General features: G+C 39.3%; 3 protein-coding genes and 2 long non-coding RNA genes across 7 annotated transcripts; 2 read left to right on the top strand and 3 right to left on the bottom strand.

The window, feature by feature from the left end:
• Positions 1 to 21,026: 21,026 nt before the first annotated feature.
• LOC146494663 (uncharacterized) lies at positions 21,027 to 26,207 on the bottom strand. Of its 3 annotated transcripts, none has more exons than XR_014871687.1 (5): positions 24,693 to 26,207; positions 22,073 to 22,182; positions 21,843 to 21,902; positions 21,654 to 21,744; positions 21,027 to 21,487 (listed from the first exon to the last, which is right to left on the bottom strand). It is a non-coding gene; the product is annotated as an uncharacterized LOC146494663 (long non-coding RNA). The 3 variants fall into 3 exon arrangements; XR_014871688.1 differs by having other exon boundaries at positions 21,831 to 21,902; positions 25,048 to 26,207; XR_014871686.1 differs by having other exon boundaries at positions 25,048 to 25,803.
• Positions 26,208 to 49,163: 22,956 nt separating this feature from the next.
• On the bottom strand, positions 49,164 to 69,995 carry slc9a8 (solute carrier family 9 member 8). The gene is made up of 16 exons (XM_085147185.1): positions 69,624 to 69,995; positions 69,002 to 69,186; positions 67,830 to 67,910; positions 64,833 to 64,891; positions 60,259 to 60,342; positions 59,696 to 59,797; positions 59,370 to 59,404; positions 58,264 to 58,407; positions 55,282 to 55,423; positions 55,074 to 55,179; positions 54,858 to 54,974; positions 54,689 to 54,771; positions 54,493 to 54,604; positions 52,996 to 53,216; positions 52,125 to 52,271; positions 49,164 to 51,286 (listed from the first exon to the last, which is right to left on the bottom strand). Exons 1-16 carry the CDS (start codon positions 69,860 to 69,862, stop codon positions 51,173 to 51,175), a joined length of 1,971 nt encoding a protein of 656 aa, XP_085003311.1. The 5' UTR covers positions 69,863 to 69,995; the 3' UTR covers positions 49,164 to 51,172.
• Positions 69,996 to 70,532: 537 nt separating this feature from the next.
• b4galt5 (UDP-Gal:betaGlcNAc beta 1,4- galactosyltransferase, polypeptide 5) lies at positions 70,533 to 101,900 on the top strand. Its single transcript, XM_085147189.1, has 9 exons — positions 70,533 to 71,290; positions 91,712 to 91,831; positions 92,410 to 92,523; positions 92,965 to 93,092; positions 94,919 to 95,035; positions 95,186 to 95,373; positions 95,466 to 95,588; positions 96,041 to 96,142; positions 97,392 to 101,900. Exons 1-9 carry the CDS (start codon positions 71,185 to 71,187, stop codon positions 97,537 to 97,539), a joined length of 1,146 nt encoding a protein of 381 aa, XP_085003315.1. The 5' UTR covers positions 70,533 to 71,184; the 3' UTR covers positions 97,540 to 101,900.
• Positions 71,297 to 88,286, top strand: LOC146494661 (uncharacterized). Its single transcript, XR_014871689.1, has 2 exons — positions 71,297 to 83,534; positions 83,863 to 88,286. It is a non-coding gene; the product is annotated as an uncharacterized LOC146494661 (long non-coding RNA).
• Positions 101,901 to 106,014: 4,114 nt separating the features above from the next.
• emilin3b (elastin microfibril interfacer 3b) lies at positions 106,015 to 126,599 on the bottom strand. Its single transcript, XM_085147184.1, has 6 exons — positions 125,400 to 126,599; positions 112,550 to 112,672; positions 111,340 to 111,620; positions 110,802 to 111,148; positions 110,311 to 110,661; positions 106,015 to 109,627 (listed from the first exon to the last, which is right to left on the bottom strand). The coding sequence occupies exons 1-6, from the start codon at positions 125,582 to 125,584 to the stop codon at positions 108,482 to 108,484; spliced, it is 2,433 nt and encodes an 810-aa protein (XP_085003310.1). The 5' UTR covers positions 125,585 to 126,599; the 3' UTR covers positions 106,015 to 108,481.
• Between the last annotated feature and the right edge of the window lie 3,200 nt (positions 126,600 to 129,799).

Below are 129,799 nucleotides of genomic sequence, written 5' to 3'. Positions count from 1 at the left end.
TCTGAGCTTTGCATTTAGCTCCTAACAAAGTTTTAGATAAAACAACATAGTATGAGTTTTAAAACTGAAAACGCAGGAGGAGACTTGCTATAATTGTTAAACCAACTGGCTGGTCCTATAATGAGTTGTTGAAATATAATTTAAATCAGCTTAATTTATCAAAAGGCTACTGTTTTTACTGTTTTGTTGTTTTTTTTTTTTTGCTTTGTTTTACACAGTGTATTAAGTAATCTGCATTGTTGCAAAGCTATTTGATTTTTGTGGTAAAGTGCTGAAAATTAATACTTTCAGTATCTTTTAGTTGCCTTTTCTTAAATATTACTAACAAGCTCTGGTTACAAAAACATTTAGCTCAGCTGGCGTTACATGTCTTGTAACACCAGGCGACCTGTTTTTTTCAGCCTCTACTGAACGTTTAGCGTTGACGTCCGTTGGACCTGTACTGGCTATTTATAGTCCAAATGATGTCTTTTCAACATCAAACTATACATGGTTTTTATACTGCTTCTATATGCTCTGTGGTCCCATGTTTCCAGAGGGTGGAGGACATTTTTTCTATAGGCTACCAATTAATTTTTCTGTAGCCTTGTTTACTCTTTTGTATGTGTTTCCAGTTATCATCTGCGGCTGAGAGAATGAAATGGCGTTCAATGTTTTTAATATTTCTACACATTTTAATAAATGGCAGTTTTAACCTGGTCATTTAATTGGTTGATTAAATTAAATTAAAACATGAAAATGTAAAATAGCAAAAAAACAACAACAAAAAAAACCCCACATGTACCAAATAAATCAATAGACTAACACATAATAAACTGTGTTTGTTTATGGGTAATCTGTATTCATATGTATGATGTTGATAACAACAATGTTGATGTTTGTAAAAAAAAAAAAAATTGCATTTACTAATGATTTAAACTTCCTGTACCTGTCATAGACATTCACAGGATGTTCCAAAAAATTACTCAGTTCAAATGTTGAATGTCCCAATGCCGTTGGTGGTTGGATGTCCAAATTGTGGATGAGATGTCCAGAATTTGGACGTCCAACGGACTGGATATAGACATGACCCGCACATCTGTCTCATGTCCAGTGTTTAGTGGGATTAATGTGGTCAAATCACATTTTTCCAGGAGCCGACAAATCCAGTAGTACCTTTCAGACAGCAGCTATACACCCAGCCTGACAAGGTTTGATACCAAGACATTTTTTGTGGGTACTGGATGAAAAGTAATAATTTCAGATTCTTGAATTGGTACTCCCATGTGATTACACAGTGTGACAGCTTGCTATTTACTCTGGATCCCATAACAGTGTCCCCATGTCCCCATAACAGTGATGGGGACATGGGAGCTGAGGGTTAAAGTCATCAGTTATGGTTTGTTGCCTTTCTTTTTTCTAGCTTGCTTTTTGCCCTCTAAACCTTTTTTATATTATCTTTTTTTAAAGTCCCTGCGGGTGTGAAATATGAACTTTCCCCCAAGCTCTCTTCCCATCTGTCTTTGTCTGCACCTCTACATTTCTCACTCTGATCCCTTAATATTTAATGTTAAAGGAGAATAAAAAAGGACAGAGATAAATATTTTTTTGCCCTGCAGCAAATGGGGGATGGATAACACAGGTGAAGTTCAAGAATGAGTGAAGCCAGGAAGAAGAAGAAAAGAGCCATATAAGCCTTATCCTCTATAAGCATCACTTAAGGTTTTCTTTCATTGCTTGCTTTAATATCTTGGTATCCCTGCACAGAGCGTCTCAAAGTAAAACTCTTGGATCAAAGATCAAACTAGAAAAATGCAAAGCATGCTGCTGAATTTAATTATTTTGTTAATGTAATCTCAGTCAATTCTACACCAGCTTATTTTTTAATTCAGTTCAATTCAGTATTATTTTATCTATACAGCACCAAATCACAACAAAAGTCACCTCAGGGCACTTTATATTGTGAGGTAAACCCTACAATAATACAACAGAGAAAACCCCAACAATGATATTACCGTGGTGGCCCACCAGAGGGCTCCACTCACACCCAGGTCGGGAGGAGGGGATTTGCTGGGTTTTGGCGCAATGTATTCAGTTGATTAGTGATGGGATTTCCGGCTCTTTTAAAAGAACTGGCTTACTAAAAAGAGCCGGCTCTTTCGGCTCTTCAGGTTGTTTTTTTGCTTTAATTAATTTATTATTAACAATAATATAAAATTATGCACAAAAGGAATTACTAATGTAAAAAAAAGTGGTTTTATTTATATATGTTTATATATAAATATTAGGGGTGCAACGATACACAAAATTCACGGTTCGGTTCGGTTCGATACTTTGGTGTCACGGTTCGATATTTTTTCGATACAAAAAAAATGTTCATGCCTTTTTATTAATTTGTCATTTATTAAATTTTCACGGCACATTCTGCACCACATCTCTGTGCGTTCATCATTTGTTTGAAGCCAGCTCACCTCCTGCAACCACTTTTCCGAGAATACGTGCTTCTTTTGTGGTTCGGACTCCTTCTGACATTTCTTTGGAGGTGGAGGAACATCACAGTAATTGCTTAAAGGAGCTTCTTCGACATCTTTAAGAGTTCTAAACAAATGTCTGTCCTCCTCCTGAAAATCTTATGTACGCAAACACGCGTTGCAACTTCTTATCTTGTGCGGGTTTTTATTTTGACAGCGAATGCGCACCTGCGGACCACTTATGTGCAGCCCTGGTTATTTAGCTCGTCATATTGCAGCCACAGAAATTCTTTTGTCCATGAAACCATAAAGCTGCACTTTCTTTTTGCCTTATAGTCTGATTTGTCATAACTTTTCCGTTTTGTCACTTCTTCACCCTGACCTGTCTTATTTGGCTCAGCAGAACTAAAATATATATCCTGCTGCTTTTACACACGCACTAACATAACGCTCAGCGATTCTCTGCGCGATCAACCTCTCACATGTTTAAGCTGCAGGAGATTTCACTTGTCATGTTTGCATAGTAAGCTAACGATTGATAAGACGATGTCAGAGGAATTGGTGCGCAAATCATCATCACTCACCAATCAGTACTGTCGCTTTCTATACACAGTTCACGCGATTGCAAAGTGAAAGCAAAAAACAAGCGCAAATTCAAACGCGATTTCAGTATGTCACATATTGACAGTGGCCGATGCCAATGACATAATTACCCAGCTACATTTCCGAAAGAATGCAAAAGCATTGACATATATTTTTCCTTCCTACGATAGGCCGACGGGCAGGGCAGAGATAGATTTTGGTAGCCCGACTGGAAAAAAGCCCCAGGACGTCGGGCTAGCGATTTTGCGAGCCCTGTATCTGATTGAGGAATCACTCATCTTTGGAAAAGAGAGTTTATTATGGAGAAATGTCTCTTTCCAAAATAAAAGCTATACTATACGCTTCTTCTGGGCTATATTCTCAGCAGCATATTAAACATATCAGGTCCCCATAAGGAAAATCATGTGCTAACGGCTGTCTAAATGACTCGGGTAAAGTTTGTAGCATGCGTGCTTGTTTTTGTCTGCTTCCACTTGTCTTTGCACTAGGATGAAGTTGGAGTAAATGTGCAGTCATATTGGTTGTGTTCTCACTAGTGCTGTCAGCGTTAATCTGAAATGACGTTAACGTCACAACACGGCAAATCTCTGTTAACGAGCTACCGCGGATCGCCTCATGAGTGGGGCTGGAAGACGTCAACACATTAACGAGCTAACTGCGCTAACACACTAGTTCCCACCAATTGAGCATTGCTGGCACATCCAACATACTGTTTTACTTTTGTCCATGACACGCTTACCTTCAGGGTCATACGTCACATGAAAACCAAAATAGTTCCAAACGCCAGATCTGAATGAGGGTGGGGGAGGTTCAATTTGCCATGTTGCAACTAGCCTAGCTTCTGTCTCGCTAGCTTGCCCTGCGCTCAGTGAATCTGTGTTCGACTACTCCGCCTAGGCTGCACTGTCGAGCGCAGATCCACTCAGCGCTCAACACAGACAGCATCGTCAGAAGGAAAGTTGATAAAATAAATTAAAAATGTTGTATTGTTTGATACATATGCGTACCGAACTGAAAGCACTGTATCGAACGGTTCGATATCGATATGTGTATCGTTGCACCCCTAATAAATATATGTGGTGGCCCCTAGAGACAAAACACGTACAAACTCCAAAACACATTTCTAGGATGAACTGAACTTCCAAAACAGAGCTACCTAGATCACCTAAATTACACAATTGAAAGCATGAAAGCACATGTGTATTGTTTGTGTATTTATACACAAGCATTCATATATAGTCAAATAATTTTTTTTAGAAAAGTTAATTTACCACACACCAAGTCCGGTCATTGGTACTTCCTGACTTGTGTAGCCACTAGGTAACAAAAGCTCAACACTGCGCCCTAGCATCCTGGAGCACTTCTGTTGTCTTTTGTATGTGCTTCTGAGTTTTTACGTGTTTTTACGTGTTTTGGAGTTTTTACGTGTGGAGTTTGTACGTGTTTTGGAGTTTGTATGTGCTTTGTCTGTAGGGGCCAGCTAGCGTAAAGCACAAGGCTCGCATGCTGAGTGAAGCGGAAAAAAAAGTGCGAGAAAGAGGGCGAGAGAAAGGAAAAAAAAAACATTGCTCGTGATAAGGAGCCGGCTCGCGTCGTTCATGTCAAAGATCCGGCTCTAAGAGCCATTTCGTTCACGACCGACCCATCACTACAGTTGATGTTTGGTGATGAATAAAGTCTGAGGAAAAAGCTAGAGCTCATGTGTCGTCTGTACGTTCACCCCCACATTACCCCCTATAAGTAAGTGTTTTGGCGACAGTGGGAAGGCAAAACTCCCTTTTAAAATTCTCATGTTTTTCTAGCGATCTTCCTGTGGTAATCTTCTTGTATCTTTGTGAATTGATTTCCCTGGACCTGTCCTCGTGTTACCTGTGCGACCGAGTGTGTGAGAATTGGATCGAGCTTTGTGTTTCTTGTGGATCGGAGGAGAGTGAAGAGGAGCATGTGGCGTGGAGCGTGGACGGAGTGTGGACCTAGGAGCGTGTGTTTAGTGCAAGCTTCTTTCCCTGTTCGTGTGGGTTCCCGGAACCCATCTTTTCCCCCACTTTGTAAATAGCTCTCCAGGTGTTTCTGTAAATCAAGACTCTTTATTGTTCCCGACCCAGAGCCTGCGCATGATTCCGTTCAGTAACACTATGAGGTCATTAAGATAAGATGGGACCTGATTATTTAAGACCTTGTATGTGAGGAGCAGGATTTTGAATTCAATTCTGGGTTTAACAGGGAGCCAATGAAGGGATGCCAATAAAGGAGGAATATGCTCTGTCTTTCTAGTCCCTGTCAGTACTCTTGCTGCAGTATTTTCAGGGAGTTTTTAGGACACCCTGAAAATAACAAATTAGAGTTGTGCAGCCTCAAAGTAGTAGATGCATGAACTAGTTTTTCAGTGTGACTCTGAGACAGGATATGTCTAATTTTAGAGATGTTGCACAAATGGAAGAAAGCAGTCTTACATATGTGTTTAATATGTGCATTGGAAGACATATCCTGGTCAGAAATGACTCTAAAGTTCCTCACAGTGTTACTGCAGGCCAAGGTAATGCCATTCAGAGTAAGAATCTGGTTAGATTCCATATTTCTAAGATTTTTAGGGTTGAGCATAATAAAATCAATTCTATCTGAATTTAGATGCAGGAAAATAGATATCTTTGATTTATATCTTTAAGACATTCCTGCAGTTTAACTAGTTGGTGTGTATTATCTGGCTTCATGGATAAATAAAGTTGTGTGTCATCTGCATAGCAGTGAAAATGTATGCTATGTCTTCTAATGAAACTGCCTAAAGGAAGCATGTATAATGTAAACAAAACTGGTCCTAGCACTGAACCCTGTGGAACTCCATAACTAACCTTAGTGTGTGAAGTGGACTCTCCATTTACATGAACAAATTGGAGTCTGTTAGATAGATATGATACAAACCATTGCAGCGCAGTACCTGTAATACCTGCAGCATGCTCTAATTGTTATAATAAAATAATATGGTCAATAGTATCAAACACTGCGCTGAGGTCTAGCAGGACAAGCACAGAGATGAGTCCACTGTCAGAGGACATAAGATGATAACATTTGGCTTTCAAGAATAAAAGGAATCAGGTATTAAACTAGTTAGGCAAGTAAGCACTTTATTAATCTTTTCATGGGTGTGCACGCATTCGTAGAAAGAACAATAATACTCAGAAAGGTGTCATATTTGAACAATCATCGCCTGATATTAAAATGGTTGAGCCTAAGGCAAACATTCTCCACCTGCCAAAACATTGACACAAGACACGTTGGGTGTATTATTTACCTGATACGCCCAACGTGAGAAGAGATCCATGTTCCTGGAAATTTTTACCAGTCATGATAGCACTGGTTTTATTTTGTTAGCTATTCTTTATTCATGGCGACATATTTAACAGGAACCCCTGCAAAGGTGATTTTGAGTGCACTGTCAAAAGGTTTTCACTTCATTAATGGAATGCAAAAGCTTATGTGTTCATTTAATGCCTCAGTGCTCCTCCTATTTTTTGGTACCCACATGGAGTCCACTTCTGACCATTTGAATTTGTGCATTTGTAATGTGAGCTGAATCAGCGAATGTCTAATTTGGCCCCAGTATAATCCACATTCTTTTTGAATTTTTAATGTCTTTCTTACACTTCATGTTTGCTATCTTTGCTAGTACATAAATAAAAAGATTCCCAGCTCCACCAGCTCATATGGGCTAACCCATAAATATATAATGACTATAATGAGAGATAATGAATCTGTTCCAGTTAAGTGACAGTAATTGGTGGAAGTGAAGTCGCCAGATGGAGCTGAATGGATAGGCTGTGAGTCAAAGCAGCCATGCACCCAACTTTAACTCTCAATAAACCTATTATAACATGCATATTTATAGTCTATGAATTGACAGCAAAATAAAGCCAGAATTGTTTTTAATCTAAAAATTGTGGCTTGTGGTATCTTGTTGTAAAATATTGTAAATAAAAGAATCTGTGAAAATGTTTCACGTTTTGCAGATATTAAACTGAAACTTGAAACATAATGTGCACCTGACCAGGTAAGTTGTACAACAAAAGTTACCACTAGGATTTGGCCAGTTAAAAAGAGAGACACTTTCATAACTGACCAAGTGTCGCCTTTACCAACTACAAAAGTTCTCTAATTCTGACGGTTTGCCAGAATCTCTTCGGGGCAGTCCGAAAGTCTTTCTCCATGGCCTCTCCGAACTCCTCCCACACCCGAGTTTTTGCTTCAGCCACTGCCCGAGCCGCATTCCGCTTGGCCTGTCGATACCTGTCGGCTGCCTCTGGAGTCCCACAGGCTAACCAAGCCCGATAGGACCCCTTCTTCAGCCTGGTGGCTCCCTTCACCTCTGGTGTCCACCATTTGGTTCGGGGATTACCACCACAGCAGGCACCAACCACCTTGCGGCCGCAGCTCAATGCAGCAGCTTCGGCAATGGAGGCGCTGAACATAGTCCATTCGGACTCTATGTCCTTAGTCTCCCTCGGAATGCTGTTTCTCGCGGACTGGGGCCTCTGCTAGACGTTCCCAGCACACCCTCACTACGCGTTTAGTTGCACAGGGTCTGTCCAGCGTCCTCCCCCGCCACCTGATCCAACTCACCACCAGGTGGTGATCAGTTGACAGCTCAGCCCCTCTCTTTACCCGAGTGTCCAGAACATATGGTCGCAGGTCTGGTGATACGATTACAAAATCGATCATCGACCTGCAGCCTAGAGCGTCCTGGTGCCACGTGCACTTATGGACACTCTTATGTTCAAACAAGGTGTTTATTATGGCCAAACTGTGATTTGCACAAAAGTCCAATAACAAAACACCGCTCGGGTTCAGATCAGGGAGGCCGTTCCTCCCAATCACGCCCCTCCAGGTCTCGCTGTCGTTACCCACGTGAGCATTGAAGTCTCCCAGCAGGACAACAGAGTCTCCAGGTGGAGCACCTTCCAGCACCCCACCCAGGGACTCTAAGAAGGCTGGGTACTCTGAACTGCCACTCGGCACATAAGTGCAGATGACAGTCAGGACCTGTTCCCCGACCCTAAGGCGCAGGGAACAATGTATTATAATCCAATAACAGTTAATTAACCTTCCTCAACTAAATATATAACAACAAAATAATAAAACAGCCTTTAAGGCAAACATTTATTAAAACCAGAGAGTACCATTGAAAACACAGAATATCAAGCAAAAAAATGTAAAATAAAATTAAGGCTTGAAAAGCAGTAGTGGTAACCCTGCAGTGGTTTAAAATACGTCTTTAACGCCATCCCCAGGTGCATTTTCAATTTAATATCAACTTTAAAAAAAAACCCGATTCATGTGGACGTTGTGTTTTCAGAGCACAATCAACTGTTTGGGGGACATTAAATCATGAAGACATTTAAAGGGTTTACCTTGACTGCTCATAAAACAAACGACCCCACCGGTTGGGCTCAGAATTCCAACTAGAACCAACTGTGTTGTAACATGTCATTTGTGTAGCTCAACCAAAGACGATTATTAGTGTTAATGAATGTAGGGCACCTAACTAAACATTTTACATACTTTAACTTTAAAAGTGACCATAAAGTTGCAGTAGAAACAAGGAGAGCAGGAAGGATGAGGTACTTGGGTGGGTGGGATGGGTATTTATGTCTGTCCAATATGTTCAATTACAATTACAGGTTAGTATAACTGCCTTCAGTTACATTAATTATACTGTATATACTCTATAACTATGCATTAACTGTCTATACTTTGCTTTCTGCTGTGGTGAATGCTGCTCGTGAATTTCATTGTATATCCTGTTTTCAATTTTGAAACTCATAATGTGCCTCACTCACACTGACATATAGAGGTATAGAGAGGAGCGTGGGAATTATGACAGTAGGGCATTGGTAACACACTCTACCTCTTAAGCTACTATTATAATACATCTGTATAATCTTTGCACTGGACACACTATTTCCCAAACAAATTTCCCACGTGTGGGACTAATAAAGGTTATCTTATCTTATCTATGTTGTTTGATATTACAGTTAGTTTACTTGTTTTTTTGTAATTGAAGTCTTTATTTGTTTTTAACATTTAACCAAATGAAAAACATAAACAAAACAACAACAGAAAAGAAAAGACAGCTTCCAATCCCATGGTTAATTCACCTTTGTATTTTGGGTCTATTTTCAATACTTACTATCGGTACACCCGCAAAAAAAAAAAGGACAATAAAATCAAATTCTTAAGTTATTCCATTACTGAGTGCCTACACAAACATACAACGCAGCAAGCATAAAATTTAACTAAAGATAATTGCCCTGACCAAATAAATTCCAACCATCTCAGCCAAAAACATGTCCCCATGATTTGTCAAAATCCTCCCTATCATCATTAATCCTAGCCAAGAATTTTTCATACGACACCATTTTCAGCATGTTTTGTTTCCACCTATTATATTCTGGAGGAGATGGTTCCTTCCATACACTGAGAATAACTCGAGCCGCTGCAATCACCCCCACCTTTATAACCACAAAGTCGTATTTTGAAACCCCAGGTAACACCGACCGATCCCCTAATAAGCACAGTCTTGGTGACAAGGGTATTATCAAACCAATCCACCTTCCTATTTTGTCCAATACTTTTTGCCAAAAGGGATAAACTTTCCCACATTCCCAAATAGCATGCATAAATGTCCCTGGATCTGAACTACATTTCCAGCATATATTACTGGGACTGATTCCCATTCTATAAAGTTTGGACGGAGTGAAGTACCATCTGTGTATTAATTTATACTGAGTAAATTTACCCCTGGCCTCTCTTATATATTTATCAGAGAATGACAAAATTCTACCTCAATCTTCTTTAGAAATTGCACAACTCAAATCTCTCTGCCATATAATCCTCAAGTTTTCACATATCTCTTTTTTGGATTGTTAAACAGTTTGTAGAAAACAGCTGCTCTATGTGCTGTACTGGACAATTCTAAAAATTCCACCACCATATTAGAGCTTTGAGTAAATTTTCCTTTGGTAATACAATCCCTTATTTGTAAATATTTCCAAAAATTATTTTCTCTTATCAAACCATATTTTTGGGTTATTTCAGCAAATGACATAAACACTCCCCCTGAGTAAAGATCACTTATCCTGTGTATGCCTTTGACAAGCCATTCCTTCCAGAACACTGTTTTTCGCCCAATCTGTACAGCGGTGTTGTTCCATAGCGAGGTATAAGGTTGTCTTAAATGAGATGCTCCACACATCTTGTGGACCTCTACCCAGACAGCTTTAGAATACTCGAGCACTGGGTTATTATGAAAGTCTTGTCCATTAATTGCTGTGCCCTGTGAGAGAACATCCAAGGGTGTAAAAGGGCTCACTAGTTCCTGTTCGATCTCCATCCAGCTCAGCTCAGAGTCCGAACCTGTCCAGTGCTTGGCCAGTCTTGACATTTCAAAAGCTAAATTATCCAACTTCACATTTGGGAGGGCCATTCCCCCAATGTCTTTAGAGGCCCACATTTTCTTTATATTCACTCTTGGCTTCTTGTTATTCCACAAAAAATCTTTAATTAACTTCTCAAATTGACTAAATATGTGTAAAGGAATTCTTACAGGTAACATCATGGAAACATAATTGAACTGTGGGGCCACCATAATTTTAATCACATTAATTTTACCCCATAGTGTAAGATTCAATTTACCCCATTTATCCAGATTTGTTCTTATCTTTAGGAGGAGAGGTTCCATATTTGAAAGCATAATATCCTCTAGTTTGGGTTTTAATAATATTCCTAAATACTTCATACCTGAAGGTAAATACTTAAAATTGAATGGAGTAATGCATCTAGAATGACATGATGCTGATAGTGGCATGCCTTCCGATTTGTACCAGTTTATCTTATAACCTGACAACCTTGAAAATGACTCAACACATGTGAGTAGCGCTGGTAGAGACTGCATGGGATCCGTTAATACTGCTAAGATGTCGTCAGCATATAGAAATAACTTGTGCTCCATACCCCCTGCATGAACACCTCTGACATCCCTGTTAGCTCGAATAGCCAAGGCCAGTGGTTCCAGAAATATTGTGAAAAGTAGCGGGGACAAAGAACACCCCTGCCGGGTCCCGCGAGTGAGATGGAAAAACTCTGACACCAATCCATTTGTCAAAACTGCTGCCCTTGGACTTGCATATACAGTTTTGACCCAATTACAAAATCCAGGCCCAAACCCGAACCTTGCAAGGGTTGTCATAAGGAAGGTATACAAATCTTGATAAAATGATTTAAAAATTGAATTTATTTCTTTTGATGAGGTTACCACTTGGCTGTCTTTCTTAATCATAGATATATTATTTAAATTATCTTGCTGCTTCAGTTGCCTTGCCAATAGTCTACCACTCTTTTCGCCACCTTCATAAAATTTTGTTTTAAGCCTAAATAAGGCATATTCTGCCTTTTTGTTATAAATGTCATTCAGCTGGTATTTTAATTTACATATAGTCTGGTATTTATAATTTGAGTATTGTCTCGCTAAATCCTTCTCCAATTCTCGTATTTCTTTATCTAAGGTTTTTTCCCGTTCTAGATCACTTTTCTTAACTTTTGTTGCATATGCAATTATCTTTCCTCTTATATATGCTTTAGACGTTTCCCAAACTGTGGCTACTTATCTGTGGAACCCATATTGATTTCGAAGAAAATTTTAAGATCCTTTGTTAACTCCTCACTAAAACTTTTGTTCTGCAACAACATCGTGTTAAGCCTCCAGCGACCCCTCTTTGTTCTATCTGTGTTTAAATCAATTTGCAACTCTACCGTGGCATGATCACTAATGGCAATGGCACCAATCTCACAGTCGACAACTGAATCGACCAAAGACTTTGATATTTAGGCGAAATCTATCCTCGAATATGTTTTATGACAATTGGAGTAAAATGTATATTCCCTTGAACTAGGATTAACTAACCTCCAAATGTCTACTAGGCAAAGATCCTCTGTCAGTAAATGAACAGCCTCTCTGTCCCTGGGTGTAGACCTACCCCTGGGTTTGCTTTTATCAATTATCCCATCCATCACCTGGTTGAAATCTCCGGCCAATATTACCTTCCCCTCATGATCCCCTATTATCTTGTTAATTCTGTGAAAGAAATCTGGCTCTTCTTTATTAGGTGCATAAATATTACACAAAACTGTTTGAACCCCATTAATTAAGGCTTCCAAGCATATAATGCGCCCTTCTTTATCATTATATTTTTTCAGCAACACAAAGCTGATTTTTTTATTAATAAGGATCAAAACACCATTTTGTTTACTTGAACTATGAAAAACGGAGCCCACCCAGTCTCGTTTAAATTTTTTGCCTCTTCTTCCCCAGCAATGTGGGATTCCTGAATAAACGCTATATCTGTGTTTTTAGTTTTCAAGTATGTTAAAACCTTCCTCCTTTTAATTGGGTCCCCACATCCTTTTATGTTCCACGATATTATTTTAGTATACCTGTTCATCGCTTTCTAATAGAAATGGGGTAAGGCACACCTTGCGCGCTTTACAACACAACACAAATATATACATAGGCACTCAATATTACAAAACCCATCTGGTCCTATCAAACTAGCCGTCTTTAAAAAAAAAAAACAAACCTGAACAAAACGAACACCCTTCTTTGCATAACAACCCAGAACAACATTGCTAAGCGCCCCCTCCCTCCCCTCCTACCCAATCCCAACTAACTTTAGCTTGAGACACTAAACTGTCCTTGGTCCGTGAGACACGCTAATCGTCCGACAGCAGCACTGCCGCCGCAGCCCCGTTGTGCCCATTGTTTATTTGTTACCTTATTTTAAAATTCACATACACTTCTCCGATCTGTTACATCATGTCCCGCACTCCTCTAAGTCGACTCCTGCAGAAATTTCTCGGCCTCCTTTCCGTCTTTGAATGCTTTCTTTTGTCCGTTCCACGTAAAAATGAGCGTTGCAGGATACATCAGCCTATGCTTCACTTGTAGCTCTCGGAGACGCTTCTTCACCGGGTTGAATGCCTTCCTCTTCTCCGCCAGCTCCCTTGTAACATCTTCAAAGAAGGAAAGCTTGGCGCCTTGCCAATCGACTCCACGCTTCTCTCTGGCCACCCGTAGTACTTTCTCCCTAGCAGATGAACGTAGAAAGCGGACATGTATCACCCTGGGAGGCTCATTAGATTCCGGCATTGGTACAGGGGCACGATGCGCACATTCAATTTCAAATTCACTTCCAGAAAGCTCAAGTGCTTTGGCCAGAATCTCCGTCACATATTTGTCCACGTTCCCGGGTGTCTCCACACCTTCTTTAAGTCCAATAATCCGTACGTTGTTTCTCCTACTACGGTTTTCAAGGTCCTCCACTCGTGACCACAACGCCTCCATCCTTTTCTGGAATTTGTCCACTTTTGCCTCGGTAAGCACGCTGGCATCTTCCATGTCTGAGATATGTTGTTCCGCCTCTCCTAACCTCACTTTTATATCTTCCACCGAATCTTTTAATTCTTTAGTGGCTTCTTTAATAGTGGTGACATCTTTTGCTACGACCTGAAGAGTAGCATTCATTTTCTTAATTTCCTCAAAAATGTCCTTTTTGCTCTCGCTCCCCATACATTCCTCCACTACTGCTGGAGAGGCGGCATCAGATGCAGGTGTATTTTCGGGCGGCTCCGGAGCGAGGCTAATGCTAGCTTGCTTCTTCCTCGTGGTAGCTCCCTTAAAAAAGTTTGCTTTGTTATTACCTGCCATTTTCCAAAGACGGTAATTCTTGAAAAACTTCAAAGTCGACAAGGGGTGTCCAATTTATGACTACAGCTGGAGTGTATGTTTCCAGATTCAGAACATTAATCAACAGGCTTTAGGAGCGCCTCTAGTGTGCGACTATCTTCCTCGGCGGTCCCACGTGACTGTTAGTTTACTTTTATTTTTAACAAGCTTATAGGAGATATCCAATGTATGATTACAACAGACTGGAAACAAATCAATAAAATTACCTGTATAAAATTTCTCCTGCCTCATATTCAACGTAATCTTTTCAGGCATGTCCAGACAGTTTCCACCACAGCTGTTACTTTCATATTGTTTGCTGGAAAACCTGTTTCAGCTGCTTACATTTAGCACATTTCCCTTTCACCAGAAATTGAAAATGAACTACAGTTTTTACAGACAACTACGGTTTTTGTTTTAAAACAATAAAACATTGAAGTATAAGGACAACTTAACAGCAAATAAATAACAAAATTACAGTATGTATTAAACAGTTCAATACATCACAGACTTAAAAGTCAATACATCATATAATTAAAATCAAACAGAAGAGGCCAGAGAAGATGTGTTTTAAGGCTGGGAGACAGGGAGACCGCAATATTGCAAATGCAGTGTAAAAGAGAGTTCCAAAGAAGAGGGACCAGTTAGCTTGCAGCTCTGAAGCCCATGGTGGTCAAGTGAGCAGATGGTACAATGAGACTAACAGAGGAGGAGGATCTTGGATTATAGGAAGGAGTGGCAATGTGCAGAAGATGACAGAGATATAGAGGAGCGAGATTATGGAGAGACTTAAAAGTAAGAAGCAGAATATTAAAATTAACCTGATATTGTATAGGCAGTGAAGAACTTGACAGTAGTTCTGTGGAGCTGGTTATGGTGTTGACATGATGCTCTTAAAATGCAATTTTTGCCTTTTTTTTTTTTTTCTTTGCGCTCCACCTCTATCACTTGCTGGATTTCATTATCAATTTCATTCACCTTTTCAGGAATGAAGATCAAGTTGAAGACTCACTGTTTTGACATACTTGAGATCAAGTGCACATTGCAGAGGCACAAGGGGAAATAACAGGACTTCCAACGAAACTTCTAAAAATAGCAGCTGTGGTGACTGATCCAGAGGTGCAATCAGATAATGACCTTGAATGTGAGATCAGCCACATTTAAATCAGCCAAGGCTTTTGATATTCATGGACCTGTCCTCACAATTCTTTGATCAAAACCTGTTGAAAGACAAGACCCCATTTCTTTGTGACACTGCCGCTAATTGAATGGGGACTCGTCTGAATTGTTTGCGTAATGTTTTTTTGTGACATTACTCTTTTCATGTATAGATATCATCAAACTGCCTCAGTGCTCCCACTTTTTGCAGGTTTTACCTCTATTTGAAGACAGTCTTCTAGGACATCCGTTTTACTGTTTCTTACAAGAAACTCACATAATTTATGTGAAATTCTAATTTTATTATGAATAATCGTCGGACACGTAAGTTTCTTTTTAGATCTTTGCCTGGTGTTACCCAAGTTGCCTAATTGTCTGTAAAACAAAGTGAAGGTAATCTCAACCCGTCTGTTACAGGAATTAGCGACCCAATATAAGGACCACATGCACAGCTGAGCAATTTTCAGGGAAAGTTAAATAGACACATATTAAATTTGAACTTCACATGACAGTTATGCATAAGCAAAGTTAGTGTTTCATTCAAATTGCAGTAGATTCTCTGAGTGTGATGGATAGTAATAGCCCCTCTGTTCAGCCACCTGTGAAAGAACACAAATGCTGGTAGTTATGACTAACAGTGATGAAAAGCTAATGTGTGATCTGCATCAAAAATGCATCCATAAATCTCAAAAGCAAAAAAGCTTCTCAGAACCAGTTCTTAAAATTTTACCACTCTGGAGAGTTATGCTTGCAGACTTTTAACCCTTTTTCACTACAGATGCAATATGAGCTTCCATTTATGATTGGCCTGTGCAGTGCACTTTCTGCTGTTTTGCAGCAGAAATGATGGTTAAGTCTGTTTTTTGTAAATCTGAAGACTTAGTGTGCAAACACAGTGATGTCACTGATATTAAAAAGAAGCTAGATGGAGATTTTAAATCTGTGAATCAATATAGCTAAGTAGAAATATTTTTGGCAACATATCGCTTTTGGTTTTTGATATTTACAGTTTCTCTTCTCTTTGATGGGATCACTGATGGATTGTTTCATGGGGACTAATCCGTATGTCCTTGGTTGTGATACAGTATACTATTTCATGGGTTCTCAGCTAGTGCAATTTTGTGTGTGAGAAACAGAAATGTATGAATTTGATGGCATGAACAATGCATTGAGCCTGCTGCTATCAAGGGGAGATGATGAAACTTTCTTTATGAATTAAATTAAATTAAATTAATTAAAAGTTCAAAGGATTAGTCTGACCTCAGAAGAATCACTGCCTGTGCTCTAGACTATGCTGCTTTCTTAAACTTGTTTAAAGAATTGTTCATAATTGTTTATTTTCATTTTCATTATCAGAGAAATTTTGTTGTGGGTTTTCAAGTCTATTAAAATGCTCTCCATCCTTTTTCTGCTACTCATCTGGTCTGGGTCACCGGGACAGAAGTCTTAGAAGACGTCTTTCCCTCTTCCTGACCACCTGCTCTAAAACACCAAGGTATTTCCAAGCAAGTCAAGAGATGTGGGTTTGACTCGAAGTTTCAATAGCATCCAACTGCCAAGGCTTCTGCCTTTCATCTTTTGTCTCCATGCATTTTCCTTTGACATTGTGTTTTGACCGCCACCCGATCCACATTGCATGGGACACTTACTTCCCTTCTTGAAGGTGTTGGATCCACAGGAGGGCTGGCCCATGTGGCTCATTTGAGTTGAGGCCCAACAACTTTGTGCTTTGTGACAGCTCTCTCCTGAAGTGGGACTATGTTACCTCTGGGTGCAGTAACATAGTCCACTGTTTTTTATACCATAAATGCCTTGTGAATCACATTTAGTTTGACCCCTTCACCCAGGTGTTGAAAAACACTAATCTTAACCTTTGTGATCGCAACAGAACATGGGGCAGGTGCTGAGTGGATCATCTACCAATCTGAAGTGATTTCTGAGTCATGCAGCTTGCTGCAGCTTGTGGAAAAGGATCCTTAGTCAAGATACTGAACTCCGAGTTAACAACAGTGCATTCATCAGAGTTTGTCCTTAGGTATAGATAAAAGCATTGTATGTGTATTGAATGTGTGTGTTTGGGTGAATGAGACTTGAAAGCGCATTGAGTGGTCAAAATTAAACACCAGTCCATTCATCATTTATAAACCCGTCAACCACGGTAAGATGGCAATTCATAAAATTCGGTTAATTTTGTTCTATGTACAGACAGAGCTCTTCTATCTTTCAAGGCAATAACTTTAATTAAATAGTGTTTTCAGCACAATGCAAAAACTTCAAGGACCACATACTTCTCTCACTTTGAGCATGCAATTTTTAAAGGTCTTTTTATGGTTCTTGAAGGATAGCAGACAAAAGAAATCACTTGACTTTTGCTTCTTCCATAAATGAATCGCATGACTACCACTTTCACTAACTGCACTGACTGAACCGGTGACGAAGGGCAGTTGACATCACACCTTCATCACCAAGCAACAATTACACTTTCTTTCACTTCTTTGACAGCTGGTGTAATTCTAAGGTTACCGCCACACATCACTAACCGCAGTATTATTAAAGCAAGGCCAAGAAAAACACTACTGTGGTTGCTAACGTGAATCATCCAACATCCGCTCAGACGTTTAGAAAAGTAAGCCGGTACAGGGCATGAGCATATCCATCCAGCTCACAAAGACACTGGAATCACCAACGCAATCGCATTGCATTCGGCCAGAGATAGGCTGTCTACTAAACACAGTGAGTGACCAAGGCTTCAGGAAAATTGTGAACATGCTGGATGAAAGATCTCGTTCTTTTTCCAAAGTGGAAAAACCTACACTACACATCATAGGGGGATATACAGAGGGCTCTTACAGCTGTTGAGTACATTGCCTCAAATTTCAGTCACATCTGTCATGCAGGTATACTGAATGAAGTTAAACATTTGATTTTTTTGTAGACAAATACAGTGTTTATTCACATGAATTTCAGTGCATTTCCTGGAAGCAAAGATGTTTTCATTAACAGAAATGTGACGCAATGTAAAAAGTGAAACAGAACTGTGGATTTAATTTTCTGATAAGTGTATTTTTCTTCTGAAAGATGCACTAAAGGTGAATATGGAGGAACAAATTTGTCATTGTGTAATGATGTGAAAGCAGTGTTTGTCTTACATGAAAGCGTTATATGAAGGCTGTGTGCAGGCAGGAGTGGTACACTGTAAAAAAAAAAAAAACTGTCAAATTTACGGTAAAATACCGGCAGCTGTGGTTGCCAGGAATATACCGTGAAAAAAATGTGGAATCTGTAAAAGACAATACGGTATACTGGTTTTGTAACCCTAAATTTTAAGGTAGACAACGTATTATTTTACCAAAATCATGATAGAAAAAAACAAATATATTTGTCAATTATACAGCAATTTAATGTAAAAAATGCAACTTTCCATAGCTTTTTACGGATATTTGCAGTAAAAAAAAGTTATAATATAATAATATTTACAGTAATTTGTTGTTAATTTAACAGTAATAGGATAGACCCTATTATTGTAAATAACTGTAAAAATAACAGAAATATGTTAAACCTTATTAAAACCTTTGACAGTAAAAAACACAGTGAAATTGTATAACAAATTACAGCATTTTATTTTGACCAGATACATTTTACGGTAAATTCCTGGCAACCACAGCTGCCGGTATTTTACCGCTAAAAATACAGTACAATATGAGGAACATAAATGGTTTACCGTACATTGTACATTTGCAACCGCTAAATATAGAAAAATCTAAAGATGCTCATATATAACCAAGGTAGTGACTATTACTGATAAACAATGAGAAAATTTGACATACCATTTGAAAACAGACTAAACATATCATTTTCTCTATTCCTACAAAACAGCATAGATCTTGAGAATACAGCATGTGTCCATATATATGGCTGGTAATCCATGGAGGAATGAATAAACATGAAACAAAATATTACCTGCCCCTGACCTATCAACAGTAATGAGTCACTGGGTCCTGCCTTGGTGAAGGAAAGGACTCAGTGGAGTTTCTAATGCGCATGGTGTCGAAGATACAAGCTCTGCAGGAGTACTTCAATGTCCATCAGGAGTTCACTTTGGACTGGCAGGATCCCCTCTGCAGCAAAAAATGGACAAAGTTTGATCAGTGCTTGAGCAAAATGCACAGAAATGAACAAAACGTGCTGCCAAAAATAGATCTAATGATAAATGATTTCTTAAGTGTAAAATATACAGTTCTTAAAGGATAGCTATTGTCAAAATGCAACCTGGGCTGTTTTTTTTTTGTTTTTTTTTACTGTAAACGAGACAAACATATATCTAAAAGCATAATTACGACAAACGAGCCGTTTTTTTTTTTTTGTTTTTTTTTTTTTGCCTGTCCCGTTTGGTTCTTTTGCCATCAGAATTATTGTCTAAAGGCGAAGAAAGATGCCCAACGGATTTTCTTTACCAAATTGACCATCCCAGCTTTGCCGTAATGGTCCATTTGATTCACCTTTTATTCTTTATTTTATTTTCACTTGCTGAATACGGGACAGACTTGACTGGGGGAAAGAAAAGGGAGAAAGAAAGAGGGGAAGAAAAACAGTTGAGAAGAGGGACGGGGGAGAAGGGCAAAAAACAAAAACCAACAGAATAAGCAGAAGAAAAAAAAAAAAAAAAAAAAAAAAAAAAAAATACATATATCGATCACCTGGATCACCTGTTGAGAAAGAAAAAAGAAAACAAGCAGAAGAAAACGAGAGTAATACAATAAACCACATCACAATGATATATGGGAATATGACAGTAAATACTAAATATTAAACATTATTGTGCAGCACGCAAGATCGACAGCACAGTGTGCATCGAGGTAGGAGCCAAAAAGGGTGTAGTTTGTGTGTGTGATCACCCGTGTGTACACCTGTGAGCATGGACGCGCTTGTTTTCTTAAAAGGTTCCCTCATGTAATGATCTGCTAGAGGGTGTGGGGGGCCACTGCCCCGTCCTCCAGGGCATGAAGCAGGTATGGAGGAGATCAAAACCCCAGACATCCAGAGGCCCCCAGAACACAAGAGACCAAGGAAGACCAACAGAGGGGCAGCCGCGCCACTGTCCCAGAAAGAGCTGAGGAGAGTCCCAGATGAGGGGTCACCCAGCAGCCACGGAGCAGAAGCCAGGGGGGGCTGCAGTGACGTGCCCGTGAGCTCCGCCGGCAGCCAGCTGTGCCTGAGTGACCGAGCCCCAGGCCGAGAGGCCGGGGGCACCCCACCTCCGAAGTGGCCCAAGCGAGCCCCAGGCTCCAGGCCCCGATAAGCAGCCGCCAAGGAGTGAGCCGGTGTGTACCCGGACGCCCACCCCCGGACACAAAGAACCACCAACGCACCGACGTCTGAGGGAGTCCGCCCCCGGCAGGGGAAGTGGTGGGGGGAGATAGGCCTCCAAACCTTGGAGGGCCTGAGCTGTCCTCAGAGAGGTGGCATCTGATACCCAACCTGACATACAGACACAGACATACAGGCACACACAGATACAAACATCCATTCCCACCCTCATGCTCTCATATGCACTTACTCCACACTCAACCAACGTGGAGACAGACATAAAGAGACGCTGTACACACAATCACACTCCCCAAGCGTACTCTACGAACCGGGTCTAGGTACCCTTGCCCCTGGAGGGGGGAACTGCACCCAGACCCAGGTTGTGTTACCCTTTTCCCTGCAGTGGGGAGAAGCAGACCGCCCCGACTCCGCAGCAGCAGGGAGGCCCCACACTCCGGACCCCAGTCGGACGGCCAACTCCTCCTCCTAGCCCCCCTGCTCCAGCAGAAAGCAGAGAACGAGGGTGAGAGAAGACTCCTAACCTCCCTCCACCCGCTCATTGTAGTGTTGATGTATGTGTGTTCTAAGGTGCGTTTAAAACCCAAAAACGAGCCGTTTTTGAGATTGACCGTGATTTTGTTTTGTGGTCAATAGCCAGTGAATGGGAATACTAGGGGGCCGGGGCATAAATTTGAGCACATCAAAATCGATACAGTAAAAAAAATAAATTAAAAAAAAAACAGCCCAGGTTGCGTTTTGGCAATAGTTATCCTTTAAATCTACTTATGTAAAAGTGATACATAGACAACGCAGCCCTAATCACAATCAGAATTTGTTGGAAAACATATTTAAGTTTCCTATTGATTTATCAGAGAACTTGAAGTTAATGGCTGAATGCATGGTGATGAGACCTATCATTCAATCTACATTTTATAGCGTATGAAACTGCTCACCTAGACATGAACCTGAGCTCGGCTGATTAAGATTAGTGTCTCCTGTCCATCTTTCTTTAGCAAAACTTGAATAATACCACTGCTTACCTCTTATTGAATCTTTGGGTGCAGACTTAATTGAAGAGCCTCGTATAAACAGGCAGGGTGTGATGTTTAGGGAAACCAAAGAATACAGGCGCCATCATTTCTGCCAGAAGACTCATGGGGTGCAACGAAGCTTTCATTGTGGACTGGCTAGATACCTTCTGCATTCAGAAAGAAAACAAGAAGGGCATACACCATAAACAATAATAACTGACAAAAATAATGAGACAAGAAATGAAAGTAACAAAATAAGTGCAAATCAAGTTTCCCTGTGTTGCAGTGTAGCTGAATGTTTTTCAACAATTTGATTTACGGTAAAACACATACCAAATATTTCCAGCCAAGGTTTGTTTCAATCTTCAGCATGTTTTTCCTGCCATTGTCTTGAAACCGTTTCATCTGTCCCTCTCATTCAATGCTGTTTACAAAAACAAAACAGCAATATTGTAAAGGGAAAAAGGAAAATGAATTTAATGGGGAAAAAAAAGAACAAAAGATTATGACCTGAAATCTCACCATTTCCTGAGAGTCACAGGTCCTTTGAGTATCCTTATGGTTTCTGCTCAAATTCAGTGTCTGAAAAGGGCAGGAACAAAACAAACCTTTTTAATCATAATAAAGACAAAATAAGATTTAGAGACAGTGCCACATCATAAGCCAAAACTCCCTCAAAGATATCATGACCTAGACATGGTGGCAAGCCTGGCATACAAACGTTGAAGTATTTCAGTGAATTGAACACTGACCTGAACTTCACTCTTTCGACGTCTGGTGTATTGTCAATCTGGAGGCGATCAACAGCAGAGTTGTAGTTCTCTTTGGTATGTTCTGGTCCACACAGATTTGGGTCAGCACCCTGAAATTCAGATTTAGTTATCAGGCAGTACCTGCAGAAGTGCTTTGAAGAACTAAAGTTTTCAGTGAAGCCACCAATACAGTGAGAACCCAGATTATCACCAGCAATGCAAAACAAAGTTCCTTTGACTCTAGTTTCATCTGATGCAACAATCCCACTGTCCTCCAATTCTTTCAAGTCTGCCAGTAATTCAGAGAACACATTAGCATGACCAAACTCTTTAAAATCTTTCTCCCTGCACAGTAAAACAAGAGACATGTGATCTGTGTCTGAGCGTACATGAAGTGGCAAGTTTGCCACTGATGCATATACAGCTAATACCTTGTGTTTTGTCCTTGCAGAGCCTAAAGGGTTAACGACTTCAAAGGCATCCTGGTAGAGTACTAGCTTGAGACATGATGGGTTTTGACCAAAAAAAATCATTTGATTTAAACAGCTTACTATCACTTATGTCACACAGAACATCAGCAGGAGGCTCAGTAGAGGGCTCTTCTGATTTCTGCCACAGATCAGACTCTAGCAGACATCTCAAAGTCTCTCTTAAAGGCACATAATAGGCAAACCTATCTTTTCTGTTTTCATCTCTCCCTAAAAATATTTTCTTTGGTTCCACATAGTTGAAGGCTTTTTTAAAGGTCTGAGCTCTGGAGTGCACTGTCCTCAATGGCCCGGTATGACATGCAGAAAAAAGATCATAGCTTTTGACAGACTCGCAAACTTTGTTGATGTCCTCCTCTGATAATGATGTGTCATCTTTTAACAGTGATGCAAGTTTACCCAAACTGTATGTCTGTCCCAACTCATGTATGTTCTGCATTTCCTCCACAATGTTCTGTATGGTTGAAGCAGGCAGTCAGAAACTGACCCTGCAATTTTAAGTAGAATAGTGAAACGTTTCTCAGGAAAAGATCACAGAATTCAGGGGGCATTTCCATGTTATCTTCATCTGTAATAGACTGTGCAGCAGGCTCGGAAATCAAGGGTACAAAGTCATCTGATGTGGTTGGAACAGATGATGATTGACATGCAGACTCTCTATATAAATCACCAATGCTGCTGTCTGAAAACTCTCTGTGTTTATGTGACATGTGAGCAGTAAAAGATGATTTAACTCTAAAGGTATTTATGCATCCTCTTACTGGACAAGTGACCACGTGTCCTTCCACAATATGGCTCTTCAGATGAGCTATTAACTCTTTAGAGTTCTGACACTGACATTCACACATCGCCATTGCACATGTAAACGAAGAAACCACCGCCACACCAGTGACATGGGTGGGGGCAGAGTGTCTTCGGTAAAAATGAGCCTTAAACTAGTGATGGGATTTCCGGTTCTTTTTAGAGATCCGGCTCTTTCGGCTCGGTTCACTAAAAAGAGCCGGTTCTTTCGGCTCCGAACCGGCTCTTCAGGTTGTTTTGTTGCTTTAATTATTCAATCATTAACAATAATATAAAATTATGCAGAAAAGGAATTACTAATGTAAAAAAAGTGGTTTTATTTATATATGTTTATATATGGCCCCTGGAGACAAAGCACGTACAAACTCTAAAGCATATACAAACTCCAAAAAGCACGTACAAACTCCAAAACACATTTCTAGCGTTTACTGAACTTCCAAAACAGAGCTACCCAGATCACTTAAATTACACAATTGAAAGCATGTGTGTATTGTTTGTGTATTTATAGACAAGCACTCATATTTATACAAATAATTTTAAAAAAAAGTTCATTTACCTGTTACTACCACACCCCAAATCCGGTTGTTGATACTTCCTGGCTTGTGTAGCCACGAGGTAACAAAAGCTCAACACTGCGCCCTAGCATCCTGGAGCACTTCTGTTGTCTTTTGTACGTGATTCTGAGTTTGTACGTGCTTCTGAGTTTTTACGTGTTTTGGAGTTTTTACGCGTTTTAGAGTTTGTACATGTTTTGGAGTTTGGAGTTAAATATACTTTATTTATTCACTCCACATAAAATGTAATAAATAAATCATATAATACAAAAAACAACTATTTACATTTTAAACTTTTAACTATTTCAATTTTCAGCTTTTTCCTTTTAAACAAATTTAACGTGAAACAACAGAAAACACTGCAAACCACAACACAATTAAATATAAATGAAAATATTAAAACAAAAAGAAGATGCACATTCTCTGTCATATGGGCCTGCATGATTTCTGAATCCTTTATCATCTGCAACTGAAAATAGTGGATGATTACTATACCTTTCTAATGTGACGTTGTTGTCCCTCGCTCTCTTTCGCTCTGGCTCTGTTCCTGTGCTGCTGCAAGTGTAACTAACGCCCCTCCCCCCTCTGCCCAGCGCAAAGTACAGGCCGCGCGTGCGGAGTTTAGCGAAAAAAAGGGCGACAGAGAGGGTGAGACAAAGAAAGAAAAAACCTCACGGCTCCCAATAAGGAGCCGGTTCGCGTCGTTCACTTCAAAGACCCGGCTCTAAGAGCCATTTCGTTCGCGAACGACCCATCACTACCTTAAACGCGCCATACCTGGTGTATGTCTGCTTGCAGCCTGCTTCAATACACCGAAAGAAACAACATGGCTCATTCCGATGCAGTTTACAATGAAGCACGTAGCCCCTTGATGACTGAACTACCTTACCACAGAAATTACAGGTTAACATAACTCCATGTACTTTGGTAATTCCTCCATAGTGAATTAAGCACGCCAAACACAGAAACTAATCCAGAGCAATGCTTCCCTCGCAACAGTAATGCTAACTCAGCTCACAAATGCTAACTAAATTCACAACCTCACTCATAAAAAACAAATGCTAAAATTATCTATAAACGCTGGGCTGGTGGATTTTTATAACAGAGATAACTTGAAGTTGCATGTACTCACCTCACCTCGAACTAATTGTAAGCTGCCAGGATGTCTACAAATTCCGAAGATGCTGTGGTCCAAGCAGCAATAAATGGCGCTAAAATATGAGTTCAAAACTGTGTCCGTTAGCGAAGCCAACTTGAGTCTCCTGCATGAAAAAAAGAGCGGTTGGCACGCAGCTCAGCAGCGCGCCGCGCTATTGGTCATTTTCAGGTGACGTCATCCCGCAATGTAATGCCGCTCTTTGTTTCTTTAGGAGGAGGTTCGAATTTGATCAGAAGTCACGTCTGCAGACCGCTGCAGCCACGTCTTGCCTTGCTTCCCCTTTTTTTGGTGAAATGGTACGCTCATACTGCACAATGTTACTACCAGAATTTTTTTTTCTCTGCAATTCGAACGTAAAACGTCTGTACACAGTTTACCAGCAGTTTAGCTACCAATCAACAGCGATCACACAAACTCAAAATTTAAGGCGGACCCACTTAAGGTGGTCTGATAATATGGCGTGAAACACAACAACATAAAGTTGTTTTAAAATAATAATTAAAAAAGATTATTGAAATCAATTTTATTCACAACCATGAACTTTATTTTTAACATCTTCTTTTGCTGTTGATTTTTTTTTTATCAGAAGGTTAACAATGATATACTGCAGGCCTAACTTTTAATCTGTATATCAGTATCTGAATTTTAAAATAAAAAAAAAAATACTATCAATTTTACTGTCTTTCACTGCTGATATTTGCTTTTTTTTTTTTTTAAATGGTATTTACTGGTTGTATTATTACAGTGGACCCTATTTTTTAACATCTTGCTTCTGTAAAAATGAATGTTTTTGTTTGATTAAAAATCTACAGCTTTATACTGTGAATTCCAATGTGCACAACCCCAAAAGATGTAGTTTTACTCAAATAATACCGTAAAATCTAAGTTTTTCAGACATTTTCAACATTACAATATTTAATTGTAAAATGTATGCATATTTATTTGTTTTCACAGAAAATATATATAATTTCAACATTTTATTACAGTAAAAAACAAAGTTTTATCCAGTCTCACAATTAACGGTTATTCAATCTATTTAATACAGTAAAAGGAAGTTTTTGGTTTTACGCTCCATTACCGTTGGAATTTGACGGTGTTTTGCTGTATATTTTACTGACTTTTGTTACAGTGTAGTAGGAGGACCCAATGTGCACACACTCAGAGGCGGAACGTGAACTCAGAAGGGCAACAAAACTAGGAATACAAAATACACTTACGCAGACAGAATACACAGCTAGATAAGGGTAGATCGCAACACGGACAAACTGAATCACAGGGCTTAAATACATAGAGGGAGCAATCAGGGAATGAGTAACAGGAGGGAAACACAGCTGGGGCAAATCAGGCCTAACAAGACAAAGGAAGCGCAACCAGACGCATTTACATGAGACACGGACTTTCAAAGTAAAACAGGAAACATAACACAGACTGAACTTACAGACTTAGAGACGTGGGACCAGGGCAGACACAGACACGGAGATATAGCCGACAGGGGAGACAGCAACTAAGGATTACACAGAGACATAAACCATAAGACAGAACTCTAACAAAGAAACCAAAGACTAGAAATGATAAATAATATAATAAACTCAAAAACCCTGGGTCAACGACCCAGGCATCCTAACAGAAAGTGCAATTAAAATATTTTCTCTCAAAAATTCATGATTAATAATAGTCTCAATACTGATAAAAAATAATTGTGATAATTAATATGCAGTCCTATATAAATTGTTCCAGAGATTTAAAATATAGGATTGCACTTTTTAAATTAAATCTGCAGGAAAGACTAACATACCTTCAGTGCAGGATTGATTCCAGTCTGAAAAATAGTAACTTACACATTATAAGCCTTTAAAGCTGGCAACCACACTGATAAGATCCTGACGATGACCCACAGTAAGTCTGACTGTGCACTGGTCTTACAGTGAAAGTATTCATTACACGTGTGCTTGGAGTTCTTACCTTTAAGCGACTGTGAATTCCTCACTAATGTGCTATTTCTTGTTGCTATTCCTTACACACAGCAGCACAGCTTGAGCATGAGATGATGTTTAAACCATTAGAAAGAAAATCCATCAGTCACACACTCCACTAAATAATTTTGATGGTGCAGGGTTGTTATAATTCTGAGTGCAAATGAAAACCTCAAATTGCAGCTGCCAGCTATTTTCACAGTCAAACCAGGACATGGTAGCTTTGTAAATAGTAAAGTAAATAACACACAACTTCAGTCATGCATCTAGCAAGCTTCTTCCAACTATGGTTTCTGACTCAAATAATATACAAATGCAAGCAAAAATATTAACTGCAATTTGTCTGGAAATCCAAATATGATTAGTGCATGACAGTTATTTGTTTGACAGTTTAGCCTTCAGCAAGAGTATTTTATACATATGCAGCAAGAATCTAATAGCCGTCCCCTATAAACGCCCATCGGCTCTAGACTTCAGCTAGGATTGTCTTCTCATATGCAGTGCACTGTTTGATACACAGCCACACCACAGGGAGCATCTCTACTGGTCTATGCATGGCTGAGCACCATCCTAACCACTGTCAACGTAAAGAACTATCAGCAGGCATTTAGTCCTAATTATGTCCCATCATTGTAATTATCTTATGTGTCAGTCACAGAGACACGGCAAAAGACTGCAATACAAAAATGTCCTACAAAAACTCATGCAGTCTGTATTCCTATATTTAATGCCATCATTAATGTGATCACTGTGTTACATATGAAGTTAAATCATGTGATCTGGGTCAGCAACTTCTTGGTCGCCATGCACTCATGTAGTTGCAGTAAGTGTGGTCTTAATATACAAGAACATATAGTATTAATATAGTCAGCTGCATTAAAACTGATTCAGAGTGCTGAGATTGATAGTGTGATTATCAAACAGTCAGTGTAACAGATGTGGTGATCCATCCTCTTCATCTTATTAAAGATGTGGCAATGCAGCTTTCATTATTTAACCTCCCTGACTGGCAATAGCTGCTTGTTGAGTGACATAGGTGACAAGAAGGTTCATTTCAAAGGATTCTTCTTGTGTACATCAGTTCTTACGAGTAGATGGAAAATATTTCATACTGTACAACAAACCGCTGTCATTCTCGAAGCAACACATTATGAGTGTGAGTTGCTGGTATCTCAGATGTGCTTTAGGCATTCTTTGGCATCTGCAGTAAGATCTTTCAGATGGGTCATCCAGTCCCAACTGGTACATATGGACACTTGTAAAGGGCATTTTGGCATCAGATTTAAATACAGTGAGTAACCACCATCTTTAATGCAAAGTTTATTTACTTTACTTTACCATAACGAGAAAAAAATAGAAGCTATAAAAACAAGTCTAGTAATAACACTGTAGGGTTTAAATGTTCTTTTCCCAAGTATTTCAATTAGTGAGCTATAAAGGGTAAATGTGTTAAGTGTTGTTAAGGGATGCATTTTAACACAATCCACTTTCTAACCCTATTAAACCTCTTAAATAATTAGGTGCAGATCTTTTAACTAAGAATTAGATCTAAGTGTTAGAATTTGATCTAAGTGACCTAAACTTGTTTCCAGTTACTTTGGTCTTGTTCTTTGGATCTTTGGAACAAGCTGCCAGCTGACCTGAGGTCAGTATTTGTGTGTGTGTGTGTATGTGTGTGTGTGTGTGTGTGTGTGTGTACATGTGTTGACTTGTATTACATTTCTTTGTACATTTTACTCTGTTGTTTTTATTAATTTAAAGAAAAGTGTACCCACATAGGTTTACCAAATACATTTTTGTCTTTAATGTTTACACGTAATGAAAAAAATATAAAAATAAAATGGGCTTTGCCATCTTGTTCACCTACACCTAACAGTAATTTTTGGTGCGTGAACCTTTTAGTTTATAGCTTAAGAAAAAGTGGGAAAAAAAGAAGAAGAGAAAAATAAGCAAGTGAAAGCAAAGCACAACAGTATAAAGTGCAAACTTCCCAAAAAGGGTATGACCCATACCGTTTTGGTTAAAAAAAGATAGCTATCTCCTGGCATCTAATATTATAGCTGTATTAGCTATAGCTAGCTATATTATTTAAAAACAAAGAAAAACTGTTTTATTGTAAAAGTTCTACTGGGGCATAAATTTATGTATTTAAAATCTTCTGTATTCTGTTTTCTTTGCATTAGGTATTGTTACAGTGTCAAAAAAAAGAAAAGAAAAGAAAAGAAAGAAAGACACTATTACAACGAAATACAAAACTTAAAAATTGATAACAAATACAGGAATCTTCACGATTCACCTTTTTTTCACAGAAATTTTCATTCACAGAAATGATGCAGTGACGCATTCAAACATCATTGATAGCATAGGTGATTATAACAGCTAGCTGTTCTCTAAGTTTGTTGCTTTTAGTGGAAAGGAAGCATTAGACAAGACAGGAAAGGAAAAACTGGTGGAAGGAATTATGATAATAGAAGAAATGACAAAGAAAGAAGGACAATCAGACGTGAAAGACATAAAGCAAATAAAACAAGAGATGCTGCATCCAGGTGCCAATAACTCTAACATGCTTCTTAAAATGCAGTGATATTCACAGTTTGGGGCTATGATATGATAAACAGCAATCACCTGCAGACAATGTGCCTGAAAAGGAGCAAAAGGTAAGATGCTTTTTTTTAAGGGTTTTTACCAGAGAAACTGAATCAATCAAGCAACCATATAAATGTTGACTGGGTACATAAATCTTCTCTTTCTGCCTTCACATTACGCCTTCACATTTTAATTATGAAACATTTTCCATTAAAATCCAGTCAGCTGCATATGGAAGCCAGCAGTTCCACTGCATGTGCCGTGCAAGTGATGAGAGGAAACCAGGTATTGTGTGTGCACATGCACTGGTGTATACTATCCACATTTATTAAGCCTGCAATATTATATGGCTAATTGAACTGACAGAGTGTGAATTCAATAACCAGGCCACTCTGAGGATGTGTTGACCTTTAATGCTGATACAGCAGCCACACTCCATGGATGGATTGTGTTGGACTGTAATCGACATGTGAGAGGTTTAAACAGCTTTGGAGACTGCGGTGCAATAAGCCTCTTTTCAATACCATAATCACTTACCTGCTGCTACACCAAGTTGGTGTTGTATTGACAAATACGCAGATAGCTTAAGGCACACAGTTGAGTGTTTGTGCATAGGTGATTGCAGGCGTGTATACTTTTGTTTGCGTTGCAGCATCTATGGGTTTTCAATTTTACTTAGAAATGGATTTCAGATGCATTGTCCAGTGTTTTGATGGGGTAACTGGGATGTGTATGATATAAATACAGGACTGATGGAAGCATTGAGTGAGTGATGCCTTCAAATGACCATTGTCAGCTTTTAAATTGGTTCTGCCTATGCATTCCTCTTCTCACTGAGTGTAGAAAGGTGTGAGCGTGTAAAGATAGAGGGGTGCGGTGGGTAGAGCTATTAAACCAGACATTTAATTTAGCAGTTAATAAAAATCGCCTACACCAGTCATGACGTAAATGGTCAGGAGTATAAAATTCATGCAGCATAGGCGACATTTACAGAGAACTCAGAGAAAGTCCTATTACACTGGAGAATGAAATCTTTTTCTCACAGTCGATGCATGCGAAGGCATGATAAACTTCAAGCAACACATAGAGTGATGCCATGAGGCAATTATTATTACTTTGGCTTATTTTACTTTGCATTTGTGTAAGATAGGAGTAAAGGTGGGCTTGGAATATGAGCACAATGTACTTACAGTTTGTAATTTTCAGTTTTCTTGGGAATAAAATATGTTTTTGCACTGTTTCCTGATAGTTGGTAGTTTATCTTGTTTTTACTTGTTTAGACCAACTGAATGCATTATAAACAGGTCTTATACATGCTTGGAGACAACTGGAACACAAAATTTTGAATGCAAATACCAGTTTGAGACCATTTGTGTGGATGTATAAAGACTAGAAGTGTTATTTTGACTCTGCAAAAACAGCAGTAATGGCAGAAAAGTTGTTGAGGAAGTTTTTAACTATCAGAGTACACTTCATTTCAGTTGATAAAATATATTTCAGAATTTGAACAAGTTATTGCCTACAAAAAAGAAGATAATTTATATTTTACTAAATTAATTATTCTGAAAGTAGAACAGTGGAACTTTATCACAGCATCCATAGCTGCCTCCTTTTCACCAGACCTCTCTATCTGTCATCCAACATCCACTCTGCAGTCCTTCACCTCTTCAGCTCTGCTCCTCAAGGCCTGAAACACATCCACATGTCTCTTTTTTTTTCCATGTGATGAATAAACATGAAATATGAAAGACGAAGGGGTTCTATTCTTGCAGAGTTTATGATTTTAAAATGGCAAAGAAGTTTAGCAGTTTGAGTATTACAGAGAATTTGGATGTCAAGTTGACCTGTTATTTTAATGTGCTGTTTTCAGCAGTCTACAACGCCCGGTCTTGCCACTGCCAGGTCATTTACAGCTATTTATCGTACAGAGAGAAGTCTATTATGTGTCGTTTTATCAGTTTTTTCTCCTCTCCAGTACATTTTGTTATGCTGATATTGGTTGGAAGTTTATCCAACTGTGTCCAGAGGCAAACTGAACTCAGGGCTTCCACACTCAGTCGCATTTGTACATTTGTCTGGTCATGTCAGACTATGAAGAGCTCTCATTTGTTCAAACAAAATCAGTGTGAAATCAGGACAATCCCATGGGATCTTTCATGGACCACACAAATTTTATGAAAGGTGTAATGCTGTCCACATTTTTAAATACAGAATGAGTTGTTAGAATGTAGTCTATAATTGCATATCAGCTCTGTAGAATGCATGTTGATTCTTTTGCAAAATCCAATGCACTCAATCCAGTGCAATTAAGCATGCTGTTCTGTAAATGTGTCTGATAAACTTATCGCAGTCAGTTCTCCAGGGTTTTAAAAAAAGCAAGTGATTATAGTGTAATGAGCTAAAGCACGCTGAAGACAAAGCTCACAATGGCAATTCAATAACCTGTCCAATATATAGAAAAAAAAGGTCTTTTTATTTGGCACTCAGTAACTCTTACAAGAAATGTAAAAATAGCAAATTTCAGAATCACAAATTCACAATCTGCAAACGGTCATGTGACACAAAGATGGCATATAGATCATCCAATACTCATCCATTCTTCTTGACATACAGTACTGTGCAAAAGTTTTAGGCAGGTGAAAAAAAAATGCTGTAAACAAAGACTGCTTTCAAAAATGTAAGTGTTAATGATTTATTTTCATCAATCAACAAAATGCAGTGAATGAACAAAAGAGAAATCCAAATAAAAATCAATATTTGGTGTGATATTTGCCTTCAAAACAGCATCAATTCTTCTTGGTAGACTTGCAGAGTTTTTGAAGGAATTTGGCTGGTGGTTGTTTCATACATCTTGGAGAACTAACCACAGATCTTCAGTGCTGGGTAAGTTACTTTAAAAAAGTAATTGATTACTAATTACTAATTACTTAATCAATATTGTATTTAAAATACTTATCTAATTACTGTGTCTGAAAAGTAACTTAATTACTCAATAAGTAATTTAACTAAATACTTCTTAAAATCCCTATAAACCTTGAGTGGACAAACAATAGAAATTAAACTCTTTAAATAATAAAAAAAAAAATTTAAAGACGGAGACTCTACAGTACGCAGCGGTAGCATCTCTTCCACAATGTAGCCTGCAATCATTTTTTTAAGCTCACCTTCAGATGCTTTCTGTGCTGCTGAAGTAAAATCACGTTTTGCCTGCTTAGCAGGAGTTGCAGCGGTGTTATCCATGGATGATGAACAAGGATCACTCAGAAGTGTTTGTCTATGCTCTCGTGTCAGGCGCTTCAGTAGATTACTCGTGCTATTAACAGCAGCCGATAGTTTTTACATATTACTGTAATGTTTTTGTCTGCTTGTTTCAAAAAAGTGAAGAGACGGGAATATGTCCATTTCATAAAACAGCCACTCGCTTCAGCCGAGTCCGATATCTTCCGCTTTAGAATACGACTATGCAGCAAACTGGCGCGAAATGACGCGCACCTGCACTACAGCGATGTTAAAGCGGCAGAGTTTACTTTTACCTTTAGAAGATAAATTATTGAAATTAAATAATGATATTCAGCGAGTTTAATTATTTTGCAATCTAACGCAAGTACATTGTAAGTAACTGTAATTAAAATGCCTAAAAATGAACAGTAATCGGTTACTCTATTTTTTCAGTGGAAAAGTGATTTAAATACTAACGCGTTACACCCAACACTGCAGATCTTCTGTGGATGTAGGCTTCCTCACATCCTTCCGACTCTTCATGTAATCCCAGACACATTCAATGATGTTGAGATCAGGGCTCTGTGGGGGCCATACCGTCACTACTTCTTGTTCTTCTTTACGCTGAAATAGTTCTTAATGACTTTGGCTGTATGTTTGGGGTTGTTGTCCCGATGCAGAATACATTTGGGGCCAATAAACAATCATTTATATTTCTGAAAGCATTCATTTACAGCATTTTTTCACACCTGCCTAAAATGTTTGCAAAGTACTGTACATGCTAATCAAATCTATGTAATGTGTACTTCACAATTTTGATAGTTGCTACAATGAAAAAAACATTTTAAAATGCAGTTTAAAGTTTTATTTGAACTTTTTAATTACACCAGTCATTACAGTACACACCATATCACCACACACATAGAGGGAGGGTTCCCACCAAGACCCTGGTTCGTACCAGGGTGGCCGGCCTCTTGTGGGATTGGGTGCCCTTTGCCTCTGGTCCTCTGGGACTCTCATCCTTTGGCCATGAGTACCCCATCTGGGCCCTCCCTCCTTCTCCTGCTGGGATGGATGTGTGGATGTCACTGAGATGTGTGGCCTCGGGTCTTCGGTACTCTTGGGGGCCTGGTTCTCCTGGATCTATCTTTGTCCACACACATACAGGTGCTGTATGTTTGCTTTTCTTAAAGGAGCTGTTGATGATACGCTGTGCATTTCTATGTGTACTCTATCCTTTTATTATATTTTCCCCTATTTTCTCCCCCCTTCCCTTTTTTTCCCTCCAGCCCTACCTGCTGTAGACACTGTCATACCATATCACACATAATGTAATAACTGAAATAACACAAATACAAAAACAGCTCTGATTGGATTAATATATGTTGTGATCATTTGCTTATACAGAGTTTTAGTATCAACATTTGGGTTCTGCGAATGGTTTCATTGTTTTGCTTCATTTCTAGTTGTGTTTGGGTTTATGGTGTTGGTCAAGTTCCTTTTAATTTTGTATTGTTTTATGTGGCAGATATTTCCTGGTTGGTTTCTTTATGCTTATATTCTCACTTTTAGTTGTTGGTACTTTTTGACATATAGTAGTTACTGTTTGCCTTAGTTGTAGGTTATATTCAGCTGCTTGAGTTTCAGTTTATGCTGTTTCCCCTGTGTTCTCTTATGTATTGCTGTGAAGTGTATGTGCTCCATGTTTTCCCTGTATTAAGTGCTTTCTTTTGGTATTAATTTTTCTCTTATGACATCTATTTCGTTTTCCTTTTGTGTCATTATCTCACCTATTTTCAGCGATATCTAGTTCCCAAGAGGTCTCCACTTGTCTCCTTATCTTCAGTGTATATAAATCCTCAGTGTCTGTTCACCCCAGTCTTGTGTGTCTCTTCTTGTGTCCCGATGTGCTTTTGGTTTGTTTTTAAGCCTGCCTTGTGAGTCCTGCATTTGCATCCTTTTCTATTCCCTGCTTCACACCCCAAAATGGCAATCATTTTTGGGTCTTTTTGAAGGTATTTCCCACTCTACCTGTCCTTCTGACCCAGTCTTCTTTGAACTCTTCACATGCAATAGATTTTACATTTTAAGAGCAGGAAAGAACAAAATAAAGGATAAAGATAATGAGTAAAATGGATAATGATGAAGTAATACATTTATTATGGAAGATGGGAAAAATAAAGTTTTGTTGCACGGGTCCAAAGAGCCACCATACAATGCTGTTATTCTTTGATTATGACATTAAAATCTGTGGCTCCATTAGGATTGGTAATGACTAAATCAAATGTCAGTCTGTTCTTAAGCGTACTCTGCTTTGCTACACCTGCCTAGCCCTGTTGCTATGCTTTTATACTAACAGTAGGGCTGTCAGAGCTGTCATAGTAGTTGCAAAATTGCAGTACTGAACTAAAATACATGTGCATTAAGATAATACTATGATTATTATAATTGAAGTAAAAATATATATGCCATATGGCAATTGTGCAAATAATGGTTGAAGTTCTTAAAGACGGGAAAAAATGAGTGTTGCTACTAGTTTACTTTCCTTGTTAATATTTAAGAGTCATAATGGGGAGAGGTTATCTGTCATTTTCGAGTTTAATAACTTTGAGACTGACACCCATTGGTTTGTCCTTGTTAAGTGGAAAACAGCTCGGATAATTTGGTTGTCTGCCTCCCCATCTTAAAACATTAAAAATTTGCTAGTTTTGATTAGCATTCTTTCCTTATAATTTACTCTTGATCAAAACATAAACAGTCTGTCCGTATTGAAAGGTAAAAGGAGCCGTCCTCAAAAAAGAAAAATCCCACCTGTTACTGTGGAGTTGTCACTGCTACTGGATACTCTGCTGGAACACAGTAAAGCTGTGGGTTGTGGGAATGACCCATAATGTTTATCTAGGGGTCTAGATTTATGCTTGAAGTGCACTGCCATGTAAATAATTTGCATTTACTGAATATGTACTGACTGAGTACCACTGTTCAAAAGTTGAATAAAGAAACAAACTAATTTTGCCTTTTTAAAAAAAATTAAAACCACTTTGTAGAACATCACATCAGTTGCAATGTAGAATCCATGTTATTTGTAAAGTTTACAAATGACAAAATGTTTACACAAAATCATGACTAAGACTACTTAATTTACTGTATTTTCTGAAAAATTACCGCTTTTTATACACCACAAGACTTAAGAATATTTAACAAGAGCAAGTTTCATTTTTCTCTGGTTTTACTACCACACTGTTCACCAAAATGCAGCAACTCTATAAATAGAAGGTAGTTCTGCAAAATCACTCAGTAGGATGTTTGTTCTAATTTGCTATGACCTCAATTGCGTCGAAAATAAAACTAATAGGCTATAAAGAGTGATATGAACATATTTAGAACTTAGCGGAATGAAAATGTCTGGAGCACCAACAGATATTTGGAGATGGAAGAGAACTGGATATCAGCTCGTCTCACAGCTGCTATCCAGACTAGACGCCTTCTTTTGGTAAGGTCCGCTATATGAGCTCCCTCATGTTGCTTCCAGGTTGGGAAAGAATAAAAAGATATACCATTCTCAAGCTTATTCCCTTGCCGGTCGTGCGATCGAACACTACAACCGACCGCACAGCAAATACGAACCATGGCTGATGTATGTGCTTTCGCTCCTCTTTCGCTTAAGCTTTGTTTGGCCCAGGAAGATGGCGCCTCAACCAAAAATCCTGGCCACGCCCCCTCTCATGACATCACGCTCCAAAGCCCTATATCTTCTTCTACAATCTAAACAAGTGCATTAAATGGTGGATAAATGGTAATTCTAAATTGGCCACAAGTGTGAATGAGAGTGTGAATTACTGTCTGTCTTTGTGTGTTAGCACTGTCCAGAGTGCAATACGCCTCTTGCCCTATGACATCAGAGCTGTCTCGATGAGAGTTGTACTCTGAGTGCATTTCAGGGTTGTTGGTTTTTTTTTTTCTATTTTCTTGCTTCCAGTTATCTGACGATTCACAGCTCTGCATAAGAAACAGTTTTCTGAATGCATTTTCTGAAGTCAACAGCCACGTTTTGACACTTTGTAACTTGTGTCATTAGATGCTATTAGCTGTATTTACTGGCTAAGATAACTGGATTTCTATTGGGGAAAATGTATATACAAGTACGTGTAATTTAATTGTGTTTTGGGATGGGGCTTTTGTTTCCTAATACTGCAAATCATCAAATCATTAAAGGTTTTGGCTAGTATTTGGGTACGTCTCCATTAATATGAAAACGAAAAGATATTTCATAAAGTCCCCTGAGGTGCTAGAAACACACACACACACACACACACACACACACACACACACACACACACACACACACATATTTTTCTGTGTGCTTTCCATATGTCAGTTTAAGTCATGTTTGTATCTACGTCCCAGTGAACAAAGTTACATAATCAAAACCCCAACAGGGAGAAAGAAAGAGAGAAGAAAACGATGAGGCTAATTCTCCTCTTGGCTCAGGCCCCTGACGAGATTCTGAGATGCTTAAAATAACCAGAGTCAGCAGCATCCCACTGTGGACCAAAGTCAGAGAGAGAGAGTGATAAATCAGCAGCCTGATGTGGCAAATGCAGAGTGCAGGCAAGTCACCATGCTGTACAAATGCAATATGTGTGGTTACATGTGTGTGAAGCATTAATAAGTATCATATTAAATCTTGATACTTTTTGGTGTTACTTATATGGTGTTTTTATTTTATTCTAAAAATAATCCAAGGAAATTTTTACTTTGGTATTTGGATTGCATAAAGTACTTAATTTCAAAAATGTAATGAGATCTAAGGTGTAGATGGGATGCAAATATGAAGTGGATGAAAATTATTGTACAGGTCAGTGGAACAAATGTATGTCAGTGCTGGGGCACAGGAGAGGGAAGGTGAAGCCACAGAGAGCACAGAGGAATCAGAGCACAGCAGTTCTTGTTTTGCCTGATATCCTCCTCAGTGACACCTTCTTCCTCAGGGTATTGTGACGTCCAGAGGACATGTCTAAGCAACTCTTATCAGGCTTTACAACACACACACACACACACACACACACACACACACACACACACACACACACACACACACAAACAGTATGAGCCCCACTCAGGCCCCAGCTTAAGAAAAGTGTCCACAGTGTGGGTGCATGATAACAAAACTGTTCTATTTGATGCCTTCCTCTTTCAGTACAGATCTGTTGCTGTTATTTGTCTATTTATTTGTTGCAGAGGCTCCATGCTCAGGCTAATGGCGTAAGTGTGACTTCTACAGAATCTCTTCAAACATACATATGTGGACTGCATCATTAGGATACCTCTCTGTCTTCAGATCCCCAGTAAGCTTGGGACCATTCATGGTTCATTTAAAGGCGGGCTATTTCTGTGCTGCACATCATGCGTAACGTAACATGCATGAAGGCATGGCATGCTTTTGGCCTTCATGGCACTTAGATTACATGGCACTATTGGGACTATATGTGGCTGTAGCTGAAGTGCAGAAAAATGTCACTGCAGGTTTAGGCAGCCTGCCATGTGGGTATATGACAGATGAAGGTGACATGGTAAATAGACGAGATCGGGTTGTTATTGTTGTAATGTTAGAGTCTGTTTGGTTAGAAGAACTGACCTAAAAAATGTATTCTTTTAGGTTTTTGTTTCACACTACAGTAGACATGTTTTCCATGGGCAAGTCTTTTTTTTCTTCTTTTCCAGAATTCTGAGAAATTATTCAGAATTCTGACTTTTTTCGGAATATTACCCAGTTACACTAGTTTTTCACAGAATTCTGAGAATTTTATTTATTTATTTTTTTGTGGCTCTAATCCTCTTCCGTAGTTTGAACATGTACAGAGGAGGGAGAGTGGATATATATGAAAAAGCTTGTAAAAGATGGAGATGCCATGGGCGGGGGAAAAGATGAAGACCCCAGAGAAGATTCATGGAGATAGTGAAGGAGGGCATGCAGAGGGTTGATGTAATAGAGGAGGATGTAAGGATAGGAAGAGATGGAGGCAGATGATCCACTTTGACGACACCTAAAGGGAGAAAGAAGAAGAAAAAGGCGAGCATGTCTGTGTAGATTCCCAGTCATCCACGCCATGGTAGTCTCAGGAGAAAGAAAGCAACTGTATCAAGAAAAATCTAAATTACCCAGATACACTAGTTTTAATACCTAATTAATGCATTACTAATGTGTGAGATATTAATTTATTATTGTCTTTGTAATCGAAAACATTTACTTTCAAATTTAATATACTTTAATTAAACACATAATTTTGTGTTTTCATCTCATGTATATTGTACTTAATTTAATAATCTATTTTACAAATCTTCATTATATTTTTTAATTAAAAGTCCTGGAACAATACTCAAGCTTATTCTAGTCTACTTTTGTTAGAGTAGTTTAATCATGGAGCAACTGAATAAAAGACTACATTTTTTAAACCTCTGAAAATTGTCTAATAAAGTGCAGCTATCTTAAAGGTATGCTACTTCATATAGGAGAGGGTTAAGTGTATATACATCAGGGCAGATATCCCAACAGCAGACCATGATGCCTTTCAGCCAGAGACTGTTTATCAGAAATGGATGTATTTATTATGACATCAACCACTGGTTAGTGAAATCCTGTCTTGAAGCCTTAAACTCAGTCTTTTCGTGGTGTTTTGATACAGAACGTGACAAGCAGGGTGGATGTGACTGAAAAACAAAGTGACGCTGTACACTCATGCTACAACAGTATATCCGGTGCGACAACATATCCTGCTTTAATAAAGCTTGAAACTAACAACTGAGACCATAAACTCTTGAAGTAAGGCTGTGTTTGTAAATGGAGTGAGCTGCAGGGTTATTTACACAAGCATTTATCATTTTTTAGCTAGAGGATCGGTCACCTACACTCTAAGCTTATAGCACCACATGAATGGGGTTTTAATACATTTATCTCTTAAAAATGTTTGTAACAAATACATGTAACTGAAGGTTAAATGTTTACAATAAAATCTAGAATGTATTAAATCAAACCCTGAATATGTGTAATGAATGCATAAGTTCAGGGCATGTTGTTGAATACGCTGAGCAATAGTCAGAATAGATTTAGAGTAGAGTTTTTATAGATGTGGCCAGCAGAGAACACCATCAGGAAGAAGGAGCACTAGAAAACATCAGTGTACAATGGGATGAAGCAACAACTGGAGCAGATGTAGAAGGTACAGTCCAAAGTGGTCCCAGTGGTAGTAGGAGCATTAGGAGGTATAACCTGTCTCCAGCAGATTCCAGGCACATTAGCTAAGATACACTAAAACTCCCAAGCCTCTGGTAGAGAATCTGAGCTTGAGGAACATGCACATGCACCCTCACCCATTTTATATATAAAAAAAAATGTAAATACAATTTGTATGCCTGTTTTTTTCTCTTGTATTCTTGAATCTGTAAGAAGACACAAATTGAGGCGATGCCCTTAAGCTGGCCAAAGCTCTTGCTGTGAGTCCTGTGTTCGTGCCAGAGATGTGGTCTTATGGGTAGGAGAACATAATCTAACGAGTTTGTTACACTGAAAGGCCAATCTATGGCTGCCATAAGATAATGACCATTCACCTGTGAATCATGATTAAATAGTAATTCATTTTTATTTTTCAGTGATGCAAAGCTAATCTAGTAGAGTTCAAGAATATTTTTTATAATGAGCTCACTTACGAGTACCTCAAACAGTACTTGAGTTAATGCACCACTGCTTTTGCTTCCATTTATTAATAGTAAGGTAATGTAAAGCCAATCCAGTGAGGGACCTCTATCAAACATTTTATATTCACTGCAAGATTTTCTTAGATGAGGGTGCATTTACATATAAATATCAGTTCACTCTCCATTTACATTATTTAATGACACAGACACACAAATATGCAAAAAAAAGGGAAAAAAGATGATTAACTGGCAAAAATTAGATGTGGAGAAAAAGAAAAGGAGTTGATGAGAATAAGGAGAAAGCGCAGGCATTGCGAGGCTTTTTATTGAGTGTGTGCTAGTGCGAGTGGAACAGCTGGAGGGAGCAGATGTTACATGGTGTCCCAAGGGTTGCAAAAGGCCACGCACCATCTCGCATCTCCCAGTACTTACAAAGACAGGCTGGCTTAAGGTGAGGACTAGACAGGCTGAATGCTGCAGGGGCAGCGCAGGGAAACACGCTCACTCATCACTGACTCTCATTAATGCTGAGAGATGCAGTGCTGCACACCCAATCTCCAGCTTAGCTCATTAAAAGGGCCAGCTCCTCTGCCGTGTTTTACTCATTCCTGCTTGGTGTCTTTGATTTTTCTTTTTGAAATGATCGCCCTTTTTTTTTTTCATTTTTACATATTGGTCCAAATTATTTTTTATATACCCAGTTTGTTTCTAATGATTTCAAATAGTTTTCAGTTCCAGGAATTTATTACATTTCTTTTAAACATAAGGTTACCAGATTCCAGGATATTTCCGTAATGGAAGTAATTAACAAGGAAATATTGCTGCATGAAAAAAAAGAAGCCGTTATTCAGACTTGATTGCTCTGAAATTAAGCACAGTCTTAAAAATGACTGTCTCTACAGTCGTCCTGGTGCACTTATCTGCCTAGAGTACAGAGTGGCTTGTTGGTGAGGATTTTTACACCTTACAATTAAGCACAGTCATCCACAGACCTTATGACATGTATTTGATACATGTAGAAGAACATGAATTCTCATCGCCTACTATGATCACATACATACTGTGAGAAGACTGTATTTTTAATCAACCACATGAACAAAACAAAAACAATTCTCTAAAATCCATCAGGTACAGGCCAGACCTTTGCAGGTGAACTTTAAACTATTTCAATTTAAGTAGATCCAAACACAATGTGAGAAAAGCTTTTTAACATGTTTAAATTATGTTTATGATCTTAAGCTGAAGGCAACTGACTTTGTTTAGGCTCATGAAGACAATTCACTTATTATTCGAGGGTATTTAACCTCCAGCAATGTGGCCACCTTGGAGTTTGAAGGTTGTTGACACATCCTGCCATCACTGAGTAATTATGGTCAAATGAGTCAAAGTGTGAGTGGAGATTTAATATCTCAAGACTGCATTATAGACTGCACTGATGGTTGGTGTCAGTCCCCACCTGTATTCATTGATGGTCTCTTTGTTTAAAATGTGAACATTAGTACTCTCAAAGGACTGCCTTTCCTCCTTAAAGTACAAAGGAGAAGTGTCTCTCCATGTTGTGCTATGCATCTGTGGAATCGATGTTTTGTCTCTCCCTGTTTTGCAAGTTTCATGCCTTATTAAAGTAGAGACAACTCAGGTGTGCATCACTATCCTGAGCTGGATCACTGAGAACCTGAAGATGGAAATAGTGACAAATAAATGAGGAGCAATAAATTAAGTTAGAGGATAGAGAATGTGGTTTTATAAAGTCCCGTGTCCAAATTCCTATAAAACCTTATGCAAATATATTTTTTCTGTTATGTATTGAATGACAAGAGTATTGTATGGGTGCATGTTATGTTCCCATTCCATACATTTTTATTATAGCGGGTAACTAGCACACTATCACCTTGTAACATGTGACCAACTATTCATTTCATACTAATTTACCCCAGGGGGTGTATATTTCACAAAGCATGGAAAATGCCTCCGAAGGTCTGTGATAAGAGTTCACAGTATGGAGTTATAATGCCGCCACCTGACTTTCTTAGCACCTGACTTATTGTAAGTCACATCACTCCTCATAGTATTTTAGTCAGGCAGCACCCTGCACTCACGGTCAATTACAATCCCTCTGCTGCTTTATGGGGTGTTGTTTGGTAGGAATGCAACGGGTGTTTATGTTAAAGTTAATGTTACTTTCAAACAAACAAAAAACAAAACAGAAAAAAAACCAACCTGTCCTCGAAAGAAACACAAAGGTAATCCCGTTTAACTTGTTATAAACACTCCTGTCATGTCAAACACATCAGCAGACCAAAAACATGTTAATTAATTCAATTATTATAAAAAGTAAATATTTAAAATGAAAGGCAATTCTAGAAAAGAGGTGACAAATGCATAAATTGCATGAATATTGCTGGTTTGTTTATGAAAACTGCCTAAATAACAAAACATATGACAATACTTTAAGCACTTCCTGATATGCCTGAGCGCATTCAAGCATTCTTCATAGAATATTTGCATTAACAGGGCAATTTGTATACAGTGTGGTCGTTAAGAAGAGCTGTAGGCTTGAAATGGCATATGCAGTTCTATTTCCTTATTGCCTTTTCAACAAGAACCTATTAATTTTTGCAGTAGCATGGGATCACAACACACACAGGAATTACCATCAAGTGCTTAATGTTCATATGGCCGATACAGACTTAATTTTGATGTGTTTACACAAGAGTGTGTTGAAAAAAAAGAAAAAAAGAGGAAAGAAGAATCCAATATCTAGACATTTTCAATGCTAAACCGGTGCTGAGGGGATCAGGGTAGGTGGCATTTTCTCTCTTGTCAATACACAGAACCCCACAGGCTCTCAAACAGTGTCTGCAATAAAAAAATAAAAAAATAAAAAGGGGTGGTGGGTCTATAATTCACTAAGCAAGATTGCATATTTTGAAAGACCTCATGGGGGATGTCCATGTATTAAAAAGTTTTAGCAAATATGCCCTTGGTTAGATCAGCACCCTGGACAGCAGCCAAGCAAACCTCTTGATTTAGTGAAGCAACATCGACATGCAACATCTGCACAGAGATGCAGTTAGTGTGTCTCGCTGGCATCTGGGTAGTTTTGCTGTCCCGACCAGGTCAGTAGTGCTTCTTTTTCTGCTATCAAATGCCTGCTCAAAAACTGTCAAACACTCTAATGTATGTTAATGTGTCCTCCTTTCCATCATCTCTGCTTTGTTCTGCTGCATATAGAAACACAAGTGGCAGCTTTGGCCTATTTAAACTGCTGTAGCGATAAGAGGTGCAGCTGTGGAGCTGTGTCTGTTATTAAACATCTATTACAAAATGCTAATGTTTAACCAGTAGAGACAACTTGATCCCCTTAATTCTGAATAATAAAGGTATTAAACTGGAAAATCGAAAGAATTTTAAGTTGGGGATTTGTGCTGTTGATTTGAGCAAACTGGCTGGTTTCATAAATTCCTTCTCGACACCTTCTTACAAAACAGCCGCAGGTGTTATCCCTTTAAAGGTGTGCAGTTGTTTTTACATATGTTTCTACTCTTCTTTTTCCCAACAGGGAAGTGTTACATGTGTCCTTAACAGGCAACATACTGTTTAACATTTAGATGAATTGCATGGACCCATGACCTCGATTCAGTATCAAGTTCCTTTTATTTAGGAGCAGAACAGTAAGGCTACAATTTAATACTGACAATAAAAGTACAAACTTAATGCAAAGTTACACCCTTGATTTATTGTTCTGAAAAAGAACAGCTTCATCTAAAGGATGTCAGCTGTGAGCATGACCATGAGCTTATGTGACACTTTGGCCTTCAGAGGGAAAAACACATTTCTCTCACATTCTCTGCTTCGCTCTCATTATTATTGTGCTTTTCCTTTATTCCTCATTCTGTCACTCTTCATTTCACTCTTTGCCACCTCTGCTTCCTACTGACTCACACACAGTAGCCCTGTCGTGATGCGCACTATAGCACTTTGCCATCGTGTTAGATAAAGGGGCAATTTGTTGATGATGCACATTCCAAGGTTGTTTTACCACTCGGGGTGCTTGTCAGAGAACATTTAAAATATACAGCCAGGGCTTTGTGTTGAAAAAAATGGATGCCAATTTATTATCCAGTGTACATATTTACACATAAATCCTGCTTTATGCTTTGGAGGTGAATCCCCAGAAAATTGAAACCCTATCTAAAGGGTAATGAAAGTTTCACATAGATAACAAATGCGTAAATACAGGTTTTTGCTCAGTTGTCAGTTGCAGACATTGAGCTGCTTTATTTATGTGCACCTGGCTTAGATGGAGGTCACTGACCTTATGAATGCCCTTGCCTGCCAGTATTTGATAAAACTAATCTATCCATGATGAGACTTACTCATGCTCATCAGCGGGCTGTACCTTTCCAGCTGACAATTCCAGTTAGAACTCCTCAAAAAAAGAAAAAAACAGACACAACGTTACCCATTTCACATTGGTCCAAAGTCTAAAGTCTGATCTTTTTTGTAAGCCAGAAATTCTAAGTTTATGGGTTAGGGTGTTCTATGAAGAATTTATAATGTAGCAGAACGAATGTCAAATACAGATCCATATCTATGATATTCAGTCACGACCACCTTGGTTTGCAGTGTCTATCCTTCGTATGTCACAAAAACAGCTCCAACATTCCGAAGAATGTGCTCCAAAAGGGTGGAGCTGAAGGATGTCCATCTTTCAACAACTTGATGCTGGCTCATGTTGTGTCCCTTCTTTGGACAATTGTTGATTGATACTCATCACTATCTAGCCTTAATATTTCAGAGATGCACAAATTAAGTTAACCAACCATAAAAACGTGACCTTTTTCCAAAACTGGTCAGTCTTCACTCCTGCCAAACATCAAATCGATCGTGGGTCAAGAGTTGGGAGTTCGTCATGTAATCGGAAGGTTGCCGGTTCGAGCCCCGGCTTGGACAGTCTTGGTCATTGTGTCCTTGGGCAAGACACTTCACCTGTTACCTACTGGTGGTGGTCAGAGGGCCCGGTGGCGCCAGTGTCTGGCAGCCTCGCCTCTGTCAGTGTGCCCCAGGGTGGCTGTGGCTACAATGTAGCTTGCCATCACCAGTGTGTGAATGTGTGTGTGTGAATGGGTGCATGACTGGTTATGTAAAGCGCTTTGGGGTCCTTAGGGACTAGTAAAGTGCTATACAAATACAGGCCATTTACCATTTACCAAATCGGCTATCCCAAACAAAAGTTTTGGTACTTTAACATATCAAAATTGAAGCAGTAGAACTTATCATTGGTTTTATGATAATAATGGTTAATGTAGCCTCAAATCTACAAATGTAGTTTCTAGGTCTTGGTGACTACTTCTCATACTTCTTTGTAAATTCATTGGATACTGACATTGCAAACCTACTGCAATGTCAGCATCCAAACATAGTGGCTGTGTAACTGTGTATGGCTGTGTGAGCAGTGGGCACATCTGTAAGCTAAATAGCTTAATGTTATAAGCTACTTGACCTATACCTATTTGTCTTCAGAAAAATGCAACCAATTATATATTAAGAGCTGCTGAACACACTTCCCTTAAATCTTGGCCACTGGCAGGCTTTCAGGAGCTGATCTGACTAAGGCTTAAAGTTGTGGGAATTTCTTCTTCCTGCGTTGAATAAGTAATGTGTAGGATGTTAATTAAGTGTAAAAAGTCAGAGGTAATATATTTAAATTCCTGCAAAAATATGCACAGAGACGATCATTAATTCCACAATATTCAGGTTTTACTTCCACTCCACTATGCTTTTTGCAAGACTACATTATAAAAAGGTGAAAACCTGGAGTAAATGCTGGGGTCAGCCCCACAAAGGAGCTGTTGAGGGCTGTCAGTCTTCGGTGATGCATCACACCCTCTGTGGTGAACATGAGTTGTGACCTTCATACCTTCCAGGGTTGGTCTGATAAATCTGATTGGTATGTTTTTGTTACTTGCATTATGAGTTACTGAAACAACATAAATTTGCTTTCACATTATATGTTCAGCTCCGAGCTGTTGCTTTTGACAAATCAGAAAGAAGGACTGTTCTTTTTCTTCTCCTTCAGCTATAGCTATAGCTAAATTAACCATACATATCTGTACCATACATGAGCAAAGCAAAAAAGTGCTGCAGGCTAGTAAAAGAACAATACCAAAAAAGCACTAAAGTGACACAGAGCTGAGTGAATGAAAAAAAAAAAGAAACATACAGTTGAATTAAATGAAAATCCGACAAACTCCTAACTCCAGCACTGGAATAAATAGTGTTTATGACAAAATAATGGCTTATCCTCAAAAAGTGATGTTCAGGTGAGTAACAGGTAGGTGTTTCAGTGCTGTGCAGAACACATTGGGCGTAACTATTGATGTTACAGGATGTCTAATGAAATGTCAATAAGGTTAGCCACAATAAGCCTCTAAATCTTGTGATCTAATTACCATGAAGTCCGTATGTGTATTGTTGATTACTCTCATTGCCGCCATTGACTTTACGTCTCTTTGTGCTGAGTGGTCAATTCAGCCAGTGAATAAACACTTCAAGCTTTCTCTCTTCTGTTATCAAGCGAGCACACATTTGAGAAACAGATCATTACTTTGCACAGACTAACAGTGCAGTTGTTAATTCCTTAAAAACAAAGTTCATATATGAAATAGAAGTACTCACCGGCACAGTTATTAGGCACACCTGTTCAACTCCTCTTTAATCAGCCAATCACATGGCAGGAACTCAATGCATGTAAGCATGTAGACAAGGTCGAAACAACCTGCTGAAGTTTAAACCAAGCATCAGAATAGAGAAGAAACATAATTATTAGTTGCCATTAATGCTGATGCCAGAGTGAACTGGTATTTCTGAAACTGCTGGTCTACTGGGATCCCCCCCCCCCCCCCTATACATCCATCTCCATGGCTTATAGAAAATGGTCAGAAAAAACAAAAATATCCAGTGAATGGCATTTCTCTGGGTGAACATGTTTATTGGAGGTCAAAGGAGAATGGCCACAATGCTTTGCTTTAAGCTGATAGGAAGGCAACAGTAACTTCAGTGGAGTGTGGTGACTTTTACAGAAAGGTAAGCAGAGATGATCACAGCCCCACTATTAGTATCATCACTAATCATGATATTGACCTGTTGCCAATGAACCTATTAGCTGTGAATTGTTCCACCAGCTGTTTCCTTTTAGTACCATTAATTTAGTAGTACAGCCTTTTGTTTCTCTGCTTAGCTTTTCTGAGGCATGGACCTTCTGTGATACACAGAGTTTTTCTTCTACCATGTTTACCCCTGCTGATGACAATTTTTTGTCTTCTCTTTCCTATAATCTGTGTTTTGTCATTGTCTCCCCCGCCCTGAGCCTGGTTCTGTTAGATGTTTCTTCCTTTTAAAAAGGCATTTGTCCATCCCACCATCGCCTGGTGTTTGTCCAGAGGAATTTGTCTGATTGTTCAGTCTTCTTTCTAATATTGTAAGATCTTTTTTATGCACTATAAAATTCCTGGAGGTGACTGTTCTTGATTTGTTGTTGATTTAGTGCCGTATAAATAAACTTGAACTGAGCTGTCTACCCTAAGGCTTATTTTTGTGTGCTAAAATCCAAATTCCTATCATTTGGGGATTTTAGATTCCATGATTAAATGTGGCTGGCTATTGTCATCTTACTAAATACAAAGAAGCCAGTAACAAGAAACCATCATATGAAATGTGATTTCATGTTATTTTGTTATATTCAGTTACATAATCAAGGTCAAAGAATGAACACTTCAAGTCTTGCATTACTGAGTGAACAGGTTGAGCAGAAGTAACGCTGATGTTCTTTTTATACATGACTTTTTCTCTTTACTGTACAGCATATTGGTTTAATATTTAAATGTATAGATATTTCCTTTAAAAGACTGCTCACAACATTTGCAACCCCAGCGACGGGATTTCATGCAACAGAATCTAAGTGCAATACATTCTGGTACAGGGCCCATTTTCATTTTGCTTCTCCATGATATGCTTTCTGTATTCCAACACCTCCATGTCCAGTGAAAACTACGACAAACTAAGATCAAACCACACTCAAAACACCTGGTGTGACATGTACTTTTCTTTGATGAAAAATCTGAACTCAAACATCCAGCCATCCATTGCCTGTTGTGGCTGTGTTTTCTTTGTCATTATTCCGGGAAAGAAAACACACTGTCCACTTGCATGTAAAAAACAAACACAAAAAAATTGTATACAGTTCAAAAACTCTTTTCTACGGAAGCGTAGAGCTGCCACCCAGGCAAAAGAAAAATACAAGTGTATCACGTTATAACGTGAAAAGTTTATTGTTCTAACAAGATACTTTTCCTGTTTGTACAATATACTATCATGTTTGTACAATATACTTTTCACGTTTGAACAACATAATATCACGTTATTACAATATACATAATTATCACGTTCGTACAATATAATATTTATATTGTACGAACGTGATAGTATATTGTACAAACATGATAGTATATTGTACAAACAGGAAAAGTATCTTGTTAGAACAATAAACTTTTCACGTTATAACGTGATACACTTGTATTTTTCTTTTGCCTGGGTGGCAGCTCTACGCTTCCGTACTTTTCCCCTAGATTTTTAGTCTTAATTTTCTTAAGTTACTGAGTACTGAAAAATAGTATTAAAACCACTGTTATGTGGCATCATCAATTTTTCATGGACCAATATAGAGGATCAAGACCCCCCCTACTGGATGCGAATAATTATTGCAAAAAGGGATTTCCACAGAATTAAAGGTCCTCTGTATATACACGTTAACACTGTGCTTTCAGGAAATGATATCCACTTATTGCAGGTGGTTATTTCTGGCTATGTGAAATTTTGTCCTCAAATAGAGAACACTGTTTACATATAACAAATGCACAAAATCAAAACCATGCGCAGAGATATGCTGTATGTGGACCAACTGGCCGCATTCTTTTATGTTCTACCTCCAGTTAAACACTGTCACTTCTTCATCAATATGCCTAATGAGTTCCCACAAGATGGTTCAAGGGTATAATAGTCTGGTGTTATCAGGACTGGACATGAGAGCTTTGACTGTATGGGTATAGGATAATTTCCCAGCAGGATAATGCATTGACCTTTTTATGTATTCTAATTACTCTGTGGACCAGTCTGGCTCCCTGTCTATGTCAGACACATTTAACCTTCCACTTCCACTTCCTACAGTCTATGAACTAATTAGTTCCTGCAGCTTAAGAATGGAAAGTGAACCCTGCAAAAATAATGCTCAACGAGTGATTATCACTGAAATTCACATTAAAACCTGTTAATGTCTTAAACACTGTGTTATCTAAGATATATTTAGGAGACATGAGTGCACAAGTTGAATTTTATTCATATATTATTTTATCCAGAATAATAGTGTACTATAAAAAGACGTGACTAATATTTCAAGTGAAAATGTGTGAAACCACTTACTTTATGCACCTAGGTCGCCTAACTCCAGTACTAATGCATTCAATTATTAGCAGAATTAATTTTTTATATTATACGTTATATTATATGTATGTGTGTACATATGTGTACATATATATGTGTATATATATGAGAGAGATATTTATTTCTTTATTTTTATCATCTTGTGGTACTCACAGAGCTTGTATAGAAGCCATTATCCATAAACGGCACATAAATATTCTTCAAATAAATACAAAAAAAAAAAAGACATTGCCATCTGACATTCATTGGTGCCCATGATCAAAAGAAATACTTTGTGAACAAGGTCCACTTTTAGACAGTGTAGTGACAGAAATCTTACCCACAAATCAGCATAAACACATGGAAGTTAATTGTTTTTAGAGCTAAAGTATACATAGAAATGAAAGCAATTTCCCATTTTTCAGAGCAATAATCTGGAATTTAGCATTTAACTATTAGTTTTATCCCACCTGCTAAACTAGTTTTAACTCTCTCCTGCATTTGTTTTGGTGCCCGGTACTTGGTCCTTTTTAAAAATCTTTATTACATATGTATCAATATATATGCTTAAAATTTACTCAGAATAATTAATTAACAAAAATGTGGAGACTTGGAGAGAATTAAATCCAGTTGAATAGCTATTCAAACCTCTGGCAGTATATAAACATTGGCGCCATTGTATTGTATCTTTCCCCTCACAATCTTTAAAAGTTCCATTGTACTTATAACTAAGCAAGGGACAAATAGAAATGACCCATACAAATGGGAAGAGATAAGGTGCTTTAGAACTGAACATTTTCATCACAGTATCACTTGAGTTTTCCCTTGGATTGAAAGATTCATACAAAAAAAGAAAGAAAAACACAGGAAAAGTTTCTGAGAATCAGCAAAACTCTCTTCCTGCTGTTCAACATGTCAATGGTGCATAAAATCAGATATCCTGCCAATTTCTTTACAAAGTAATAACATGTTTTTCTCATTCAGTTTTACAGTGTTAAATGTGAGTTTTACTCAGACTGTGACTTGACACATTCCTGTGGGGGAAATGAAAAGTATGCTCATTTTCACAGAGGGACACACAAACCACAGCCCACACAATGTCCATAAATTGCCTTACAAAAAAAACCAAAAAACAGTGAAAGCGATCAGAGAAGTTCGGCTTCTTCTTCGTCGTCCTCAGAGCCCGACGGTCCTTGTCGAACTTCTTCGTACCACTTGTTGGTCAGAGTCTTCATTTGGATCCGGCCATGTAACAGGTCCTGTTAAAACACATCGGACACACAAAAATTTGGCAATATGTTAGAACGAACATGCACATACAGAAATAATCGCACAAAGATGCAGAGAACTGGACAAAACAAAAGATCTGGAAACGCAATGGCCCTGCAGTGAGATCCAACTTGGTAAACAATCTAATGTTCAGTGTTTTTCTGTCACTTTGGTGCATTTCTTAGATGAAAAGACCTGCTTGTTCACATGCTTGTGCACATCATAAAAGGAATTTCTCATTCTTCTAACCAATATTGGCAACTTTTTCGCAGATGGTTGTGCCATTTTCTTACATTAAGCAGTGCAGTTTGTGTTCTGTTGGTTCCTCTTGCAATAGTCTAAAAGCAAAAACATTTAGACACTTGTTCACCACATAGTGAACTGCATGCAAAATGGTCGAAGTAGTTGTCAGAATCGCTCAGACATATTTCTCAAATATTTCTATTAGATTATTGTTTGTGTCTAAACATGACAGTTTCATTTTGATACAAGAAACACAGCCCTACATAACATGACCGCCCCCCCCCCCCCTCCCAAGAAAACTATAAATATAAATATAGGAATAAACCCTTGGGCAGAAATGTTCATGCAGCCATCTTTACACATTTCCTGACGACACAGATTTCATCCAAATCAAAACGCCCATCCTCCCCTCGCAATGAATAAATACATCATGATAATGTGAGATATATATTAATTGTGGATAAATCACAATGACTGGGGACAAAGCATGACAACTGGAAAATAATAAAGTATTAACAAAGGATTGTGATTGGGTTTTTTTAAGCTTTATGTGCCACACAAAAGATTTCTCCCCGATTCGCTTACCTCCTGTGTAAGCCTGCGAGTGAAGAAGGGGTTAAGGTACTTAGCATCCAGCCACATGAAGCCCTTTAGGTCTTGCCTCTGGTAGATTTGAGCCTCATACTCCTCCTCTGTCAGTTCTGATAGATGCTCTGACTCAATGGTATTACCCTGTAGAGAAAGATGAGCACAGAGGCTGAAGTCATATAAACATATAAAGCAATTAAATGAGAGGGGGCAACAACGCAAGGAGGAGAAAAAGATGAACGCAGGAAAAAGTTCAAATGGCAGAAAAGCGGTGAGACTGGTGAGTCAAGATCACACACAGAAGGAACAAAGACGAGAGGGAAAGAGCAAAGGGACCAAAGAGTGAATTACATCAAAGAGGGCTGGAGACCCGTAAGGAAAAATAGGGATTTGATAGATCTAGCAGCTAGTACCTCAGGGGGTAACACTTAGCTTTGGAAGATATCAAACATGCAAATACTATACATGCAAGTCATGGAAATACACCACCATTAGCTTCAAATGACCTCAATAATAGGATCTGCTTCAAAAGAATGACCCATTATATTGAGCTAGAGCTAATACAGTTAACTGAAATATTAAACACAAGAGCTTGATCTGGGAAATTTTTTTTATTAGTGCCACTGGCTAAGGTCTATTTGTGCCTGTCAGAGGTTTGGTGTTTTCAAGTGTGAATCTCTATGATAGCAGTCCATTCCCCCTCACTGATTCAGTGTCCTTCACAATCAACCCTTTGATGTTTTTTCCCTCTGAAGTGCGCAGAAAGAGCCTGATGGCAGATGAGAGGATGGCGCAGCTAGTACCAATACAGACAACAAACTCTCTGTGTGCCCCCGTGTACTAGAACCTTGGGTGCTTCAATCATTACCATCTTTTGTGTCTTGCTGAGATTGACGTCCTTCTTGTTTTTACGCCGTGACTGGCTATCCTCAATGTCCATGATGCGGATGAGTGGCATGGTACCACCCCCGAGGAAAAGAATGGTAAAGAGCACAATGATGATGGTGGTGGTGCCAATTAGCTGACGCTTCTCAATGGGTTCCAAACCCAAATGAAGGCTCAAGGCATAGGGAATAGCACCTCGCAAACCTAGCAAAGAAGGGGGAAAAAAGCAGAATGAATGGAAAAATAAAATATTTAGCATAATGGCTTTCACAAGAAATGGTTATTATATAAAGCTCGATGTGTTTTGACTTTTTCCACATTTTAGTTTTAATGCACAAGATATACAACAGGAGCACATCTCTGTTTAGTTAAATGATGTTTATTGTGTTCAAAAACAGTAGGACAATGGTTGTCTGCTATATCAAAAACTAGAAGTTTAGACTTACTAAACAGGCACCACAGTGTGAAGTCTTTGCTAAAAAAGTAGGTCCACTTTTTTCTCTTTGAGCTTTACTGCTTCAGTGCTTCATACACCCACCTTTATTTTCAATGACAGACTCAGACCCCCTCAGCATGATAGATAGCATCATAGCACAAATTTCTGGAGAGATTTTCTGACTATCTTTAGAGACGTTTTTTCCGATGCTCTTTGCTGTAGTGGTGTGTTCCTCTAACTCTCTCTTTGAACTACCCCGACTGCATTCCACAACACTCAGCCTGCTTGTTCTGGTCAGTTTTCAATTCTTCAGAAAGTCTTTGCAAAATTATCACGATAAAATATTTTGCTGCTAAAGAGTCTTGAGACTGGAAGTCATCTTGTTAAGCAGTACTTTGTTACTCCTACAGGCACTTTTGATGCAGTTGACAAATTTTATTGTCCGACCTCACAGAAATCACAGGTTTATTCACTTCTGTTGCGGTGTCTACTAAACAAACAAAGAACGAGTTAATAAATAAAGTCGAACCAAAATATTCATTTTATCTCTAAATAACTACACAGAATTCAGTGACTATCTTAATTTTGGAATACAGAAAATGCTGCTTCAGTGATGCTTTTCTTTTTTCACTAGTTGTCGCATTCACTCGCATCAATTTGAAACTCATGCATTGTCTCGTTATCGCATTCCCAAAACACAATGCATCTCACATGCAGTATGTAGCAGCGTTCTGGGACACTAAGTTTTACCAAGCCAAAAAACATAGATTATGAATTCATTTTTATGTTATAAAGCAGAGAAAAAGAAATCAGAATTCTTTTGATAAGGATAAGCTAAAATCAGTGAATTTTAGATGTCCATGTTTTATCAAAAATGTGATAAACGCAACCGATTTTTCCAAAACAGCTGCAGAATAACACAAACTCTGCTTTCATTTGCAGCCGGAGATGTGCGCATTGTGTTAGTGTAATGAGTGTGGTTTAGACACCAATAAAAAGATGACGCCCTGTAATTAACGAAACACATTAGTCATGTCATCTTACCACTAAACCACATGATGAACATCATCTTGGGTGTGATCTTGTGGTCCCTGCAGAAGTTCAGCAAAAATGACAGAGGGAAGATGTTCACAGCACGGCCAAGAAGAACCAGGACCTACAGAGAGAGAACAGCTGTCATTCCTGATTACCGTGGGAATAAGCAGACAGATTAAAATGACATCAATAAAAGACAACTTACTATGCACCAGATTACAAATGACATTTCAAATTTATGAGGAAAGCTGAAGATGGAGAGGCCGAGGAACGCAAACACACACGTCTCTGGAGAAAGAATTTAAGAAAGCAGTGAAAACTTCTGATAATGACAGCCAGCGGTGAACTGGGATGCTAAGCGAGAATCTACTGACCACACATAAAGGCCACAGTGCGCAGTGTCTGCTGCATAAGGATCTGGGTGACAGGAGATAGGTTGTGATGGGTGTAGTGAGACATCACAATTCCCGCAAACAGGATAGACATTATTCCTGTAGGTGGAAACAGATGGGAGATGGAGGTCAGAGAAAAAGTCAAACATACAAAACTATTCATGTATTCATTATGTGCATGTGATTGTATTGACCCACCAGACAATTTGATTCCCTCTGCCAGTCCATAGGGAAGATAGGCAAAGATGATCATCATCCCAAACTCCAGCGATGGCGTGTTCCTCAGGTCAAAGTGTTTCAGAAACTGATTCAGTAAGTTAGGGAATTGAAATAAGGCCAGACCAGAAAATAAAATTCTCACACATATAAAGTACAAACACATGCAAGGAGAATGGCGGCTGGATACAAGAGCTGAGATGAGTCCAGTGAGGGTTCCCAGTGCAGCAGAACCGAAAAACATGTTAAGGAAATAACCCAGAGCTTGTAGAAAAGTCTCCCAGCCTGTTACCGTGGAGTTGTCTGAGCGGGAAAAGAAACCCTCCGCTGTGCTGAAATACAAAAAAGGGAGGAAAGTAACAAATTAAATCTCAGTGGCACTGTGATGCATTTAGTCTTGTAATATCTTCAGCTGACACTAGAGGGCAGAAACACTCCACCAAATTAGGAGCTGGAGAGAGCAGGCATACTGCAACTATCACATTCCTGTTGGTTGAACTGAGACATTTCAACTTGTTTCTTTATTTTCATCACAATAAGAAACAAACTGTAAGACAAAAGCTCCCAAACATTTACTGTGATCTGGGATTACCAGAAACACCAAAATCTCTTATAGCGTGACAAATGATTATCTTGTTGCTGGCACCAAAAATGTTGCATGTTGTGTATTTTATAAATATTAGTTTAGCTGGGTTCACAGTTTACATCCTATTTATAATCACAATGTTTATTAACAACCTTCCAAGGTAAAGCATTAGCTTCTGCGTGGCGTTTGGAAATGGCTGGGCCAAACTACATGATTGCTTTCTAAGAAAACCACTTTGTTGGGTGCTAACAATAAGCACACTGCCAGGGCTGCTCAGTCAGCCTATTTATTATTTATGCACTCATTTAGACCTCAGAGACACCCGGATACTTAAGATCACTTTGCACATTTATCCTGTAGTGAGTAGGAGAGATAAGGAAGCAATAAAGGGAGTGCAGATACTGAAGCTAGTGTGTGAACAGGAATCCCGAACACTGTTTCTGTCAAACTTGTCTGTCAAGTTTCTGTCGCCTGTCTGAGGTAGTCAGTAAGCAGATAACAGTAGAAACTAGATAAACATGTCTGAGTAGCAGATATTCTGAATAAAATCTTTTTCCCGATTTTGATGGCAGCCTGCTCACATCCAGTAATTTAATGTCTATAAAAACAAAATATATTGCTATTTCTATCCTCTGCAGTCTTACCCATGAAAGTAAAATGAGTCATCTGCAAAAACTAGGTCAAGTTCAAAGGTTGGAAAATGCCTGACATCAAAATTTTAAGCCACCGGTGTGTCACTGTTGGTGTGTTTAAGAGGTCTACTGCACTCAACCAAATAATTAAGCCTTGAGGACAATATAAGTCAGCACAAGACTATATGTTTTAATATGAAAAATATCCCTCTCTCTCTCTCCTTTCTTTCTCCTCATGTAACCTGGTCGAGGCAGGTGGCTGTCCTATCTGAGCTTGGTTCAAGAATGTTCTTGTTAGAATAGTTTTTTTTCTCCTCACTATTGCAAACATCAGTATTTAGTATAACGTGAGACAGCAGGCTATACAAATACATATGCCCTGAGATCCTGAGTTGAGTGCTGTTATGAATGAAGCGCTATATAAAGAAAACTGAACTGAAATTTAATTTTAAAAAAATACTGAAAATGTAGGCATTTTATACATCAGTAGATCTTTATTGCGTTACTTAATGACGTATTTTTCACAGAGTTGTATAGATTGAATATAGATTTTAACTCTTGTGGTTGGCAGATCATGCTATTGTTTCCGGTTTTGTTCAAAGTGCAATACGCCACCCAATTTAGAAAAATGACAACTTGCTCTTACATCCTCTTACAGGATGTAAGACCAAGTTGGTTATCACAAAGATGCCTCTTAGACTTTGTTCACCAAAGGATAATTAAAGGTCCCTTCTGTCAGTATTATATTATCTGTTGGTGTCACTAATTTAAAGCCAGTTTGAAACATGCTTGTGAAAATTTTCGCAGTAATAACTGCATTATTTCCTAATCCACCACCCATTCTCTCTCAAGTGTTGTGCGGAGGAGCTAAAGCCTATCACAGTGGCCATAGGATGAGAGGCAGGGTACACCTTGGCCAGGTTGCCAGTGTGTCCGAACATAAACAATGGCTAATGTTTATGTTTATTCTGTTAACTTCATGGTCTTCTTGTAAATGAAATGCCACTGTTTACTTTAAAATGATTGCATTTCCTTCTCTTCTTTTGTGAACTCAATGGCCTTTGTTTCAAAATGGGAAAAAATGTTAAGCTTATTTTATGCACCAACAATGTGATTGAATAAAATTAAACTGATCAGGAGAGCTGCAGTTCAGTAAGTGCTGTAATGGGCTAATATGATTTCAGCTAAAAGCAGGTACTGCTATTCTGATCCCACTTTATAGCTAGTATTTGTTTGCATTTTGTCTAACTGGTACCTGTAAAAGCAATCTGAATGAACTAATGGCAGTCCGTGCTTGTAACAAAGGTTGAATTACTTTGAAAACTGAAGAAATCTTAGAAGTGTAGTACTTGTGATGTTTTGAAACATGTAATTTTTTGCTGATTTCTATAAGCATTTGGGCAACTTTATTTGTTGTTATATGACTGCCACAGTAAATGTCTATTACAGACCACAAAATGCCACAATGGACCTTAATGAGGTGATCACAGTCAAGCAAGTTGGGCATACTAATATGTTTTCATATGAAACAATTTTTACTATAATTAAACATAGCATCCAGTCAAGTGTTTTAAGAATTGAAATATTGACACTTTTGGAAATCCTGCTGACCCTTATTAGCTAGAAATTGTTTTAGTCTGAACAAACAGCAGCAGCTATTGCTTTATCGTGCTAGTAGTGCCTACATGCCAAGGTTATTAAATGAACCTCATCTGTACAGTGATCAATGTAAAAAGCTGTTTTAATATGAAAACAGAAGTTTGGATTTGGCCTCAGTTGCTGTTAGATTTTAAGACGCTATGTTGTGTTGTACATCTAACCCTTGTATAACATCTGCAGAGTGCAGACTCTATGCATGCTGTCCTTAGGCCTACTTTTTGATAAAGACTGGGAAAATGTAAATGTGCCAGTGTGTGCAATGGAGAACATTCAAGTCACGAAGGAGTGTCCTTACTTGGTGAGGACAATGGAGACAGCATCGTTGAGAATGCTTTCACCAAACACCAGCATATTAAGGACTGGGTCCACGTTGAGTGCATTGAATATGGCAATGGTAGCTACGGGGTCCACGGCTGAGATCAGTGAGCCAAAGGCAAAGCTACAGCAAAGTAGAAGGGAATGAGAAAGATTTACTTCATTCATAAAAGAAATTAAGACACAAACACATATGGGCAGTAAAAGAGGAAAAACATTTCCAAAATAAATAAGAGGAAGCAGGAGACAAGAAATATGATTTTTACTTTCTCTTACTTTAAAGGAGTCAGAATGCATACAAAGTAGCACACTTTAGTACTAGGAAAATAAAACATTAAAAGATTATCAAAAGTTTCCTGGAGAAAAAAACTGACAAAAACCAACCAAACAAAAAACCGCAGAAACAGGTGTAAAAATGGAGCAATTACTCAAGAAGTCAAGAGGCTGTATTGGGACTTTCCATCAGAAAATCTATTAAGCTATGTACCCTACATTCTAAAAAATCCCCCAAATGTAAACTCATTTAAGTTATTTCTGAGTTATATATTTTGCTTTATTCAAAAACAAATAAAATACGTAGGCTTAAGTACTGCCGGAATGTGCTAATTGCTAGAAAAAACACATGGGTGTGGAGTAACATGCTGTGTTTGTACTGGATATGTCTCTGGTAGGTGGATTATCCTGTTACTTTGAACTCCTAAAAGACAAACCCTTCAGATGCAGAGGGCACAGTTCAAACTAAGTAGGCAGAGGGTGTTATTAAGAATAGAGGGGGGAAAAACAGAATAAGATAAGATAACCTTTATTAGTCCCACACGTGGGAAATTTGTTAATTTCCCCACGTGAGTAAGTTACACTAGTGAGTAAGTTTCGACCTTTTGTGGCTCACGTAAAAAAATGGTAAATTCAAAGAATTCACACTAGCAGAAAATGATCTCAGCTCAGTATGTGATTTCATCAGTGAAATACATGTTTAGTCCAAGACTAGGCTTTACACCTGTCAGCAAAAAGTTTTATCTGACACAGAAAAATTCCATCAAAATGAAGTAAGAAAGCTCACAGTAAATGCTTAGAAAAAAATCTCACCTATCAGTCATGGTCATCTTATAGATAACATCAGCCTGTGAGGAGGATTATCAAAAAAAACAAAAAAACAAAACCCCAGATTGTTAAGCTGCAAGAAGAACATCTGATTACGTTGATATCAGTGTTACAGATTTGTACAATAAGAAAGTGATAATGGTGATGCAGCAATAATTTATTTTTGAGCATATCCCATTAAACATTTCCTGTACTAACAAAACCCTGACAGAACATTGAAAATATTATATCATGAGGTCACATACTCTTTAACTGAATGAGGGCTGTGTGTCACGGGCCTGTGTTGATTACTAGATTAATAGAAACATCACCTGGCCAAGGAAATAGATGCCTCCTCCAACTATGAAGGCAGAGATAGCTGTGCCGATCACAGCAAAGAGGGTAATGGAACCAATGTTCTGGAAGAAGTTACCCTGAAGACACAAGAACATGCAGGTTAAGTATTAGATACTGCCAGCATAAAAAAATTATAGCATAATTTCACAGAGAGTTGTAAAAAACTAAAAAGACTGTGACCTTTTAGTTGTTTGGAAAAAATGAAGCCAGTTAATAATATAAAAAATAAATAAAATATTGATAAAATAAAAACAAAGGGAGCAAAAACTCAATTATCAAAACAGAAAACACAGACAGGTGACCTGCTTAAGCCTCTTGCTGCTTTTGAATGATTTGTAGTTACTGCATTTGTAAATGTAACACACATACTAAAAGGCTCCAGCTTATTGCTGGGTTGCTCAGACTTTTGGTCTCATGAGTCTTATTCCGTCACGCCTAAAGGTCAGTTTGGTCCTTTATAAATATACGTGGTGGCTTGTACTGCTCTAAGAACACGAAGGTGCTGGTTGTGTAAATCCAGCCTCATACACACACGTACCTTATGTAAAGAGTATCCAGATTCAAAGATGATTGGTGGCAAAAGCAAAAGGAAGAACATGTTGGGTCTGAACATTTCCTCCTCCTTTTAGGAAAATAAAAAACAAAACATTTTATTGCTAAATAAACTGCAGCAGAGAGGCGACAAAATGCTGCCTTTAACCTTAAATTAGAGCTGCAAACTGGTCAATAGTAACAAACTGATGAGGTACAAGTACAATTGTAAGTGTCATTACTGTAAAATGAGACATGTGCAAGCATTGAGTCATAGTTTCAAATTTAAAGAAAACATTTGAAAACGTTAAAGGGAAATGTAACTGGTGCTATTCAAAGAAAAACAGCACTTAAATAATTTGGACTGTTACACATTTGACATTGTTAATCTAAACAGGAATTCTTAGCAATACTGTCAACGCAATAAGTATGTACATGCCAGTAAATGATAAAACACTAACTTGTGGTTACGCATTCAACAAACACTCCAGATTATTCATCGGACACATGAAAGCCGGTACAGTGACCATCAGCTGACCTAATGAGTCATGGGGGAGGAGAAACGGTGAGGGCAAGGGGGGCTGCCTGAGCTGTTATAGTTACAGCTCTTCATCTGACAAAACAAATTTGGATGTCGACTCCTCAACAATGAGCACACACACACACACCCAACAGGTATTTGTCTAAGGACCGCCTGTCCTGCCTTCCTATTAGGCAACTCACCATTCTATAGAAGCTTTTAAATATGCTCACTTCAACATACTGTAAACAGGCTGTGAGCTCATCGTTCATATAAACAAGAACACACACACAGGGACCTTGGCTCTCTGATTATTTCAGCAAAATAATGCAATCTTTGTTGCTTCTCAGCTAAATGGGCCAGCCTCCAAGATCAGGCACAGGCATCATGTGCCCATGCCTTACGCTCTAGCTGCCAATGTGTCTGTGCATCATGCACCGTGTGTTCTTGCGTTAGCCAAAGTGTGTTTGGACGGGTGTGTCAACACAGTATGCATTAATAAATGTTCATGCACAAGTTATATTTCTGAGCAGTTGATACAGCGGTTGCGTCTGTTAGAAAGTTTGAAAAAGGCAGAGCCATATTTACACCACTCAGTCAACAACCTCCCTCTTTGTATTATGAAAGCCTGTCATCACAGCTGGTTGAACCTGAATTTCAATCCCAACAACCCCATTAGCAGATGGACGTTTAAACAGTTATTGCCACAGCTGATGTGGCTTTCCTGAAAAGTATTGCAACAGGCTGGCAACGCCTGAGTGTGTAATTAGATCGAGAACTTTTTTCTCACATACACAATCCCATTCCACAATCCTCCAATTTACTATTTTTGAGACACTATTTTTATAGAATTTGATATCAAACACGATAAGTAGTTTATTAACTACTTGTTTTTATTAAGTAGTTAATAAAAAGGTTTAAGAACTTTTAGGGGTAGTAGATTTTAATTGAAAATATGCTGGCATAACTTCTTGGATAATCTTCTGCTTTTAGGTATTTGTTTTTTCCCTTTCTAAGTAATCATTTAGAATTAAAAGAGTATAACTGGAGTGATATAAGATGAGACAGAACCACAAAAAAAGAAACCAAACATGTGGGTGCAGGAGCAGTCATTTTAGTTCAGATGGTAAATTTCTCAACATCAACAAAACCATGGCTACAAGCACACAGGGTCAAGCATTGAGGACAGCCTGCGGAGGATGTACTGTATGCTTATGCTAAAAGGCTATGCCCTTGCTTACTTTGTTTTTCCAAAACATTCAAATTTCAGGAAAAGTAGACCAACTCTTGCTTCCAGGTTACCAGTTTCTCTCGACATTTAGGTCAAGCAGAAGTCTTCAGGCCAGGTGCTCAGGAATGAATATTAACACCAGAGACACATGAAAGTATGCCATGCGTGCACTGCGACCTGACGTCTACCACTGTACTCCTGAGGCACCAATGCACGTGTTCCTTTAATGCAAATAATTCCTTTAATGGGAGGACTGCACAAGTGCACATTGGTTTTTCTCTACACATACCTCAAAGGATTCTCATTAATTTGCAGGTAAGAGACTGGTTAAAAGTGGAGTGCAATAAATAATATTTATCAACGAATAAAACAATTAAATAAATTGTTAAATTAAACAGTCTAAAGAAGAAAGAGTTGTTCTTTAGAATTTTGGGTCAAACAAATGTTGTTGGGCATTACATTTATACTGACTGACAAAGCACTAGACTTTAGGCAAGATAGCGCTGCAATCTCCTCCTGAAACTATGGAGAAAGTTATGGACTGATGAGGAGTAATGAGATTTCAGAAGCTGAAAGGAAAGATGAAATGGATAAAACCAGAAAGCTGACGATGGGTATACTCTGGAGAAGAGCTGATACAGAGCTTGAACTAAATGAGAAAAGATGAATGCCAAAGATGAAGAGAACACAGTTAAAAGAGAGTTGAGAGATAACAAAAAATATGAGTGCAGATGTTGAAGAGACCTTCATTTATAGTAGAGGGTCCCTGGAGGCTTGATTTTGACAACCGGTGAAATCACCACATTAAAAAAAAAGCACAAAAAAGCCCCTAAAACCACAATTAAAACTTCTCTCATTCTGTCGCTCTCTCTCTCCGTGGCGTGGGAGACATCTAATAAAATATGTGCAGCCCTTTGGGGCTAAAACACACCACTGCTGCCACTGAAGCAAAGTGACAAGCCCAGATAGGACAATACCGAAAAGCTTAAACAGAGAGAGAGGTCTTGTTTGGAGTACAAATATTCTTGTTTATCTCTCTCTGTTTTGGCGATAAGACAAATTTCTACTATTGTAATATTTAATACCAGCATGCTACTTCCACAGTCTGTGTCAGAAAACATGGGAGAGACGGGGGGGATGAAGGTAAGTATAAGGAAAAAACAGAGAGGCTTTCCCTGCATGTGCTAGAAAAGAAAGCATACAGGAAAAGGCTCTCTTTGTATGGTGGGTTGTAGTGAGTGCACTGAAGATAGAAAGCTCAGTTGTCAAAAGCAAAGACAGCAGATTGGTGGTAAAAAGGAAAGAGCAAATCCAGCAATAACAGGATGCTGCTGCCTGAGGGAGTTGTACACCCTTCAGGCAGGGTATAAGGCAGTCCTCCAGGCTGGTGAGATTAACCAAGTGGGCCAGCTGTAGAAATGCTCTAGTTGGATGAGGTGGCGCCAGCCTTACAGGCAGCTACCAAAAGACATTGATCAGGGAGAATAGATCCCTTTAATTAACTATAAAAATAAAGCACAAACCTACAACCAAACGTACAATTTCAAAACAGCTGCAATTGAAAGTAAACAATAAAAAAATCCTGCTTACAGAAGCCCAGTTCTGCCACTGGCAATCTTACTTCAAACTGGTTTCATCGTGCTTCATGGAAGCTTTTTAAAAAACAAATAGGTCAGACATAATTCATTTGCATTGTGTCCTAGGTCTTTTCAGGTCTCAAATGGGCTATAAACCACTTAGCATATCCATGCTCCTGCAAAGAAGCAGCTGCAAGCCATAGTGTAATTCATATGACTTTACTACTATTGAAGTCACTGCTGCCTAGACATAGACAGGAGAGCAGGCTTGTTTGCTACAACTTAAACACAAATACAGACATAGCAGTCTAGAGATTCACGGGACTGGGGCAATGTGTGGAAAGGGGCTCCAGGGGCTCTGGTTACTAATGTAGATGACTCAGCAATACCCTGGGGGCTCCAAGCTTAAAAGACAATGGGACCCTGTGTGCAAGAAACATTGGCATAACCTGTCCTCTTTTCCTGCCTCCCTTTCACTCTGTATATCCTTCCCTGTACCTCTCCTGTTCACTTGTTTTCTAACTCACTGGCAGAGAACAGGGAATGTTAATTAAATGGTCCGAGAACTGCGGGGGGGAAAAAGGCTTGTGTGTGTGTGTGTGTGTGTGGGGGGGGGGGGGGGGGGGGGCATACCAAGCACAAAAATGGTGCATGTCACAGATCAATAACAAAGTTTGCATGATATGAATGATGACATTTGTGACAACAGGAACCAGAAAATTAATGAATGAGTGAAGAAAGAAATACGATACAAAGATGAAAAATGAAAGCAGATGTTTAGGGCAGGCGTGGGAAGGGATTTTCTAGAGAATTTGTTGCATGACAAGTTACTACAAGTTCCAGGACTGTGCATTACGTAGGAGTGCAACTGCACTAAATATGATCAATCACTGTATCTATCCAAAGTATAAAATGGGCAAAGGTTTTAGAGAATACTTTTGTATATTTTTTGTGCATTTGTGGGAATGTAATTATTTTACTCTATACTAAGAAAATCAAGCAACACTAAGAATCACACATTTTGAATCTGAGAGCAGTGAGTGCAGTGTGGAGATAAGAAAGGTTGCTATGGGTTAAGCTGTGGACATGCACTGCATATGTGTATTTGTTTGTGTGCTTGCAGTGTAGACGAATGTGATTATTTTACCTAATGCTAAAGTAATCAAAACCAAAAAAGTTATATTTTAAATTTGGACCAAGTGCAGTGCTGACAGAAGAAAAGAAAGACATGCTGAAACCCAGTAAAACTATACCTTCCAGTTGGCCAGTTCCTGGAACTCAATGATCTTAATGAAGCCTCCCATTAGAATCCCTGGAAAGAGTAAGGAAATACCAGTGTTTGAAAAAAACAAGTTTACTACTTAATTTCATGAAAATCACGCAACACATGCTATTTTAGTGGTTTACAGTAAATACCTCATAAATGTCATCATAGTTCAAATATACTTGTTTAAAAGAGCTATGGTTATACTTTTGTCTTTGAGAACATCCTGCTGGGGCTTCCGCTCTCTTTCTACACAACCCAGCAGAACATTAATTAAAAGGGTGATGAAACACAAAGCTTTGTAAAGAGTCGAGAAAAGGAGATAGATAAGATGAAGACAGAAATTAAACACGAGCCTCAAAGCTGTGTGTAAGTTCTAGATATATTGGCAGATGGGGAGTGATAGTGCAGAGGAAGAGATACAAAGAATAGATGGGGGAAAAGGAAGTGATGAGGAAGGAAAAGCAGCCTTTTCTGATTTGTAAGCAGTGCGTTATCTCTCTTCAGCAGAGTCCCCTGTGACGAGGCCCGTCTTATATGCAGCAAGCAGGTCGTGCAAAAGCAAAAGGCCTTCAGGAGGAAGACAGATGGGTGTCACTGAATTATAGTGAGTGTAACTGCACAGACATGTAAAGAGGAAGCTGGTGGAGAGAATTAGAAGCAGAATTAACCTAAATTGACCGCACAGAGGAAGCAAAGCTGCACCTCAGGAGAAAAAATTAAATACATCTTGTTTTTTTTTTTTAAATTAAGTACTTCTTAAATATTGAATAAGGCTGCAAATGGCGCCAATGAGTTAGTGTTTGCTCATCTTAAATCACACAGACAACCTAAAGAAAAACGATTTCCCTTAGGTCGTCTACCCTGTTTCATTTTGTTGCATAACACAGATGAAAACTGAGTCTCTGTGTGTGTATAGAACATATGAGTAATATATGAAGTCTTGTGAAAAACTAATTACCCCCCCACCCCTTAATGCTGCCATAAGAATGAACATAAAAATTAATAGAATATAATAGACTTTTACTGTAACATGTACAACAAAAGAGGTAATATGTCTGATTAACTGTTTATCAGCAAGTGTGTGTTACCTCTATAAAAGCTGAAGCCTGGGGTGTTAACCCAAGTGCTACATCTCAGACACTACAGCCCTGAGTGAAGCGTGTTAGAAAAAGACTGAACAAATACAGCTTGCTTTTAACAGCTGCCAGGAGAAGCCACTTCTCTTTAAAAATGATTTGATCTTGTTTTGCAGCCACAGGATCTGGGTACCATGCTGTTGTGGAGTCAACCGTGAACTCCTCTGTATACCAAAGTATTTTTGCTTTAAATGTGTGGCTATCTGCATGAAAGTTAAAGGTTGGCCAAAATTGGCTCATGGAAAAGGACTGAATGGCTGAAAGAAAAAAAAAGAATCAAGGTGCTGCAATGGCCCAATCAAAGTTCAGATGTCAACCTGATTGCAATCCTTAACAGAGCTGTGTGTGAAGAAATTCCAGCAAAATTCAATGAACTGAAGCAACGTTGTAAAGAAATTCCTCCACAATGCTGCGAGAGATTGTTCATTTATACAAAAAAAATTACTTCCAAGTTTTTGCTGGAAAGGTTCTTCTACAAGCTACTGACTCGTATTTTTAACAAGAATGCAAAGACATCTCAACGTTTAAAACAATCCATATGCTTTAGTGCAATTCATCTACTGTCTGAAATAAGCCATTTCTGCTCTTCTGCCTATAAGGCCACACCAATTTGAAGGAAAATTACTTCTGTTTGGCTGCTCCTCACAAACAGAAGGTTCAAACATTAGATGGTTGAGGCTGCTCTGCCGTGAGCTCTTAATATCCGATTGAGGATTACCCTCTTTGACATAATAAAGTTCTTTACAGAACGTTCAGTGTAAAATGCTAAAAACTGGTGATTCAGATAAATCTGAAGGCTAAGCGTTTTATCTAAATTAGGCAAGGCAAGTTTATTTATATAGCAAAATTCAACAGCAAGGTGATTCAAAGTGTCTTACAGAGACATAACAAAACAAAAACAAATAAAAAGGATGATTTAAGATGAAAAAAAGGAGCAGTAGATAAAATCAGTAGTTAAAATATAAGTTTTGAAATTTAAGCTTGAAAGTAAAACAATGCGGATTTGGTGCTTTATTCAAATGCAGCTGAGTCAGGTGAGTCTTCAACCTGGATTTAAATAAACTGAATGTTTCAGCTGATCTGAGGCTTTCTGGGAGTTTGTTTCAGATATAAGGAGAATAAAAGCTGAATGCAGCTTCTCCGTGTTTGTTTCTGACTCTGGGAACTGATAAAAGACCAGATCCAGATGACCTGAGGGATCAGGAAGGTTCATACTGGGTCAGGAGGTCACTGATGTATTTTGGTCCTAAACCATTCAGAGCTTTATAGACCAGCATCAAAACTTTAAAGTCTATCCTCTGACGGACAGGCAGCCAGTGTAAAGACCTTAGAGCTGGACTGATGTGGTCCACTTTTTTGGTCTGAGTGAGGACTCGAGCAGCAGAGTTCTGAATGAGCTGTAGTTGTCTGACTGATTTTTTAGGTAGACCTGTAAAGATGCTGTTACAGTAATCAAGCCTACTAAAGATGAATGCATGGACTAGTTTTTCCAGGTCCTGTTGAGACATCAGATCTTTAGTAAGATAGTAAGCTGACTTTGCTATTGTCTTAATGTGTTTTTCTAAGTTTAGGTCTGAGTCCATCACTACACCCAAATTTCTGGCCTGGTTGGTGGTTTTTAAATTAAATGGAAATATGTTGACATAATATATATATATTTTTGTGAACCTCCTTATTTAAACATAAATATGAATATTTATATAAATATTACCTTATGTAAACATAAATATGACAGATAACAAGAAATAAAATTCTGCTTTAATTACTTTGACAAATACACTTATGATGTTAAAATTTTAGCATGATGCCAAATGCAATTACAAATATAATACATAAGCAGTACTTACCTAAGGACACAACAGCCACACTCTCTGGAAGAAAATGTAGCTTGAACTTGATGAGCAGGTGCACCAATATGATGCAAATACCTGGGGGTGAGTGTTAGGAGAAACATACATCCATGTTAATAAAATCACACCGTCTCCCAAATATTACAGTATTTTCATCTTTTCTCAAGCTGCCTTCCTTCCAGTACCCAGGTGCACAGGGATGTCAATGAGAGACGAAGAGTACCATTGAGCTCCAATTAAATTTCTTAATTAAATTTAATTTCTTGGACACTGAATCCAAGAGAGATTTACTGATTAAATCTGAATTATTAGTCATATGGGAAATGCTGAATTAAATGGCCTGTATTTGTTACACGTTCAGTCATCGACGGCAAGCTACATTGTAGCCACAGCCGCCCTGTCAGTCCGCCCTGGGGCGCACTGACAGAGGCGAGGCTGCCGGACACTGGCGCCACCGGGCCCTCTGACCACCACCAGTCGGCAACGGGTGAAGTGTCTTGCCCAAGGACACAACCACCGAGACTGTCCGAGCCAGGGCTCAAACCGGCAACCTTCCGATTACAAGATATACTCCCAACTCTTGAGCCACGATCACCCCGAGGCCAAATTCATTCATGCAAGGTAATGAGAGGCAACTTTACAACATATACAACTATGTGGCTTCTAAAATGCTCTCTGAGATAATTTTTCCATTTTCCTAGTTTAGTAAACATTTTTTTTCATATGTTTCTTTAAACCGATGAGATGTTTTCTTAGTTTACAACTAAAACTGCATGCTTTCGCAGTGTAAATCCGTCTAAATAGTAAGTACATGTGTCACTCATGATAGTATCTTGGTTTATAATCTGACAGCAAGATAGTGGACTAATGTGCATAATGGCTACTTTAGGTGGTATTTCATGGCCATTCAGTGTGTAACCACATCCTCTATATGCACTGGTATCATCCTAGATCCCCATCTACAAACCTGATTTAATAAAACACTAAATTGGTTCTCCATTATTATGGGTATGGGATGAATTATGCATGCTTTGTTAACCACAAGATGCATATTTCCTGCTGTAAAACAATTTACTTCTTTTGGTCTATCATGTTTGCTCAGACAAACAGTGATCTTGACAGACAATATGGAGTCAGACTTATTCGGTGATGGGTGAAAACACACTAACCAATAACAAGCAGGCTGAAGAATATGGTCATCCCGCTGGACTGTTCTTCTTCTTGGGCCTTAACCCCTGTCTGCACTGGCAGAATGGGCTTGACTGTTGGGGGTGCCAGGGTAGTTGGCTTGACAGTAGTTGTTGTTGAGTGAAGGGTGTCATTGTAGTAGTTGTCGGTGGTGTCATTGGACTTACTGCAAGGTGACAGACAAGAGATTAGATTCAGAGGTGACTATGTCAGTTATCTCAATATGGCTCAGTTACGTCTCGCATTTAAACAGCTGCCATTTTGAGCTAGTCTAAGTTTAAGTTAGGCAGAGGTGAATGAAGCACATAAAAACATTTACCCAGTTTAAACAGATGGGATACAGATTTTGTTTTGGTGGAATTATGTTTGTCTATGTATTTTTGTACTTGTAATATTAGAAAGTATAAATATTTATTTGGCATCCATACAAAAAATGATTAAACTACTGAAACTACTTCTAGCTAGGTACAATGTGCCAAGTTAAATGGTAAATGGCCTGCATTTGTATAGCGCTTTACTCAGACCCTAAGGACCCCAAAGCGCTTTACACTACATTAAGTTAATCCAAAGAGAGTACTGAAATTATTTAGTGCCGTCTCTGACCTGACCGATGACCCATCCTTCTGTAACTCGTTTGAATCGAGGTTCGAACCATGTTCTGTTTCATGGTTTTCTACTGACTGCCCTTCCTCGGCTATAATATTGTCCTGTTGTTTCACATTTCCTCCATCGTCATCTCTCTCATGCAAGGGAAGTGAGTTTTCCCGCTCTGCTCGCTCTGACGCACAAAAACTTACGAACAACAGAAAAAAGGACAAGACTTTAACGATAACGCCTCTCATCCTCAACCGACTCTTTTAAACATTAAAGCTACGTTTTGTAATTAAAAAAGATCGTCTGTTTCATGTCGACAGCTCCATGTATCTGTTGACATTTCCACTCTACTTCCGGTTAAATCTTTTGCTGGGAGTTGTAGTTTTTTTCAGCTACCGCGCAAGGCGGTATTAACTAAGGTTAAGGGAACATTCAAAAGTTGTTGATGTGTTCGTTTTAAAAAGATAGGTATAGATATTTGGTCCCGTGAATAATTCAACTTTCATGTGTACGTACGAAATGTTGGCGTTTACAATTCTTGTATTTCCACTTTCCCATGAGCCATTGTAATCTAACGTCAACCGTCTTCTTGGTGCTTCGTGGGTATTGTAGTTTTATTGTGGCTTGCGCTGTTTGCGAAGTACCAGATGTGTATTACATAACACTAAGACACCTTCCACCTTGTATTCAGTCATATAAGATGCCTGCGAAGATTCTGCTATCTATAAAAAGAAAAAAAATTAAATGGTTTGCCCAAATACGTAATAGAGGTCTGTGTTTTAAATGGACAGACTTTAGGGCTTCTAGGTTAAAAATAGTCTTGTATTTACATCCAAACAGTGGTCACAGTATACTCATGGAAGGAGGGAGTGGACACCCAGTATTTACATCCCCTATGATTTTTTTTAATCCCAATATTGCTAATAAATTAGCCAACTGTCTAGCTCAAGGACTGCTGTGAAAAGCTCTTTAACCATTACGCCATAACGGGTGCAACGTCTATCGAAGCGGGCATCTTATTCGAATTTTTTCTCGCCGGTGTTACGTCGGTAAACGTCGGGCGCGTACATGTTTGCTAGGCCCGAGCTGAGCTGTTGTGAACGCCCACTTCAGCTACTGCTGTTTTTTTTTTTTTTTTTTTTTTGCGGAGGGACAGCTCCATTCATAGGGCTGGGCAGGCGAGGCAAGGCAAAACGCAGGAGCGGCAACACCATCGGCGACTAGTGTGAAACCCAGATGATGGTCTCACACTAAGTGTATCAGGCCAGTTCAAAGCGTGCTGCCGTTATCAGACCTTTCTTCATCGGACCCGCAGCGAACCTAAACCAAAACAGTAATGGCATTTAAGTGCATTTCCTAAATATTGGTGGTCCTATACTCGCCCTGCCGCGGAAATAGACGGACTTCCTAGACGCCTGGCTCAGCGCTGCCGCAGCCCTGCCACTCCACTCGGCTCATTTAACCCACACCGCCACCGGACTACTGGCTCTGGCATCTGGATACATCGAAACGGATCTGCCATTGTTTTAGAAACGCGAACGTGCCTGTGTGTGCTTCTGTTGCCTGTATAATGCCGACACATTTGCGGTTCCGGAGAAGGTCATTCCTTGGGCTTTTATTCCTTTTTACGCTGTCCACCTCGGCACTGTATTTCATCTACTCCGCCCCCGGAATCGGTAAGTCAAGTCAAATTGATGAATTTATTCCAAAAATTGTAGGTGATGAAGATGTAGTGAGGTTGTTTGTATGGGCTGTTAGGTCATGTGTGACAGCTTGGCTGAGAAAAGACGTTGCCATGCGCCTGTACTCATCTTCCAATCTATGATGATGATGATGGCCATCTGGGTTGCTGGAGCTCAGTCTATAATATCCATGTACCTGGACACTATAATAATAGCATTACTGATGAGCGTGTCTATTATATTCATCCCGATGTTAGCAGGCCTAACGGCTATGATTATATTGCTCATCGTATCGTCAGGGACCACAGAAAAAATGTGATATTTTGGCCCTCATCTCTGATACCTTGATGTCACTGATAGACTTATCAACGCCGAGTCATCTGAATTTTACAGTTGTTTCTCTCTTTTTTTGATATACTTTATGAATCTTGGATACATGAGCCTTAATGACATCTGCGGTGTCAACCTGAGCATAGGGATCACTTACAAGCGAGTCATTCCTAGATCATATGCCGCCTGTTAGTCACATGCAATTGTGTAATATCACATGTCCTGAATACCTCCTATAATTAATTCATTAACGTTTCCCATCATCTCCACCCTTCTCTTCTTCGTTTACTCTCTGTGTGCCTTACTGAGTGTGTGTGTAGACATCCCCGTCACCTCAGCATCTGGCACATCCTTGTTTTAGGGCCTTGTAGCTTCAGCCGTGGCCCATTCATCCTATCAGCCTGGATAACTGCATGCTATTTTGGACTAACACCAGCTACCTAATTTTAGTTAATTCTTTCGCGCTCATCTTGATGTACACTTAATTAAATTTGGACTTTTACCTCCGCTTACAGTAAGTTTCCACTAATTAGCTTTAAGAACATTGACAAACCTTAATATCACCCAATAAAATATAGACCTTGCCAACAATTGTTCCTTTAGCTGGACTTTAAAACGCTGACGGATATGATAAGAAGCATTTATTGTCACTGTTTACAGGGTGCAGTGAAATTGCAGGTGCTCTGACAGTGACATTACAAAACACATGCATGCATACATCCATACATAGGCTATGCCCAATCATACACACGATCATTTTCAGCCTGTCACAAAACCATATAGCATAAGGGGATAAAAAAACAAAACAGAAAAGGCAGGCTATGATAGGGCGGTTTTTTGTGTACAATATGTAAATGAGGAGCAAAATCGTGGCCTTGAATATTATTCTATATTTAGACAAGGAGAAAAGGAAAGTAAACAGACATTTTTGAGGAAGTCAAGACTGCAGTTAAAAGTGCTTAAAAGTTAGAAATACTTTGATGCTTGGCTATTTACTGACTGGATGTCCTGTTTGGGCTAACTGTGCTGGTAGTTAAAGCCAGGCTCTCTTAAAGCATAGTGAAGTAGTAACTGCTTGGTTTAGTTCTATTCTTAGATGTCACAAATCATCAATCTGAGCCAAAATAAACCAAGAGATTGTTTGTCTGAAGAACAGCTTCTTTCCTTTCTTTTCTCCGTGTTTGAATAAAATTGCAAGACAATTAGTTTTTCTACCCTACCACCACCACCACCACCACCACCACCACACAAAAAAAGAGGATGGCATAGAATGTAGTGGACTTTTGTCTTTGCTTATTATAAGTTTCCACTAATTAGCTTTAAGAACATAGACAAACCTTAATATCACCCAATAAAATATGGACCTTGCCAACAATTGTTCCTTTAGCTGGATTTTAAAACGCTGACGGATATGTTAAGAAGCATTTATTGTCACTATTTACAGGGTGCAGTGAAATTGACGACATTGATACTCGCCTAATAAAATATGGACTTTGCCTCCAATTTGCTCCACTAACTGGATTTATGGACGGTGAGAGAGATGTCACTGCGCACAGGGTTGCAGCAACATTACAAAACACATTGTTGCGTATGTATGGATACATGCAGTCAGGTGCATGATCACTTAAACAAAACTATACAGCCAAAGAAAAGAAAAAACAGTCAAGACAGGATGACATGAGGCGTTTGCATGTTTAATGTATAAATAAGGCGCAACAGCGTGGCTATGCATACATAGATAATTTCCATATGATACATAATTTTTTTTTTTTTCTTCTTGTTTGACTAAAATAGAAAGAATATTCCACTACCAACACTACCACCAACATTACAACCAGCACAAAAAAAGATGACATAGAATTCATGTGATCCAACTGTAGCCTTTCTAAAACATCAAAGAAAAAGCTTTACTTCTTCCTCATCTAAATGGATATTGATCTATTCACGCTTTTTACAAGCTTTGGACAACTTAATCAATAATCAAATCAATTCTCATATGGAGAAAACATTGCTGACAGGAATAGCCTGTGTTGGGTCTGAGTAACAGAGACCAATGATTTCTCTAAATGTGAAAATCCTTCATTTAGTTGACTATTTTCCAGCTCGAGCATTGATGGTGTCTAGTAACTGACAGAGAGCTGCACATGCCTGTATTCATCTTCCTAGGTGTCAGCTATTGTGTGGCTGTAATGGTCACATGGATTAATGGGGTTTGGTTTAGAAGCAGAACAAGAACCAGAAGCGCCAGTCTATTAATTATAGATGGTAACCAGGAAAACAAGGCAGCTTTGCTGCTGTTACTAAAAGCCTCACTTTAGTCTTTTACACTTGGGGAGCCTGGGTGAGCTCTGGCAGCAGACCTTAACTGAAGGTTTGTCGATGGTGCTTAAAAAGGGAGTGGTTTTGTTCTTTATTTTTAATCATATGTTGTGATCTTTTACCTTTTACTCACTGGCAGTGTTATTGATTCAGAGACATACGCAGAAGTTTCACATTCTGTGGTCAGTGATGCATCAGTGAGCTTACACATAAGTATAAATTGAACATCTGAAACAATGACACAATGATACAGTTCGAATTAAGTTTCCCCAACAGAAGAACATTTTGAATGGCTTTAATCTCTTGGACCTACGTGCCTACCTAAAATAAGTTGATAATAATATGATACAGACAAGTTTGAATGATAAATCAACAATCAGACATACAAAATGCTGTTACCTGGTGTGTATACTCTGAGTATTAAAAACTGTCGGGTTCATATTTTAATGTTAGTGTTGATTTGATCAACTGTGACCACACTCTCCACATTGTAGTCTGAACTTCCCTTAGCTTTGACCACATTTTTAAGATTTGAACAATGAAAATGCAGTTCTCGGAATGTTTTTCTGTGAAACAGCTGCTACATTCTACACAAATAATCCAAGAAAATACTTAGGAGTAGCTTTACTTTTGCAGTTGTTTTCTCCCAGCATGCAATGTGTGTTTAATAAGTTAAACAACAAAATCCTGTACTATTAAGCAACACGTATGACCATCTTTCCAACCCTTGATAAATCATTTTGGGCTGCCACACATTTTAATATGAACTGAAAAGTAAATCAGAATAGTTCAGAGTATAGAGAGGAAATTTCACAATTAAAAAGGGCAAGAGGGTTAGGAGGGGAAATGGAGAGGGGAGGATGAAAGAGCTGAACTGAGCTCATTTCCTTCTGCTGGTTTGCACATTGGGGAACCCATCCAGAGCACCTGAACAGGGCTTCCTATGATACTCAGGTGGCTTTAGTGCACCATGCCCCAATTTCACAGCTTACTCTGTCTCTCTCTTTGCCGCTCTCTGTGCACTTTCTCCCTCCCTCAGTTTCTCTGTCTGCATGTACTCATATGCACTGATACCACATCCTCTATGTTGTCCCTGACCATGGATGCTGACTGACGCAGACTGGGGATGCAGGGCACAGATGGGCCTGATAGAAGCAGTTTATTTAATTAAAACATGTGAGGATCCCACTGGAGCGAGCGCTAGGGAAGACACAGCCTCTATTTATAGGTCTGAACACTGACGCGCACACACACCTCCATATCCAGGGAGAGCAAGGAAGACAAGAAACCAGGTGCCTCTCTTTGACACTGGAGACCCTGTTTACCCTTCCATCAATATGGAAAAGTGCAGGCGAAACTCCTTATGTAATGACATTTCCATTTTACCTTGTACCTGATTCAAATCTAGGTGTGCCCTGATGATAGTACACACCTTGACAGTGTGTGTCATTCATGTTTTTTTTTATAATGTAATAATAAGGTATACTTTATTGATCCCTGTAGGGAAATTACTCCTCTGCATTTAACCCATTCATCCAGTGAAGCAGTGGGCAGCCACCAATACAGCGCCTGGGGAGCAGTGTGTAGGGACGGTACCTTGCTCAGGGGTATCTCAGGGTAGCCGTTCAGTGGAGTTGAACCCCTGATCATAGGGCAACCACTCTACCTACTGAACTATTCCTGCCCCTGCAATTTTTAAATTGACTACTACAAAGCAAACACACACTCAAGCTATGTGGTTACCACACATCCTCTCGGTTGCACAAGAAATATTTGTCTTGCCCTAACTAACTATTTAGAATTTCTAAATGTAGACTGTCAAATCTGATTTGAATTTGCTAAAATAATCTATAAAAAATATGTTTTTTTTGTTTTCTTTTGTTTGTTTGTTTTGTTTTTTTTAGCAATATCTGCAGGATTAATCTTTTCTTTCACCAAAACATGCTTCAGAAATCATAAAAGTTTTTTTTTTAAAAAACTCATAGAAACTCATAAAAGAAGTCATGAATTAGGTGTGAATCGTGAATCATATCTTTTGCAATCTAACTCCAATCGCAGTGTCATCCCTTGTTCGCTTTGCAGTAGTACTATAGTATGAGAAATATATGCTGATGGCATTCTCCCCACCCTGTCTCAAGAAATTACTTGCAGAAGGACCACGTTCTGAATTTTTGCTTGGCATTGTGCCCTTTCATCACTTTACGGGCAGAGCCATCAGGGCAGTTCTATGTTGTCATGCTGCTTGCAGTGTGTTTCTGAGAAAGCTGTTTCCCCAGAGCAGTTTCCATTTCCTCTGGCCACGCCCACTATGTGTTGCGAACTTGCTTGATTCACTTATGTGCATCTATTTGTTTGTGCAGCCACTTACTGCCTGAAAAAGTTTCCAACTTAAGTTTCTACCTTACTTCGGGATCATTTGAATCCTAATTTGAGTAAAAAATTACTTCTGAGGTGGGAAGGTTTACGGGAGGAAGACTCTTATAATGATAAGACAGATAATATTTTTAAATTTGCAGTTTGGAATTTCTAGGGAAGCCCACATTAGGTCTGCATAGTACATGTTTGTAACAACAACATGTTCAATGCAGCCCTGTTACTCTAGTCTGAATGGGGTAAATCATTAATTTTGTCAAGGTGCATTACACTTTAGTTCATTATGCTTAATGGATTTGTTAAATTGGTACTTTGACTAAGAACAAACAGGCGGTTGATGAGCATTTTAAGTACCACTAGAAGAATTAAAATCCAAATAAGTACTAGTTGTAGTAAAACTGCCTCTGTTAAGTCTTGTATTGTTGGTGTTTATACTCAGAGTTTAAAAGCATGGCTGATGGTAACCACAGAACTAAAAATTGGCTGTACTCCAGTAGAGATCCACTTGTAATAATAATGGTGTCTGTGCACTGCAGTGTTAAGTGAGTGTGTATGCGCGTGTGTATTTAAGTGCAAGTGAGTAGAGTTGTCTGTGGAAAATGCGGCCTGTTGTGTGTCATAATACTTGGAGCCCATTTGTGCTTGATGGATCGGTTACTTCTGTGCTGATGCTGGTGTCTCAATGTTAATGCCTGTGCTTCTCTGGCACTCTTAAAGCAATTTATCCTGGTCCTAGAGGTCCAGTGTAGTACTATTCTTACTCCCTCTAACACCTTCCTGCTACATGAAGTTGCTGGAATTAGCCAGCAACCTCAGGCTAATTTCCAGAAGCTAGAGAGAGCCAGGGTGAAATATTAACTGTGTGCCAAGCTGCCTCAGGTGGATTTCATTGTGAATAGACAAGCGTGCTGAATAGGGATTAATTATGTAGCTTTAACTTTTGTGACTCTCTTTAGACAGTTGCAAATGGACGTCTCTGATTTAATAGTAAGTAGAAAACTGTATGAAATCTAAACACACACACAAAGTTGAATGCCTGAGCGTCCAGACACTAAAATTCCTCTACTTTGGTGTTTGACATTTTCACTGCAGTTGCCATGGTTCCCTCAGGACTTGTTCCCATCCAGGACTGACTAGTTTTTATTGTCACAGGAACCAAAGAGACAGACCATCCTGCTTCCCATGATGGTCTGTATGATGACAAATCCTCATTGATACAGCCATTATAGTAATTTGGGATTTTTTTGATAGAGACATCTCTTTTGGATTGAGATTGTATAGATAGGACCTCTCAGTAAACTTCAATAGAACTAGTATAAATAAAACAAAGTAACCCTGATGACTCAGAAGAGCGCTTGCCTTGCCTTTCAATAAACACATATAAATTGTTATTTCTGCTTCAGTGTAGACCCTTTTCATATGTGTAAATGCATGTGGATGTGACTTAAAACTCTGCCACTGCAGGAAGCAGTAAACAAGATTAAATTGATTAAACTGTAAGCACAGTGAAGAAATTAAAATATCCTGATACATGTTTATTGTGTGATATTCTTTACATGGCATGTTTGAGTGAAGTTTTCAATATATAATAAATATAAATATACTGACAATCAGTGTCCAGCCTACTACTGGTCATTCCTGATCTTTCTAATTTCCTTTATCGATAAATACAACTTTTACATACGGGTTGCAGACAGTAGTGTGAAAATACCAGTCATCAGTTCCAGATATGTCACCAGATATTCTACTAAGATATTCATGTACACCTCTCTAGGACTTACAGAGAATAGGCAAAGTGGAGTAACTTGTGAAGTAGAGTAATGGTTTGGTAGAAATTGATGATTATTAACTGGCACAATCTACCTGAGTATTGCTGTTGTTGTTGTTCTTTAATGAACACAGAGCTAGCATCATCTAATGACACAATAACGGCCATGTATGCTTAAAACACATTTTTATTTCCTGGCTTTTAATACAGCATGAGAGTTATTTGTTAATTCATATTTGGTGTTTGCTATCAATACAAGTACCAAAGTACTTGACAGCACTTTTGTCAATGCTCCTGTTGTAATTAAATGCACTATAAATGATAATGTACAAGCTCATTTAATTTTAGACAGGTTGACTAAATGTGAGAATGAGTTCCCTGTGATTAAATAAGCAACTGGAAGGGATAGCTCAATAGGTAGACTGGTGGCCCCATGACCGGAAGGTCCGGAGTTCGAATCCACTGAATGGCTACCCTGAGGTATCCTTGAGGTAGGTACCGTCCCTACACACTGCTCCCCGGGCGCCCAATGGCTGCCCACTGCTTCACTGAGTGAATGGGTTAAATGCAGAGAGGAATTTCCCCACGGGGATCAATAAAGTATACATTTATTTTATTTTTTTATTGTTATTTTTTTATCACCAGATCTCGATCCAAAAGAGTGTGTTTGGGATGTGGAGGAACAAAAGATTAGTAACTTGAAGGTGCTGCCCACAGATCTGCAACATCTGTGTAGTGCTATCATGTCATCGTGGATCAGAATCTCAGAGGAATGGTTCAAGCACTTTGATTTTGATAGAGGTCACAAAGAATAAAGGTGAGGGTCTATTTGATAGTAGTAGAGAGAATCTAATACTGAAGTGAAAAGTGCTGAACAGTTCACTTAATCTCAGCAGTGTTGGTTTAATAAATTATGATAAAGAATCTAAACTCTGATTTACTCAAATTTAAAATGTCCTTCTCATTTTATTTTATTGGTTTGTTCTTGTTTTTTTTACTTGTAGCTTCTTTGAGATACAAGTAGAAGGGCATAGCAAGCACAGTCATATGCTCAATCATTTTTCTGTAAAATGACTCCTTAGCTGCCTGGATATTTGATCAACAGATAGCTAGTGGAGGTGACCGTTGGTATACCACTGCTTACACCTTGATTATAGTCTGTTATGGACACGGACAGCTAGAGACAGTACAGCAGAGTAGTCATTCCTCTTAAACCTTGATTATACTCTGTTGCGGACAGTTGGAGACAGACACAGAAAGTAGTCATTCCTGATATTCTTCTTTGACGTCTGGGACTGCATCTGGGACACATGCACAGTTGATGTATTGTAATGTAAAATCCCTGGGGTGGAGTTCAAGCATTCTCAAAAAATTAGCAGGCACATGTCCATACGGACCTTCGCACTCAGTGTATGATGACAAAGTTTCAGTTGCTCAGACCCTAACGGACTCTCAGAAACAACAAAGTATAATTAAGGCCTTAGCTGGAGGGCAGTGAGTTATTTTAGAGGCTTACTGAGGGTCTTGTGTTGGGGCACTAATCATTTATGTAACCTAATCATCTGGGGGAGAATCCCAGTCTTTGTTGACCTGGTCTGAGCCTCCCTTTGTTTTTGAGACGGTTACCGTGGTTACTTTTGGTCAAATGTTTGAGGGCAGTCAAACATGCGGGTGAGGCATAATCCAAATGCACACAGTGTGTTGATGAGTGACGCACTGCTGATTCTAGGGGATCATTATTGCAGGGCCAGCATTGGTTTTAAACTTTGCTCGCAAAAGCCATTTACTGAAAGCAAATATTCGCTGTCTAAGCTTTACATGAAAACATAGTGGAAATTCCAGTTTTGTTTCATGGAGACATTAAACTGTAAAGTTTTGCTCATCTACCATTATTTGCTTTAAGCATATTCTATTTGGACTAGTTTCTATACCTTGACATAAAATAAAGGTGAGGTAAAAGTAATGATAGAGTCACAGCAAGCTGTCCAGTTCTATCCTTAAACAGTAGTTCTGCTTCATGCTGTGGGTGCTCTTGGCCACAACAGATTACTGGATTCAGTGGCTGCGCGTAATTATTGGAAAAATCTGCTTACTTTTGCTAAATGAATCACCTGACTGACACATGACACTGACAAATGCTTGTGTCATATAAGTGTACATGAAAATGTCTGCCAGTATGAAGTGCAACCTTTGCAACCTTGTAGCAAATCTGGTCACCCCTGATCAAAGAATGTGGGAGAAAGGCTGATTATTTACCCAATATGGACTTACAAGTAACTTTTGACTGAAATCGTCAGCATTGCCAAGTGTACCTGTAGCCATAGCTGTTTTACAGCCACTGTGCTGATTAAAAAAAATAAAATAAAAATAAAGAGTGATTATTAATGTGTGTCTGCAACAGATATCACTGTAACCAGAACTATATTTATTAGGGGGATTTAACCGTCAAGATTCCAATTCATTCACTTCATGCGCGATCTAAAAATTTATGATAAAATAATAAAATTGAATATTGTCAAAGGACAGCTTCACATCATGTCATACAAAACCACATTTCTGGCCATTACTCAATACCTTAAAGCAGGAACTGAAAAGTAGGCAAAGGTGTAAAGCTGCAGTGTTCAGTAATATTGTTTGCTACTTGGATTTTGGAGTGATTTGCATTTTATAAATAAAAGGTTGTAATGATTTTAGAGATAAACCATTTCATCTTTTTCCTGTTCGGGTATCTGTTTATATCAAATAACAGTCCAGTAACAGTATTAAATTATTAAGCTGTTTTCCTCGTTGTGAGATCTTGGAGTCATCTTTCACATGTAAGGCAACACAAGGCGCAGCTTAAACACTGCTTTTCTATCTTTAGAAGATAAACATAATTCATACATAAATATAAATGTAATGAATTGGTATTTCTTGGTTTAAATAACCCATGACTTTAGGCTCAAAGGTGATAAAATTCTCTTTTATTTTTTATTATTATTATTATGTTTATTATTATTATTACCGGTATTATTATTTAAATGAAAAAATGCCTCAGCATTAATCATCTGTTTAATCTGCTGTAGGTGCAAAGTGAGTCAGTACAGCTGCACCTGTTTGTCTGTTTATCCAGCACCACTTCCTTCTTCCCCATTCATTTGGCTCAGACACGGGAACAGTAGGGGAAATACAAAAGATTTCGTTTTTTTTTATCTTTGCAGGGTTCCAGCTGAACAATGAAATGTTCTCATGAAGTTAAGTAGAAATGCATGGCTGAGTAAAGAGAATTGTTATTTCCATATGCATCATTTGCATTAAAACAGAAGTACTATTATTCTCATGAAATATTAAATGTATGAAATGCAGCTCCAAAGCCTTAGCAGTTTTTTTTAATGTTATCTAATTAATGCATACATACACATGCATGCAGTATAAAATAGCACAGACATACATTATTTATTCCATATTATTAACTTGGAATATCATCTCATATGTTTTCCAAAATCATTACACAGTTTATGTTGCAGCTAAGCAGATAGAGTTTTTAATTTAGCATTGATGTGATTAACCATAATATCGAAGAGTGTCTCAGATGTGGGCATTGAAACCTCGGTGCTGTGCACAGTTGATGTATTTTGAAGGATTTTGAATGGTAGCTCTAGCGTGCCTTGTAGATAGTTGAATGTGTATATCACAAGGAAAGGTTGCGTTATTCTGCATCTTGTTCCACTATATGTCACTACTACTATTGTGCAGCGTGCAGCATTTGCTTGCCGCTCTGGCCCATTGCTCAGTCAACAGGAGTACCTCCAGCTGTGAAGAGACTTCAGCTTTGTGGTGGGGGAGATTGGTAGGAAAATATCAAGCAGCAGGAAATGTGCAGTACAGTGTATGTTTGGGGGTTGGGGACCATGTGTACCTGTCTGTGCATGTCCTTTGTTTGCCCATTATTAAGAGCCACTGCAATAACACAGGAATGCAATGGACAACCGCCAAATATAAAAGCAGGAGGAAAGGGGTGAGATGAAGCTGTGGGTGTACCGGAGGAATGAAGCAATGCCCTGTCTTAGCAACACTGCAACTGTCTTGCATATTGTGACTTGACAAGAGTTGAAGAGCAGTTTTTTCGTCATACAGATCGGAAGGTCAATTGGTTCTACCAAGGTTAGATGTGCAAAATAAGTAAACTCTACAATTTCAGATTTTGTGAAATGAAGAGGCAAGAAAGGAAGTTGCAGGTCGGGTTAGCTGGTGAAATACAAGAGAAAAACAGAAGCATCTGGCAAAAGACCAAAAGCTACGTGAGAAGAACCCAGTCATGTTGAGCTGGTTTAATGATCTGCATAGTTGTATTTGGCAGGAACTGCTTTGTTGTTCACAAAACAGGCACTTGAGATATTCTTGGCATACTACAGTAGAAAAAAAGTGCAGGAGAAAGGAGGAGAAGGGCGCTCTCCAACTGGGGGCAGACTTGCTTCAGAGGGCTAACAGCAACTGGAAATAAAACATGCTCTAAAATGATAAAACTTCGATTTTTATTGCTCCTAATCTGTGTCCTGGCACTTAAACTTCAGTCCGAATGCTGAATATTCCATTTTGTTATGCTGGGAATAACATAAAGAAATTCTGTAAACTGTGGCCTACAGTATATATTTGTTATTTTTAATGAAGTTGTGCTTTTAATAGTTGTGCATCCTTATTATTATTATTTTTTATTTAGGCATCGAGCAGTTCTGAAACACTATAAAACTGTGAACGGCTCTCATAGAAATCCACCTATAGTTGGGCACAGGCTTCCCTGTAGCTAGCAATGAAGTCACCAATTTACTTTAGAGCTAAAAATAAAACTGCCTATCAGGAGAACCAGAACATTTCCTGGTGGCTCTAGGGTTTTCTGCACGAACAGTCAGCTTGTCCAGCAATAATAAAACAGCTTTCAGAATCCCGGCATCAGGCAGACTTTCTCACTTTTGTTGCAGTTGTGCGCCTGTTAGATAAACAAGGAGCTGAATTTGTTGTAAAGCTTGATAAACCAGAGGAGGGCTGCAGATTCGAGGTGATTATTCTCAAGATGTTTATCACTACAAGCAGTGCAGTTCATGTGGGTACACTTAACACTTTAATACTTAAATAAAAGTATGTTTATTAAACCGTGCAACAAGCAATGGTTTGTTTATTTGTTGTTTTTTAATGGAGGTGGTTAAGTACTGTCATCAACAGCAGCAGATGACTCTCTGGTATAACATCAGTTATAATACATATGAGCTCTTTATTTCCTTTTTGTAACTGACCTGAAGAGGAACCATAGGTTTTCCTTCACTTCTCACTTCTCAGTGATTTCATTGTTCCTCATGTCATGTTGCCACCCTGTGATCACACACCCAGTCATTTCTTTCATTCTGATCTGAACTCTTTTCGGACAAAATCTTGGACCATTTATAAACAAACATTTCCCATAGTCATGACTGAGTGAACAAACTGGGAAATAACCTTCTGTTTCATCCTGCCTGCTCTTATCACTTACAAAAATGTCCCATTAGGATGAGAATGTGAGCGCGCACTAGTAAGGGAGAATCTCTCTCCATCTTGAGCTAACACCCATATGTATCAACAATCTGTCCATCTCCCTCTTTTCCTCTCTCAGTCCTTCCTTTAGATCTGTTTTCCAGTATTTGCCAGCAGCAGGGTGAAAACAAGGGGTCCTGGCACCACTGTGTCGTTTATGTAATTCTCACTGCCACTTCTGGTCCCCCATGCTTCTCTGCCATGTAGTGGCTCAGCAGACATAACGAGTCAGGGGGGGTTCAGACATGCAGACAAAAAGGCTTATATGAGCATGTTCACATTCACAGACACACACACAGACACACACACATATCCATACATTTGGGAGAACAGAACAGATGGAGGGACAGAATGGCTAGTGCAAAACCAATAATGAACTCAAACTGCACCTCATGTTGTCCCTGCTGGCATGTGTTAGTGTATACTGTGTCTGAGCATGATTACATTATGTGGCTTTTTTTTTTTTTTTTTTTTTAAATAGACAGCGATAATTTTTCCATTACAGTTACACTTTATGTACAGTCAATTCCTACATCTATAAAATATTCTATTCTACATTTCATACATATAATATAGTATGCCTGTTTCCTGCAGTCTTTCAAGAAGTGTGTTTCTTCTTCCAGCCACAAAGTTTCAGGCATTTATGTCCCCTCCATCTTTGCAAATTGCTGGTTAGTTTCTTTAGCACAAACAGAGCTGACGCTAAACAGATATGAGATGTTTTGCAAACTTTGGAATACAACAGGCATTTCCAAAGAGTGGTTCTAAAGCCCCAGTAACGTTCACGTATCACGTCTTAATCGAAAAATGCTACATCCAAAATGTCCAAGTTAAAAAAAAAAACACTGTTTGCATGACCCACCTTAAATCCATTTTCAGAATTATAGTGATCGTATAAATATAGTTGGTGACTAACGAGGGAAGTTCAAAGCAACCTTAGAACCTATCGGTCAAGAATGAGGCAGTCTCTGTAAGAAGGTTTGAGTTTCAAAAAATTCAAATACAAATTCAAATCTCTTAAAACATTCACATTTAAAGCTCTTTAAATTAGAAAGTGAATAGGAAGGGAGTTCCTTTTTAAAACTGGTGTTTTCCCCATTTTTACTCTGCTTCCTGTGCTCACAGTCATTGAGCATATGAATCATTGATCAGTATTCACCTCCAATTTTAGATCAATAAAAAAACAAAATATAATGGTAAAAATTTTGCTAGCGAGTATAAATCCACTCTTACGTCTAATCTCTCTAGGTATTCCCATTTGTTCTTATCTGAAAAAACTGAATGTAGGATTTTTGTTTCTCGTATGCTCATATCTGCTCATAATGAATGAATAACTTAACCTTTGATTATGTAACTATTCTAATGTCTGATATCCCAGAAGTATGAAAAATAAAAAATAAAATGGCAAAATGTAAATACAAGCATGTTATGGGAAGAGCCAGGAAAAGGACCATGATCATTAACAGGAGGGAAGTTAACTTCCTCCTTGAGGTCAATTCAGATTTAGACTTTTTTTTTTCTCTTATTTCTTTTTCCTTTGTCGACATGCAGTATAGGGATTTCAGAGCGCACTGCTTTCACTTCTGATGCAAGTCACACACAGTATGAAACTGATATTTTCACTGACAGTAACGGTGACATAACAAAAGAGTAGTTTACTTTTCCAGACATCCCTCCATAGCAGGCATTTACCACCAGCAGAGATATTGTGGAGGGGGAGGCAGCATTTCAGAGATACTGTGGATAACAATGATTGATTGAATTCAGTTGTTACAAGAGGAGGTTAGAAGCTTTTAGAAGGCAAGGGGGTGGTTCCCACGTCCCTGGGAAGTGGGCACACAGCCATGAACATAAGTACTGACGTCATTTAATTTACGGCAAAAGAGTACTGATCTTGTCAAAAAAAAAAAAAAAAAAGGCGTTGAGTGCACTAAGAATGTAGCCTTTAAGGCATTTTTCTTTTTTTGGGAGCAGGTCTGCATTCCTGTGCACATGACGAGCATTCTGGTCAGTGCACGCATGATGGTTTTCCTGTGATTTTATTTTTATTTGGAGTTGGTCTAGATGTAATGTGAAACAGACTGTGTGTGTGTGTGTGTGTGTGTGTGTGTGTGTGTGTGTGTGTGTGTGTGTGTGTGTGTGTGTGTGTGTGTGTGTGTGTGTGCGCGTGCAGGGGAGCTGTAAGTTTAGTGGAAGCTTCCTGATCTAGTTATGACGAAGTGTAACGTAGCCGTAACTAGCACAGCTGGCATTCCCTTTGTTCTTGTTGGTATGTTTTAGATTCTCTGAGCAAAATCACATTTTCATTTGCGCAGTTGGTCAGATAAAAAACGAAAAAGATTGACCATTATTACTCTCTCTAACTTGCTTCTAATCCCTTTTTCCTGCCCTGGTGTCATGCATTAAGGAGACTGTCCAGACCCTGACAGCCGGATAGACTCTTGAGTGCAACAACAAGTCATAAATGAGTGAATGCGAGAGCCTGGTTTGCTAACTGTGAATATGACAAACCCAAGAAACAGATCTATCATATCCTTCCTGCTTCTATTACTACTAATAAAAATATTTAGCCAAAGTAACCAAAGTAAAGCACAGCAAAGACCCTTGGAGAATAATTGCACACTGCTGCTTGCATAACCTGAAGTTAACCATGATAACATAAATGTCATTGTAAGCACAACTGTTATAGAGACAGTACTTAATCAGTAAGTCAAACATTTATAAGTACCAGAGCTGTGCAGGCATGTTTTGGAGCACTTCACTGAGGCGTGGCTCAGCTGGTAAACCTTTAGTACAGCACTAAAAAAACAAAGTTTGCCGTTGTTTTGCAACCTTTGTGCAACTCTGAAATGCCCCATCAACAACTCATTAGTTACAAAAGCACATTCAGTGTGTGTGTTTGTGTGTACATGTTTAGGCATCTTTGTAATGCCGGAAATTTGGCGTGCCACTATAGTTGTGGGGATGAGCAGTGACTTATGGGGACAAAATGCCCATCCACATGGGTTTGAAGACATTTTTGAGACTCAAAATGTGGTTTTAGTGTCAGTTTGTCTGTATTATTAATGATAAAACAATAAAAGCAATACTGTGTGCAGGAAGCACCTGTCTTGATGTTTGATGTTCACACAGGCTTATTTGAAAAACTGTAATTGGAATTACAGATGGGGCTGATAAGTAGTTTGTTTCGTGAGATAATTATGCCCATTGTTTGGTGTTTGAATTTCTGTTTTGGCTTTTTTTTGTTTCAGGGTTTTTTGTTTTGTTTTTTTTGTTGCGGGGGGGGGGGGGGGGGGTCACACCTATCAATGGGTAAAGGGAGGGGGGAGGATGTAGAATGTTCTCTGTGGTAACACGGCATTGTTCATTTCACATGTGCGTGCATTTGTATGGGTTCACTGACTGAGGCATGGCTGTGGGTGGTGAGTGTCAATCCACTGTAGCTTATGTATTTCTCACCATCATTTGCAAACAGTCCAACAAGGTAATAACAAGTGTTTTCTTGGCGTGGCTCTGTAGGTGTCAGTGATATACAGCAGCATTAAAATGAACATTTTGAAAGTGACTATGGTGCATGCATGCAGAAAGCTTTTCTGGTCTGAGGTAAAAAAAAATAAAAAAAAAATGCCTTTCAGCTCTTATCGCCTAGCTAGCAGAACAGGAGAAATCACCTCCCACTGCTGAGCTGTATCAGTGTGCAGTTAATTGCCTTTTTAGAGGAAAAACAAAGGGGTATGTGCGTGTGTTTACTTTTTTTTTAGTTCTTTCCATTTTCTTTTTCGATTAACCTCTCTCGCACTACAATATGATGCAGGGTCGGTGCCTGGAATTGTCCCCATAAGCCTGCAATCCATCATTCAGCTCATTTACTTAAAATGAAAGCAACAAACGGACTTGACAGAAAGTGATACAAACCACATTACACAGAGACGGCAGCACAATTAGATGAAGAGGGAGATAGAGGAAATGACAGATAAGTGGGAAGAGGGAGTGATATGGAGAAAGAGACAAGGATAGGTGTGCTGTGCTTGGCGTGATGGCTGGATGTTCTCTGAGAGCTATAGAAGACAAGGTCATTCAAGGTTGCCTGTTGGGCTTGATGAGTTACAGTGAGTGGTGCTGATGGGATGAAGAGCTGGAAGGGTTTGGCTGGGGAGGGGGTCCTACGTGTCTCCATGTCTCATTTATATAGTTGTATATGCCGACACTGACACACTGACAAAGCTCTGTGGTGATACATGCCTCCTCTGTCCTGATATGTCCAGTGTTAATGGCCTTGTGTTGTAACCTGCTATGTTAGTTTCCTCTAAAGCCAAGGTCTCTCATGGCTATTGCATTTGTCACAGTTTATAGCCTTGCCTACCTCACCGTAAACCATTAATCCAGCCTCTAGAGTGCATGTTAGATGTGAGAGAAATTGTAAGCCCACTGCTCTGTATAGCACAAACCAGTGGGCACAGCAGATGACAGTGTTGACCTTTTTTATGTTGCTACATGGCTGTGTTTTAGTTTGTAATTTCAGTCAACCTGACCCTCTTTTTTATTTATTCATATGTATTGGGGCTGCCACAATTAGTCGACTAGTCACGATTACGTCGACTATTAAAATCGTCAACGACTAATTTAATAGTCGACGCATGGTTTGACGCTTTGTAAATAAGTAGTAGGATTTAAGAGTGTAATAACGGACTGAAACAGAAGATGGCAGCACTGCATGTACAAGGATGCCAGCTGCCGTTAAACCCTGAAGAAGAACAAGCTGTGTCCCAGAATTCATAGCTCAGCCCAGCTCAGTTGTCAACAATGGCGGCAGCTAGTTAGTTTTAATGTTACTGTTATTATTCTTTCTGGGTCACAAAATAAATTATTAACATATTTTCAGGCGAGAATGTAGCTGTGTAAACCTAAAATATCTGCTCAGTTTATCAAGACACCACATACTTTCAAAAGCACTCCGACGTTTTCGGAGATGTCTGTTACCCACCAGCTCGATAGCGAGCCGGGGTTCAATGCTAACTAGAGCCGGTGAGAACACCGGACTCCCGGCAAATCGTTTTCAAACCCACCACCGTCTTTCGCTACTCAGGTTAAACATGATATACAAGTCACTTAGATTTCTTAAAAATGTTATTGTTTGGCTTTTTTTAGTATTTTATTTGTTCCTGATTAAATCGGTTTGGCTGAGATTAAAGTTACAGTTTTTACACAGCTGAATAAACATCAAGCAGATTAAACTCCATTGAAACAATCTGCAAATGTCATTAAAATTTAATAAACTCTCATCTTGTCTTTATTTTTATTTAGCACATACCTTAAACACTTAAAGCTGTAAGCTAATGATAGTTATATAAGTGCAAATGCTGTATGTTTTACGTCCAATGGATGCATGATCTGATTAGTCGACTAATCCCAAAAATAATCGGTGACTAGTCGACTATATATATATATATATATATATATATATATATATATATATATATATATATATATATATATATATATATATAAATAACACCAAAGAAAAGACTTCTTGGCTTTGCTTTAATCTTCGTATGCTGCTGTTTGGTACAGTATGATAGGGTAGTTAATATATAATACACTCACGGTAAAATGAAAGTACACCCTTTTTCAATTCACCACTTTCAGGTTCTTAAATATCAGGGTATAATGATAATCTGGTACTCAACAGGTCTTTAAATGGCACATCTTTACTGCTTCCATAGAAATTAGGAGGGTTAGTACTAGCCCATTGCCAGTCTTCCCAGGAGTGTACAGATACCCAGGAAATTCATCCAAAGAGCTGGCCGTGAAAATCCAAAAGAAAACCCAGGAACAATATCTCAGATTCTAAAGGCTTCAGTTGGCATGTAAATGCTAGTTTACGAAGAGTACATTCATATTTCTTTAGTCTTGTTCTTTAGGTCTGACTTGGACAGGTTGCAGGGGAAAGATATTCTTTCTAAGTTCAAAGAATAATATGGCAGTATGGCTTAGGTTTACAAAGGACGTTTTTCCAGAAAGAAGTCTTGTGACTTGTAGAAAAACATCCTTTGGACACATGAGACCAAAGTGAGGATGTTTGGCTTTAATGCACAGCAACACATTTAGTGAAAGCTAAACACAGCATGTCAACACTAACACCTCATATTAAATGTCAAGCATGGTGGAGGAGGGGTGATGGTTTGGGCTTGTTTTGCAGCCACAGGCCTAAATTCTACCGTCACCGAGTCAACCGCAAACTTTTTTTATATATTGAAGTATGAGGCAAATGTGAAGCATCTGTACGATAGCTAAAGCTTGGCCAAAGCAGGACAATGATCCCAAGAACGGACTGTCCATAAACCTCAGTGAACAGAAGTAACGGTGTAAAGAAGAGTGGACCAAAGTGCTTTCACCACAATCTGAGAGTCTTCTCATTTGACATTGTTTAGCTCATTTAAAATCTGCTATGATATACACCTGCTTATTATGTTGTGGCAGGGTATTTTTTGGCTTTTTAGTTTTTTTTACTGTATATTCATATGCTTGGCAGGCATGAGAAAAAGACTTGTCAAAATATGTTGGTGGCTTGCACTGGGTCACACTCCAGACGCCTCTTAGCCTTTTTCCATCCATATGGTGCCTCAGAAGGCCATCAGTTAATGCGTGTGTGTGCGCATGCATGTTTGTGCGCACATTTGAACATGCATGCGTGTCGCTCTTCCTCTACATGTGCTACAGTGCAAGTGAAGAGAATCTGTTGTCTGTTCCATTGTCGTCTTCTGCGGTTCCAGCTGCACTGTACAGTTTGAGTGCTGCAGAAGTAAAATGAGAACATTGATTTCAGCTAACGCTCAGCCACTAGTCTCTGATCCTGCAAGCCTGGCATTTTGTATAAGATAAGATAAATGTGATGGAAACTGTAACTCAATTACCATGACAAATCACATCCAGGGGATTTCAAGCTCAGCAGTATACATGCCATCCACACAAATACGATGTCCGCAATAATGCAGATCATCTTGACACTGCCGGTGTTGGACACAGAGCTACAAAGGCAGAGAAGTTATTCTATGAGCTGTGTTTTTGCCTGTTTTGTTTGACTTCTGAAACTTGATTCAGTGTTTTAAATGTTTTTTGAATGTTTTTAAAGCTTCTTACTATGCACATAGTATGTCATACTTCTTTACTGTACACCAAAGAGTGCATGCATCACTAGGTGTATTCAGCTATTCACAGTTAGACCACATAACCCCCTTTTGTTCCACTACATTGCTTGGCAGGTTAACCACTGTTGTGGTGTTTATTTAGGTCAGTTCCATGCTGACTGGAACGCTCAGTAAGCCTGGTGTAGTTCCCAATTATAGTTAGGAATAAATCGACTGAACTGTTATAGCAAACAGATCTACTACATAATATTGTGTCAGCTTGATGAGATGTCGCTGGTACAATAGAAATCTCACTACAATCCCAGATTGGCACATTCTCATTCACCTAGAATCTCTTGCTACTTCCTGTTTCCTGTATGTGACTACTCTGTGCTGTGTAGTTTAACCCACATCCTATATGTGCCTGTCACATTTTCTCACGAAAAAGACTGCTTCATAACAATACAGTGGTTTCCAGACCTTTATGACTGGAAATAGCTTAGTGAAATAGAGTAAAATATTGTGGAAGGAAGTTAATCAATCATTAAAAATCTATTTTCATTTGTTCCTCCTTCTTAAAAAAAGTTTAAGTTTAACCTCTTCTCCCACTGCTTCTCTTCAGTATAGATTAACATGCCATCGGTCGGCCTCTTGATATTTAGTTGGGAAATTCCCTCCTTACTAAGCACACCCATGCTGTTTGCAGTGCAACCGCATTTCTTAAACATGAATATTGTTTGAAATAATTCTCAGAAAGAAGAAGTGAAAGGATAAGTGATCTGAGAATGAATATATGCATTCTCAGACATTTCATACATTTTTAAAAGTGGTTTTGCGTTAACATAATATGATTCATGTCTGTGCTTGGGTTTCTCAAATACATGCCTCGAGTCTGTGTTTAATAATAAAGTGTATTAATTCTTTTTTTTCGCCTGTTTTTTCTTCTGTCCATAGTGAATGAGTATGTGTTTATGGTCCAGGCCAGAGGGATCCAGATCAGAGAGAACGTGAAGAACATTGGAGCTCAGGTTCTGGAGCAAGTAGTGAGGGGGGCTTACAGCATAAATGGCACAGGTAAAAACATGCCCATGCACACTAGTTTATTAGAAATGTTTAGCACAAATGCTGTTTTTCATATCCTCACAAGAGAATGAGTGCAGTGTCAAACAATGTTTAAATAAGGAAGTAAAAGAGAAAGCGCTATGGTGTTTTCACAGTTAAGTCTGTTTGCTTTCCAGTAAGTGACTCATGCTTGCCTTTACTACAAAAGATATTTTGAATGACAGTGAAAAGCTGTCGGTAAAATACAGGGTGTATCAAAAAGAATCAATCAATTTTAAAGTCCTTTAGTTCTGCAGCTGTTTGCTGGTAATGACTGAAACACGTGCTGTTGGAAAAAGGGGAATTGTAAGTTTCACGTGATTGCCTGTTGGTGGCATTAGTGGCTCCAGACATGCGCGCCAAAGTATGGGACAAGTTTGACTATAATACAGACATGTATTCATATTGTATTCAACCATGTATGTTAAAAATTACTGTTAGCTTCTGTGTACATTACTTTAGAAAATGTCCACCTCCTGAAATCATTTTCTTTTTTTATACACGCTGTACATTAAAGCACGAAGCCGGTCATGTTTTTTTTTCACTTTCAGATTATTCTTATGACTTCAACTTCAGCGAAAGCGATGCTCTTCCCACTACATACCTCCCCGAGGGTTTCACCTACCTCCCCTCACAAGTTTGCCCTGAGAGGCTGCCCTCCATGAGTAAGTGCACTGTTAAAGTTATGATTTTAAATTTAATTTGAATTCTTTCCTTAGAACCAAACTCCTTATTCTGTAATAACAAGTAGGTAGCAAATGAAAAAAAAGGCTCTCAGTGGAAATGTTCCTTATGCCTCTGTACTTATTTGTTGTAGTATTGAGCTGTGAAACTGTTCCAAGAATATGTTTTATATTAGTTTTGATTGATGACGGATCAAATACAGTATTGTGTTATAGCACAAGCAGGCAATTTATGTCCCAGATTTCTCAAATGTTGCAGGCTTTGACATTTTCTTAGTCACATTCCTATGATCTTTTTCCTCTCGCTACTGTTCTTCTTTACTCGCACACCGTGTCTCTTATATTCTCCCCCACGCTCTTGACCTTTCTTGCTTCATGACTGTTGCTTGACTCCCTCTCACTCTCTCTTTCCCCCACGCACAGAGGGCAGGTTGGAAGTGAATATGAGTGAGATATCTCTTGAAGAAGTGGAAAGATCCTTGCTGGAGGGAAAGCCCAACATTGCCCCTGGAGGCTACTGGAAGCCCACAGACTGTTTACCTCGCTGGAAGGTAAGTGCCCACTGGAAAAAAAAACAATCTGTGGCCGGTGGAGCAAGAAATAGAGTGGCTTCATAGAATGGTTTGTATATTGTTAAAGCACAGCAAACAGAACTTTTTGAGGAATGTTGCTTAACCCTCCTGTGACATTGCAAAGAGACATTCAAGCCCTGCACGCTATAGCTTGCATGTGCTCTGCACACTTGGGTTTCTATTGAATTGTCACCTTTTTATAGATAGTCGAATGGTTGTGCAAGTGTTTCCGGATGACTTTTTCCATTTTGTATATAAAAGATGCCTCTCACACAGTGCAGCAGCATTAGGTTTGTAGCGCTGGACCTACTAAAACCCGCCTTTGCCCCACAATAACACCGATATATGTGCATGCTTAGTTGCTATGTTTTTTTAACACGTTGCTAAAAGTAATGTAGGCAATAGTAATGCAAGAGTTTCTACTCTGAGTGTTCAGTGTTTCAGTGCAGAGTTTGCATAGCAATGTCAAATGAACAGCAAAACCTTAAAACTGCAATGAAGACAAAAATATTGTTTCTGTTTTTTTCTGCGTTTCTGGGGCATTAGACTCTCCATGAGAACACGAGAAAGGTGTGTTTATTTATACACAGAGCATAGCATAGCAGGAGTTACTTCATAAATTACTTATGATAAATTATCAGACACTGAGACAGGATCGATCTGAAATCTCACAGCAAATAAGTATTATGTATAATAAATAAGCAATAGCAGTTTAATAATGGTCTGATCTGTTGACGTCTATGCATGTGTTTAGCACACATAATATCGGTCAAGTACTGTGACTGATTCCGGCATGTCTGATTGAAGCTGTGAAGAACATGTGAAGCTTAGCCATAAATACTATCACCGTAACATAAGTAAAGCCAGCAATATAACATATTCTCTACCTCAACAGGGCTTTAATGTCACCATGGGAAGGAAATGATGAGAGGAATTATCAGAATTTCTCCTATGTGTACCTTTCCTTTTATGCCCTTTCTTTTATTCTGTTGCTCCCTGTGCAAATAAGATTGATGGAGCTCTTCTATTTGACATTCAAATTCCAGAAAAAGTACACATAAACACAAAGTACAGGAAGTAACCTAAATTCCAGCCTGTGTTTGTGCTTTGCAGTATTGTTTCAGTCTTTAATCTGTAGCCTAACAGTACTTTTTTTTCTGCCCAGTAGAGTGATCTTGCCTTCCATCTGTCTGTATCTCTCTCACATTCCTTTGCCCCAAAGGACCGTGTATGGTCTGACAGCATTTTTTCCCCTGTTTATCTCATTAGCCAGCAGTCTTTCTCTCTCTCTCCCTCTCTCTCTCACTCTGTCTCTTTCTCTCTCTCCCTCTCTCTCTCTGTCTCTTTCTCTCTCTCCCTCTCTCTCTCTCTCTCTCTCTCTCTTTTTTCTTTTTCTTCAAAAGAAAGTGCAAAACAAGAACAACCATTATCACAAATCTATGGAGAAAAATAAACGCTACACAGTCATTCAGCAGCTCAGTGGGGTTTTTTTTTTTTTTTTTTTTGGGGGGGGGGGGGGGTCGGACTGATCCATGTCACTTCTCATTGTGGAAATGACACTCTGCCAATCTTGTGATGAGTCAGGTGCTAATTGGAATATTTTAGTGGTTTCACACAGCACACACTAAGATACTGATCAAGATGTCCACATCGGACATTGGGGAAAGTATTATAATGAAACATGTTTCAGTATTGGTGTTGATTTGGACACGTAAAGGTGCTATCTACTCTAACTCTACTCTAAATTTATCCCTATATCTTTGCAGTTTATTCAAGTCCCATGTTATTCTCCTTTGTGTACCTAGGTGGCAATCCTAGTTCCCTTCAGGAACCGACATGAACACTTGCCCATTCTCCTGAGACACCTGGTGCCAGTGCTGCAGAAACAGAGACTCCACTTTGCCTTTTATATAATAGAACAAGTAGGTTCACTTATTTTCACAATCAATCAATCAATTGAATTCAGAGGTAAACAACTAAATGAATTTCATCTCAAGCCACTGTTTTATGGAAGTTATAACCCATTATCTTCCCCCTTTTTTTATGAAAAAGTATCATCTTTTTTTCTTTAGGCGGGTACAGAGCCATTTAACCGAGCCATGTTGTTCAATGTGGGCTACAAGGAAGCTATGAAGGACCTGAACTGGGACTGTCTGATCTTCCATGATGTAGACCATCTAATGGAGAATGACAGAAACTACTACGGCTGTACGGACATGCCCCGACACTTTGCGGTCAAACTGGACAAGTATTCTTACATGTGAGTCCTGATTATTGTCTTTGGGGAATTACAGAGTACATGTGTTCGGATGCAAAAAAATGAATCTCAATATGTATAACTGTCCCTCAAAGGCTTCCGTATAATGAGTTCTTCGGCGGTGTCAGTGGCCTGATGGTTAAGCAGTTCAAAAAGATTAACGGATTTCCCAATGCGTTCTGGGGCTGGGGAGGAGAGGACGATGACCTGTGGAACAGGTGAGGGCAACTTGTACAGACAAACACACACTGGCCTTTCTGATAGAGGTGCAGCATGTGGTTAACAGTAGTGTTGACATTAGGCATCCTCAAGTGATGAAGTAGGCCATTTGGCACATAGAAGGCTTTTGTATTATATTGTTTTTTCCCACTTTGGCCCAGAGCGTTTCCCCCACCTACACAACTCACAGGCAGCTGTACACACAGAGTAAATCTGTGTTTACTGTAAATACCGATTCTCTTGTATATTTGTTTCCATGAAATCCTTCCTTTTTGCCTTTACTACGAAATCTTTCTGATGTATTTGGAGCATGTTATTAACTATTTGAAATATTATAGCTCAGCTATCAGAGGCATTATTGTGATAATTATTATAGCAGGATCATAAACACAATGCCTTTTCCTCCCAACTGTGTACAATATGGATTAAAAATTTAAAAATGTTTCTGTAGGGTGCAGTTTGCCAATTACACAGTAAGCAGACCACACGGAGACCTGGGACGCTACATGTCCATTCCACATCACCATCGTGGAGAAGTGCAGTTCCTGGGCAGGTTAGTGTCCTAGGTTTTCACAGCTCACTTACAAACAGTACATAATACACACTCCCAACCAAAGGAGGAAGCTGATAATTGCAATGAGGCTTAGACTCATGTGATGTAAGCCAGTCACATGAAAAGCCAAAGCAGTACCTTTGATAGAATTTCCACTCTTTTAAAGACTTTGCATGTGATATGCTCCTATGCTTCAGGGCTAAATTCCTGAGTAACTTAAAAATGGCCCAAAGAGTAAATGTTTCTGTCATATAATTTTACATAGTGCCACAGTACTAAGTGGAATTTATTTTTCACTTTCACAACTTTAAAATAAGCCTTAAATTTAAGCTTCTCATATACTCATATCATTTAGGGATCTACTAGAATACGTTTGCACATTTTATGTCAAATTATTTTATCCCCCCCTGTTTGAAATATTATGTTTTAGCGCCTTTCTCTTCTAAGCCCAGCCTGGTGGTCACTTTGCCTGACTAAACTGAGGCAGCAGGGGTGTAGACCTCTGCCTCAGTTTAGTCAGCTTTCACTTTTACTCTGACGCTTCTAACTTGAACTCTCTGCGATCATTTTGCGTGAAAATGTCACTGAAACAGCACAATGCTCCTTTAATTTACATGAATAAGGATATTTGTCACACAGTGCAGCTGTTTGTTAAGGAATTTCTGCAGTCCAGAGCTGTACTTTGGCAGCTCGCCTGAATGTGAAGGGTGGTTTCCATTAATGAAGTCGAGTAACTTTTATTCATATCACACCCTGATATAAATTGATCCAAAGCACTTTCCAGCTTTTTAGTCATCTAGTATGCAAAAGTTTTCTTCTGTTGAAAAATGCATGAAATCGATGGTACAACATAGCAGGAGACTAAAAGAGTGCAAGGGTGTATATATAGTCTGTGTTAGGCCTGCAGCAGACTCCCCCCTTGCCAACTCTGAGATATTTTAGAATTGTTTAAAAAAACCCGCTGTGGTTAGAATCAGTGGCTGATTGAGAGGCAGTGGGCTCTTGCTTAGTTTTGTTGAGGCAACTGCTCATTCTTTGTCAAACTTGTAGCTTCGCACATTTAGTGATGTACATAAGTAGTAGATTACAATCCTGGGCCACAAATAAGGTATTTTTGGCTGTTTAGACAAGAATCACTCCATTCGGCACAAACGCTGGACTTTTTACATTTTGCCATCCTTTTCACATGTAATGAGAGAAAAGTGCTTCTTACAGTGTTCTGTTTTCTCCTTTCATTTTGCACCTGCAGGTATAGTCTTCTCCGTCACTCAAAGGAGAGACAGAAGGTGGATGGTCTTAACAACCTAAACTACTCCCCCCTAGTGTCCAGAAGGCCTCTCTACACCAACATCACAGTCAGCTTGAGCAGAAAGCTTGCACCAATAGCTGACTACTGATGTAGGCAGAGCTGGACTGCAAAATCAAAGTCCTTTGGGACATCAGCCATATCTCACCAGTTGCAACACTGCTTAGGACTTTTTAGTTGACAGATTTATTGCTTTGTTTATTTTGGTTGTATACAAAAAAAAAAAAAAAAAAGAAGGAGAATCAAAAGCATATGTTTGATAAATCATATAAGAAAATAGGGATAAATGCTGCACTTGTTTGTGCCACAGTCCATCACTCCTCTCATCTGGGCTTATCTAGACTTCAGTCTCCACATGCCTTTTGCACCATTTTGGCCTTCAGCATTCATTCCTCAATTCATTTTCTTCTTCTGTCCATCACTAGCTCCACGTGGCACCTCTGTGCTCGATGATTTCGATAGGTTATGGTACACATACGTTTAAGTGCACGCACGTATAAACACACACACACACACACACACACACACCACACATGCACGCAGAGTTTGGCTTAAATGTGCTGACATTGTCCTAAGGCTATGACTTTTTTTTTATTACTTTTTCTCTTGCACTTCTTCTTTCATAAATGCAGTACGCCTGTGAAAACATTTGCATGCACACATAACACGACACATCAACTTTAAGCGAGTGGACTCTTGCAGCTGGTTCTGCATACAGTATGCCAAATCTACAAGAAAAGAGAGCAAGAGAAGACGACATAGGGAGTTAGAGGCTGTGGTTATATGTTGTATGTGAAATAGTTTTTCTTTCTGAGTTTAGAGAATATTGTTTCCTTAACCATCTCTTGTGTTTTGTCTTTCAAGCACACCATTTAAAGACTGATGTTTGCGTAATTGCATGGAATGTCCTGCCTGCCTGCAAGTGGCTGTATGTTGGAGTGCAATGTTCATCCTGTTAGCAATAAGCTGTAATATCAGACAGCAGAACTTTAGCCCTGACTTCCTCACTATACAGATGCAATAGCGCGGGTGCTAGCATGCCCTCATTGGACTAGAGAGAAGAAGTGACTGCGTATGCAAACTTCACACTCAACCCAACTTTGCCTAAGCAAACATGCCACCCTGTTCAGAAGTTGCGTGTGCCTGTTTGCGTGTCTGTTTGTAAGTGAGGGAGAGCTATGCAAATGGACTGTATGTATCTTGTTGTCGGTTCAAAGTTATCGGGGTGACCTCCCGGGAGACTTTGCTTCTAAGGCTTTGACCTACAGGTTGCAGACCTCACTTGGCATGCGGGTGTGAATTCGGGCCAGGGAGAGATAAACGCTTGCCGTTTTTTATTTTTAGGTTTCGCGTCTTCAATGTTTACTCACCTTCATTGTGACAAAAGAGAATTGGAATTAGAAAATACTTGATTGCTGTAACTGTCACTGGTGTTTACAGAAGCATTTGCTTTGTTATTTTGCAGATTGTGTAGTCTTTGTGATACTGTTAGCCAGCCCTGCTTCACTTTGGGCCCTGTGAAAATACAACTACCATTCGATGGCTGCCTTTACTTTTTAAATGACACCTCTTTCTTTGTCAACATTTCAATTGGGGGGAAAAAAAACACAGCTTGTCTCAATCCTTATCTGAAGTGTCAGGTTATAACCACTGATTAGCTTTGTTAACTTGTGGCCAGGCTTTGGCTTGTGCGATTTCTTGTGAAATTCTTTTTTTTTTTTTGGTGGAAGGGGTTGCTCTAAACAGAGGTTTATGTTCAGTGGCATGCAGCCTTTCACTGTGCATTAGACACAGACTCTGGCAGTACATAGAAGTGTAATGCTCCTCTCTGATTTGTGTATTTGACAGTGTTGATTTCAGTAAAATCCCAATACTGTAAATGAAGTTCCTTTTTAATATATCGTACAGACTTTACTGTCCTCACTGTCTGTCCTCTAGTCATGCAGCTACTTCATTTCACACAAATCGCCTTGTACGCATTACTTAACATGTACCTTTTTGAGGAAAATATTGGTGATTGACTTACTGTTGTTCCCACAATGAAATATGGAGCAAAGAGGCTGGACCTCATTTTATTTATTTTTTTGGATTATTTTCCTTAATTGTTCAGTTTTTATTTTATTTTGCAGTTAATGTGACAGTTTAATAGGTGACACAAACTGATATAGATGCACTGAAATGTAGTCATGTGTAATTGTGCGGGACGGTGAGGTTCAGGTCTGTGTAAATGAGGTATATTCCATTTCATTCAGATTCAGATTCCCTCTTAAGATAAAGCATAGATAGATAGATAACTGCTTCTAATGAAATGGAATGGGACCTGTAGCCTGGTATTAAATTGTAATCTCCTGAGCAGACATATTGAAGGAGGCCATTTTGTGTGACAACCACAGGAAGAGCAAGACACAGAATCAGACAATGCTACTGGTCACTGTCTTTCACTGATCACCTCCATTATACTAATTGATGATCAATGGTGCTGACCTTCCAGAGGTCCCTTCCAGGGACTCTCTCTGCGTGCTTACTGGAACCAATCCCAACATCACAGAGGCTGGTATTGACAGGCAAAACATCCTTCAAACTTTATATTTTAATTCCAATTACAGGAGCAGATGTTGAGCATGTTTACATCCATACATTTGTAAGCCTGTTGCCTTTCCACCTCAAAGTTGATCCAAATTGTCGCAAGCAGAAGCACGTTTACTTCCTAGCCTATCACCCAGGAGGTGTCCAGTGGAAGTCACAGACAGTAGCAGCATTTTAGTTGAGTTTTCTTTTCCACGTGCGTTTGAGTGAAATGGCTAAACCTTTCCGAGGTCTACCTATCCTCCTAGGTTTCAAAGTTTCTGTTTTGTTTTGGGTTTTTTCCTTTTGGTTTTGCAGCACTGATGACAAAATTATTTATAGTGACCTTGTTGTGAACAACTGGTAGGTTATTATTCTAGGTCTTGATACCTACATAATGCACTGTATATTATATCTTTTTTATGTTTCATTGCTTTAAATTAAAAGCTAGGTGGACTTATAGCAAAAACCAAATGGTTTTAAATTGAGTGTTCAGGTAAAGAGATGGACCACACGGGACCTCTTAATACAAAGAGGCCCTCTGATTGAGGCCTGGTTAGGGTCAGTATTAGGCTCTATACTCCACAATGAAGAATGAGCAGCTTCATAAGCCAACACCATCTTTGAGGAGACTAGTACACAGCTTTGACTATTTTGTGACCTTGCAACAAGGACAAGTGAGTCAGTACTTCTGATTTTATCTAAAACAGGAAGTAGATTGATTTCACTTGGTGATAAGAGCATGTTGGCTAGTCTTGTTCCAGTTCTATCTACATAAATAAAATAAACCTGGTGTCAGTCCAGACCCAGACCAAGACTGCTGCTCACTAAAGAGTCTTCATCGTTCCATTATCTCACCTCATCCATTCTGTGCCAGTTTAAATGAAGGGACCATTCTTTGGGCATCTGACAAAACTGGCAGCCTTAAAGCTTCTTAATTTATTGCAGTGTTTTTTGGGTTTGTTCTTGTTTTTGTTGTTTCGTTTTTTTTCCATTCAAGTTTTTATTTTATTTTTTTATAAGCAAAAATATTTAAATTGAAAAAAAGTGCATATCAAGATAATTATCATTGTAAATATTGTTGTGTGTAGTGTTTTAGAAATTCTATAAGGTCTTAATTCACTACAGATGCTAAAGAACAAGGCTTCGGGAGGGTTTGGCTTGTGGGTTTATCCGGTGCCATTTAAGTGCTAGTAAAGCTTACAGAGTGACATCAATGTTTTTACATCACTGCTTCCCAGCACAGACTTTTTGTTTCTGATGGAAAGAATAACCTCATTTCATAAATTTTCAATTCCTCTCACGATCTCAGAGGTGTTCTGCATCCCGCAGACCTCCCTGTATTTTAACGCGCTGTCGCAATGCAAGGCACACGTCGTGGCAGACGGACACGTAAAATCCTTTGATGAATTTAACTGTCCTTGTGTCTGCACGTGACGTTTCTTTTTAATAGTGACAGCAGCTGAGATAAGGCGCAGGTCACAGGAGAGCGCTGCGGGATAGCAGTGTTTCAGCCAAAAAAAACAACACCTTATGCTTACAATGCAACGAAACACAGGCACCCAAACCAGCGACCACAATCCACTCCAAAATCCACACAAATTATTTTTTTGTATGAAAGCTAACTATTAAAAAAAGAAAAAAAGAAAGAGAAACAATACAGCTAAATTTAAAATTTATCTCCTCTGATTGTAAGGAGAGACGATCTCCTTGAACTGAAGCCATTTGAAGCCACTTGTCAAAACTTGATGTCAGCCTTATGTGGATCCGTTTGTGTATCGGCATATTATCTTTTGATTATTGAAATTTGTATGATGGAGATTTTTCTTTTATACCATCATTGTTATTGTCAGAGTACACCAATAAAAGTAAAACTTGTAAAGATAGCTTTCTGCCTGCCTGTGTGTTTGTTTCTCTGTCTGTGTTGAGATCAATCTCCATTCTGGGAGCTGACTGGAACGGCTGCCTCTTCCCAGTATGGTCAGTGACTCTTAAATATTATAAATCACAACAAGGATACACTTCGCACACGACGACTACTTCACAGTGTAAACACGTACACGCAGACACGCTTGCTCTTAAGAGACCTTCAGTTTATATTTCATCACTTGAACAAGATGCGGAACACAAACTGGCCAAGTTGGTCAAGAGCAGCCAATACTGGAGCTCAGCTGGAAGTTGCATGCAGTAGCTTGAAATGACCTCCGCTAGGCTCCTTAATTAATTTTACTAAAAACATAAATGCATGCACGAGTGCAGAAGGGCTCTACATTGACAGCAGGGGATATAAACGGCATCCTGTTCCTTCTAAAACTCCTTCCTTAACAGAGGTTTTTTTGTCTGTATTTTTGGCCTGTGGATCTTGTGATTCACAGTTAACAACAAAGTTCCAGTATGCTGCGGCCAGATTCTTCTTTTTCTTTAAGTGCAGTCCTGTTCTTCCCCACTGATGTCACTCTGAATGCTCTGCTGTCAGTTAATACTGTACAGACCGGATCCTCAGACAAAAATGATCCTTATTCAGACCCTCTGACCTATCACCCAGTGGGGGAAAAACAAAAACAAAATGAGTAAAACCCCAGTGAGGTCATTTAAGACTCATTTAATCAAAGCAGCTCCAGCCCTATGGCGTTTAGCACATTTAGCTGAGTATCTCCAGCGGTTAACAGAAGTGACATCTGATATTGAATTATCTTATCAGAAAAGGAAATGCAAAACGACAGGGAAGGAACTCAGAGTGAATTCCATGGACTTTGTGCTCCACTTCTCACAATGGATCCCATAAACTACACATGCACAAGGAGAGGGGTGTGCTTTATTATATGATGTGCTTGGAAGTATGCAAAAAATATACTTGCTTCTCTCCTGCTGTGTAAAAGCAGTCCCGGTGTGCATGCATGTGTGTGTGTGCGTGCGCGCAAGTGCGAGACAAAGGGATTTGGTAGACGCACAGGAGCCTGACTGGAGCAGCCACATCTTAATGGAGTCTGGGAAACACAAGGCTTTGGTATGCTAACGCCAGTGTCACTTAGCTGTCAGACCCACGCACAGGGGGCAGCTCTTAAGATCTCAAGAACTGTTTTGGCATTCACACACACGGGCATTCGTTATGATTCTTTTGAGTGTTGTGCCATTCAAAGGTTTTGCTCTCATCTGTTAGTGTCTTCACCTAACTATCTATACATACACACACACAGCTTTATGTGTGTGTGTGATCTATGTGCTGACACCATGCATTCAGGGACCCATCCTCTCATAGCTGGTTAAATCACATGTTTGAAAAATGGAGAACAGTGCCTTACGGGGTGCACGGCCTGTGCGTGCGTGTGTGTGTTTGAGCCGCTGCCTGCACGATAGCAAGAAGCAGCGGAGTAGAGAAAGCAACAGCACCCATGTGTGGCTGTCGCATGGATTTGTAACATTCTTTGGTATTACATAACGGTCTGTTACAGATTCAGGTATGAGCCTTACTCCGGCATAAGAGGAACCGGCTCCCCTTCGCCCTGTTTAACGTGCTTTTCTCTCGTCACTCTCCCACTTCTTCTGTCTCTTCTCCGGGTCACCAAGAGGACAAACCTTTGTGTAATCCCGCTTCCCAAGAGACGACAGAGGATCCAGCTGCTACTGGACACCGGAGTTCAAATTTACACTGCTGCAGTTTTTTAAATTTTATTATTATTTATGTATTTAATTTTTGCCCTGTTCAAGCTCACAGTTAGTTCCGCGTGCCAGCCTGCGAGCAGCATGTGAGCCACGATGTCGCCTCTGCAGCTCCTGTTATGTCTTTCCTGTCAGGAAACAAGACACACAGCTGAGAGACAAGATGGTTGTAAACACATCTGTTTCCACTTCTCACATTATTCATCCCCCTTGACACTGTTGTGCTTTCTGTCTCAGTGTCCATCCCTTGCACTCCTGTCTGCCCTGCCCTTGTCACATCCCTGTCTATCAGCGTGAGTATTCCACCTCAGCGAGCCGGGCCCGTTCTCTCACCTCCTCCCAGTGTGGTCATGACTCCACTCTTTTCTGCTTTGTTCACATTTCCCGCTTTTTCCATGATTTTTTTTCATTTCTCACTTCTGCCTGTCCGTATTACATATACAGTGGGATGCAAAGGTTTGGGCAACCTTGTTAATAGTCATTATTTTCCTGTATAAATTGTTGGTTGTTACGATAAAAAATTGTCAGTTAAATATATTATACAGGAGACACACAGTGATATTTGAGAAGTGAAATGAAGTTTATTGGATTTACAGAAAGTGTGCAATAATTGTTTAAACAAAATCAGGCAGGTGCATACATTTGGGCACCACAAAAAAGAAATAAAATCAATATTTAGTAGATCTGCCTTTTGCAGAAATTACAGCCTCTAAACACTTCTTGTAGGTTCCAATGAGAGTCTGGATTGTGGTTGAAGGTATTTTTACAAAACATCTCTAGTTCATTCAATTTTGATGGCTTCCGAGCATGGACAGCTCTCTTTAACTCACACAGATTTTCAATAATATTCAGGTCTGGGGACTGAGATGGCCGTTCCAGAACGTTGTACTTGTTCCTCTGCATGAATGCCTTAGTAGATTTTGAACAGTGTTTCGGGTTGTTGTCTTGTTGAAATATCCAGCCCCGGCGCAGCTTCAGCTTTGTCACTGATTCCTGGACATTGGTCTCCAGAATCTGCTGATACTGAGTGGAATCCATGTGTCCCTCAACTTTGACAAGATTCCCAGTCCCTGCACTGGCCACACAGCCCCACAGCATGATGGAACCACCACCACATTTTACTGTAGGTAGCAGGTGTTTTCTTGGAATGCCGTGTTCTTTTTCCTCCATGCATAACGCCCTTTGTTATGGCCAAATAACTCAATTTTAGTGTCATCAGTCCACAGCACCTTATTCCAGAATGAAGCTAGCTTGTCCAAATGTGCTTTAGCATACCTTAAGCGGCTCTGTTTGTTCTGTGGGCGGAGAAAAGGCTTCCTCTGCATCACTCTCGCATACAGCATCTCCTTGTGTAAAGTGCACCAAATGGTTGAACGATGCACAGTGACTCCATCTGCTGCAACATGATGTTGTAGGTCTTTGGTGCTGGTCTGGGACTCTGACTGTTCTCACCATTCGTCGCTTCTGTCTATCTGAGATTTTTCTTGGTCTGCCACTCCGAGCCTTAACTTGAACTGAGCCTGTGATTTTCCATTTTCTCAATATGTTCCTAACTGTGGAAACAGACAGCTTAAATCTCTGAGACAGCTTTCTGTATCCTTCCCCTTAACCATGATGGTGAACAATCTTTGTCTTCAGGTCATTTGAGAGTTGTTTTGAGACCCCCATGTTGCCACTCGTCAGAGAAAATTAAAAGAGGAGGGAAACTTAAAATTGACCCCCTTAAATACTCTTTCTCATTATTGGATTCGCCTGTGTATGTAGGTCAGGGGTCACTGAGCTTACCAAGCCAATTTCAGCTCCAATAATTAGTTCTAAAGGTTTTGGAATCAATAAAATGACAACAGTGCCCAAATTTATGCACCTGCCTGATTTTGTTTAAACAATTATTGCAGACTTTCTGTAAATCCAATAAACTTCATTTCACTTCTCCAATATCACTGTGTGTGTCTCCTATATGATATATTTAACTGACTTTTTTTTTTATTGTAACAACCAACTTATACAGGAAAATAATGACTATTAACAAGGTTGCCCAAACTTTCGCATCCCACTGTATAGTACTTTGCAAAAGTCTTGAGCCACCCTTCATTTCTTTATATTTTCCCGGGGAAATGTGAAACAGCTTTAACAGAAACATGTGCAAAAACATAAATGGAAATAAGTCAATATTCTGTAAGACCACCTTCAGTCTCCAACACAGCCTGAACCCTCCTTGGCAAGCTTTCTTCAGGAATAATTCTTCAAGACTTCCTGAAGCACATTCAAGGTTCTTCTTTAGATAATGGGAGCCTTTTTATCCATTCTCAGCTTAATAGACCCTACTAAGTAGCCACTCTTTTATGATCTCTTCCATACATAGTGGTGATGTTTTGAACCAAAAATGTCGAATTTGGATTCAGTTCTCCATGACACCTGTTGTCACTGGTTTTCAGTTGAGTTCCTATGTAATGTGGCTGTTTCACTTCCTTTGAATGGCTTCCTGACAGAAACAACCTTCCACAGAGGCCATTACTCACAAGGCTTTAGTGAACAGATGCGTCTCTGGGGTCCTTACAAGGTTTTTTCCAATTTCACACTGTGATATCTTTGATATTTTATGTAGATTCAACTAAAGAAATGGAAACAAATGATTTTAATTGCATTTTTATTTTTTTTAAAGACTGTCGGAAATCCTGGAGAACTTGTTCAAGACCACTTACAATATTTTCAAGGAAGTCTGGCTTCTGGGAATCAAATTCTAAGGAAGTGTGACTCACATCATGTACATATTTGGCTTTGACTTCGACATACGGCCACTCTGTCTGCACTGTATTGCTCCTGAAGCACTTTTTAAAAACTTTTTTAAAATCTAGCCTCTGGATTTCCTTATTGTCATTGCTCCATCCTGTTCTGGTTACTGTAAGATGTTATCTTTAAAAACTATGTGCTGACGGCATACAAAAGGTCTGCTGACGACGCTTCAGTGGAGCAAGGTCAGCAGACCTTTTTACAGTTGATCTTTCCCAGCTTTATTCATTCATTGTGATTAAGTGTCACCCGATCTTAAAGTCTGCCAAACTCTTCACCAAGTGACTTTATTTGTTATCTGACTGCCGTGCAGCACCACAGTCTTGTGAACTGATTTGTTTTGCAGCTTTAGCACATCGTTCTCAAACTATTTTAGTCATGTCCGTATCAAATGAGCTCAGACTTTCATGCATCGGCTTGGTTAAGTCAGCGGGGTTGAACAGCTTACTCTGCTTAGTCAAGCATCAGATTCTTCAATCCTATATGCTTCACTGCAAATAATGATATATTTCTGGTCCCCATTACATGCTGGCAGCTACTTAATCACAGAGGGATGTTACTGTTACTCTTTAACTACGTGCTGACTCTGTAAAACCTGCAGTGCAGCAAGCATATTGACTTAGTTGTAATTCAAATTATTTTTGCTGTTTTAATTATGTGGTAACTTAAAAAAAAAAAAACTCTTAGAAGGAGGAAGTTTACTGCTCTGTGAAGTGGACAGTTTAATGCAGTTTCAGCTTTTGTTTGCTGGTTACGCACCCTTTTAATGAAGGACACAAACAGACTGTATAAGAGTACAATGTTTTTCAGATCTTTTTGAAGAATATTGGGGTGAAACGGACAAAATCTTGTCAGGTACATTTTTATTACCCCTTTCAGAGAAATGGGCTAGAGCTGGCTGTAAAAAAATAATCATTATTCCAGTGTTACATCAGATTTTTATGAAAGTGTAGATTAAAAAAATTCATTAGGAATGCTTTCTACTGTGAAAGTTGTCATGACATACTTTATTTTTACAGGAATGGCTACATGTTAAGAAACAACAAAAAGAAAAAGGCCAAAAGGTTTCCAAGGTATTGATGGGAGAGACCTAGATGATGTTGTTTCTGCTATACCACAGCACAGTGTGACTCAGTGGGGTCAGGGTAGCTCACTGAAGCTGAAATATAGTGGAGAATTTGACGGGTTAGAGAATTGGGTTTAACGAGAAGTACTTACCACCCAATTTCTAATTATAATAATTAAACAGAAAAATGAACTTGATAAACTAGATGATGTACACAGTTCCTTACGCTACAACAGATAAAGTTGTACTTATTGTTTTAGACTTTCTCTACTGTCGACCACGCCGTGTTGTGTGTTCTCACTGCCCCCTAATGGTGAATTATGGAACTTCTCTGCAACTTTGAGCCAAGTGGCAGCAAATGAACACAACAGACAAAGCAGAGATATATTTGTATAAGGCATTTTTAAACGTGTAAAACAAACAAAGGTTTACAAAAATGCAAATAGCACCAAGTTGACATACAGTATTTTTTTTTAAACAACAACAGAAAAAACAAGGCAAGTGTTCACACAGAGGTTGTTGAGTGTGCTTCTCAGCAAAAACCCATAGCAGCACTGTGTTTTGCTGTTTTTTTCTCTAATGCAAACAGTTTAATATCACAACAATCCAGTCACTTCATATAAGTTAAACAGGTAAAATGTCTAAACAAAACAATCATGATCAGAGAAATGCCCTCTAGAATAAAACCTTGAGAGAAAATATCGCCCAGCTATACAACCGTAGGCGTGTCTTTGTATTCTGTGTTGTCCTCTTCTCTTTCCAGATGACTCAACTAAACGCCCAGGACATCTGGAGGAACTGGGATGAGAAGCTCACAGGGAAATGACTTTCACTAGTTTGGTTAATTTGCATCTGTGCAGAGTGGGTTTAAAAGACAGGAGACAGAAGCAAATGAAGGCTAATAAAAACCACACTTAAGTCTTAATTTTTAAAAAATTCTGTAGCTGAAATGCTACTGGTCTCCTTTGTGGTTGGCAGCATCCTTGACCTTGCAGTCTTTGATGTCATCTTTCAGCTCAGCTAGCTGTTCTGCATGGATTGCCAAGGTACCGTTTACTTGGGACAGGTAGGAGTCAGAGTGTCTCTCAAGCTCCGCCCGGATCCGTTCCAGGTGATCCGCCAGCTCGCTCAGGTTGCTGCACTGGCCCTCTACCTGGGTCACCCTGCTATCGACATCCTTTACCTCTTTCTGCACTTCTATTGCTGTGCTGCGGCAGCCCCGTAGTTCCCCGGCCAGCTGTCTCTTCAATGCCATTAGCTCCCCCTTCAGCTGGACCAGTCGCCTCTCCCCAGCTCCAAGGAGGGAGGCTTGGTGGCCCATGAGTTTGGTGATTCCTTGCACTTGGTTGACGAGTTGGTGCTCTCTTTGTTCCCATGTGGAATTAGCATGTCCCACTTCACTTGCAATAAAGCTAAGAGAGTCCTTTAGGCCCTTCAGAGTGCGGTTCACAGAGTTGATGTTGACCTTTAGCAGTGTGATCTCTCCTTGAATAGATCCTTCTGATTCCTCCTGGGCAATCCGGAAGAGCAAGTTCTGAATGGTGTTGTTTAAGCGATCCAGCTGGTTAGAGTGAGAGTCCAGACGGTTTGTCATCTTCTTTTCCATCTCTTTGCACTCGTCCTCTACTTGAGTGCCACTGACACCTCCCGCTGGTGGCGTCGAGGGTGGGCAAGAGGTGGTACAGAGGAGCTCCAGGTGTTTTAACTGTTTTTGAATTCCATCCAGATCTCCTTCAACTCTCCTCCTCACCGACTCAATCTCGGTCTCCAGCGCAGGGACCACCTGCCCCTCCAGAAGAGCCGGGGCTGTGGCGTTACTCAGCTCCTCCACGGCCACAGACACTTTCTCCTCCAGGGTCTTCAGCTTGTCCTCAAACACAGTCTTGAAACCATCCAGACCACCAGGAAACCCTTCAACCCCGTCAAAACTACCACTTGTGGCATTTATTCGGCCCTCTATGTCCACCAATCGAGTCTCAATCAGGGTGTCTATGTGGATGGTTTGGTCATTAAATGCGGTCTGGAGCTGCCTTTGTGACTCCGTCAAACCTTTAACCGACTCCTCCAGCAGCAACACACGATGAGACAGACTGCTCACCTGCAACAATCAATAACTCATTAGTTGTTGTGTAAACCATGTCATGGCCCAACAAACTGCACTCATAAATTATTACAATTTAGTGATGTGACCCTTTCTGGATTTCAGCTGGATTTGGAGCAGCCAAGGTATTTTTAGTACCTTTCAACAAATCTCCATAATAAAATTTCAGTATAGTGTGTTTCAAAGGTCTGAGAGGGAAACACTGGCTTTTTAGCACATATGGAGTCATCTCTAAGGTGGGACTTCGAACATAGAGTGGAGAAGCACTCTTTTCACCACTCTGCATTTAATAATTAGTTATTATTTTTCTCCTTTTTTTAATCTTTTCTCAGGAATCCGAGATTAAAGTCAAAATTCTGACTTTAATTTCAGAATTCTGGAAAAGAAGAAAAAAAAGATGTCCCCAACTTTTTTCGGTGGCCCTAATCCTCTTCCGTAATATAGCAGACTGGTGTTTTGGGAAATTTTATCTTTGAGCGTCAAAATTTGCAATAATACAATAAGGTTTCAGCAACTGTCAGGAGATAAAGCTTAACCTAAACATTTGGAAAACAAAAACTTTCAATTTCATATGTATGGATGAAGCACCAGAATTATTCGGGATTTCAATTAATAAGCAGATTACTGATTACAGTTTATTGCTATTATATTGTTATATTACAACCCCACGTATGTCATACCTGTCCGCAGCAGCTCTCAGTGAGTGTTAGACCCTGAATCTGAGCTTGCAAAGAACCCAACTCCTCCCTGAGCCCAGTTTCTCTGCCATCCAGAGATTGCTGCATCTGTTGCTGGCCATCCATGTGCTCCCTGTGGCACTCCCTCTGCACCTCCCCGATCTTCTGATCACAGTGCTTCTCGAGGCTCGTCAGACGGCGCTCAAAGCCATCCAGGATATCAGCCCTTATATCTGCCAGCTTGATATCTAAGAGTTCATCCAGAAGAGATCTGGTGTCAGGGCCAGGGATGGGCCTGCCTATAGCTCCTTCCAACAGTTTCTTCAGCTGGCCATCATGACCCAAGACCATCCCCTAAAGATGAACAGAAGTCAGATCAGAGACTAAATTTAATATTTATTGAAGGAATGAAAAAAAGAAATGAGGCATTATTTGTTTCAACTATGAAAAAAAATGTATCAAATGATCGATCAGCAGGCATTATGGCACAGTACCTGAATCTCTTCTAGAATATGAGTCTTGGCCCGCAGCTCATCCCTAACTTCTGTCACTCTCCCTGCTAAATCACCAAATCCAGTAAAGCCTCCTGCTCCATCCAACCCATCATGAGTCCCATCTGGGATCAGCCCAAATCCCACAGCAGAGTCGGGCGCACGAGGTCTGTTCGGTAGCAAGGATACCAGAATTTTATTGGTGTCTTCCCGGAGTGATGTGCGTAGTCGGTCCTCAAGGCCAGTCACCACCCCATTAAGAGTGTCTAGACCCTGGGTAAGGCGACGCAGGTCCTCTTCAATGCGGTCCAAGCGCTCACCAGTTACACCTGAAATGCCATATTTGTTGCCTGTATTTTGAAGGCAAATCACAGAAAAGGGAATGTTTTAGAGACATTCATAAATATGTCAAATATGAGGGAAATAAGTGGTTTCAATTACAGAATAATGCGCAAACATTCAAAAACATTGCAGAGTTAATGACAGTCATTAATTTAATACTCCAAGACTTTACAATAAACCAGTTGGAACCTCTTCTCACCATTTGTCTTTCCTGTGGGTATACCAGGGAAGGGTTTTCCTGGCTCCAGCTGGCCTCCTCCAGGCTTATGCTCAATAGGGGGTCTAGGGCCATGGGGGAAGCCCTTCACACTTGGGCGATGGGGAAGAACTGCACCCTTGAAAGGTGGCATTGCAATATCTGGATGCGACGTGGGTCCATCGTAACAGTTTTCTCCAGAATAGCCGGGACAACATTTCCACTCGAGCTCGGTCACTGTTTTAAAACCAACCTTGTATTTTGGCTTGTAGAATGTCCTATACCTAAAGGAAATGTGATATAAATGTGCTTACAATAAGTGATTAAGCAAATGTTGTGAGTGAAATATATCAGGTTTTACTGTTAGAAGTACTTTTGTTTTCATCAATCATGAGCACAAATACAGGATGGAAAGATGGCGCTGAGCAGAAATAACAGGATTTGGTTGTTCACTATGAGATTAGACAGGGATTAGAGGAAGATTAAGAGATTAAGATAATCGTGGTGTAAATGATGGCATCAGGGGATTGGACCTGGGATAGCACCCAACTTCATTGTTATTTAGTTTAAGCTGAATTTTCTATCCATTGTGAATCAAAGTCTCTCTTTACACACACACACACACACACACACACACACACACACACACACACACACACACACACACACACACACACACACACACACACACAGAAAATCCACTCTTGTTCCCATTGTGTGAAGTCTTTTGAATGGTATATGAAGACAAACTAACTAGACAAAACTTTGAGAGCAGATAACAGAAAGGTACATCTGCCTAAGAACAAGTTAAAGCCAAGTTAAAATGTTTTTTTTTCTTATGCCTTACTTTCTCATGTTTTCAACAAATAATAAGAAAGCAGAACAACAGCTTTCCAGAATTCTTAATAAATAAAAAACAGATCTTAATCATTTCCATGCTCAGAGACAGAATTCGGTAACACAGATGTCCCTGCATTTTATTTTATTTAGCAAAATAAATAAAAAGTTATCAGCAGTATCACAGATGTGCATTAATAAGGATAATATATAACACTAGAGGGCAGTATTGACGTAGAGTATGTTCTACATTGTGCTGCAGTTTGCCAAATATAAAGAAAGAACGACATATTTAAACATCACTACCAAACTCCTAAGACGCAGACTGAACTGTAAAACATCTGCAGCATTGTATTACTTCGTTTGATTGACTCACATCACAACAGGACATTTCTGACCCCAGATACATTTGGTGGTATACTCAGCCTTCACGTAGGTTGCCACTCCATCCTGCGTGATGCATGTGATGTTTCTCTGAACCACATAGGCGCAGTGGTTTCTGTGGGGAGAGCAGAGGGATGTTACAATGCTAGCAACAATAAGATGCCAACAGCCCCTGTCTTGCTCTGTGTCCATCACACTGAAGTACTATAACTAACTGTGAATTTACAAATGTGGTTCAGCAGCACCACTATTAATTCAACAGGGCAGTATACAGTAGACTTAAACGGCTAAAACTTTAGCCACTTTAAGATACAAAACATGCCAGAAAAAGTAAAGCTGTAACTGCAAACTCTCAGTGTATTGAAGTCAAGAGGAGTTTGTTTCATTGTGTATAATTAAAACTGTTGGAGTGTAACAGGGAAAATTTAACAGAAAGCTATTTCCTCCATCAAAAGTGTTGAAAGTGATGAAGATGCTTCATAAAACCTTCTGTAAGATACTATTGACCCAGTGTTTTAATCTTTGCTTTGTTGTGTTTAATCTTTTACAGCTCATTCTTCTTTTGGATTATGAATAAGCCCATGTTGTTTTGTTTTTCTCTTTTTATTGGCACTTCAATAAAAAAAACAAGAAAAGTTTGCTTTTGATCTAGCTGATAGATGTTAATAAAAGATCTTATAAATCAAAGAGAGCTTTTTATTGAGGAGCTACAGCTGCAGATGGACTGAGTACAGATTCCTTCGCTTTTTTTCAATTTTTTTTATTTTTAATTTTGACAATTTAAATGGATTTTTTAGTTACTTGTATTCCCAATTACTTTCAGGTATAGCTGCATGCAGTATACTACAAATACCCACGCAGTGAGTTGTGTTTCAGTTGTGTGTGGAATCATAGATTGTATATACAGTGGGGCAAAAAAGTATTTAGTCAGCCACCGATTGTGCAAGTTCCCCCACTTAAAATGATGACAGAGGTCAGTAATTTGCACCAGAGGTACACTTCAACTGTGAGAGACAGAATGTGAAAAAAAATCCATGAATTCACATGGTAGGATTTGTAAAGAATTTATTCGTAAATCAGGGTGGAAAATAAGTATTTGGTCACCTCAAACAAGGAAAATCCCTGGCTCTCACAGACCTGTAACGTCTTCTGTAAGAAGCTTTTCTGTCCCCCACTCGTTACCTGTATGAATGGCACCTGTTTGACCTCATCATCTGTATAAAAGACACCTGTCCACAGCCTCAACCAGTCAGACTCCAAACTCCGCCATGGCCAAGACCAAAGAGCTTTCGAAGGACACCAGGAAAAGAATTGTAGACCTGCACCAGACTGGGAAGAGTGAATCTACAATAGGCAAGCAGCTTGGTGTGAAAAAATCAACTGTGGGAGCAATCATCAGAAAATGGAAGACATACAAGACCACTGATAATCTCCCTCGATCTGGGGCTCCACGCAAGATCTCATCCCGTGGGGTCAAAATGATCATGAGAACGGTGAGCAAAGATCCCAGAACCACACGGGGGGACCTGGTGAATGACCTACAGAGAGCTGGGACCAAAGTAACAAAGGTCACCATCAGTAACACACTACAACGGCAGGGAATCAAATCCCGCAGTGCCAGACGTGTTCCGCTGCTGAAGCCAGTGCATGTCCAGGCCCGTCTGAAGTTTGCCAGAGAGCACATGGATGATACAGCAGAGGATTGGGAGAATGTCATGTGGTCAGATGAAACCAAAGTAGAACTTTTTGGTATAAACTCAACTCATCGTGTTTGGAGGAAGAAGAATACTGAGTTGCATCCCAAGAACACCATACCTACTGTGAAGCATGGGGGTGGAAACATCATGCTATGGGGCTGTTTTTCTGCCAAGGGGACAGGACGACTGATCCGTGTTAAGGACAGAATGAATGGGGCCAAGTATCGTGAGATTTTGAGCCAAAACCTCCTTCCATCAGTGAGAACTTTGAAGATGAAACGAGGCTGGGTCTTCCAACATGACAATGATCCAAAACACACCGCCCGGGCAACAAAGGAGTGGCTCCGTAAGAAGCATTTGAAAGTCCTGGAGTGGCCTAGCCAGTCTCCAGACCTCAACCCCATAGAAAATCTGTGGCGGGAGTTGAAAGTCCGTGTTGCTTGGCGACAGCCCCAAAACATCACTGCTCTTGAGAAGATCTGCATGGAGGAATGGGCCAAAATACCAGCTACTGTGTGTGCAAACCTGGTAAAGACCTATAGTAAACGTTTGACCTCTGTTATTGCCAACAAAGGTTATGTTACAAAGTATTGAGTTGTATTTTTGTTATTGACCAAATACTTATTTTCCACCCTGATTTACGAATAAATTCTTTACAAATCCTACCATGTGAATTCATGGATTTTTTTTTCACATTCTGTCTCTCACAGTTGAAGTGTACCTCTGGTGCAAATTACTGACCTCTGTCATCATTTTAAGTGGGGGAACTTGCACAATCGGTGGCTGACTAAATACTTTTTTGCCCCACTGTAAATGTATATTTGAGGTAGCCACTTTGGCAACACCCCTTGGTTAGTGAAGTCCTGCTGCAAAGGCTTAAAGTGAGCTTTGTTGTTGTTGCCAAGTTGTTGTATTGGAACAGGATGATAAGAGTTAGGGATGCACTGATACTGATACTGGTATCGGGTATCGGGGCCGATACTGTAAAATGTGTGTGTACTCATACTCGTAAAAGTTAACCGATACCATTAATGAAATACTAACTTATTTCATTAATCAGAGGGTGGCATGTCATTTCTGTTGTAGTTTTTTAGATTGGCCACTAGGGGGACATCCCGCGCTAAACGGGCACAGGGTTAGGCGAGTGAGACTGGCGGCTCCAGATAAAAAAGAGAAACTGGAGGCTGCTGTAGCTAGGCTAAACAAAATGTCAGCAGTGTGGACCGGAACAGCCAACTTTAACTCAGGTTTTGGAAAAGTGAAGAAAAATGTCAAGAGAAAATCCACGGGCAGTTAAAATAACAGAGGCTCGACTCATTTTATCGCTCTGGATGACAGCCAATGCCGGTCGTGGAAAACATGGGATTGCACAGTCTTCTCAGCATACTCGAGCTTCGATATGAAATATAATAAATGAACAGAAGTGTTTATTTATTATTCTGAAAGCTCACGACAGTGCCAATAGTTCAGTGGTATTTTGTTAAATTACAATGTGGACACACTGCAATAATTTAACAGAAGTGCTTATTTTTCACTTGAAATTTTTTTGTGGTCATTTTTATTAAGATTTTATTTTTTATCGGCAGAGAATAAAATAAAACCTGTCTTCCAATTCATTGCATTTGTGTGTGTGTGTGTGTGTGTGGTAGAAGTATCGATTTTTGTACTCAGTATCGGCAAGTACTCAGATCCAAGTATCAGTATCGTATCGGTTTGAAAAAATTGGTATCGTTGCATCCCTAATAAGAGTGAAGAGCAGCTCTGACTGAAAAGCCGAGGGATGCTGCACACTCATCAGTCAGTGAAGTGCAATTGCTAAATGAACTTCAGTTTACAAAAACGGCATCTTTTATATTCATTAAGACGAAAATAGCAAGTGAGGCCTTAAAGTCATCCAGAAAATATTTACTGATGTGGATAAGGAAGTTGAAGAGTCACTTTCCAATGGACTTCCACACAAGTGGAAGTCTTATTGAAACTACAGGAATTTCCCACTGGTGGAAGCAAGTGCTGAAACATTTCAACACAAGCTCCTTTATTCAAAAACTATTTTAAATACATGTGGTGTATGTAATTTGGGAATGTAGTGGACGAGGAGAGACCACCCATGAATTTTTACCCAGCAGGAGGAAGATATGCAGTCAGCATCAAAGACTGTACCAGAGTGTGTTGTGGTGTTGTTTGATGTTTGTGTGCAATGAATTCCAAACTTCATTGTTAAAATTAGATTTATGTGTTTTTCACATGCTTTACAAGTTGCAAATGCACCGTGTCATGTTCAATTTCATACAATGCTAGTCCAGTCCTGCACGAAAACCACGCAAATAAGTATACTGTACAGCCTACATAGTGTACTTTATGTAAGTATACTAAGAAAAGTGAAAGTCCTTTTAGCTTGTTTTGCTTCTTTTAGTTACGTAGGGTAGTTGAGCACCAAAAGACTGTTTTCAATCCTGGAAGTGCTCAGATGTGCACTAACTTCACTGTAACAACTTTGAGCAGTTGTTGCATCACACTGAACTTTCCCTGTCCCACTCGCTCTCACTCTTCATAGCCAGTGCAGCTATAGCAACTGCTAAATGTTCCCCTGGCCTCTGTGCAACACAGGAAATGATGATCTGCTCTCTTCAGGCTCACATGTGAAGCATTTCTTACATTCAGAGGGGAGCATTTAGCAACACATGCGGCACTTAGCATTGCTCCACAGCTGTTTCAGGACTAATAGAAGTGTTCGGAGCAGCAGGGAGGGACACGGGGGCCGAGGCGGGTCTACATGCCAAGTTAACAGGTTCAGAGGGCTAACAGAGAGGGGAGGCTGTTAGAATGTGTGAGAAACAACTGCGCCGCTGTGTCCTTCTGCAAATGTGTTGACAGTGTTTTCAGCGTGTGTGTGTATGTGTGTGTCACCACTCTCCCTGTGTTGACATATGTTAATAGCAGTAGAAGGTAGAGGGCAAAAGTTAGAATGACAGAGCTCCTTTCATACCAGCCTGACAACCTGCTGCCAGGTCATGGGTTGTTAAGGAAGTGGCAGTTACGACCTTAACTGATGTGGTATGATGGAAGTACTTTTAACTCCCGCATGCAGTTTACTACTTGGTGCAAATGATTTTCTTAGCATAACAAAAAGGGGAACTGGCTGGAATAATGTATTAGGTCATTGAAATAAGAAATGCAAGCTTAATTTGACAACACAAATGATGCTGCATCATCTTTTCTGGCTAGTTTTTTTTTTTTCAAAAGCTCGACTCCTGTAACATTTCTGTTGTTCTTTATAATTTGCTTTCATGCTGTTTTTCTTCCCCCTCCCTACCTGCAGGCTCTTTTCTTTACCAGGCCAGAGGGACTTTAAAACTGATCACTCCCTGTGCTGTCATCTGCTGTTCACAGTGAGATCTATTGCAGACAATACACATAGTTTTTGGCACCAAAGTAAATGACTTAAAAAAAAAAAAAAAGAGAGAGAGAGAGAAAGAGAGACGTAAGCAGTTAGATTCTTGTACAAATGTGTTTGTCAAAGTCACATGAAGATTTTGATAGCAATTTCTGCAATATAGAAAAGGTATAGATACTGTCAACCTGAATATTTCAGCACTACAGTGAATGGCTTCAGTATTATTATGTGATATAAATCCAATTTAATGCCTTTCGTTTTTTCATCTTACATCTTCAAGGAGCTTAAAGACTTGTCTCTGTGTAGCTCTTAAAATCTGATAGCTGATAGTTGCTGATTGTGGGCCACATACAGCATATTTTGATCTTTTGTCGTCCCGACCAGTGAAACTACATGATAAATATGTAAAATTGCAGAAAAGGTTATTTTACTATCCTGTAATTATAATATATTTTTGTTCATTTACTGTGGGCTCACTAATAGTGGGGACAAAGGAACTTTCCTGTCATTAAAATTGTTTATCTCTTTATTACTTTGGAGTAGAATGAATGGGTTGGTTAGTCTTTATCAGCAGGAAAAACTGTAAAACTTATGAAAATACAGTTAAAAGTTTGAAATCTATGCACTCTATGTCTGTGAGATGTAACCCACAGACTTCACACCATGGCGAAAAGCGCAGCAATCCAGATGTACATGAGGGGGGGGGGGGGGGGGGGGGGGGAATGTGCAAAGCCTGTGGACTTCCCTGTCCACAGTTTTCTGTTTCTGCTTCACATTTTTTTGTCATCTTTCTGTCAGTGTCATTTGGGTCTATGAGTGATATTTAATCCTCACTGTCTTCCATACAAGGGGGGTTCCTGGCTTTGTGAAACTCAGAGTTGAGTGCTGATATAAATCCCATCCCTTTGCGCTGCGCTGTCGGTCAGGTCAGCAGCAGGTCGCCTTTGCTGTGTGAAAACCTGTTTTTACAAGACGAATGTTAAGTTTCAGCTTGAAAGCCTGAAAGCAATAATACAGTCAGCTGTAGAGAAAATGACACATACTCACGTGTGCAGATTTTATAGACACATAATCAAGCAATAAAGACCTTGGGTTATATCTCACATCCACAGAAACCACTCAACTCTGCAAAAACTACACAAACTTTATTCCAAAAATATGAACCCTCGATGTGGAAGTGGTCATATATGAGCAGGAGCGCTGCCTTTAGTATTTGTTATTACTCTAGCCACTTCCAGCAGCTGCAGAGTAGGTGAGAACTTTGTTTGGGCTGCTTTTGTGTGTGGGAGGATGTCCAGCTGTGAGAAGGCTGTTAATCTGGACACTTTGGGGAAAAAGAATGAGAAGTCCTGATGTGTATGATATGAGATCAGAGAGCTATAGACAGAACAGTGAAAAGGTGAGAGAGGAGTGATAGCCTATTCTGAGCTTTTTCCATGCCTCATCTGTCAGCCAGTGTGGTACAAGGTCACTGCTGTTAAAAAGTATAAATACTTTCTGGTGTGTTTGTTTTAGAGCTTGTGGGGGACAGATGAGAAGGGTTGGCTGCCCATAAAGTACCACACAGTACAAGTCACCTAGGTCAAGTCGAGTTTATTTAGAGCTTATAGTTAAAAGCAAATAGCACTTCCAAACATGCAACACCCTGATCATAATATAGAGTAGAGGTGAAGCTGCAGTTAGACACCATGGTGGCTCTAACACTGTAAAGCCTGAAACATTAAATAATTGCCAGAAAGTTAATATATATATATATATATTTTAAAATGGTGAGTTTATTGAAAGTTATGACAAATTGAAAAAAAGTCATTAATAATTAATTTGTTTTTAATTTGTATAATTTTGCTACATCCAGTATTTTTGTGCAATTTATTGCTCAAACACTTGTTGTGAAAAAAATCACACAGATGAAGCAGAGGTCTCAAAAACTCAGGTTATAGGGTTAATAAATGTATTCTAGTAAATAACCTATTGACCAGTACTATTTATTGCAGTGATGAGTTGGTGAGGCTGACGCATTGGCACAGGGAAGTCATGCCTCTAAATGCACAATCTCTAAAAAGACAAGAGGTCTACTGTATGTAAGAAACGATTGACTACAAACTAGTACATTTTCCTATTTTATTTTGTAAATGTGAGAATTCTGCACCTTCTCCCATCAATTTAGACTGAATTACTCATAAAACTCTGGAAAAAGGAAGATTCCCAGACATGAGATGACAAAAACTGAAATATTTAGCCAGAACTTAGAGCCCTCTGAGCTCCAGACCCTGCCCATTATCAAGTATACCACAGTGAAGCATGGTAGTGGTATCATCATGCTGTTTCGCAGCAGCAGTGACAGGGTGACTGGTTCAAGTTGAGGCAATGTCTTTGAAGATGCACACAACATGAGACTGAGACATGCGTTTAACATAACAATGAAAGGGTGGTTTCTGGATGTCTATGATTGTCCTTAAGTTCCTCAAAAAAAAATAAAAAATAAAAAAATCAAACCCTCAACAATATTTCTGGAGAAACATGTAGCTAGCTTGTTTACATGTGTTTGAAACAATTTCATAGGAAAAGGGGAAGAACCTGCCCAATTCCAGATGTGCAAAGCCTGTCAAGACTTATGCAAGAAGGCCTGAGCTTAGGGCTCCCAAAGGAGATATACTAAGTTTCAGTTTCAGTTTTTGAAAATTCTCGGGGTATGTTTTTACTTTGTTGGTAAGGTGCAATAAATGGATATCAATGACACAGTAATCACTTTTTGGATGAATGAAAATGTTAATCTTCCAAATAATCTCTTTATTTTGGTAATAGTCATATAACTTCACTTACTTAAAGCTGAATATATATTTTTTGTGTTATATGAAACTAACAATTGATGTTTTTCAAAAGAAAACAAAAAGAAGGCAGGGAAACACCCAACACTGAAAGTCTCCAGTTGATCCACACATTCACTGAACCACCCAATCCCCACTGAATACACAAACTGAATTTGTGTAAACTATGTTATGTCTCTCCAGACCTAATCTGACCTTGCACTCTTCCTTTTCAATCAGTATGAAAAGTCTTCATCTCCATTCACCACGACAGGAAAACTGCACTTTCCTTTGTCTCTCTTGTCTCTCTCCCTCCTCCTTACTCCGAGTATTGTCTGTTTTTGTGTCACTGGACTATGGCATTTGTGACTGCTGGTCTGGTCCCACTGTAAATGTTTGAAGTATAGCGTTTCAGCTTGAAAATCCTTTCATAGCCTCCCAAGAGAAAAGCAGAATTCCCATCTCAAATTCACATGTGGAATGTGTTTGGAAAGTATTGTTGTGGCTACACCTCCACAGTTTGATGAGCCTGAACAAATCACCTCTCATTCACCCTTTCCTATAAATTTTCCTATAACTTCAGGTTATGTTTAATTAGTCATATCAGTGTTTCTTTTGCTGTGTTGTACGTTTCCCCTCTCCCTCATTCTATATATCACAAAGCTCCTCCGCCTTGCCTCATCATGTTAGGCTCTTTACTTTTCCCTATACTGCCTCAGTTGTTTTGACATGTGGCACTAAAGGGCTTACCTCACTCATTACTAACCACACTCTCACCTGTAGGAACTCCTGACTGCTTGACCCGAGTCCATTGCTTTTGGGTCCGACAGATTTATGAAGAGTGGGATGGATAAAGAAAAAAATATGATCTTTAATAGGACCATTGGTCTAACTCCAAGGCCCATCTCTTTTGATATATGCTTTTAATGAAGCCTATTTCCAGCCAACTGGCAGGTCTTGAAATTCCCATGGTCCAGGGATTATTAAAACTGTGCTTATGCCTAATGATTAGAGGTAAAGGCATGCAACTCCCAGCTTTAAGACCAAAGGGATCACTTTGTCATTCGGAGACAGGGTCAGCTCCAAGCCAGCTCTAGTCATCATAGCTTAAACTCAAGTGACTACACGTGCTTACATTTTGGAAATTAAGCTGTTAAAAGCAACAACATAAGCTTGTGTACATGTAGATGTACTGAAAAAATAACTTTACTTATCCTCAGGCATTTTCCAAAGTACATAATCTACTTTGAATAAGCTCTCTGTGCTTCTGAAAAGAACGGTTTCAAGCAGAATTATTAGATTTACAAAGCAAAGGGGTTATTGTGTATGCAATAAGAGTGAAATAGTGTAAGTGTGATACTTTATTTAGCTGTACACATAGGCCTGATACACTGATGAGACCAGAATATCAGTCATATGTAACCTGCAACACAAATCTCTTCACAGGCAAATAAAAATAGAGCTATTCTCTTTTTATTCAGAGGCTTTTAAAGATCTTTTGATCTGTGTATTAGCCAAGTATGAAGGTAAGAGTCACAGGTTATCAGCCAGACTTAGCATAAAGACTGAAAACAAGAGACACGGCAAGTATAACTCTCTCCAAAGGAGAACTCCTGTAGCTGGACTTATTCCATTTATTGATTCCCCTTCTGCCCTATTTTTTCCTGCAAATTTCTATTACATGTAAATTACAAAATGCAAAAAAAAACAAAAACCCAAAAAACCCCAGACTGCATTCTTACCAAAATGCTAATCTTTACATAAACCAGGACGTTTTTATGCCTAAATCTGCTGACTAAAAACAAAAGGGAACAATAACTTTACTTTTTGTTGTAAATGTCTTTTAGTCTTAAAAAGTTAAAGCACACCTGTACATGCCAGCTGTGGCTCATTGGAAGACTTTTGCATAAAAATAACAAAGCACTGAAATGTAGATGCTTTAATGATGCATCTACATGCATCTAAGTTCTCAGTTACACTTTGCTTGAGATAATTATTTGGAAATTCGCACCAGAATCAACACACTATCCAAATAACTATAAACTGAATCATAATCCAACCTCATTAAATACCTTCAATATTTTATTACAGCAGCTTTTAAAAAGCAACTAATCTTTTTCACTGTTCTTACATAAACCTGAGTACTTTGGCAGATGGATTTTGCTGCATGGTCTTTTTGACCCTTAGCAGGAGACCGGCTTCATTCTTGCTCTCCACTGGACATTCAAGATAAACGTACAACAGCCACCTCTAACCTTTAACCTCTGCTAACTTACTGACCTTTCCCCCTTGATCTCTGTCCCATACATCAAAGAAAAAGCCCTCAGATATGTCTGTAATCTGATTGGTAAAGACATGTGGCATCTCCCAGGATGCTGTTTGATTTATCCAATACCCATTTCCCAGTGATGACTATGTATGACTCTTGGCACCTGTTCAGTGGTGATGTGTGAAAAATAGTCATTGTTTTGCTAATCCTAAAAGAACTTCCAAAATACTCAAAAAGTGATTTCTTTCACTCATTTTTTCCTCTTTCCCAGACCTTTTGTTAAAAACATAAATCACAAAATCTGACCTTCCTGAGCCACAGTTTAACCTTTGGAAGAAAATTAGCTTCTTTGCAATAGAGCTGTGACAGGTACAGTACTGTAAATGTCTAAGATGTCACAGTCACCCAGTGGGGTGACTGTGACATATATTTTTCTTACAGAAGCAAGTGGTTGCACTGAATGAAGGAATGACTGTGAAATCAAATCACTCGCTTTGCTGCCAAAATACAGACAATAATTCAACATGAAGACAAAAAGTCTGGGGTGTTCCAACAGCTGAGAATTTTTTAAGTCTCGTACTAAAAATCCAGTGAGGTTTTGTCCATGTCAGTGTAGTCAAGTTAGAAAGAGGAGTTAGACTTTACATGCTGTAAATGCGCTCCGGTGAAGTCCTTTAGTTACACTTAAATAGGCATTCATAAACACACTCACTCACACACACACATACACACACACACGCACACACACATCATAACGTGTTATTTTAAAGTGTCTATTTCCATTGACCAGTCAGGCTGACAACAACTGAGCTCATATGTCTGTAGTGGTGGTCTGACAGCAACACATCCCCACTGTGTCTAAGATGTGCCTGCAGCTCCTATATAAAACTATAGTTGGACTCTCAGAAACAAATGGAGCGATACTACCAGTTACCAGCAACAAGCAGTTCCTGACTGTATTTCATTATTGATCAATTTGTTTTGACTGGAAAGTCTATTACATCTGGCTAATCAACTAATCTTGTTGTGTAAGATGGAAATCTGGCAGGACGGCCTGTATAAAAATAAGTAAACCTCTTTGGCAATGCTGTCAAAAAGTAAAGGAAGGTATACAGGTATATAGCTACCATGCTGTAGATATGAACACTTATGACCTGAATAAAAAAATTAAAGTGCATACATTAAATCATTATAAAAACTGCATTGGCTTACTGTTTAGTAAGCCAATTCGAGTTTGGCAATTTAAGCTTCAGCTCCCTGTGACTCCAAAACTATCATATTTATAGATTTGTGTTGCCAATTATCTGAAATCACATACTTATGTTCAGAATTTTAGGGCATGTGAATGTTGGTGAATAAATACCTCCGAAAACACAAGATGAATGTCCATTAGAAACAATTTATACAGATAAAGTCCAGTTCTTACCATATAGAATTGTACAAAATATATGGGGTGCAAGTCTGAGTCTGATTGTATAAATGTATTTCTGCAAGAGTTGTGTTAAGTAAGAAGTTATTTTAGTTAGTCAATTAGGTCAGTTAAAAAAAAAAGTGGTAATCTTATAATAGCTGGGGAAAATCCAATATTCAGATTAACTGAATGGTGAGCAAAATATAAGGGGATGAAAGGAATATATTCAGTTTTATAGTTAAGTGAGAAAGTTAAAGGTGTAGACTCAATATAGACACTGCATTCAGGTTGAGGGATGCTGAACAGTCTGTTGGGTGGAGGTGAGCATACATGGCAGACTAAGTGGGGCTGGGCAATCAGCAGTCTTCTGTGGCAGTTTGAGTGAAGCAGCAGGTAGCTGGGGAGCTGTCCAAAAGCATAAATGCTCTTGTGGGAAGCCAAGCAAAAGAGAAGGGGAGGAGGAAGAGGGAGGAAAAACCAAAAGAGCCCTGCAGGCCAAACATCAGGCATCAGGCAAAATATATCCACAAGTTTGTTTCATCTCAGAACTTCATTCAATAGCGTTCATAACTTACACTCTTCTGTGTGTGTGTGTGATCTTTACAATATGTATCTGCCATGCAGTAATTAAAAGCAGATGAACACCCCTCACCTTTGTGTTAAATCTGGAAAAGTTAAATATTTTTCTACTTAACTCAGGGTAAGTTCATTTGAAATCAGTGTCTAGCGACTGGAAGCCAGTTGTGCCACTCCCTCCTGACAGTGTGTGCCCAGCTGTACCATAAATCTTGCCCCTAATTGAGCCCCCTCGCCCCCCCACCCACCCACCCCACCTCCACCCACCCCTTTACCACACACACATACAGTGACTGTGAGGAATCAATACCCTTGTCATCAACTCTGCACCCCCTCGCTGCACCATAATGACCGTCATGATGGCTTTGTTTTCACTGTTGCTTTGTTGTTGCACTATAGTGTTTATCCCCAGCCACAGATGGTTTTAGGTGTGAACCACAGAAAAGAGGTTGATTTTGAGTAAGACAGAAACAGAGCGTCAACTCTGTTACCAAGCTGATTCCATAACTAAAAACATATTTCTGCAACTCACTGGTGACATGGGTTTCTCGAGGGAAAGACAGTATTAGGTGGGTCCTGCTTGAACTCCAGCTACTTGGAATGATTTTAGAATTCAATACCCTGCACCTTGGAAACACAAATAAAACATGCAATTGTTCCTGTTATGTGTCCAAGGTGGAGAACTTACTTGTGACGGGTCATGGGCTTGTTTGGTGAGTGGTGAGGGTTGAGTCCAGCCTTGTAGAGGTTGTATCTGTTTCCATAGAAAGGGTTGACATGGCCTCCATAGAAAGTCCCTTTACTGTGAACAACAGAGAGGAACACTCCCAGGAGAAAGACCTGTGCTATTAGCTGGCACAACTTGGTCCGCATTTTGTTTTTCTAAGTCTTTTCCAAGGCTAATCCAGAGTCTCAAAAATTCAACTGTCAAGAGGAGAGGGGTTCAGAAGTGGTAGTCTCAAGTTCCTCTGGGTGTTGTGTTGCTCCTTGGCACATGGAAAGTCTTGTTTTCTTCAGTGGGCCCTGGAGGAGGCATGCAGTCCAAACAGCTCTAGCATCAGCAGCATCTTGTCCTGTACATCTTCAGGTTGCTCACTAACAAAATTCTGAGCACGCAAGACGGAGCAGGGGGAAAACTGATGATACTGAAGAGGGAGGGGGAAGGAAAACAACACAAAGGTGTGCTGGAGGAGGCAAAAGAAGAAAGATGAGCGCAAGAGAGAGCAAAGAAAAGAGGGAAGATAGTGTCAGTCTGTCTGTTGGAAAGTTTCAGCTCCATATACACAAATGCTGTGTAGGAAACCTGCTGCCGAGGCTCGACCCTCTAAGTAATCTGCTCTCTGCACGAGTGAGGGTGTGTGTGCAAGCAGCAAAGTGCTGCTCTTGCTGCCTCTGAAGGGGCAGGCAGACAGCCTGTATTTGCATATCCCACCCCAACTCCAGCCCGGTGGCTCGCACAAAGAGGGGGACTGACTGATATCAATTGATGTCCTGCTCTTCTTTCTCTCTCTATCGCACCATCACAAAAATACAAAGTTGTACATGAAGATACTTCGCTTCAAAGCAGACTCCAATAAGTAACAAAAAAAGCCACTATCCTATTCTGTTTGAACTTTTTTCACCCACCCCCCATCAAGCATTTTTAGTTGTTGTGTATTCAGTCCTTGAAAGATTTTATTTCTTTACCCAGTTCTTTTCTTTTTCCATCTGCTCTGGGAGCGGCTGTACATCAAAGCATAGCCCCAGTATGCAGTGCCATGTGCGTGGCTATGGCTGCAGCCAGCTAAGACGCTGTAGATCTGGACACAATGGACCTCCTCCTTGCTTCACTGCGGTCAGTCATTAAATATCCCAGCCACAGCTTCAGTTGAGAGTCACGTCCCAGCCCCCCACTTATGTCTTACTGCACATCCATGTGGTTCTTGAATTCATGCATAAATGCCTGCGTCTCTAAAGAGTATTTCCTGGGATTTAATCGAATCAGTTCAGTTTCTATGATAAGTGAGAGTGATTGTCCTCTATCATTTTTTCGTGAGTTGTAAAGATTTACATTACATAAACCTTTAGTAAAATGAGACTAGCTTGTGCTAAACTTAATTCAATAAAAAAAATAAGCACTTTTGAGCTTTTTGATGGCAGCAGAATGTATTCAAAAAAGGCTGGAAAACTGGTACTAAAAAGAAAAACACATTTTGCAACATTTTTACAACTAATTAGGTAAACTAAAAGCAGGTAAGCAACATGGCTCCCTATAGAATTGGCAGCTTACACATATGGAAAGGCACCATCAATGCTGAAAGATTCAGGACCAACACATGCTCCCAGGCAGACATCTTTTTCATGGAATGCTCGAAAGAGGCACAAAACAATGCAAAATCACATACTGCATCTATTACTACAGCATGGCTTCTTAGAAGCAGAGTCCGGGCGTTGAATGATCTTCCTGCTGTCCAGATCTTTCACCAATTGAAAACATTTGCTACATCATGAAATTAAAAACATGAGAAGGAAGATCCAGCACTGTTGAGCAGCTAGAATCCTGGATCCGACAAGAATGGGACAATATTCCGAAAAGTCAAACAACTGGTCTCCTCAATTCCCAGACTTTTACAGACTCTTAAAGAACATAACGATACTATATAGTAGCAAACATGGCCTGTTCCAACTTCTTTGAGATATTTTGCTGCCATCAAATTGAAAAAGTGCCAGTATTTTTCCAAAATGGTACAGTTGCTCAGTTTAAACATTTGACACATTCGCTATGTTCCGTTGTGAATAAAATACGGATTTATGAAATTTGCAAATCATTACATTCTGTTTTTATTTCCATTTTACACAGCATCCCAAGTTTTTCGGAACTACTGAGTAGTCCCAGACACATTGTAAGAAGACACTAAAACCAGAATGTTGTCATTTTTAGAGTTAGTATCCAGTTTATATAAATCCTGAAGGACCAAACATTACACAGCACTCAGCTGTTACAGTGACGGAATCCAAGATGGATCTAACTTAAGGAGAAGTTTGCCAGAAATAGGCAGTAATCCTGAGATATAACGGTGTCATTATGTTCCAGAAGGGTCACAGAGGATCAGCATAATACACTAGAGAGATGCACAGAGCATTCTCAGTAGCTGGTAGAGGGACTTGGTGACTTTCATACCTTGCTTTATTGGTCACAGCTATTTTTGGCCGGGGTATAAACTCTGGCATGGACATGCTGCCAGTATATCTTGGCTCCATCCCAGTTTTCAGGTTTTCTTAATTCTCATGTTATTAATAAGAGGATGACGAAGGGATTGGCAGTCAACTTATATGCATGTGCGGCTCATTTTTAAAGTTTAGAAGACAGACTTGGAGGAAGAAGCTGCTGTTTGAATTGACCTCTTTGTTTGGATGGTTGGTTTGCAGTGCCCTTCTCACCTGTGTGTGGACTTTGCACCACTTAGGCTACTCTATTTAGTCTTCATTTACAAGTCAATAAGAAAGAAAAACACACAGCTTGGTGATATATATAGAAATATTGACAAGAGCCCCTCAAACACTCAAGCAGGTGGTGGATCTATTGAGCAATGTAGGCTCAACAGATCCAAGTGGGTAAACAAAACCTTTCAAATGCATTTTGGAGTTATGGTTCTTTATGGCTTTTGATCTTATTCCATAATTTGCCCTACATTTAGCTTATCCTGTTGCACTTTTGTTGGCCTATGCTGCACAGACTCACATGTCTATAGTTTGTGAAGATGAAGCATTTTGCTTCCTGCTGAAGATGAACCCCATTGCTCCAGAAACTGTCACCTCACACTGGCAGGGAGACAGTGAGAAGGAAACTATTTTAAAGATTTGTCCATTCTGGCAGAAATCGCTGCAGTGAAATACCATTTTTCACTGCAATGACTGGCACAATTTTAAACAGATGTGTCCCAGCATACTGTCCAGATGTCAGGGTAAAATGAGAAATATCTGGGATACTGACTTATGCTAGTTTGATAGTTTATGATCATTTAGAACAAAAAATAATAATTCTGGTCGTTATTACTGTGGTGAACAAACACTCGGGCCAATAGATGCCAAAGAAAAAAAGCCAAAAAAAAAAATAAAGAGTACTAATAATGACATAATTGCAGTGTACTGTGTAAGAGCCAAACATAAAATTCTCTGCTTGAATGATGCATTACTCAGCCAAAACAGTTTCTGTTCACTGTAAGTCTTATGAGTCAGGATTTACTCAATTTGTTTCCTTCAATTTATTTATTTTTTTATGTATTTTTTTTCTAGCTAATAGCAGATACAGTATTTCTGTGTTGCATCTGTGAGTGGTTTTAGATAAGTATTCTTATCTTGCGCTGAATGACTGACTCCATACCCTGAGTGGAAATCTGAGAGGAAGTTCATACAGCTTTTCAAAAGTCCACGGCCTCCTGAGCATTTGGCTAATGCAATATAAGTCAGTGACATTTACACTGCATTATACTGTAGGGGCAGTTTCCTCATTTTTATTTGGTTTCAACTCTGGATCTTTTTCCAAGTGACATACAGCCCGTTTTCAGTTTTTTCCCTTAGGGAACAAGCTGTGAAAGGAGCCTTCAGTTTGTAGTGTCTCTGTGCACCCTCCTGCAGAGGTGAGATACAAAATGAATCCACTGCAGTGAAACAGGACACCACTCCGTTAGTTTGATTTCCCTAACCCCTCCGTGAACCAACCCCATCATTTGCTATCAGTCTTCTCTAGGGTTTTTACAGACACTTTTATTAGATAGAGACACAGGGGCACAGGCACACTGAGGAAGAAGTACAGAAATGGGATGGATTCCAGGTCAGTGACATCAGCTACTTAGCTACTCGATCGCTTCTTACAGTAGTGACCTGGGATGCAACCCAGTCTTCAAAAAGTAACCAGAGGAATCAGGAAAATAGCTGTTATTTATGTCCCTATATTATGTCCCGAGCTTTGAGAGTTGCAAGACTGCACATGTATACTCAAAACCGCACCCAAGTGTCCAACAAATGCCAGCAAATTCAGCAGTAATGTCTCTAAGTGTATTTTGTGTAAAGTTACCCAAAATTTCTTCCTCATGAAATGTATTCATT

Source organism: Neolamprologus multifasciatus, chromosome 20 (genome assembly GCF_963576455.1).
Source record: "Neolamprologus multifasciatus chromosome 20, fNeoMul1.2, whole genome shotgun sequence".
Classification (NCBI taxonomy): domain Eukaryota; kingdom Metazoa; phylum Chordata; class Actinopteri; order Cichliformes; family Cichlidae; genus Neolamprologus; species Neolamprologus multifasciatus.
Note: the sequence above shows the minus strand (reverse complement) of the source record. Positions and strands in the feature narration are given on the sequence as shown.

Coding starts and splice junctions, on each gene's coding strand:
- slc9a8 (XM_085147185.1), bottom strand. CDS start 69,862: ATGAGAGGCGTTATCGTTAAAGTCTTGTCCTTTTTTCTGTTGTTCGTA. Junction 64,892..67,829: donor TGTGGCTGTTGTGTCCTTAG/GTAAGTACTGCT, acceptor TACTCTTTCCAG/GGATTCTAATGGGAGGCTTC. Junction 59,798..60,258: donor CTGGATACTCTTTACATAAG/GTACGTGTGTGT, acceptor TTGTGTCTTCAG/GGTAACTTCTTCCAGAACAT.
- b4galt5 (XM_085147189.1), top strand. CDS start 71,185: ATGCCGACACATTTGCGGTTCCGGAGAAGGTCATTCCTTGGGCTTTTA. Junction 71,291..91,711: donor CTACTCCGCCCCCGGAATCG/GTAAGTCAAGTC, acceptor TTCTGTCCATAG/TGAATGAGTATGTGTTTATG. Junction 92,524..92,964: donor TGAGAGGCTGCCCTCCATGA/GTAAGTGCACTG, acceptor CCCCACGCACAG/AGGGCAGGTTGGAAGTGAAT.
- emilin3b (XM_085147184.1), bottom strand. CDS start 125,584: ATGCGGACCAAGTTGTGCCAGCTAATAGCACAGGTCTTTCTCCTGGGA. Junction 110,662..110,801: donor ATATTCTAGAAGAGATTCAG/GTACTGTGCCAT, acceptor GTTCATCTTTAG/GGGATGGTCTTGGGTCATGA. Junction 109,628..110,310: donor CTGAGAGCTGCTGCGGACAG/GTATGACATACG, acceptor TGATTGTTGCAG/GTGAGCAGTCTGTCTCATCG.